The 131,518-nt window shown below is 44.8% G+C and overlaps 1 protein-coding gene across 1 annotated transcript; it reads left to right on the forward strand.

Moving 5' to 3' along the window:
• Window positions 1-8,753: 8,753 nt before the first annotated feature.
• On the forward strand, window positions 8,754-75,290 carry LOC137522503 (uncharacterized). The gene is made up of 15 exons (XM_068242575.1): window positions 8,754-8,834; window positions 13,085-13,140; window positions 16,331-16,393; window positions 24,249-24,305; window positions 27,362-27,406; window positions 30,618-30,683; window positions 34,605-34,652; window positions 35,723-35,767; window positions 38,516-38,566; window positions 39,673-39,717; window positions 43,912-43,950; window positions 46,556-46,618; window positions 68,469-68,510; window positions 74,686-74,860; window positions 75,090-75,290. The coding sequence occupies exons 1-14, from the start codon at window positions 8,786-8,788 to the stop codon at window positions 74,833-74,835; spliced, it is 819 nt and encodes a 272-aa protein (XP_068098676.1). The 5' UTR covers window positions 8,754-8,785; the 3' UTR covers window positions 74,836-74,860; window positions 75,090-75,290.
• Window positions 75,291-131,518: the final 56,228 nt, after the last annotated feature.

Genomic DNA, 131,518 nt, shown 5'->3' on the forward strand with positions numbered 1-131,518 from the left:
GAGAGGCATGGAGATGGGATAAATGGATTGAGTTTAAGGGCTCAGCGGAATATCAGGATCTTAAAATAAGAAAAATGGAGGAGATTTATAGCCTCCTGGGCCTGGACGGGGAATAGGACTCTTGGATAAATGGGACTTATGGCGGACGGTGGCATCCGACTACAAGGATTTAGGCAGAGGGGCGGGAATAAATTTTTTTCTTTTCTCTGTCGCTGGGGGACGTGCTTCTTCTCACATTTCGGACTCTTATCTTTTTTTTTTTTTTCTTTTATTTCTTCTTTCTCTTGCCAGAAGCCTTGGGTGGGCTCTGCCCCCCCCCCCCACCTCCCCCCATCATTACAGAGAGTGGTCGGTTACGTCTTGGAGTGGGGCCCCGGGTACAGGGGAGAGGGGCCAAGCGTGTGGTGGTTGCGTGGGGGGGAGGGATTTGGAGCCCGTGAGCTCACCTTAGTTTTTGAGATATAGGTAATGTAAGGGAAAAGGAAAAAAGAAGAGAAAAAAAAAAAAAAAGATATCAGTACTCATTACAGCCGCTGCAGCCCCCGCTTGGATCACCACTCTTCTGCCCCACAGCCGCTAGTACAGAGGGTTTGATGACAGCCACTTCAGCCACATGAATTGCCGCTTTTCTGCCCCACCACTGCCAGTACAGGGGGAATTGATGACAGCCGCTGCAGCCACGTGGATTGCTGCTCTTCTGCCACTCCAACGCCAGTACAGGGAGTTCAGAGGACAGCCGCCGGTATGCTGAGATGCCTGGATCATGCTGCTGTTGCCCTGGCGCGGAGTGGTCTGCACTAAGGAGCCCTAAGGAGGGCATGGATAGGTAATTGCTTCCGCTGCGCTTTTTGCATCTGCCATTAGGGGACACATTTGGACTATAAGACGCAGGGATTTTTTTGCCCCACTTTTGAGGGAGAAAAAGTGCGCCTTATTGTCCAAAAAATACGGAATATTTAGGGCGCCTCCAACAGTGAACCCCTTGAGGTTCAATATTGCAAACCTTGTGCTTCCAATTACCCAAGGAGTGCGACTGACCAGTACCTGCACAGCAGACCAGGGATACCAAGCGGGAATGGTCACTTTACTGCGGTGTCTGACGATGGTTGCAAATGTTGCAAATGGTTGCAAATGTTGCAACCCACCCTTGTGAGTATAATACATCATCCACTAATATACTCTTTATACAAACTATATTGCACTAATGGGTTCCTGGTCGCTCTCATCTTTAGAATCTTGGAGGTAATATCCAAACTACCAGGAATCACACCAGAGTTTCTAAGATTAGGGTTTACCGTGAGAGACTGAACAAGTGGAAGACCTTTGGAGAAAATGGTCCTTATTGATCAACGATTCAATCATAGATCCCAGTTGTTCTAACAACTCAAAATCCAAGATAGGATAACTGCTACTAAAGAGCCCACAAACAAGGAAGAAAAACAAAAACAGGCGATCCACAATCTTTGACCCACTTTTCACGAACATGAAGGCTTACTAAAAAATGAGTTTTTCTATTGAGATGTAGGGGGTATACATAGATGAGGGTTTAATGGACTTAAAGTAATGAGTGTCATACGTATATGTTCACCGCCGGTGAGCTAGGCGCAGTTTGGCACCTAAAGTAATTAGCAAAACTAAATCCCCCCATCTCAATAATGTATCCAATAGAAACTATACCAAAACAAATAATATACACACTAAACAAATCACAGATTTTTATCCAAAAACAAGACTAACATCAAACACTGAAGTTGATCCAAACGTGGAGATCTTTTTTAGACCTGCCCACAAGTGTGGAAACAGCACCATATCTTATGCCACCACAGAAAACCAGATATCATTACAAACATTGCCAATCCACACAAAAATACGGAGCAAAACAAGCCCCGAAAAAGAGGTGGTGGGAAAAAAATGCAACACAAAATGAGAACTGGAGAGATAAATAAAACACTTGAAAAAGAAGAAAATCCAAAACGTATCTTTTAGACCATATACTGTATTGTCAATAGAAGGAACAATCAATCCTACAGCGTGGCCTATCTTTGTGCCACAATGAGGGCTCATTCTTTTTGTTGATCTTAATCCATGTATAATGAAATTGACCCTGAAAAGGCATTACACCATCAAGGAACTAAACAACAAGAAGGACCTAGACAATTACCAATTTTTACAGAAGAAGAAGAATTCCCATCCTATTAATTAAATCAGAAAAATACATACATACACAGCTTAAAGTGGATCCGAGATAAACTTTTACTCATTGCATAATTGTGTTGCTTTCATATAGTTTACAGGGCATTCCTCAAGCCAAATACTTTTTTTGTTTCGTTTTAATACTCTTATTCCCTATAAACTAAACAAGCATCGCCCACAGCTCCTTTTGTGCCTTGGCACTGTAGCAAAGGCTTATGGGAGCTCAGTCTGGGCAGGCGGAGGAGGAGGTTACTAGCCATTGATTTCAGAGGCAGAAGGGAGGAGGGAGGAGGAGAGGGGACTGAATTTACACCTTAGCCTGTGACAATGTGACAAACAGAACATGGCTGCCCTCATTGTATCACAGGAATAAATAATCATAAACTTTTGAAGCTGTTTGCATCTAGATATGCTGTGTAAACTATCTAAAACTTAGATAAAATATATAGACAAGTTACTTGTTATAGTTAGTTTTTCATCTCGGAACCGCTTTATGAATAAACCAAAATTGTATCCATTATCCCATAGAGCAGTGATTCCCAACTGGCAGCACCGGCTATGTGTCGCTGCTCACCGCATTCCCCCACTCTATCCTCTCCTCGCTTCTGAGATCTGCTTTGTGGATTTAGAGCAGGGCTACAAGACAATGGCTGCCGATGTCCACAAATGCAGACAACGGTGGTCATTTTCTTGTAGCCAGGCTCTAACTATACACAGAGCGGAGGCAAAGAAGCTGGGAGGAAGACAGTGCTGGAATGCATAGAGCTGGTGAGTGACCCACCGCCACCACATGCTACTGGGGCTCCTAATCCTAGCCATTTATCCTGAGAGCACATACACCTCTCTACCTATCCTGAAAGCATCTACTCCTGGCTAACTATCCTAAATGCACCTACACCTCGCTACCTATCCTGAGGGCACCTACACCTCACTACCTATCCTGTGGGCACCTACACCTTGCTACCTATCCTGAAAGCACCTACTCCTGGCTATATACCTCGAGTGCACCTACACCTTGCTACCTATCCTGAGGGCACTTACTTCTTGCTACCCATCCTGAAAGCACCTACTTCTGGCTATCTATCCTGAGTGCACCTACACCTCGCTACCTGTCCTGAAGGTACCTACACCTCGCTACCTATCCTGAAGGCACCTACAACTCACTACCTATCACCTACACCTTGCTACCTATCCTGAGGGCTCCTACTCCTAGCTATCTATCTTGAGTGCACCTACACCTCGCTACTGATATATCCTGAAGGCACTTACACTTCGCTACCTATCTTGAGGGTGCCTACATCTTGCTACCTATCCTGAAAGCACCTACTCCTGACTCTCTATTCTCAGTGCACCTACACCTCATTACCTATCCTGAGGGCACCTACACCAGAAGCAGGACATTTGGGCACATGAGGCAAGTGGACAAAAAGGGTTGACTCTCATGTTAAATATCGTTTGATGTAGCACTTTTTATTACAGGCAGAGAAAAGGATGAGAAATGCCGGCACTGCTGTAAACTGCTTGTTTATTCATAACACATGGTGCAACATCGTGGATTCAATTGTATGCATATTGAGACGTAACATACCGGTTTGCTGGTAAAGCTGTGCGGTGGGTGCTGGGGGATGAGAGCCTTACAGCCGTTTCTCGCGAATGCACTTCTACGGAGGCTGCGGAGGGTGGCTGTTTGCTGTCAGTTTAAATCCTAAACAGATCAGCATGCAACCAATTGCTGCTAAAGGCACCGCCTCCTCTCCACCAAGGGCGGCCAATGACATGCTGGGTTACAGGTCAATCCAGCATGGGACGCATGGGGAGTAGCACTTCCTGGATACGGTGGCCTAAATAGGACAAACTTATTAGAAGTCCTTTGCAAGTCTGCATAAGGCTGTCGTATCATAGATGGAGCTCAAGGCTTCCATCTAGTGACAGGAAAAATGTATAGCGGCCTGGACATTTTACAAAGGGGAATTAAAGTGACAGTGCACTAATATATGTAGGATTGCCAAATAGAAATACAGACTGGCAAATATAATTTACAATATGATATAATAATTTCAAAACCCATAAAAAGTGTTAAGAAGGGACCCGAGGGTCTGTGCTACAAAAAATAGTGGAAGAGGTATAAAACTAAAAATGCGCTGTAATATGCGCATAATCCTGGGTAACTCAGTTTGTGGTAAGGAGGTCAGTAATATAGCTGTTAAGACTTATTCAACAACACAAATATAAACAAAACATTGTAGAACAGTGCAGGGGGGAGGGGCGGGTTATTTACTGGGGTTAGGAGGGAAAAGTGGGAGGAAAGGTATGGGATCAGGGAGGGATGAGGGGAAAATAGGGGAGGGGAAAAGGGGAGGAAAAGAAGGGTAGGGATATCCCCAGCATAGGAGCCAGTATTGTAAGTTGGATGTTCCTAAAGAAAACACGTAAGTGCAGGATACTAAGTATCCAGAGCAGCAACATTTTAAATGCAAGGGTCCAGGGAACGTGCAAAATGTGCACTCTTTTACGGTGTCCTGAGTGCCAGTTAGGCTTGTGATCCATTTTTCTCAGGGTCTTCAAGTAATGCTCTCGATCCACTAGGTCCTGATAATGCATTTTAATTGTTTCAATCTCATGCAAAGTTTTCGCGTGCTCCTGTTTGGTTCTTTCTAAAACTATATTCTGTAGTCCTGTGGCATGCTCAATATAGGCTTCTTTCCAAATCTGCAAAATCATCATCATCACAGTACTCTGAAGGCTCCACATACCGCCTAAAATCGCTTGCTGCAATTTTGTCGTCCTCCTGGTGTTGTTGCAAAGTGGTTTAGTCCAAAAAAAACAGACCTCCTTTTCACTCAACCTTCCCAGGTTAATTTCAACAACCCCAGCACCCACCGTCTTATTGCATGATGCAAATACGGACGGATTTTTGAAGAATGTCTTCACATCACTTTTGCCATTTTCTACTGCACCCCCTTCTTACTACTACTTCAAACAAGTTGATGCCAACTCCTATATACACTTTGAAAGCTGTCACCACTAACCATGACGCGCTAACATTCCTTTTGGCCAATTTCACAGAATGCAAAGGAATTATACAGTTGTAATGAATTAAGATATCCAAGCTAAGATACTTCAAAACAAATTCAAATAAAGGAAGTTTCCTACAAAACTCATAAGTGAGGCAAAGGAAATAGATAGAATTCACACACAAAAGGGACCTCATCATCCAAAAGCAGGAAGAACAGCAAAACTTATAAAGTGCTACACCACATTTCATTACAAAATTTTCCAATAACCATAACGCCATCAAGAATGTTTTTATCAAACATTGGCATCTACTTTAAGCAGATCCTTTTTAAAAATCAACTATTGAGAAGAAACCGCGGTGTCTTTTCAAGAGGGTCAGAACCATCAAGTATATGATCACACAGAGTAAACCCAGAGCACTTTAGAGAAAAATAGAAACCAATACAGAAGCCCTACCGAAAGGATTTTATGCATGTAAACAAAACAGATGTTTATGTTGCCAATCGATAGAACAACAGGCTATTGGATTGAAAACCTTGATCATACAAGAAACCGACAGAATTGAACAAATAATTAAATGTGAGACCAATTATGTTGTGTTGCTCTTGACCTGCCCATGTGGATTGCAATATGTGGGAAGAACGACACAACAATTATGAGCCAGAATTGGACAACAAAGGAGAAACATTGAACAAAGGATTCAACCCACTAGCGTATCATGGCACTTTGAAGACTTTCATAATAAGGATGCCAGAACCATGAAAATCACAGCAATTGAACATATCCTGGTGGAAGATAGTGGGAATCGTTTTGGGAAACAACAATTCCAGGATATGTATTAGATCTTTATTTTAAGAACTCTTCTTCCAAATGTATCCTTAGTACCTCCAATTCAATATTAATGCCTCTCCCTTCAATTATAGCTTCCCATATGATATTAACAAATTATTCATTGTTATTATTAACAGCTTTTCATAATATTATTTTACTGATTTTGTATCATTTTTGGGGGGGTTTCTTTTATCATACCGTTATACAAACCAATATTGATCTGTAGAGTTAATAAGACATTATAGCAAAAGGTTATACAATATAAGGTTCTGAAACCACTCTCCACATAAACTGTATAATAATGAACTTTCTCTGTAAGAGCAAACATTGATTATATGTACTTGTCTGCATCCTATTATGTGTAATGTATGTGCATATACACTAAAATTTCCAGCATTGGAAATAATGTAAATTATGTGCACATCGTGCAGGCAAAAGCAGAAAGCTGTGCATTTTTAAAACATGAGAAAAAGTTGTCTGGGAAAAACATTTGGATACATCTTCTTTTGAGAGCCCCTGCCTAAGTTAGGGTGCAGTCACACATACAAATCATTCAAATCATTACTTTCTAAAATCTAGAAAGTTTTAACTATCCATCATCATAATTTTAATGTCAATGGGGATGATGCATTAGGCTTTGGCACTATAAATATGTGCAGATAGCACATGGCAATATTATAACTACTACCAGTGGTGGTGTACTGTGAGTTACGCTATTAGTGCAACCCGCGATACTCAAGTAATGTGAGTGTTCTCTCTTTCCTCCCCCTCCCTCTCCACCTTTCCCTACTCCTGTCTCTTGGTTCCATTGTACTCCTTTACCCAGGGAAGCCCAGAGGACTAGGTCCAAGATATCGCGATACTCGAGTAATGCGAGTGTTCTCTCTTTCCTCCCTCTCCACCTTTCCCTACTCCTGTCTCTTGGTTCCATTGTACTCCGTTACCCAGGGAAGCCCAGAGGACTAGGTCCTAGATATGTGTTTCTTAGGCATACATTTGTCATGAAGTAAGCACAAAATTATGCAAGATTTGGATCCCTTTTGCGTTTTGATACATTTTTGTTTTTCTTTTGATAATCGAGATAGATGGTTTTCCTGCTGCATCGCACTTTAGAAGATAGGTGGTTTAACAATTGACACTGTCTATCTTCCTTTAAAGAAAACCTGTAATGAGAAAAACCTCCCCTGTGGGGTACTAACATGGGGTGGGGGAAGCCTCCGGATCCTATTGAGGCTTCCCCCTGTCCTCCTTGGTCCCACGGCGGTGGCGGAATCCTCCCGGAACAGCGGGGGATGTAAATATTTGGCTCCTGGGCTCCAGCGCAGGCGCAGTATCGGCTCTCCACCTCGTAGATAGGCGGAAATAGCTATCGCTGTCGGGCCGCTCTACTGCGCAGGTGCAAGTCTCCTGCGCCTGCACAGTAGAGCGGACCCGATGGAGATCGGCTATTTTCGCCTATCTCCATGCGGAGAGCCGCAACAGCATCCCTGCTGGAATCAGGCAAGGTAAATAAATCAGCTCTTATCAGCGCTTGTCAAGGGAGGATTCTGGAAGACTTCGGGGGAGCCAGCGCTGGACTGCCTGCAACTACAGGAGAGTGGGACACCTCATTGGGACCCTGAGGCTTTCCCCTCCCGAGGTGAGTACCCCCCAGGGGAACTTTTTTGTTACGGAGTCTCTTTAATGTGGTTTACTCTTGTGCTCTTACTATTAAATCGATGCTGTTACTGTGGCTAGCAGTCCCTCCTCTTCCATAGAGAGTTTCCTGGTTTCTTAGTATTTGCACTTCCTTCCTGCATCCCCTAATTGCAGAAGAGGCAATGGAGGAACAATTTCACCTTATTTGGGACTGAAATTCACTGCAGCGAGACTCTCCATGCTTTCAGGGGATGACGAGAGGGAGGGCAGTCACTAAACCACCAAGGAACACTCTATGGGAGAGGGAGAGGGACACTAGACACCAGGTAATGTGTGCCTCGAGTATGCCCCAAGTATAGAAAGAGATTTTGCTTTGGGGGTATTTTAGGAGTAAAAAAGTCTTGGTTTATATTCATGTACTGTATAAACGGTATACAATTTTGAAGTGGTTGCACATGTACAGTATATGCTTGTGCATAAATAACATTGTTCAAATCTGGAAATAATAAAAAAAAAACGTTTTAAAAAGTACATTTAGCATTAAACATAATATGTGATTTAAAAGGTCAAAAAAGTACATTCAGTTCAATAGCCTGGTGGGTGTTAAAGCTGCATATGGTGGTTTTATGTAACTTTAGGTTTATGTAACAGCACCACAGAATATTTTAGCACTTTACAAAGCAATGTTAATAATAGTAATAATAATAATAAGGGTTTTTCCTTTTTCTACACTATATTGGTTGGAGAGTTTGGTTGGTTTGGCCAAGGCTATGTGGGTCATTTGTGGCTGCTGTACAAGAGCAGGAGCTGATTCCAGCATTCTGAGCCAACATGTTGGCTGGCATTTCATCTGTGTACAGAAATACAAGGTGGATTAGGGCACATTTAGGCTTGGTTTGTGAACATGAACAAAGTAGCATGTGAGCACTGTTTCCTGAACTACTTCCAATATTTATCTTAAATTTTAATGTATAATCATCACTGTCAAGAGAAGACCTTTTAAGTCCTTGTCTTTGTGCCAAATGCTTATGACGTAGACATCTTTAAAGGTATAAAAAGCAAACCTGCTTGTCATCAGTACCTTCAACTGGACCAAATAACCTGCACAATGAAGTTCTTCATTTTGTTTGTGCTGGTCAGCCTTGGCCATTGTGATGGTAAGCAATTTCCTTCTATTGAATGCTTAAGTAAAATATGCACTGGAAATGATTTCTTGATGCTAAGCTAGCGAGTCATAGTGTGAGTAGAGCTTCAGTTAGTTTAAGATACTTGTACGTCTATGCTTAGGACATCAGGGGAAGAGGAAGCGGCGCTAAGCACACCATTATCATTATTTCTTTAATGCAAACCTGAACCGACTTTCTTCCACTTGATCTTATCTTTGTCATGTTTTAATCTACCTAAAGAACAGTGCTTTATCAGTGCATAGTCTCTGTTTCATGGGGGCTTCCATCTTGCTAGTTACAAATTCTAAAAATAACATTACCTGCAGAGCTCCTGTTTCTAACTGATATCTGACACTTCAAACACATAGGGGCTATTCCTGTCCCATGATCCACTCAGAGAGAATTTATATTGTGCTAGAGGGGCACAGCAAAGTCAAGCAGTCAGTCAGCACTGTCCACATTTACAATTATTCACTACAGAGTTCAACAGTGAGGGCTGTTCCACACCAGAGCGGTTCTGGATCGTTTTTAAAAACGATTGCGGATAGACAAACGCTTGGCTAATGTATTTCAATGGGATGGTGCACACCAGAGCAGGTTGTTTTTTCCACAAACGCAAACTCGGGGGCTGCAGCATTTTTTAGATTTCGGAGGCGTTTCTGCCTCAATGTTAAAGTATAGGAAAGTGGAAAACTGAAAAACGCTAGTTCAGAGCAGTTTTCCAGGTGTTTTTGTTACAGTAGCTGTTCAGTAATAGCTTTACTTTAACAATATATGACATCTGCTACACACACTCCAAAAAATGCTAGGCATGTTTAGAAAACATCTCTAAACATGCCTAGAGTCGCTCTGAAATCTGCTTCAAAAACCTCTAGCGTTTTGGAGATCTGCTAGAGGTTTTTGGTGTGCACTGGGCCTGAAAGTTATCAGAAAAAAAAAAGCTTTAATTGTATGAATTAAAGATACATGTAAAATTGTCTGTATGACAAAAACTCATCCATAGCTTTTGTTTGTAAAAGTAAATTAATTTTATTACAGCTAAAAATATTTTTTGCCTTTAAGTCATGAGAATAAGGGTAATACTGTCTGGCTAATTGTTTCTGCTGTCTTTGTACACTTTGGGGAGATTTTCTTTTATTTCCTGTTGCTGGGACCTCCATTACTTTGATGTGAATCTTCCAAAATGTTTTACGCTTTAGGCCTCGTTTACATCATTCAGCGCAGATGGCTGTGCGATTGGAACGCAGCGCGTACAATCGCACGCCATCTGTGCTACTATGCGCTGCGCATCCCATTCACCACAGTGAATGGGATCTGCTCTGCGATTCTTGAAAATGCATGCAGCAGTACGATAGCGCATCGCACTGCTGCGCAGCACATATGATGGGAACGGTAGAAAGGCTGTCTATGCTCTTCTACTACTCTTGCGTGTCAAACACTATGTGCGCTGCCAAAATGCGCACGGCAGCGCTCGTAGTCTGAACGAGCCCTAGCTCATTGATTTTAATTGTACCATTAAAAAGATTTACTCTCTAAGTGTTAAAACAAAATATGAAGGCATTCTAATCCTTGTCTACATTATCTAAAACTGGAGTTGGGCCTTCATTGTTTTAATTATTATATTTTCTGCCTCTTATTACCTGTAGAGAAAGAGCACAACCGTAGAGAGTGATAGGACTGCCGCCCTTTCCCTCCATCCTGGGTCCCATAGCAGCCCCTATAGTTGATTTGGCAATTGTAGCTTCTTTAAACACATAGATCAATTCATGATTTCCCTTGTCTTTAATATATATATATGTATGTATATATATATATATATATATATATATATATATATATATATATATATATATATATAACCATTAATTGCCTAATGCAGTAACTTGACAATGCTTACTGTTGAGCTTTAATTCCTTTTTTTTAATAGTGATATTTAGATGAGGCATTATTTATGCGAAATTAAGTGGCCCATGGAGCCTTCCATTTTCTCTTCATAACTAATTAATTAGTTCATTCATATGATGTAGAAGAGATTTTTAGTAGTTTATTCCTAGTAACATATTAGTAATGGAATGGAATTGTCCCATAGCCAGATCATCTGGAAAGAAAACTAGGCAAGTGTATGTGACCTGGCAGACATCAGGTGCCCAGCTTCCCCCTTTCTGAGCCACCACCTTAGCTTACAAAAAGAGGAGATGTAGACAATGGGAAACCAATGCTGCTGCCTTGCCTAGGCCCCATTTTCCTTATAGGTCTGTAAATGTCCCCTGCCCAATCTGCTGAGGCACCCTGGGGTAGATTTATAAATACACATACACAGGGAATAGGAACAAAAGCTAAGCAGCCCCTTCCCATTTATTTTAATTGGATAAATCTGGTTGGTTGCTCACAGCAACTGTACTTTTACTCTGGTTTTTAATGAGTTTGATGAGTTTGTCAATGAAAAGCTGTCCCACTGTAGTGATGATGGTATTCAGCTAATTACGATTACGCAAAATTTTGCATACATTTTTGCAATTACACCTATGTGTGTAACGATTGCGGAATTATTTCCATGGTCAGCGCACAAGATGCGTGCTGACACTGCGGAAATCCTCCACAAGTGTGTAATTTAACAGAACCCAGCTATGGTGCTATGCACCTGTAGAGGGAAATTCCCACCGACAGATGGAGCTGTGGAGTGCAGAGGAACACAGCCTCTACACTGCCACAGATGCCAGATGGGAATTGTACGAGTTGAAGTAATGTAGGGCAAGATAGCCCTTAAAGAGAGATAGCACAGAGACAGAATGTATGTGTGTCCACCAATCCAGTCGCCACCCAACGACGGTGAACACACAACAGCGGAAACAAAGTGGGAACGCAATCGCAAGAGTGGCGATTGCCAATAGTGACACAAGATCGAATTAGACAGAGCACAAGTGTAGCAAGAAAGACACAGCAAATAACAAGATCAGAACGTCAAGGAAAATAACAAATGCTAGCTAAACGCGAACTCCGCACTCATTCGCAACAGCGAACGAGTTAATGACAAGATCACCGCGCGTTAGGCGCCCAGTGATAAGTGTGCCACCCTAACTAACCAAAGCAACACAAACACGAAATAGAGAACGCGAACGCTTGCTAAACGGTTACCTCACCGAGCCTACAGAAAGCGTTCGTACCAGACAAGACAGAGAGAAAGAGTAGCCAGTAGCAACCACTGCTCTGGCTTGCACCCCTAAGACGGAGTACAGACAGAACGATTTTCTGTCGACCGTCGCTGGCGACAAGACAATCGCAACAGAAAGACAGTACAAGGCAAAACAGATAATACAACCTGACTACGCTAGAAGGGATGCCTAGTGCAGTCCCAAGGAATTACTCTAAGATAATCTTAGCAAACAATAGCAAAGGCCTATACTCCAGGTGAGTTAGCAGGAACAAACCATCATGACCAGCAAGGGATTCTGGGAGAAAATGGTATTTATACTGCAAGCCATCAAAGGAAGCAGCTAAGCAATTTGCATGCCAAGTGGATGCAAATTTCTCACCAGAACAGCAGCTCAGCAAGTTGCAGAGTGAAGACAGGTCTCCTTTCCAGAGACCTGCAACGCTCAGAGCTACAAAATGGTCAAAAAGCTGTCTGCCTGTGCAGACAGCAGAGCAGATCATTACAATGTGTAACTATAATTTGTAAATGTAATTGATTTCGAATAATCGTTCGTAATGATTGCCAACTTTGGTGGTGAATAGCAATTCTGGTGGCAATAGCATGTATGGGGGCTTTGCTATTAACCACTAAATTTGGCACAACATTACGCGAGAATTACATGGAAATTTACTCAAAATCGTACATGATTACAATTGCACACAAAATTCATTACGATTTTTTTCTGAAATTTCACATTACAATTTTGCATTCTAATTGCAAATTTCGATGCAAAATTACTTCTATGTGAAATGTGTGCTCATCATCACTACCCCACTGTACTTTTAGTTTATGTTTCCGCATTTATCCTAGCTGCCAGTTTAATATTTGACTCAATTTTCAAAATTATTTTAAAAGAGAAACTACCTTTGTTTATGTGGATGTGTTTGTCCCTATATATCCTCCAGGAGTTTGTTCTGAGGCTGGACTATCATTTTTAATGTGAAAACCAGCTCAGTGTGACAAGCAGGTTATCAGTGGTTTACGTAATGACAGTCATGATCTTTACTAAATACTCTCTAATATATTATATAATACATTCTTTTCATAGATCTGCCAGTGCCAGTGCCACTGCCAGCTGCGGATTGTACTACAGGGACTCTTAAGGTAAGAATATCTGCTTTTATATACAAAGTATCATTTTAGAGGCACATTTCAAAAATGCATAGATCGATAGATCATTGATAAAATGGCATAGGTTAAAAGACCACTATCGCGAAAAATTGTAAAATTTAAAATACATATAAAACATATATAAGATGTATGTTTCTTCTGGAGTAAAATGAGCTATACATTACTTTTCTCCTTTGTTGCTGTAACTTAAAGTATTTGGTAGAATTCTGACAGAACTGACAGTTTTTCGACTGGTCCATCTCTTCATGGGGAATTACCAGTATTTCTTTTATTCTTTACAAATAAATACAGAAGACTCTGAGAACCCTCCCATGAGGAGATGGATTAGTCCAAAACTGTCAGTTTTGTCAGATTTCTACTAACTACTGTAAGTGACAGCAATATTAGAGAAAAGTAATTTATAGCTCATTTTACTCCTCTGGGGAAAATGTACTTTGTATTTATGTGTTTTCATGTACTTTAAATTTATTTCTTTTGTGATAGTGGTCCTTTAATTAACAATCTGTTGTTAACCAAAGAGGCAGAACACTCATAAGGAACTAAACTCAGATTTATAAAACAATAGAATTTATTTAGCTTTGTTGATATTCTCATGTTTTTGTTTAGTTACAGTAACTTGTTCTTAGGCAAGAAAGAAGTTAGACAAAAGTCTTCAGAGCTTTCTATCTTTTTCTTATTTTAAATGAAACCTGAATTGAACATCATCTCAGGTTTTATACTTACCTGGGGCTTCCTCCAGCCCTATGGGGTCCACATGGTCCCTAGGATTCCATCCAGTCCCCTCCCTCCATCCCCATGGGGTCCATCTGGTCCCATTCGGATATCAATCTATCTAGTTTCGTTGCGGGCCACTGGGTGTGCGCGTCCCAGCTGTGCTTGTGTGCTGATCATGCTCCCATGGCTAGAAGCATTCTGCACATGGGCAGTTACAGTCTATGTGAACTGTGGATGCGCAGAATGCTCCTGGCCATGGGAGTACGATCAGGGCGTGCATGCGCAGTGGAGCGCAACTGGGCTCAATTGGCAAATGTATTGGTCTAGCCTGTGGAGGAACAGAGGGAACTGGGCCAAATCTCATGGACTAGTCAGACCTCATGGGGCTGGAGTAAGCCCCAGGTAAGTGTAAACCTGAGATGATAGCACTTACATCAAATCTTTTGTGTCCACCAAGTTCTTTCAGGGTTTTAACTATATTGTTCATTCATTTTCACATACAGTGGGGTGCGAAAGTTTGGGCAACCTTGTTAATCATCATGATTTTCATGTATAAATCATTGGTTGTTACAGTAAAAAATGTCAGTTAAATATATCATATAGGAGACAAACACAGTGCTAGTTAAGAAGTAAAATTAAGTGTATTGGATTTCCAGAAAGTGTGCAATAATTGTTTAAATACAATTAGGCAGGTGCATACATTTGAGCACTGTTGTCATTTTATTGATTCCAAAACCTTTAGAACTGACCTACATACACATGTGAATCTAATTATGAGAAAGAGTATTTAAGGAGGTCAATTGTAAGTTTCCCTCCTCTTTTAAATTTCTCTGAGGAGTAGCAACATGGGGGTCTCAAAACAACTCTCAAATGACTTGATGACAAAGATTGTTCACCACCCTGGATTAGGGGAAGGATACAGAAAGCTGTCTCAGAGATGTCAGCTGTCTGTTTCCACAGTTAGCAACATATTGAGGAAATGGAAGACCACAGGCTCAGTTCAAGTAAAGGCTTGAAGTGGCAGACCAAGAAAAATCTCGGATAGACAGAAGAGATGAATGGTGAGAACAGTCAGAGTCAACCCACAGACCAGCACCAAAGACCTACAACATCATCTGGCTGCAGATGGAGTCACTGTGCATCGATCAATCATTCAGCACACTTTACACAAGGAGATGCTGTAGGCAAGAGTGATGCAGAGGAAGCCTTTTCTCCGCCCACAGCACAAACAGAGCTGCTTGAGCTATGCTAAAGCACATTTGAACAAGCCAGCTTCATTTTGGAATAAGGTGCTGTGGACTGATGAAACTAAAATTGAGTTATTTGGGCATAACAAGGGGCATTATGCATGGAGGAAAAAGAACACAGTATTCCAAAAAAACACCTGCTCCCTACACTAAAATATGGTGGTGATTCCATCATGCTGTGGGGCTGTGTGGCCAGTGCAGGGTCTGGGAATCTTGTCAAAGTTGAGGGACACATGGATTCCACTCAGTATCAGCAGATTTTGGAGACCAATGTCCAGGAATCAGTGACAAAGCTGAAGCGGCCCCACGGCTGGATCTTTCAACAAGATAAAGACCCTAAACACTGCTCAAAATCCACTAAGGCATTCATGCAGAGGAACAAAAACAATGTTTTAGAATGGCTATCTCAGTCCCCAGACCTGAGTATAATTTAAAATCTGTGGCGTGAGTTAAAGAGAACTGTCCATGCTCGGAAGCCATCAAACCTGAATGAATTAGAGATGTTTTGTAAAGAGGAATGGTCCAAAATACCTTCAAGCAGAATCCAGGCTCTCATTGGAACCTACAGGAAGCGTTTAGAGGCTGTAATTTCTGCAAAAGGAGGATCTACTAAATATTGATTTCATTTCTTTTTTGTGCTGCCCAAATTTATGCATCTGCCTAATTTAGTTTAAACAATTCTTGCACACTTTCTGTAAGTCTAATAAACTTCATTTTACTTCTCAAATATCACTGTGTGTGTCTCCTGTATGATATATTTAACTGACATTTTTAATCATAAGAACCAACGATTTATACAGGAAAATCATGACGATTAACAAGGTTGCCCAAACTTTAGAGCCCCACTGTATATGGTATGTTCAGGATCAACTGAGAATTACTGTATTTACTAAGAAACCAGCAGTCAGTTCTCAGTTATTTCCAAATGTATGGTAGAAGAATTCAGTTCCATTCAGTGGTGGATCTGATCATATTGTTCATTAATTGGTGGTAAATATTGCCTTGTGTGTACTGACAGAGAACCACTGTTTTTTCATCTGCCTTGTCAAATCCACTGATTGAAGTGTTTGATGATAATAATAAAAGAATATATTTTAGCATACTTTGACAATGATTATGTGAACACTTCTGCCTTTGCTTAAAATGAGGAAATGGTATATACTGAAAAACAATGATTCAATCAATTTCCTCTGTTTGTTTAGGATGTCGTTGGATTGCCTAAAGTCGTTTTGAGTCTAACATGCGCACTTACTGGACCTGCCTCGGTAAATATACAGAAAATTCTATATTGCTGGTATAGTGAGCTTTTACTCAAAGTATGCTGTACAGAAATCAGTGACATAAAGTCAGCACTGAGAGAGGTTATGTTTTCTGACTGTAAAGAAGAATCTTCAATACAGCTATACTTTTGTAGTTACCTTAGCTTGCATAACGATTCTTTAATATCATTCAGACAGACTTTATTGAATTCCAAGAGAAAGTAAGAGAAGTACATTAATTTTTAAAATGGGCTTGTCAGCCATAACATCAAATTCCATTGACCCACTGCTCTGTGTCTATTATGTAGCCTTCAACCTGACCATGCATTGCAAGCATTCCAATCTAATCAGAAATGTTTCTGCTATAATAAATCTCAGTCACCCTTGCTTTATTGCTGAAGAGAAGGAAGCTTGTCCTCTCCCCTCCCACTTTCCTGCTTCTCACGGATTGGCTGAGGGCAATTTAGTGAGCTGCTGAAATATGATCTATGCTGTGCTCGCATGTGTTTACAAAGCAAGCCAGAGATGACAGTGCAATTTCTAGGATAAAAAAGGTAAGGGTGTAAATTAGATCAGAATTGGCTATAGTCAGAAGAAATAAAAATGGAAAATGCCTACGAAAGAATTCTCTTTATTTACTATATAAAATTCACTGAAATGAAAACATGGACAGTACAATACAAATGTTAAGTGTGTAGAATAAATATTTATCAGAATCAGAATCATTTATAGTGTAAGTACAAAAGAGGGGGTTGTACCTGGAATTGGTTTCAGCTCATACAGATTCTGAAAGGGGGGTGGGGAGTAATGTCCAAAAGCCAAGAGTCGAGGCTACCATGCTACGGCGCAAACACTCTCACTTGGCAAGCATCTGCTTTCCCTAAGGAGAAATGGGGGGGGGGGGGGGCAGTGGGAGGTGAAGGTTCAGCAGTGATGGCCCAGCTCTACTATTATTTACTTATATATGTGTTTCTTTTACTGGGAAAATATGACCATCCCTGGTACTTTAAAGAGAATCTGTACTCTAACATTTTTACAGGAAAAAGCATACCATTCTATTCCTTATGTTCTCCTGGGCCCCTCTGTGCTGTTTCTGTCACTCCCTGCTGCAAACCTGGCTTGTAATTAACAGTTTTAGGCAGTGTTTACAAACAAACTAACCAGCTTGTGATAGGCTCACATAAGCAGAGTGTGTGAGTCATACAGAGCCTGCAGGGGGCCTGGAGGGTGTGTGCATAGCTTCTACCAATCACAAGCAGCCCTGCACATTCCACACATTCCAGCTTTAGCCCGACTGTGCCGACAGAAGAAAACAGATTAGATCATATAACAGAGATAACACAGCCATTGTGCAATTAGGAAAAGCTGCTGTAAGCCAGAGCACATTAGAACAGGCAAAGGAACTTATAGGATAGAAGAACTAAGGCTGAAAAGTTTGTTACAGAGTCTCTTTAATGCCTTGTACACACCATGCAATTCTCCAGCAGATTGACAGGTTAAGTATTTTCCAACATGTCCGATCTGATTTTTGATCATTTTTCTGATCAATTTTCCAATCACTTCTGTACAAAATCAATCAGAAAAACAATTGTAAATCAGATCGGAACTGTCGCAAATTATCGATTTGACCTGTCGATCTGCGTGGTGTGTACCAGTCATAAAATCGGTGACCTCCCTTTCAGTGATTGGCCAAGCTGGAAGATCCTCAGGTAATCAATATTGTTGTCTCTATAGTGAGATGTCTTCTGATAGATTATTCCATTTTTATCCCCATCAAGGGCCCTAATTCATTTCAGATTTTCTCCAAAGTTTTCTCATAGGTGATATTTTCAAATCTTATAAATTAAATGTCTTTTAAGCTACCAGTGACCAATACAGTACTCAGAATTATTTTGACAGTACTTTTTCTCCTGCTTTTTGGTTCATTTGCAATTTTAGAGTGCTGAAAAGTTATTTTAAACAGAAGATAAAATATTACCTTTTAGGAGAAAACTTTGGAGAAAAAATGAACAATTAACTTTTGCATATGCAATTAACTTTTTCTCCGGAGTTTTCTCCTAGGTGATATTTTTAAACTTAATAAAATGCCTTTTAAGCCACCAGAAAGCAAGAACATACTCAAAATAATTTTGATAGCAAGTTTTCACCTACTCTTCAGTACATTTTCAGTTGAAATGTGCTGGAAAGTTATTTTAAATCAAAGATGAAAATTGATCTCCTAGGAGAAATCTCAGGAGAGGAGGGGAATTGCATATGGGCCATATGCAATTAACCTTTTCTCCTGAGTTTTCTCCTATGTGATATTTTTAAACTTGTCAGTAAAATGCCTTTTAAGCCACCAGAAAGCATAAAAATACTCAAGCATTTTGATATTACTCTTTCACCTAGTTCTTAGTACTTTTTCAGTTAAAAAGTGCTTGGAAGTTATATTAAATAGAAGAAGAAAAATTATCTCCTAGGAGAAAACTCAGGTCAATTGCATATGGACCCTGGAGTTTTATTGGTCTGACAGATGTGTATAGAAATATATTTATTTATTTATTTAAAGTGAGGTGAAAATAAACTGATAAAATAAACAATTGGCATTTTATCCTCCTACTCCTAAAATTACTTTTTTTTAGATATCTATATTTAGATATAAAATAGTTTTATTTTATTTAAAAAAAAAAAAGATGTAATGCTCTATTGTTTTTGCTCAATGGCATAGACTTGCGGTGTCCCAGGGCTAAAATATTTTATTGACCGTCTTAAACTCACTCAAAAGCTGTTTTCTGCCAGACAAGTGTTTTATGGCTGTAATTCCACATCCTTGAGGATCATCGTATATTCTCGACTATAAGCCGAGTTTTTGAGGTAAAAAAAGTGGCCCAAAAGTGGGGGTCTAAGCTTATACTCAAGTCACAAGTGCTCCCCCAATGCAATATGAACAAAAAAGCAGCACGCTGATGGCCCCCGCCATTTACATAGTGCTGCAGGCACATTTGGCAGCCAAGTTACACTCCTCCTCCTGACTCTGCCAGAGCGAAATGTGTGACAGCTTTTGTGCTGTTCTCTGCCTCACACAAGTGTCCGATAAGCATAGCCATGTGGGCCTCCTAGTGTCAGCGCCATGGGAGCCTCCTTAATTTACTGGTCTCCCGCCGGGACTCCTTCATAGCTGAAGCTAGGAGGAGTCCCAGTGGAAGCTATGGAGATTTCCCGGTGGCAGCTATGAGGAGTCCCAGTAAATAAATAAATAAAGGAAGTCTGTGCAGCTTTGTTTATCAGGACAGGGAGACTTGGGTGAGACAGTGGACACAGAAAAAGCTGCTACATATTTCACTCTGGTGGAACGCGAGGAGGGGGGAAGGAGGGTAACTCGACCGCCAAATGTGCCTGCGGCACTATTTACATGGAAGATGGTGGGATGAATGGATAGCAATACAGTGAGGTGAATAGCTCACTTCAGTGGTAGGGCTAGCACAGTGATTAAATGGCTAGCACTCTCACCTTGCAGAGCTACACTCACATCCTGAAGTCCAGGGTAGCCAGAATCACCATCTGATTGAGAATTTGGAATTTTAACACAGAGAAATTCCACCTGCACCACTCCTGCATTTCCTACCATCGCCTTATATTAGAGTCAATAATGTTTTCCAATATTTTTAAAGAGACACTGTAACATCAAAAAGTCCCCCTGGGGGTACTCACCTCGGGAGGGGGAAGCCTCAGGGTCCCAATGAGGGTTCCCACGCCATCCTCTGTCCCACGAAGCAGCCCTCCGAACAGCGGCCCGTCAGACCCGACAGCCTGTTCAATATTTACCTTTCCAGGCTCCAGCGGGGGCGCGGTTGCGGCTTTCGGCTCCGAAGTAGACAGAAATACCCAATCTCAGTCGGGTCCGCTCTACTGCGCAGGCGCCGGAGACTTGCGCTTGCGCAGAAGAGCAGATCTGATGGCAATCGGATATTTCCGCTTATTTCGGAGCCGAGAGCCGCCACAGCGCCTGCACAGGAGTCGGGAAGGTAAATATTTACATTGCCGCTGTTCGGAGGGCTGCAGCGAGACCCCCGAGGGACAGAGGACGGCGTGGGAAGCCTCTTTGGTACCCTGAGGCTTCCCCTCCCGAGGTGAGTACCCCCAGGGGACTTTTTGATGTTACAGGTTTTCTTTAAATAAAAGTTGAGTGGTCAGCCTATGCTCAGGTCGGCTTATACTCGAGTATATACAGTACACTATTGCCCTACTAGGTTCCGACTGGATAGAAACTGTCACTTGCATACCTGAATGTTAAATACAGCCTAGTTATTTGTATGCTTGGCACTGTACATACCCATGTTTATTTCATCATGTAACCTCAAGTACAATGTGAGGATTATAAAACAGACATTACAAACAGCAACTATAGAGTCCTAGGAGCCTCTTTAAGTCATCAATAGGACTCAAATTTATAGTAGACAAAATGTAATGAACTCAGTTTATAGTGGATCTTTTGTCAATTTAAATTTCAAAGGCGAAAACAGAGTATACTCACCTCCTCTCAGGCAGTTTTTAAGAAGGCAAGTGTCCACCCTATGCAGAGATCACTGGCACCTCACTTGTTTTTGGACACCATTCTACTCACAGCAATGCAGAGTAGGTTGTTTGCCGTAAACTTAAACATTACTTTGATTCCAGACCTGAAGACTATATTTTACTAAGGTTTGAAAGGCACCACTGTACTTCACAGAAGGTCTAACACAGGAAATTTTAGCTCCATTAGACCCTCTTCTCAAATACTTGGTGGTTCTCTATGAGCTGCCTGGTGGTTCTAGTGTAAGCAGTGTAAGTGGTAGTGTAAGAAGACTACTACTTCATTAACTACTTTAGCACCACGCTAATTAAAATCTACGCCCTGTTTTGGTGGGCTCCTGGCTGGCTGGGCGTAGATTTCAATTAGCTGCCGATGCACGCATCCGGTGTTTCCGTCGCTCCCCGCCGACCGTGCCGCTCAAACCCGACATGTCTCGCCGCATCTCACAGGCTCTGCCTGTCTCTATGACGGCAGAGCCATATGATCGGTCAGAAGCCGATTCATTGGCTCCTGGCTGTGTCTATCAATGTAAGCTGCTCCCATTGGCTTACATTAAAAAACATGGTCATGAGCCAATGAAAGCGGCTCCTGACCGGCTCACATGACTCTGCAGTTATAGATATGGCAGAGTCTATGTCCTGGGGGTCCCGGGGTGCAGTGATGATGGCAGTTGCGGCAGGTATGCGCGTTGATTCGTTGCGATTCCGTCGTTCTTGTACCAGCGGTCTCTGGTCCTTAAGGGGGCAGAGACCGCTGGAACTTAAGTGGTTAAAGAGTCACAAAGACCAAAAATGACGTCTGTTTGTTTCTTTTAAATGGTCTGAAGGCTGAAGCTGGCAGTTTTCAGGTCTGAAGTGAAGGGATCATTTGTGAAGTGCCAAAGTACTTATTGTGCTAAAGTGTTTTTTTTGTTTTTCATAAGCATCACTTTTCCCACAAATTGTCAGTTTTGTAAAAAACTATTCCAAAGCAGAAACTCGCAATTCTCTTCGGTATCTGAGAGTCATCCTTAGAAAAAGTAAATAAACGTATAGCTCTATCATGGGTGAGATCATCAGTGCTGTAATAATAATTTAACAAAGTATGATCAGTCTAGTATAAGTCCACTTATGACTGGTTTTCAACAGGAACAGGACTTATGCATTTTACATACTATGCCAGTATTGACAGTGAGGTTATTTTTGTCTAATCTACAAAATAAAGAAAAAACAATTTTACCAAGATAAATAAAAAACATTTACAGTAGAGCCAACATATACAGTAGGAACTCAACTAACCAGCGGTCTCAACCAACCAGCGCAATTAAATGGCAGCACTCAAAGTGGTGAAGCAAACTAAAAGCGGAGATTACATTAATTATAAATTCTTATTTAGCACTATTTTTTGTTGTTGTTGAAAGCCCAAGTGTCACATGACTAGCAAGATTACAGTGTTGTAGACTGTAGCACTGTTAAATGAATCTGGTTTATCCAAAACCAAAAGTTACGATTATAATAAAACTCTCAAAGCTGCCTAATACTCACTTAGACAAACATTATTATGAAAAACTATCAAATGTAAAATGCATAAATTAAAAATGTACCGTCCATTTCTTCCACGGTAAACTATAAATTGCCTTCTTCCTAAGTTGTTCTCACACACAGTAGGTAATAAAAAGCTGAAAGATCTGACAGGTTTTGGACTAGTCCACCTCCTGGGAGGGATTTTCAGTACTCCCTTTATTTTTTACAAAAGCGCTCTATGCAAAGGATCTATACAATGTTGTTGGCCACCCTCCCAACTCATTTGCCCACTATTGTGGAAGCTGGACTGAGCAACTGAGTAATTCTAGTGTGGAAATCCCCAGTGCTGGAGCCACACAAATCTTTTATCTGTTGTGTAATCTAATGGTCAGATTCCTTTCAGCATAAATATATTTTCCTTGGCATTATAAATAACAATGCATGCAAAAAAATGAAGCATATCAATTAATTTGTAAACTACAGTTTACTGTTCTGCTAAATATATCCATGGAGACGGGCGCAATGACAGGTTAGCAGCCCCTGAAACCGCAGGGGGACCAGAGCTGTGAGGGGACCCCAATTACTAATCTTCCCTTCCTCCTATAAAGGGATCCTTCCTCAGATCAGGTGTTTTTGTGACTACACTTCCTACGCTCCTTACGAGATGGACTCCCAGCAGGCCGAGAGTTACCTAACAGGAGCCTATAGGCACAGATGTTCTGGCACCCTAGACTTTGCCCTCCACAAACCTACAAATCAAACCCCCACCAAACTGCACTGCAAGTGTGCTGGCTGTGTCAGCTGTCACTTCTCACTTACTTCCCTTGCCCGTCATAGCTGCAGGTGTCCCTCAGCATTAGGTAGCCAGAGGTACCCTCAGTATGAAATATATAGTGGTGCCCCGACTGAAGGAAGACCTCGACAATGAAATGCAGAGAGCTGGATGAGTAATCTCTCATGTATGCTCTGCTCAGGGCTCTGCATAGGGAAGGAGGGAGGCACTAGGGGAGGGGAATGAGCCACCTTTCCATCATCAGGCGCCTGCAGGCATGCGCCTACAGTGCCTTATGGTAAAACCAGCACTGGTTCCATGGCTTTAAAGAGAACCTGAACTGAAAATAAAAAGCCAAAATAACCATACACAGCTCATACTTACCTCCTGTGTAGTCTACTCATCAATCTCTTTCTCCTCTCCTGCGTCCTATTTGTCCACTGTGATCAATGGAATTCTCCATCCTCCATTTTAAAAATGGCCATTATCCCCCAACAGCTTCCTGGTCAGCTCACTGTTAAACTGTAATATCCCCACCTGAGCCATAGGGAAACATGGACATTACCTTGCTCATTCAGTTGTAACTGACAGCGGTGCTAATACTGTATATAACTGATAGCAACTGAAAGGGATCACTGTAAGAAGAATATTGTGAGCTTCTGAGAGGAACTGATGGTGAGGTAAGTATGTAATATTCATTTGCAGCTATGTCATGTGGTTATTTTAAATAATTTTACTCGCTTCAGGTTCCATTTAAGGCTTACCAAGGGGAAGCAAGGAACTGGGTGTGGGGGGCCCATCAAAGTTTTGCTGGGGGTTTCATGATTTGTAGTTACACCACTGCATGAAGATGTAAGAAATCTGCAGAACGCCACCTGATTGATGAAGCATGACTGGCTGCAGTCCTGCTCTACATGCTCGGCTCTCTGCAGACCAGCCTGACCACATGCAAGTCTCTGAATACGTCAGATGTAAACCTGTAAAAATCCATCATGGTGTTCATTTTTTAATGGGATTTACATATCAATTCCACAGGTTGACGAGCAGAATGCAGCTATTAATGCATACAACACACAACTTGGCTCATTGTCGGTAAGTCATGGACGTATTTTATTTCAATCAGATGCAACAAATGCATGAGTTGTGATAGCTGGTTTTACAGAGGCGTTTGTCTTGGACCCAGACTTGTACAAGTTTTTACTCCTTTGATTGCCTAGTGAAGGTCGATATAGCCTGTGAAATGCGTTGCATTGTGGAGTACTTAAAGCGGAATATAACCCAGAATTTCTTCTTTGCTCTAATAGAGTATTCACAGCATATTATATACAACCAGCTTTTTTTTTTACTAGAACATCATTCAAAGGGTTTACACAGGCTTTAGAAGCTTTAATGCCTTCAGAGCTGTCCGCTTCCGAAAGTTCAACAATGTAATCTTGTGTTTACTTAAATGTATCAAGTGTGGAATGTGACACATTCTCTGACTGTGCAGGAGCTCCCGGACACAGAGAGAGAGAGTCAAACCATGTCTGCCTGAATGAATGAATGAATGAATAAAAGCAGTTATTAATAAAATGCATAAAGCAAAAAACGGTACTTTTGGGAAGCTATAACTTATAAATGAATAATAATACTTATGCAAAAATGCAAATATGATAACCGTATGGCATATAAAATGTAGGAAAACATGTTTTTATTGAATATTATGTCCGGGTTTTAAACCTCTTCAAATAAACGGTATCTTTGTTGAAACTTTTAATCAACACTGTCTGTGTTTTACTTGTGGAGGAGGTAAGCCAACCACGGCCGCGCTTTTTAAATGGTTTTTAAACATTTTTACTCTATTCTGGCACCTCCGTTCAAGCCTCTCTTCATACTGGTTTAGTTTGTTTACCTTTAGGCCACGTTCACATTACAAACGCGGACGGGCACACACGCGGAACGCAACGCGTACGAACGCACGCCATCCGCGTTTGTATGCGTTGCGTGGCTGATCCCATCACTGAAAAGTGAATGGGACAGCCACGCATTTTTGCGGAACATGCTACACGTGGCCAGTCCTGACGGGTCTGTCGGCAAAAATGAAACTAGCTGGCAGCGGGGGACCAGAGGATTAGTGAGTGGCTGCGAGGGCACAAGACTGCTGCAGGGGGCTGGTAGAAGCCCCAGGTGAGTAAAACAATTTTTTTTTTTCTGACTTAAGGTTCACTTTAAGGGGTGAATTTATAAGGCAGAATTCACAAAGAAGTTTTATAGGCAATATACAGATAATAACTAATAGTACTAGGGATGAGCAAGAATGCTATGGAAGATATTGACGCTATATAAATGAAAAATAATAATAATAACACCTCTGGCAGTCTCACAATAATTTTCTCGAACTTACGATCATTGTCTGTAACAGTTTTGAAAATGATATTGAAGTCAATCGTGCCGAATTAAGCAGTGAAAGGAGTGGTTGCTATGTAAGTTCATGTCACGGCCTTGTCAGATATCAGATGTTTTTAGACTATTTAAGTTCCTGGCGCCAGGACATAAAATGGTTAACAGAACACAGACAGACACAGAATGTGAGCACACAATATGCTAGTTCTTTACTTCAATTGCTTTCCTTATATCTTACTCAATACAGAATTTGCTCATGCGCAGTATATCATCATATGTCACCATAATTACAGAAAGTCATGTGATTTACGAGAAATAGCACAGTTCAATGATCACGGGGAAATATGTTATTTAGGAACATACAGTTGCTTGAGGGACGCTCAGGGGATTTGCCCAGAGAGAATTTGCCTATTCTGAGTTTCATACAGCCAGTGTTTTCCTGCACAGATGTGAGGCTGGTTCTTCTTCTTAATAGCAAAGCTCCCATACATGGTAAAATGACCATAATTGTTAGGTATGTGAAAAATAATCTGTAAGAAAATAATGTGCCCCTATGGGGTACTTTCCTCAGGAGGGGGAAGCCTATGGATCCTAATGAGGCATTTCCATCCTCCTTCATCCCTCCATTTCAGCTAAGTCAGCTGGCAAAGATCCGCCAGGGCTTCAGGATCATAACAATCCTGTGTGAGCCTCCTGAAGACGCAGTCGTGGCTTTCCTTCCAGCTCAGGCAGAAAATGCCGCGCATGATTGGATCCGCACAGATGCAGACACCGCGCACGGGTCAGATTGGGCTTGGCTATTTCTGCCTGAGCCTGAAGGAAAGCCACGACTGCGTCTTCAGGAGGCTCACACAGGATGTTTATGAAGCTGGAGCCCTGGATTTTCAGTGGCTGACAGCGCTGGAATGGAGGGACGGAGGTGGACAGGAAAAGCTTGATTAGGATCCAGAGGCTTCCTCCTCCTGAAGTACACATAGGACATTTATTTTTTCCTACAGAGAGAGAAGTGTTGTTCTCTCTCTGTAAGGCCGCTATGGAAGCTTCCTGGGCCTCCATAACACCTGAGCAGTGCCACAGGCTGATTGCCTCCATGCCACGCCGCATTGAAGCAGTCATTTCTGCAAAAGGATTCCCGACCAAGTATTGAGTGCATAACTGAACATCATTATTTGAAGGTTGACTTTTTTTGTTTTAAAAACACTTTTCTTTTATTGGTCGGATGAAATATGCTAATTTTTTGAGATAGGAATTTTCAGTTTTCATGAGCTGTATGCCAAAATCATCAATATTAAAACAATAAAGGGCTTGAACTACTTCAGTTGCGTGTAATGAATCTAAAATATATGAAAGTCTAATGTTTATCAGTACATTACAGAAAATAATGAACTTTATCACAATATGCTAATTTTTTGAGAAGATCCTGTATAGGGTAATGTAGCCCCAGCCTTCCAGTGATGCTTAGCTTAGGCTGTTTAACTATGTGGAATTCTCCACCAAGAGCATTCTGGAAGACCATGCATTATTTTCACTGGCTTCAAAATACTCAGAAGCAGGGGTGTGTGCAATTGGGGCGGAGCTACCTCCCACCCCGCTGCAGCACAACCGCGATCACCCACATCCTCCTGCCACACAGCAGAAAACAGCAGGTGCTGGGGGGATGTGAGTGATTGCGAAAATGGATTGGAAAGGATTAAAATAGAGTACATTTTAGTGAACTTTAATAAACTAATGACTGTATTAATATAATATTTTTCATTAATTTACAGACTAAAACTGAGTGCATTACTCAGAAGCTCGCTGGTCTAACAGTAGTAAGTTTGCTGATACATAATACAGATATATTCATATGTATATATATATATTTAAAATGTACCATAAATGCCTGTAGGTTGTTGTATAGACAAGAGACAGCATGAACAATAATGTCAGTCACCTCTTTCTATAGAGAAATGTAAATATGGTTACATCAGATTTTGATCCTGGAAATACTTTTTGTGGTTGTAAGACCTTCAGGCAAAACTCACTATGATGACCTAAATACCTGAAAACCATGCATAGCATTTTGCTCATCGTTCAAGTGCTTTGCAAGCATTTTAAGAAATTGTTTCTGTGGTTTTAAGCATCAAACATCTAAAGCAAGCTTGTGCCCACGCTGTCTGCAGTGCATTCTGGTTGAATGGGAATTTGTGCCTTGCTTTGTAAAATGCTGAAATAATTGTAACAATGACTAGAAACCACTTCCATTATTTTCTGTGAGAGTGTAACTGCCAGGCCACATACATGTGAACCTATACACTTTCCTAATGCAGCATTTTGTATTTTATCTGAGCTGTGCTGCTCCAAATCTACCTATGTATGTACATCCTATTTTATTAATTATTCCCACCATGCATGTTGGAAGGTGGCATCACTGTGGGGTAATGCCACCTGAAACTTGTCAGTGTGACCAGACACAATCGTCAGACATGTCAGACAAGAACCTCCCTAGGGAAACTGGTTCTCTTTAAAGCCAAAAAGTTGGTCACACCACTTATGCATCACATTCATCTTTTTTCTTTCTTTTTTTGTGGTAATGCACTTTTTAGGGTTTTTTTTATTGATAAAGAAAAACTATTCATCATATAGCCATCCTTGCTTTAAAGCACACCCAAGGCTGTAATTACTAGGTCATTCCCAGCGGTGTTGATCCAGGAATCTTTTCTGATTGCCATATGGAGTCAGGTCTGAATTTTTTTTCCCTATTAGGGCTAATTGGTGCAAGCCTTGAAAGGGTTTTTACATATATAAAGGCAGATGGATATTTATACAAGGGATATGGTGTAACTGACCAAAAATGATAATATATTAAATTCCAAAACTCAGAATCCCTTAATTGCAATTTATATTCTAGTACATACAAAACAAAAATAATTCATGGGTAGTTGTCATGACAACGGTTGGGGTGGAATGAGGTATATACAGAAATTTCGTCTCTGGACAGGAGATCCTGTGTATAAAGTCCCAGAACAGAAAAAGGAATGTTGAGCTACAAACTTTCATCCAGATAATATAAAACATAAAACAGTTCCTCAATTATGCTAAGTAGAAGCAGTAGAGTGTTGTACCGTGTTAGCCATCAGTAAAAGCAAGGAGTTTTGAATCAGGATGATACCATTTATTGGCTAACTTAGAGAAGCGTAAACAGTGAGCTTTCGGCTTATAAAAAGCCTTCGTCGGACTGGTTCCTGACCAAAACTGAAAAACACAGCCGAAAGCTCACTGTTTACTCATCTCTAAGTTAGCCAATAAATGGTATGATCCTGATTCAAAACTCCTTTCAATTATGCAAGATATCCTCATCTCAGAGCATTTTTCACAAGTCTCTAAAATGTTTTCACAGCACTTGCTGATCATGCTGTTAACTGTGTTTCATTTACATGCAAATGGGGTCAGTAGCAGAATCACTTTCAGGGGAGGTCTGGGACCATTTGGCCTGGGGGGAAAACACAACCTAGAGGACGGTTATCATGGCAGCCCAGCCCAAATGGCTTCATACATGCGCCCTACTTGCTATATGCCGGTAGTCATTTAGGACGCCAATGCGGAAATATAGCAAGGAAACTTGCAAGACCGCGTGACAGGTAAAGTATAAATGCACAGGCATCGGGGGTCACATAATACATTTGGAGGGAAGATATCCAGGGTTTTCCGCCATGTCTGTCATTGGTGATTATCACACGCCATTACAGCTGTGTACCCGGTCAGCCACTTCAGCCTGAGATTTCCCATCATATCAAATTCGACCAATTTCTGCCTGAAATCTGTCAAATCATCAATTGGGATTCGATAGTAATTATCAAAACAGTTGGCTGATCGCCAAGTCTACAGATGTATGGCCACACACACTTGTGTCCAAAGAGGAACTGTCCCTTCAAAAGCGGGACAGTTGGGAGCTTTGATGGTAAGAGAGCACACAGTAATTTGTTTTCTACGGACACTCCAGGCAAGTCTCTGCTCTGCATCTTGCTGTGTACACTTACCAGCGTACCCCTCCTCTAATTGCTCTGTAAGGGCTGGTGCACACCAGAGCAGTTCTGAAGTGTTTTTTAAAACACTTGCAGGGGAAAACCGCTTGGCTAATGAAAGTGAATGGGATGGTGCACACCAGAGCGGGTCGTTTTTTCCACAAACGCAAACTTGGGGGCTGCAGCATTTTTTAGATTTCTGAGGCGTTTCTGCCTCAATGTTAAAGTATAGGAAACAGCTCTGAAAAACGCTACATCAGAGCAGTTTTCCAGGCATTTTTGTTACAGAAGCTGTTTAGTAACAGCTTTTACTGTAACAATATTTGTAATCTGCTACATAAAAACGCTCCAAAAAACGCTAGGCATGTTTAGAAAACGTCTCTAAACATGCCTAGAATTGCTCTGAAATCTGTTTCAAAAACCTCTAGCGTTTGGCAGATCTGCTAGAGGTTTTTAGTGTGCACTGGGCCTAATTGCACTTTTATTTCCCTCAGTTAGCCTAGTGTTTCACATTGCCTTCAAAAAACTGAAATGCAGCAGGCCCTGCACCAGCCCTAAATCGTTAAGAGAGGTAGCCTGGGGGGAAATGTCCCCCCTTCCCCCCAGCCAGTCCTCCCCTGATCACTTTCATTATTGTATTGCAGTTTGTGGTCCCCCTCACTTGCTGTAATGCCACAGGACTGAAAGTACAGGAGAAGCTCTCCAATGACTAAATAGACAGCAGAGAAAACCTTTTGTTGTAAGGATTTCTTATATAAGACCTGATAGAAATAAACAACAGCTTAAAGCTTTCACATCTTTCTTTCTATATACCAAAAGTTTTAGGCGGGATTCTACTTTAACCTCATTCCTGAGCAATCTAGAGATCAGGAATATTTTGTCACAATTGGGACAAGTGGAAGGCATGACGTCATAATGACGGCAGTGGGGAATTTAGGTCTTCAAAGTTTTTCAGCACATTTAGATAATGGTCAATATGATGGTTTGATCATAATGTGTATACTTTTTTTTATTCTAGAAACCACTAGTAGACAAGAGTGGAGAAGGTGCACAAAAAATTATTGAAGGACTTGGAAGAACTACTGTAAGTTGAAAGTTTTTGTACAGCTGTTGCCCTAGGATAAATGGACTGTAATTCCCCTACATAACCTTATTAGTCTATTATTATTCGCCTATTTTATTTATAAAGTGCCAACATACTATGCAGTGCCAGAGAATAAATAGGGAACATCAGCTGACTGTAGTTTCCTTATATAACATTGTTAATCATTAGCGTAGCACTGTGATTGATATTGCTAAAATAGGCACAAGGAAATACCAATAGTAGAATCATTTTACCTACTGTATATTCTACTACACCTATAGTAGAATACCGGTAATAAGACAGATATTCTACTATTTTCCACTGTAACCTAATTTTCACACTAAGCCCCCCCCCCCCCCCCCCCCCATCTACTGTATGCATAACACTAACCTGCCCTCATCTCCTCCCAACACTAAGCTTCTCCCTATATAAGTATTATTTTATTATTGTTTACTGTAGTATTTATGTAGTAGAGACATCTTATTCAGTGCTGTCCAGGGTATATAGTCTTGTCACTTAAAGGATACCTGAGGTGACATGTGACATGATAAGCTAAACATGTGTATGTACAGTGCCTAGCACACAAATAGCACACAAATAACTATGCTGTGTTCCTTTTTTCTTTCTCTCCCTGAAAGAGTTAAGCATCAGGTATGTAAGTGAGTCAGGACTGGGTCAGACTACAGTGTGACCTTCACTGATAAGATCTTACAACTATAAAACACTTTCCTAGCAGAAAATGGCTTCTGAGAGCAGGAATGAGATAAAAAGGATCAATAGTTTGTCAATTTTGGCTCTGGCATACTTTAATGAATGTGTCATTAAGCAAATACAATAAAACAGTAAATACTTAAAAAGTAAATTTAAATTATAAATAAAATGTGGAATATCTTAAAAAGTCATTTTTAGGAGGAGGAGGATGATAGAAACAATTGTTTATTTCATAGGTTTATTTTCACCTCAGGTGTCCTTTAACTGTCTGTCATAGTGTAGGCTAGCGCCATTTTTAGTGGGAAGCCAATTAACTCATCTGTATGTGTTTTGGATGTGGGAAGAAACCAGAGTACCCAGAGGAAACCCACGCAAACATGAGGAGAACATACAAATTCTGTGCAGAGAGTGCCCTGGTCAGATTCCAACCAGGGATCAAGCGCTGCAAGACAAAGGTGTTATGCGCTATACCTAACACTAACCCCCCCTTCCCTACCTGAGTGAATGTAAAGCCACTAATTACAGCAGCTGCAAAGCTGCTAATTAGTGTGGCTGTAGAGCCACAATGTACCTATCAATCCATATTATACAGTTAGTGCCATTCAAAAGATATTTGTATTGCCACAAATGGGTCACCCAAATTAAGGCCCGGTTCACATGAAGCGTCATGTTGTCACATGACGCGGAAGAAGACGGAAGCCTCTACAGCCGGCTACTACTGAAAATTAGGTATGTATAAACCCTCCCCCACCCACCCGCCCAGCTGCTGCGCCCTCCCCTCACCCTCCCGTCCTTAGATTTGCGTCGGCATATGCCCCCATCCCCCGTGGAACGGTTCGTTTCTTCACTAGTGTTAACAAACGTTCCGTTTCCCATTGCCCCAATGCTGCAGTATTTTTTGTCCTGATCCGTTCCGCTAGGCAGAACGGTCCGGAAAATTAGGGTCTTCAGCATTGTTTCGATTCATGGACTGAAACGTACGGAACGTATCCGTACCAACGGACGCATGTGAATGGATCCATAGGTTAACATTGGATCCATTCACATCCGTTCTGTTTGTACAGTATACGTTTCGGTTCCAATCCGCAAAAAAACGCTAATGTGAACCGCGCCTAACAGGTGCTATTCTTCAATGCCTTTTAGTATAGCTCCTTATAAAAACTTATTGAACATTATGCCCTCCTCAGCTGCCTGGGATAATATGTGCTTTATGCTAAGCTGGTAGAGGGTGGTCAGCACACCCACACAGGAAGCTTCTGCATCTCACACTGCCGATTATGGGGTCAATTCATAAAGCATTACCGCATTTGGCAATACAGAAATCAGATGACTTTACCAAGCAGTTAGGGAAATGTCAATTCATAAAGCCTGTTACCGCAGGAAAAGCTAAAATTACCGAGCAGTGAGGTAAATCACCAACTTGTGCGGTAATTACCTCAACACATGTTAGTAAATGTCAGTTCATAAAGCAGACAAGGGGCTTGATTTACTAAACTGTTATAACTCATATCATGGCCGTTTTCACACGCATTTGCGCGCAATTGTGAATTATCGCGTGCAATTGAGAATTTTCGCACGAAAACGTGAACATTTTCAAGCGAAAATGCATGATTGTGCGTGAACATTTGCGATTGCGCGCAATAATTCGCGATCGCGCGCAAACGTACAAATGCACGCTAAAACGGCCGTGATATGAGTTACCACGGTTTAGTGAATCAAGCCCAAGGAGCGATAAAGCCACAAAGCAATACCAGCTGCTTTGAAGTGGTGAAAAGAATGTGGAGAGTAGACTGTGGGAGCGTGACTCACTAGCAGAAGCAGGTGCAGCTGTGATTGACAGACGCAGGGAGCTAATAGAATCAGCCCATTCTCCTGCAAGTCTGACTGATCAAATCTGATAGGACCCGCAGCCTTCACTGGTGGGACAAGCTTTTAAACCCCTTAGGCAGCAGCACAGCAGCAGAGTGACAACGGAACAAAACAGGCATCCCCTGAGTACCTTAGGCCGTGTGTGTTTAACCTCTTGGGTACCTGTTAGGAGCTAGTGGGGAAAATCATCCAGGCATGGCATGTGTAAAGTTTCTTGGAAGTTAATCTAAACTGTGGCAATTAAATGGATTTTCATGAAAGACTATTACAGATAGACTGTAATTACAGCATCGGGACTTGCAGCGAGAGGCAGAGGGTGTTTAGTGGTGGTAGGTAAAGTGGTAATGGGTGACGACGCAGCTGTGGGGGGCTTCGCCAATATGCGGCAGCCCAACTGAATGCTCTGGGGGTCTCCTTATTAATGGAGACCCCAGATGCAGTGGTGGAAGATGGTGGCGGATGTTCGGAGGGTTTGCGCACATCTCTGGGGAGCGAGGCCGTGGTGCTGAAGGACAGCGCCACAACATAAAACTTCACTCCCCTTCGTCTAGGAAAAGGGAGCATTGCTCAGGCTTTTGCTGAGTAATGCTCTCTAGTAATCAGCCATCGCACTAAGGAAAGCGGCAATAGGATTAGCCAGTAATCCTCACGTGATGGCAAGGTGATAATTAGCTCGCATCTCCAAGCTACTTATCACCTTTAATAGGATATGGCCCAGAGTGTCAAATAGAAGAGAGCTAACATAGAGTAAAAGATTAGGCTTAAAAAGCAACCTGAAACGAGAAGTATATGGAGACTGCCATAGTTATTTCCTTTAAACAATACCAGTTGCCTGGCAGCCCTGCTGATCTATTTGGCTGCAGTAGTGTCTGAATCACACCAGAAACAAGCATCCAGCTAATCTTGTCAGATCTGACAATAATGTCAGAAACACCTGATCTGCTGCATGCTTGTTCATGATATATAGAAAACTATTTTAGAGTCAGAGGATCAGCAAGATAGCTAGGCAACTGGTAATGCTTAAAAGGAAATCAATATGGCAGCCTCCATATACCCTCACTTCCACTGTACTTCATAGCTTTTAATAATGCAAATATACTTTTTTTATATATATATTTCTGTAGCTATGAAATTGTAATAAGAACCATTGAAAAGTTTAAAATATCCTTTGCTCTGTCCAAAATAAAAACATAACATTGCCTGATTTGCCAGTAGAGCTGTTTAGCACAGAACTCCCATGTGTGTTTGTGTCAGGCTAATAGGAATTGACAGTACTCAAAAAGTCTGTTATAAGAAAAAATAAAAAATAAAGAAACATAACAAATTTTTCTTATATTCTAGAAGCAACTTGGGATTGCAGATAATATAGTGACCGATGCATGTAATTTGGTAAGAAAATACTTCTCTGAATAAATCACGCTTTCTTCTTACATAAATGACTGACTTTGACTCTTAGGACTTGTTCACACTACAAGAGCTGTTTAAGCGCTAGTGATTTTGAAAAACTCTTGGTAATGCAATGCTATGGGGGATTTTTACAAAATCACATCACTCCAGTGTGAACACAGCTTTTAAAATCACAAAGGGCTTAGAAAATCTCTTGTAGTATAAACAAGGCCTCACATATTGAAAAAAAATGTTCTGTGATTTTAAATATAAAATATTGTCTGTCTCACACTCACGGAAATAACTTTCATAAAACAGAGAGTGAAGGCAGTGAAGAGCTAGTTTTTGCTAATACCTCCTGTACCCAGAGAAAGCAATACATAAATAAATACATAAATACAAATCTGTAAAGAGGAGAAGAGTTAAAATCCACCATCTAGTTATTGTAGTGTACTCCCATTTCCTGTTCCCAGGAATACCAGTTTTCATTCTAATGTCACAAATTCCCATAGTGGTCCCAAAGACAGGAAGTGAAAGGAGATTCTCCAGTGGCGAAAGAAAAAGCAGCGAAAATCCCCATAAGTTTCTAACCGCTTTTTACACTATTTAAAAATAATATAAAAATATAAAAGAGCAGTAAGGAAGCCTGAGATATAGGAAAGGTGGAACCAAGCTCCTTATCCATGAAAAGTCAACATTTCAGCGCATAGATCCCTGAAGTTGCTGTTTATAGTTGACACACAGATCTCACTAAAAGTGACACGTGGGTTACGTTTTCATCACTTTTCTTCTCAGATTTGTAACAGGTATGGTTTAAATGGAGACATATGATTTGGTGGAGGAACTAGATGGTAACAGTGAGCTATTGTTATCACAATAATTCATTTTGAAATTCAATTAAAATCTTTCTCATTTTACTTTATAGACTTTTATTTTTAGTACAATGTACTTTAATTTCCTTGATTGTTTTCAGGCAATGTTGTGCAGAATCATACTTGCATTGCAGTAATATTTTATGTATCCTGAACTGTACACATTACAATACTACTTAGTAACTTCACAATATCTTACAGATCAATTCCCTGCTGAATCCAGCATGCTTGAGCAAAATAACAAACGTATGTACTAGATTTTAATATAACACTGTTCCTAATACTGCCCTATGTAGACAAAATTACTGTGTTCTTCTTCTTTTCTGTGGTAAACTGATAATTAAGCGTACATCAAATAAGGGCTCCTTGAAAAAGGGCGTGTGTTATAGCCAAAATGTTATAATATTGTATATTACAATATTTGTATCTTTTGTTCATGTAATAAAATCTGAAAATATCATCTATAACAATGAAAACTAAAAATATATGTACAGTTGTAATAACTATAGTAAAACATTGGTAAATATTACCAATATTTGACTACAACTAAACCACCTCACCCTACTCTCACACAGAACCCTCCCTCTACCTATCCCTAACCCTTAGAACCCCCTGGTGGTGCCTAATCCTAAGACTCCCCTAGCTGGTGCCTAACCCTAAGACTCCCCTGGTGGTGCCTAACCCTAAGACTCCCCTAGCTGGTGCCTAACCCTAAGACTCCCCTGGTGGTGCCTAACCCTAAGACTCCCCTGGTGGTGCCTAACCTTAAGACTCCCCCTCCCCCCTAGCTGGTGCCTAACCCTAAAATCCTCTTCCTGATGCCTAAACCTAAAAACCCCCTTTCTCAGCTTAAAATAAGGTTAATACAAAAAAAACGATAATTAACAAAATTATAACTCTCAAAACAAATGTAAAAATGCTATAAGAAATTAAAATGATAATTTACAAGTTATTAAAATGGAAAAGAAAAAAACGTATAAAAAGTTAAAACAATATTTTGCAAACTATCAAAACGAAAATATGATATAAAAAGTTAAACTGATAATTTACATTAATTCAATTCTGTTTGTTAAAAGCATAAATAGAGAACTGTTTCAAGTAAACCTCCAAGCACATTATTTTACCTTTCAATTACAAGATTTTCTCTGCATGCTTTCAGAACCTTAAAGAGAACCCGAGGTGGCATTGCATTACGTTAGTGGGGCACAGAGGCTGGTTGGGCACACTAACACCAGCCTCTGTTGCCCCATCGTGTGCCTCAAAGACCCCCCTGCTCGCCGCTATACCCCCGCAGTGCTGGCGACACGCAGCGTGTCGCCAGCACAATGTTTACCTAAGCGCTGTCTGTCAGCGCCGCTCCCCCGCCTCCTCCGCATCGCCGCTACCCGCCCGTGTCCCTTCCCTCCCGCTGATTGGAGGGAAGGGACGAGGGCGGGTAACGGCGATTCGGAGGAGGCGGGGGAGCAGCGCTGACAGACAGCGCTAGGGTAAACATTGTGCTGGCGATGCGCTGAGTGTCGCCGGCACTGCGGGGAGTATAGCAGCGAGCAGGGGGTTCTTTGAGGCACACGATGGGGCAACAGAGGCTGGTGTTAGTGTGCACAACCAGCCTCTATGCCCCACTAACGTAATGCAATGCCACCTCGGGTTCTCTTTAAGTTTCTTCTTCAGGCTGAAACATGCCTGAAAAATAAACTTTAAAGTCTAGAAAGCTTGCAGAAAAATCTTGTACAGTTAGTCATTATGTATCACCTGAACAACTTTTGTTGTATGTCTTTGGATGCTTTCTGTAACAATGATAAACTTGCCATGTGCAGGCAGCGGAAGGCAACTTATCCACCAGGTGGATAACAATAATTGCAATGGAAGCAGAGGCGCCAGCAGAGTAAAAACTGAACATAAGTAAAAACAGATAAAAGTTGGGGGTCTTACCTCCCCAAAACCAAACACAACCACTATGTATGGTTTAAACAAGATTTAATTCGTACTACAGAACAAATGCAACACATTTTGCAGGTCTCTAGCCTGCAAATAATACAGATAGGAGTAACCCAGCAGTAGTGTAGCCAAGTACAGCGCCTCTGTCTGCATGTGTATGTACAGTGGCAAGCATACAGACACTTCTGCTGTGCTCCTTTCCTTTTTTCCCTGCGTAAAGATTTAATATTCAGCTATGGAACTGATAGTTTTTCTCCCGTTGGGACTCAATCGGCTCACTGATAACAAATCACAGCTATAAAACACTTTCCTACGCAGATAACTAAGCTTCTGATTACAGGATGCAAGATAAAAAGGTCAATAGTTCATGTATTTTTGCTCTGGGACTCTTGAGACACTGTAATTGAGCAGAAATGGTAAAACATTAAATCTGCTTTGTAAATGTTTTTACATAAAATAAACCCTTGAGCTATCTAAAAAAAAGTCATTTTAGGAGGACAGACCTAGTTGTTTATCTCAATAGTTTGTTTTCTGTTCGGGTTCACTTTAAAGTGGACCCGAGCTCTTGCAAAGAACAAACTGAAAACTGTTCATTCCACAAAGAAATACTGCAGAAATCAGCTGCACTGAACTGTGTTTGTTTATTTAGATGCAGTTGAGTGTAACATGTGTAATCAGTAGGCATGACTCTCAGTGGCAACACATGGGGAGGAGCAATTTTTGTTGGTCTCAGCATGATGTATTATACATACAGTAGATCAGTATTAGTAGGTAACATGATCAGTATTTTTAGTTTTGGATATGCAGTTACCACCACTGTAGTAGCCCATGGGGCTTAGAAGACAGTAGTAAAGTTCTAAAACAGATTTCCCACACTATCCAAAACTTAAATAGTATTGCCTGAAACTGTGGAGTTGGGTTTAACCATTTAGCAAAATCAGAATAATTGTGACATTATACAACCCGGAGTCATTTTTACAGCAGATGCCACCATTGATGATTAAATATGTATTTCCTATGAATTTTTCTGAATTTAATCTTTGTTTTATCTTACAGACAGTATCTGATAAGGCAGTACAAACGGCCCTGAAACTTGACTTATGTCAGGTATGAATTATGTGCTGTGACATTACTCCCAAAATTCTTTTTAAACCTTTCACATCACAAATGAGACTATAATAATACTTCAGCCAGCAGGTGAGTAGCTGCAGGTATCCCTAATACATTCCTGTGCAGCTGGGAAGCCCCTGGATATCTTGGGATATCTTTACAAGGAGGGGTTTAGCATTGTCCAGACCTCAGCTATTTGTCACCTGAAATGATCTTCCAACAACACTCTGGATAGCAGTATGCTGGGGAGATGTTAGCGGGTTGCTGTAAGATTCAAGAAGAATTTCACAAAGTGATAAATAATTAGTACCTCTGTGCCAAATAATGAGGCAAGGTAACATAAAAAAGATGTTTATGTCCTTAGTAATATGCCCTTAAACTATACCCAAGGCTATCCTCGGTTCAAAAAACACATACTTACCTAAGAATAGGAAGGCCTCTGGATCCCATAGAGGCTTCCCATGTCATTCTCTGGACCTCCATTGCTGCTTACAGACCCCAAAGAGAAATCTGACTAGAACTTGTTGGATTGAAGATCTGGGCCACGGTCCTCTTCGTGCACGAGCGCAGCTGTACTGGGCTTATGTGAGTACTGCCGCGCCTGTGTAGTAAGCCAGATCTGCTCATGCACAAGTGGCTCTGTGCTACTATGTAGGTGTGGCTATGATTGCTTATTGGCCGCACGGCTTAGTGCATGCATGAAGAGTAGAGCGGCCTGGATATTTCAGACAGTAATTGTAAGTAGAGATATTACGCTGGGCTCCGAGGAGTTGCTGCTTGCATATTTTATTTCAGTTGGTACATCAAAAACAAAGTGTGTGAGGGGTGAGGTCAACTCCCAAGTGCTCAGCGTGATTTCTCTACTTACAATTATACAACTTGTTACTTGTTGTGAGCACGTGGAGGCTACGTTATTCTACTGTACTTTGCCACATTGAGTGCCACTGCCAGCCCTTCTGTCCTCCTTTTCTGCATCTTTCCGAGGGTGCCGGCAAGTGGCAGCAGCAGCAGCGAGAAGGATATATGTTAAATGAAAGGGCAGTGAATTGTTATTATCCGTGAACACTGTGATCCTTATTGCAATGTTTTTGCTTCTTTCACAGCTTAAAAAGGACAACTTGGACTTAAACGCATTAACCAGTGTTTTGGTAAGCGTGACATCATAACGTAGTTTACGACACGTTTTACTTCAGTTCTGCATTACTATCCAAAGACTAAAAAGCACTCAAAGGGGCAGCACGGTGGCGTAGTGGTTAGCGCTCTTGCCTTGCAGCGCTGGGTCCCAGGTTTGAATCCCAGCCAGGGTACTATCTGCAAAGAGTTTGTATGTTCTCCCCGTGTCTGCGTGGGTTTTCTCCAGCCACTCCGGTTTCCTCCCACATACCAAAAACATACAGATAAGTTAATTGGCTTCCCCCTAAATTAGCCTTAGACTACAATACATACACGACATGATGCATACATACACATATGACTATAGTAGGGATTAGATTGTGAGCTCCTTTGAGGGACAGTTAGTGACCAGACTATATACTCTGTACAGAGCTGCGAAAGATGTCGGCGCTATATAAATACTAAATAATAATAATAATAAACTATTATAAAAGTCCGGTATTTAATCATTCTGAAATATTAGTTAATCCATTAATATTCTGGAAAATAAATTAAATACAGTAAAATCTTGGATTGAGAGTAACTTGGTTTAAGAACGCTTTGCTAACATTTTTGTGAAATTTTGACTTGATATACAAGCAAAAAAGTGTACACGCGTCACGTCATCACATCTGAGCCAATAGTTCTTTTCCCTTTGGGGCTGCAGGATTGTACTTAATTGTGTAGAGTGTAGAGACTGTGCAAAGTCACATTTCTACAAAATCCTCAATAGTAACTGTCATTGGGTAAGTCCCTTATTAAAGCTACACAAAAAAAAGTTTGGGGAAGCCAACAGATAGCAATGATTATGTTAGTTATAGTGAAAGTCTTGTTTATATTTTTATTTTATACTGTTTTACTATAACTGTTTTTGGGTTGTGGAACTAACCATTGGGTTTCCATAAATTCTTATGGGGAAATTTGTTTTTAAATAAGAGTGCTTTGGATTACAAGCTCCAGAACAAATTATGCTCACAAATCAAGGTTCCACAGTATATTCTATAACTTTCTTACTTTTCTTACCTTGCACCAAAACCCAAAATGTCAGTAGACCTTAACAGTACTTTTATACAAAGTGTTGCAGATGCAGCATAAAATGTTGGCTCATTCCTCGTTGCCTACATCCACCCTACCCACATTTGCTCTTGGACTGTGAAGAGAGAGGAAAAGCTAAGTCCTTTGGCTATAAACCCCTAATGCCTTAACTACCAACATGCGTGGCAGCCCCAGGCAGCCCCAGGACCGCCTAACGCCACTTGGCGTCAAGTCCTGGGGCTGCAGTTTGCAGAAGATTGTGTGCATCTCCTGCTCTGGAGGTGGAGCTCCACCCCTCCTTCAGTCTCCGAGCCGCTCGGGAGACTGTTAGTCGGCGTAACCGCCGTATATTTACATGTACAGCGCTGCGATCTGTGTCACACGGCTGTCCCCCTGGGGCACTTGAGAGCGAACGGCTCTCATAGGCAGAAGCTTATGACAGCCGATCGCAAGGATTGGCCGGCTGGGGGGAGGGAGGGGTTTGAAAAAAAATAAAAAATTTTTTTGAACAATGTTAAAAAAACAAACAAATAAATATTTATAAAAAAAAACCCACACATTTGGGGGGCAATCAGACCCCACCAACAGAGAGCTCTGTTGGTGGGGGGAAAAGGGGGGGGGGGGGGGTCGCTAGTGTGCTGTGTTGTGCGGCCCTGCAGCTTGGCCTTAAAGCTGCAGTGGCATATTATGAAAAAATAGCCTAGTTTTAGGGGGGTTTACGACTGTGGTCTTCAAGTGGTTAAATGCTAACAAAATAATTTAACCAGTATACCTAGTATATCTACACTCCGAGGGAAGAGACTGCTCCTGTCTCAGAGGCATAGATACTCGTCTTCTGCAGCAAACGGGTGGTGTGCATGCAATGTTAATTCAATGAATGTCTAAAAAATTCCCACTAACTTCTGGTTTTATTTTAGCTTAGGAAGCTGTGATTCAGCTTCCTAAGCAGTAAGGTACCATCAAGTGGTAAAAATTACTTTTATTATATGTATTTTTATTTAAAAAAAAATCATACTCCTAGCGCATTAACTTATTCATAGTTGCCCCCCCTCCTCCCCCCCCCCCCCCTGAAAAAAAAATAAACCTGGAAAAAAACAACAACTATACGTTAGGTTAGGAACTTAGCTTTTTATATATGTATGCTATACGGATATATTATTGTTATTTTTATAAATCAGGGCTTTTAATTATCTGTAGAGTACAATGAGAAAACCAAAACCAAATAAAATACTGTTGTCATACATTGTACAAGGGACATCATTTAAATATTGTAATAACTAGGAAAAATGGGTAAATAAAATTTGTGGATTTTAATTACAGTAACATATTATTTTAAAAATAGAATATTTAAATACTGATTTTTTTTGTTTTCCTAATATTCCCTTTAAAATGTATACACAATAAAACTGATTCTTAGCAAAATGTACTGCCTAAAGAATGCCTAATTGGTGGCAAACAAAATAAGGTATAGATCATTTTAGTGTGATAAATAGTGATAAAGTTATTGGCAAATAAAAGGGAGCGGTGCTGAAAGGTAAAAAATTATCTGGTCCATAAGGGGAAAACCCCCTTAGTGGTGAAGTAGTTCACTTGGTAAAGGGGTTAAAATTATCATTTAAAATCAATGTTTATTTATTTACAATTAACCAAATATACAAGTGGTCAGACACACTATTAAAGGATACTTGAGAAGGATATGGAGGCTGCCATATTTATTTCTTATAAAACAATGCCAGTTGCCTGGTAGTCCTGCTGATTTTTCATGCATCAGTAGTGTCTAAATCACACACCTGAAACAAGCATGCAGCTATTTCAGCCAGACTTCAGTCATACTTTAGTCAGAAACATCTGACTGTTTAGTCAGAAACATCTGCTTGTTCAGGGTCTATGTCTAAATGCATTAGAGGCAGAGGATCAGCAGGACAGCCAGGCAATGTGTATGGTTGTAAAGGAAATAAATATGGCAGCCTCCATACCATTCTCTCTTCAGGTCTCCCTTAAGACATCTCATATTCTGTATTTTTCAGACCATAAGACGCCCCAGACCATAAGGCGCATCCAAATTTATAGGGCAAAAACCAGGGGAAAAATGTATACTAAACCTGGTGTGTCCATGGTGCAGGGCAGTCTTTTGGAGCTTTCCCCCCAAGTTATTATGGTCACTGTTGTGAGGCAGGACAGCAGTTCTCACAGGCAATATATAGTGGGATGCAAAAGTTTGGGCAACCTTGTTAATTGTCATGATTTTCCTGTATAAATCGTTGGTTGTTATGATAAAAAATGTCAGTTAAATATATCATATAGGATATATATATATATATATATATATATATATATATATATATATATATATATATATATATATATATATAGTGATATTTGAGAAGTGAAATGACGTTTATTGGATTTACAGTAAGTGCGCAATATTTGTTTAACTAAAATTAGGCAGGTGCATAAAGTTGGGCAATTTTATTGATTCTAAAACCTTTAGAACAAATTATTGGAACTCAAATTGGCTTGGTAAGCTCAGTGACCCCTGACCTACATACACAGGTGAATCCAATTATAAGAAAGAGTATTTAAGGGGGTCAGTTGTGCTGCAGTTGTCTGCGCCCGTCGGACCTGCTCTCATATCGGCTTTTCTCCTTCTGCACAACATGCTTACAGGGATGTTTTGTCAGGATCTGCGGCCTTGCTACTGCTTAGGAAAAGCGCCCGCTGTGATACAATTGAGAAAAGCACCCACAGTACTAGCAAAGCCACAGATCATGACAAACATCCCTGCAAGCATGCTGTGCATAAGGAGAAGGGCTGCTATAAGAGCAGGTCCGACGGGTACAAACATTCAGGAGGGAAAAAAGCCACATTGGGACCATAAGAGGAAACCAACATTTTCTCCCTCTTTTGTGGGCAGAAAAAGTGCGTCTTATGGTCCGAGAAAATACGGTAAGTCATTAGGAATTACAAGATAGTAATATAGAAATAGTAAGATGTGTGGCTGCATATTAGACTTTGATTCATCAAATGCACCGGAAGAGGATTCATATTACATAGAGGTTCCATTAGCCGGGATTAATTTATTTTTTATGAGGCAACTAAAAAAGTGTTTGAAAATTGAGTTCTAGTAATTCAAAAATGTTCTTCTTTTGTTTTAGGATAAATCAGGCTGCCTGGATGTACTACCTAAGAATCTGGTAATATATGTTAACTACTAAACAAGTGTTTAAAGTGGAATTTAACTGAAATAAAATAAATAAAAAAAAACCTGTGTGCTGGAAGAATTTCACTTTCCAGTACAATTTGAGTGGATTGTGCTTTAAGTGCACCATAAAGCGTATTTGCAATGTCAAAATAAAGACCCATCTGTACTTAAAAATTGGGATGGTAAATATGATACAAATAATTATTAGTTGATTAAAAGTTTCTGTTAATTTTAGGCAATATTTGGAGCTTGAAAATGGACTCCTCAAATACTGCAGCTGTTGCTATTGGCAAGTACATTTTCAAGCTGCACAAATGTGTATATTACCTTAAAGAGAACCCGAGGTGGGTTTTAAGAAGACACGACAGAGGAAAGGAGATAAGATTTATTACAGAGACAGTGCAATTAGGAAAGGCTGCAGTAAGCCAGAGCACATTAGAACAGGCATAGGAACTTATAGGATAGAAGAACTAAGGCTGAAAAATGTGTTACAGAGTCTCTTTAAGGCATGTACTACGCTAGATTATACTCAGGCAAGGAGGCCATTCAGTTCCATCCCAGCCGAGATCCTAGCATTACTACACCTCTATCTGGTATATTTCTGGTGATTTGTCACAGTTTGTAATCCTGTCCCCAGTCTTGCTTTGAGTTTGGCTGTTTAGTGTTCATCCACTCCGATCGTGTCCTGGAGTTCTTTGATTAGTCCCAGCCTTGCATTTCCTGTCTCATCCTGTCTCCTCATTGTTCTTGCATTTGATATTTATTTTTTTGGCCTTCTTTCCTGTTGCATTGCCTTTTGGTTGTTCTAAGTATCCCTGCTTCTTACATCTCTGTCCTGTCTCATGTTCTTAGTCTTGTCTCTTATTGACTACACAAAATATTGCATCTGAAGAAGGTCTTATCTCTTATGAACAAAAGATCTGTGCACATGGGCTTATATGCAATTAACGTTTTCCCCTAGGAGATCATTTTTCATCTTCTATTTAAAGGGAAGATCCGCGCTGCCCAAAAAAACCAAACTGCACTTACCTGGGGTTTCTTCCAGCTCCTGGCAGTCGATCGGTGCCCTCGCCGCAGCTCTTCTCACTCCCGGTGTCCAGCGGTGAAGAAGCCGACCTCGCCATGTCGGCTTCCAGGTCGGCTTCTGAGCGCTCCACGGCGGGGGGTCACGTGGTTTAGGGACGTCATCAGGTCTCTACTGTGCAGGCGCAGAACTAGTAGAGACCCGATGACGTCACGTACCCCACGTGACCCGCGCCGTGCAGCACACAGGAAGCCAACCCGGAAGCCGACCTGGCGAGGCGGCTTCTTCACCGCTGGACACCGGGAGTGAGAAGAGCTGCGGCGAGGGCACCGATCGACTGCCAGGAGCTGGAAGAAGCCCCAGGTAAGTGTAGTTTGGTTTTTTTGGGCAGCGCGGATCTTCCCTTTAAATAGAAGGTGAAAAATTATCTCCTAGGAGAAAACGTAGGAGAAAAATTGAATTGAATAGGGGCCAATGTTTACAGTCAGTTGACAGAGATGGGAGGAGGGATGACAGCGCAGTGTACAATGGAGCTTCTGGCAGCTGAGGTGAGGAGAGGAACAATGCTCTTAACGGTCGCTGTCCTGTAAAGATACTAGCTCTTATTCAATTAACTTTTCTCCTGAGTTTCAACACTAAGCAATTCAAAAAGTACTAAAAAGTAGGTAAAAAGTAAAGTAATGTCAAACTTATTTTAAATCATTTCTTGCATGGTGGGGAATTTAAAGGTATTTTATTGATTTAAAAATAACTCATCATACCATTATGCCATAGCTTCAAATGACTACAGGGACACTTGTAGACATACTAGCTTCATGGCTGAGACATCCCTAAATAGTCACTTATGTATGTTGTCATGTTACTGTGTATACGAGGCTTAGCTCCTAGACACTGCACTTACCAGGCTGCCAGGTAATATATTTAGATATTTAGAACTGTGCCTTAAAGGGAACCTAAACTAGGAGGGATACGGATGTTTCCTTTTAAACAATACCAGTTGCCTGACTCTTCTGCTGATGTCTTTAGTTGCAGTAGTGGCTGAATCACACACCTGAAACAAGCATGCAACTAATCCGGTCTGATTTCAGTCAGAGCACCTGATCTGCATGCTTGTTCAGGGGCTGTGGCTGAAAGCATTAAAGACACAAGATCAGCAGGAGAGTCAGGCAACTGGTATTATTTTGAAAGGACAAATCCATATCCTTCTCAGTTTAGGTTCCCTTTAAGGAGTGGATACAGTTACAATTAGTGGGACCTACAAGTGATAAGGACTCAGTCAGTCAGGCAACATTTTGGGGCTGAGTTCTGTACAGGCACATCGCTAGCCTCCAGGCTAGTGATGTGCTCTGTTGCTATGAAGAGAGATAAAGTGGCTCAGAGCTGGTGGGGTGAGCTAAAGAAGAATAAGGTTGGCTAGTCTGGATGATCTTTCACTGACACTTTGGGGAGAATCAAGGACCCTTATACACATTATATTGTGGTCAGATGTGGCCTATTCCGTGATATGTAATGTAAATGTATGGCTATCTGTCCTGTCCTGGAAGTAACCAGTAATGTTGTGTCTCTTTTTCAGAAAGCCCTTGAAACTGTACAACCTGTCATCAGTTTGGTTCAACCACTTGCATCAAATCTTGCGGTAAATTCTTACTGCTGTTATTATTACTGCTTGTATATTCTCTTAGCCTTTCCTCTTTATGTTGTCTGCTGAGATTGTAGGTTTCCTAACCGTGTAAAGACTAGTGATAACAGTTGTAGTCATGAAGGAAGGAGGAGGAATGATCGGCACTGCAAAGTACATTTATTCTTCAAAAACTGAGGCACAGTCCAAATGGGCAAATACAAAACAGTAGTGCAGCATGCATGGACATACCGGTGCTCAGAGGTGTGGTGGTAGCAGTGGGTGCTGGGCACTGCTCGCCTGATGGCCGTTTCGTGCTATATCTCGATTCTACTGAGGCTGGAGAGCAAGCTCCCAATAATCCAGGTTTAAATAAGCTCTAGGGACGGTATTCGGCGCATCCACGCCGTAAAAATCTGCCCATTTCCTTTAAGAGCAGTAAATAGCACAGTGGAACACATATGTGTTCCACCAAACTTCCTGGTTGTTGCCTCACCTCCCACTTATGGCATCCTTTGCAGACCAAACTTATTAGATGGCTGCAAATGCTATTGCATGTATTGGATGACAGTGGGGGATAGGTGCCATCTAGTGGCTGAATAAAATATCACTGGTGAGCGAAATATATATATATATATATATATATATATATATATATATATATATATATATATATATATATATATATATATATATATACAGTACATATATATACAGTACATATATATACAGTACATATATATATATATATATATATATATATATATACATGTATATATATATATATATTATATATATATATATATATATATATATATATATATATTTATAGTGTACATTTATATTAAGGCAGGGACTGGAACAGTAAACACCACAGTAAGTGGCTACAGTAATTGCACAATTATGCATGGTGCACATAGAAAAGTGCAAATTGTGCATATATAAATAAAAAAAATCGATAAAAGTATATAAATGCAAAATTGTGAGGAAAAGTGATACCATATACGATGCACCATGTTAGTCAAAAGTGGCAGAGGTGGGGACTAGGTGGGAATGGACTCATTTAAAAAGATGCATTGGCATCATGTACATCTGGAGGGGCTGAGGGGGGGGCAAATGACCTGGATTAGTGTAACCCCATTGCTTATACAATCAAATTACTATATTAGCAAGAGTATAGAAGGGGAAGAACGCTGCAGTGCCAGCTGCTTTTCTACCTGCTCCAGTTCTAGTCATGCAGGGCCTGGTCTCAGACATGTTGCTGCACATGTTGTCATGCCTGGCCAGCAGGTGGTTAGGTGATCTGCTCCACATTCCTGCTGATCCTGCTCCTACAGGGACTGCTGAAAACAGTCACTCCTGCACTTATGTTGCTCCTCCTCTTCTCACACCAGATAGTAAACAGTGTATCCACCACTACTACTTATTGGTAAAGAGTGAACAAGCAGGCACTCTGACAGGATTGGGGTGCTAAAGGTGAAGAATAGTAGCATTACATGTGGATAGGGGGTAAAGTGTAGCTAGTAGACAGAATTTATTGTTGAAGATACAGCAGCTACCATGTCCGGGTGCAGTGCTTATAAACAAATCAGTCAGGAAAACATCACTCAAATGCTATGAAAGTTTGTGGATGACCAACAGCGCACACTCCTACTGTGAAGTGAAAAGTGAACCTCCAGACTAAAAAGCATGATGGGATTTCTGATGTTGTTGTTCTCGTTCTGCTGTTTTTGCGCAAATTAGTTTTTTACATTTTGAATTTGAGATTTGAAGCCTAGCGCGCGCAGGTGGGAGGGGTGATCAGGACACAGGACAGTTGAAACTGTGTCTCATGCTCCCTGTCACCTACTTTCAACCAAAAAGATGGCTACCCCCATGAAATCACAAACATTTGCCTGTTATTTTAAAACAGGGTGGGTAAGAGATTATATTACCCACCATATATACTCGAATACAAGTCGACCTCATGTATAAGTCGACCCCAATATTTGACCCTCTTAAGCTGGCATTTTTTAATCGCATTTTTTTAATGGCATTTAGTTTCGAATATAAGTCTATCCAGCAAAGTTGTAGTCAAGTCCAAACCTTCTGTCTTTGGAAGAAATCATAAACAAGGTTAAAGGAATACTATCGATACAAAAGTGTTCTAAAATGACAGTGTGCAAATAATGTCTAAGTAGCTGTGTAAACATTTTCCTACTTTTCATGTTAAATATCAGAGGCAAAAGCTGGAATTTATTGAGGGTAGGATTTAGCTACATTGGGACAAATCAATTGCAGAAGGGGTGTCTGCTTCAATGCACAGCCAGAGTTGCATATCAGACTACAGAAAGCAAATATTAAACATATCAAACTCTGAAAGCAAAAGCCGTATGAAAAGCTGTGACAATTAGTTACATTTCCTCTGCTCTCTTCAGACACGTCAGTCAGAAACACAGGACACAGGAGCTGCAGCTGTTGGGAGCTCTCTTCTCTGTCACATGCAGAGTTACACATAGAGTTCACTGATCAAGTGTGAGGGGAATTTCCCCTCTCCTCATGGCTCAGTCAGCCGTCAGTTTTGGCGTCAGTAAAGTTTGAATTTATTTTGATAACAGTAAACAAAGAAGTTGCTACTAAAATGTATACACCAGTACTTAGCAGCACTTCCTAAACAATTCCTGTGTCAATTGAAAAAAATATGTGGATCGATAGTATTCCTTTAAGGGCAGCATGCTGGCAAGGTAGTTCGCACTCTCGCCTTGCAGTGCTGGGTTCCCGGTTCGAATCCCAGCCAGGTCAACATCTGTATGCAACGTAACAATGTATGCTCTGCCAGTGTCTGTGTGGGCTTCGTCCGGGCACTATGGTTTCCTCTCACATCCCAAAACATACAGATAAGTTAACTGGCTTCCCCCTAACTTGGCCCAAAACTTTGATACATACACTACATGATACATAGACATATGGCTAAGGTAGGGATTAGATTGTGAGCCCCTCTGAGGGACAGTTAGTGACAAGACAATATACTCTGTTCAGCAATGCAGAAGATGTCACTGCTATATAAATACTAAATAATAATAACAGTGGGCATGTATGATACTGATACCAGGAGCAACCATGCATGATCTCCATGCATCTTCCTCACACTGCGCTGCTGATATGTTAATACAGAACATTAAAAGCAGCACAGTGTTGGAAACATGCTTGCAGATCACAAGGGGTTAATCACTTCAAGTATCTTGCCTCAGTTATAAAAACAATGATAAGCAACAATGCACACAGGAGCTGAGTGCTGACAGGGAAGATGAGCCCAATCCTATGACTCAAATAAACATGTTAGAGAATTACCCAGTCTGGATGCATCTAAACTTCCTCTCAATGCTGATATCCTCCACAAATCACTGAAACACGCTGGCTTCAGCTCCCATCCAGCATGTCTTGCTACTCTGATCCCCTCCCCCACTTCCTCATGTCACTAGGAAGCAGGACCGGGAGACCTAAGGGCTGGTTCAGACGGACACTTGCGGTGCGTTTACCGCAAGCCTTTGGAACGTTGCGCTAAACACTTCCATTCAGGTGAATGGAAGCGTTTACACCGAGCTTTTGCGTGCTTTTACACGAACGCGGCGTTCGGGTCCCGATTTTCGGTAGCGTTCGTGCTGCCCCTGGAAGCTACATGTAGCTTCCAGGGGGCGGCCAACCGCGACGGCTAATGTCCCCCTAGGGGGATTAAAAACGCGACCGCGACGCGAAGGTTACTGAAAACCTGACCGTGCAGCTGCCGCAACGCCCCGAACGTAACACCGCCGAAACGTCCGTCTGAACCAGCCCTAATGCAAACTGCTTCAATGCTGATAGATAATGCTGCTCTCCCCAGCACTGCACAATAAAGGTGTCACTGTTATCAGCAGTGCTGACACTTCAGTGATTAAAGCAGTAAAAAGATTAAATGGAGCTCCAGATTCAACTGAGGATTTTAGCTGCTCCTGCTCCGCTGGCTGTATGAGATCATGTGTTATCAGAGCGGAGGTTAATCCATTATGCAGCTTGCAGGGGGAGGCGGATTATGGCGACCAGGCATCTTAACTGAAGCAGGGGGACACAATCTGGCTGGCTAGCAGCACAAGGGGGGCAGAATGCAGCAAATGTAGAGCAGAGGAGATGCTTTATACTCTGCTTCAAGTCAGAAATGTAGGTCTGTTGCGAGTATAAGTCGACCCCCCTACTTTACAAAAGTAGATCAGACCTAAATTTCTCGACTTATAGTCGAGTATATACAGTACCTATTTTTATTAACATAACTAATGTAACTTAATGACAGAATGTTTGTTTACGCTGAAGTTCCACTTTAAGGGGTTAAGGTTTGGCAGCAGGGGTATAGTCACCAGGTGGGGTCTTAGGGTTAGGCATAGGTGAAGAGGGGGTTCAGTGTGAGAGTGGGCAGGGGCTTTATTATAGATTACCTGCTCCTGACAATAACATCTCCACTTCCTGGTTAGTTTGAAGGTTTCTTGCAGCTAGCCAATCACCATGCGGCTTCAGTTCCTGCACTGGAATTTGCTGGCTGCAGGACACTTGGAAACTAACCAGGAAGTGGAGGAGATGTGATTGCTGGGAGCTTGTAATGAATAATAATACTAGATGCCAGTAATGACATTTTGTTACTATCGTTATTTAACATTTTAGAAATGTCCTAAAACATTAAAGAAGCACCATAGTTCTGAAGTGCTATTCTTAAATGTATGGCCGCTATGATTTCTGAACCACAGAACCCCCACCAGTTCAGAGCTTGCATTGCAGCAAGCTGCTATCCACTGCTCTGCAGATTGTGCATTGGAGCTTATCACAAGATATTTAGCGCTGATAACTTTATTGCAGCTGTTTCTCATAGGATTTCTGAGATCACACAATAAATCGCCAGCCGCAAGGAAATCATCCAAGCAGATAACTGTGCTTTACTGGCATAGCCAAGCATTGCACAATCTGGGAGTGGGAGGCAGGGCATATGCCAGTACAAGCTATGCCTAAGGGGTACGAGGAGAACTAGACATATACTTGGCACAATACAAGGAGTATTACAAAGGGACAATATACTAAGGGCACTATACAATAGGCACCACTCAGGGGACAATATAGAAACAATACATGAGACACTACAAAGTGAATACGATACAGGAGGCTATAGTATACATGGTGCTGACCAAAGTCCTAATTTTTATAATTAGATTATTATCAATATATTATGTTTATTTGTTTATTGGTTGTTTGTATTTAGTCTGAGATTCTAATTCTGCAAACCTACCATTATTTTAAAGGCTTTGTTTCACTTGCACATGTTCTAATCTGCTTTACAACTCACATGCAATTAGTGTTGGGCGAACATCTAGATGTTCGGGTTCGGGCCGAACAGGCCGAACATGGCCGCGATGTTCGGGTGTTCGACCCGAACTCCGAACATAATGGAAGTCAATGGGGACCCGAACTTTTGTGCTTTGTAAAGCCTCCTTACATGCTACATACCCCAAATTTACAGGGTATGTGCACCTTGGGATTGGGTACAAGAGGAAAATTTTTTTTAGCAAAAAGAGGTTATAGTTTTTGAGAAAATCGATTTTAAAGTTTCAAAGGGAAAACTGTCTTTTAAATGCGGGAAATGTCTGTTTTCTTTGCACAGGTAACATGCTTTTTGTCGGCATGCAGTCATAAATGTAATACATATAAGAGGTTCCAGGAAAAAGGACCGGTAACGCTAACCCAGCAGCAGCACACGTGATGGAACAGGAGGAGGGTGGCGCAGGAGGAGAAGGCCACGCTTTGTGAGACACAACAACCCAGGCCTTGCATGAGGACAAGAAGCGTGCGGATAGCATGCTTTGTACCGCCATGCAGTCATAAATTTAATAAAGATAAGTGGTTCAATAAACAGGGACCACGCGGCAACGCTAACCCAGCAGCAGCAGACGTGATGGAACAGGAGGAGGCGCAGGAGGAGAAGGCCACGCTTTGTGAGACACAACAACCCAGGCCTTGCATGAGGTACCGCCATGCAGTCATAAATGTAATAAAGATAAGTGGTTCAATAAACAGGGACCACGCGGCAACGCTAACCCAGCAGCAGCAGCAGACGTGATGGAACAGGAGGAGGCGCAGGAGGAGAAGACCACGCTTTGTGAGACACAACAACCCAGGCCTTGCATGAGGACAAGAAGCGTGCGGATAGCATGCTTTGTACCGCCATGCAGTCATAAATTTAATAAAGATAAGAGGTTCCATAAACAGGGACCGGCAACGCTAACCCAGCAGCAGCAGCAGCACACGTGATGGAACAGGAGCAGGCGCAGGAGGAGAAGGCCACGCTTTGTGAGACACAACAACCCAGGCCTTGCATGAGGTACCGCCATGCAGTCATAAATGTAATAAAGATAAGTGGTTCAATAAACAGGGACCACGCGGCAACGCTAACCCAGCAGCAGCAGCAGACGTGATGGAACAGGAGGAGGCGCAGGAGGAGAAGACCACGCTTTGTGAGACACAACAACCCAGGCCTTGCATGAGGACAAGAAGCGTGCGGATAGCATGCTTTGTACCGCCATGCAGTCATAAATTTAATAAAGATAAGTGGTTCAATAAACAGGGACCACGCGGCAACGCTAACCCAGCAGCAGCAGACGTGATGGAACAGGAGGAGGCGCAGGAGGAGAAGACCACGCTTTGTGAGACACAACAACCCAGGCCTTGCATGAGGACAAGAAGCGTGCGGATAGCATGCTTTGTACCGCCATGCAGTCATAAATGTAATAAAGATAAGTGGTTCAATAAACAGGGACCACGCGGCAACGCTAACCCAGCAGCAGCAGACGTGATGGAACAGGAGGAGGCGCAGGAGGAGAAGGCCACGCTTTGTGAGACACAACAACCCAGGCCTTGCATGAGGACAAGAAGCGTGCGGATAGCATGCTTTGTACCGCCATGCAGTCATAAATTTAATAAAGATAAGAGGTTCCATAAACAGGGACCGGCAACGCTAACCCAGCAGCAGCAGCAGCACACGTGATGGAACAGGAGCAGGCGCAGGAGGAGAAGGCCACGCTTTGTGAGACACAACAACCCAGGCCTTGCATGAGGACAAAAAGCGTGCGGATATAGCAGCAATGCTTTTTGCCGCCATGCAGTCATAAATGTAATACAGATGAGAGGTTCAATAAACAGGGACCGGTAACGCTACACCATCCCAGATGTTCATTGGTCATGTTACTTGGTTGGGGTCCTGGAGTGTTGCGTAGTCGTTTCCAATCCAGGATTGATTCATTTTAATTTGAGTCAGACGGTCTGCATTTTCTGTGGAGAGGCGGATACGCCGATCTGTGACGATGCCTCCGGCAGCACTGAAACAGCGTTCCGACATAACGCTGGCTGCCGGGCAAGCCAGCACCTCTATTGCGTACATTGCCAGTTCGTGCCAGGTGTCTAGCTTCGATACCCAATAGTTGAAGGGTGCAGATGGATTGTTCGACACAGCTACGTCATCTGACATGTAGTCCTTGACCATCTTCTCCAGGCGATCGGTGTTGGAGGTGGATCTGCACGCTTGCTGTTCAGTGGGCTGCTGCTGCATGGGTGTCAGAAAATTTTCCCACTCCAAGGACACTGCCGATACCGTTCCCTTTTGGGCACTAGCTGCGGCTTGCGTTGTTTGCTGCCCTCCTGGTCGTCCTGGGTTTGCGGAAGTCAGTCTGTCGGCGTACAACTGGCTAGAGGAGGGGGAGGATGTCAATCTCCTCTCTAAAGTCTCCACAAGGGCCTGCTGGTATTCTTCCATTTTGACCTGTCTGACTCTTTCTTCAAGCAGTTTTGGAACATTGTGTTTGTACCGTGGATCCAGAAGGGTATAAACCCAGTAATTGGTGTTGTCCAGAATGCGCACAATGCGTGGGTCGCGTTCAATGCAGTCTAGCATGAATTGAGCCATGTGTGCAAGAGTCCTACCAGAATCCTCATCATCCTCTTGTGAGCGTTGTGATAGTTGTTGTGATGCATCATAGTCGTCACCTTCCTCCTGGTCTGCTTCTGCTGACCATTCGCGCTGAATTGTGGAAGTCCAACGTGCACCGCTCTGGCCCTCGTCAGTGGTGGCATGAAATTCCTGCTCCAACTCCAGCTGTTCCTCCTCCTCTTCTTCGTCATAGCTGCTGGGGCCAGCGTTCCCTGAGGCGGATGGCCTGATGTTGGTACCATCACGCTGATCGTTTTCTCCTTCAGATTCCCCCAGTTGCATCATGACAGCTGTTTCCTTGATTTTCAACATTGACCTCTTCAGTAAACACAGCAGTGGTATGGTAATGCTGACTGAAGAGTTGTCACTGCTCACAAGCAACGTGGATTGCTCAAAATTTTGGAGGACTTGGCAGAGGTCCAACATGTTGGCCCAATCGGATCCACAGAAGCTTGGCAGCTGGCCGGATGCGCCTCGGTACTGCGCCGTCATGTACTGGACCACTGCACTCTTCTGCTCACAAAAGCGTGCTAGCATGTGCAGCGTAGAATTCCAGCGCGTAGGGACATCACACAGCAAGCGATGGTGGGGGAGATTGAAGCGCTCCTGCATCTTGGCGAGTGCCCCCGAAGCAGTACTGGATTTTCTACAATGTTTGGCCACTCGACGCACCTTCAACAGAAGATCGGCCACGCCTGGGTATGTCCTCAGGAACCGCTGAACTACTAGGTTCATCACGTGCGCCAGGCAAGGGATGTGTGTCAGCTTAGCCAACCTTAAAGCGCGAATGAGATTACTCCCATTATCACACACAACCATGCCCGGTTTCAAGTCCAGCGGTGCCAGCCACAAATCCGTCTGTTCCTTTATTCCCTTCCAAATTTCCTCCCCTGTGTGCTGCTTATCCCCAAGGCAGATCAGCTTCAGCAACGCTTGCTGACGCATGCCAACAGCTGTGCTGCACTGCTTCCACGATCCTACTGCTGCTGGGTTAGCGTTTCCGGATGAGGTACAGCTTTGAGATGCGTTGGAGGAGAAGGAGTCAGAGAGGTAGGTGCTGCTGTTGTTATCCAGTGGGAGGGACGGCGGTGCAGCTGTTTGCGGCGTGGGCAACACCCGCGCCGTAGCAGGTGAGGAATCGCTGCCAGGCTCCACAAGGTTCACCCAGTGCGCGGTAAGGGAGATGTATCGACCCTGGCCGAACGCACTCGTCCAAGTGTCAGTGGTGAGGTGAACCTTGCAGGCAACGGCATTCTTCAAGCTTCGGGTTATTTGGCTGACCACGTGCTCATGCAACTCAGGCACTGCAGAGCGCGCAAAGTGGTAGCGGCTGGGAACCACGTAACGTGGGATGGCCACTGACATCATGCCCTTGAAGCTGTTTGTCTCCACCACTCGATATGGCAGCATTTCGCAGGCCAGAAGCTTGGCTATGCTGGCTGTTACTGCCACGGCCCGGGGGTCATTTGCTGGCAATTTCCTCTTGCGCTCAAACATCTCCGACACAGACAACTGAACCGTAGCGCTGCACACGGAAGGGCTGTTGGTTGTTGTGTTTGATGAACACTGGGAGACCTCAAGAGCACTACTCCGGAAAGTGACAGTGTCAGCGTCGTCTGATGTTTGTGAATGTTGTGAACCACGCAATGGCTGGGCTACTGCTGCTGCTGAGGCGGGTCTGGTGGTGAGTCTGGTGAACCCAAGGGAGGCAGTGTTGCTGGTACCCTGTCCTGCCGCGTTTGCCCACAGAGTGGGATGTTTGGATAGCATGTGGCGGCTCATGCTGGTGGTGGAGAGGTTGTTAATACTTTTCCCCCTGCTCAGGCGAGTCTTGCACACCTTGCAAATCGCCATGGTAACATCCTCAGTGCAGTCTTCAAAGAAAGCCCAGACTTTGGAGCACCTGCCTCCTTGCTGGCGATTTCTGTTTCCTCCTCTTTTGCCTCTCACTCTAACTTCCACGCTTGTGGTGCCTGAAATTGCGCGCCGCCTACCTTGTGGCACAAGGCGAACTCGTGCAGCAGTGGGTTCTTCAACAGACTCATCTGTGCTGCTGCTACGACGGCGATGTTCTCGTTCACAAATAAAATCTGGGTCTCTGTCCACATTGTCCATACCCTCCTCTTCCATCTCCTCAAACTCGTCATATGTCATTGTGGGGGGCCGCCGCCGTGGAGTAGAGCTCCCCAGAACAACCTCTGCGCAGCTCACTCCAACGTCGTCTTCCAGATCTTGTCGGCCGACCTCCTGCAATTGCAACCCCTCCTGCTCAACTTGCTCTGGGATTTGGGTTTCCGAGTCCTCCTCGGACTCGCCTTGTATTTCAGTGCGCGGTGCATTTCCCACAGTTAATGGTTGTGAATCCGGGCACAACATTTCTGGCTGTTCCTCCATTGACCTTTCATAGGTGGAAGTTTGTTGGGCTGGGAATAGCTCCTGTGAATACCCCATTGTGTCCTGAGGTAATTCATAGGACTGGTTATCTGGCAGTTGTGTGCGTGGTGTCGCTGCCGGTTGTGTCAGCTTTGTGCCCACTGGCTCCTTGTAACTGGCTGAGGACTCGGACCTCGTGCGTGATGTGCTGGTGCTGCTTAACCCACTGCTGGACGCTTGAGAGGTCATCCAAGTAATTATCTGGTCCTGTTCTTTTGGATTTGTGAGGGTTGTTGTCCTGGACAACATGGGCGGTATTGAGTGGGTTTTCTTGGGTGCTCCCCTGTGGCCTGTACGTGAACCGTCAGGGGAAACACCTCTTCCCTTGCCCCTTCCTCTTTCACCGGATTTCTTCCTCATTTCACTTATCCTTACAGTACACGCTGACTGGCAGCAGTACAGTGGCAGTACAGAAATGCTATACAGTACCACTATTCCCAGCAGCGACACAGAGCACAATGCTATACAGTGGCGGGTGAGCGGTGTACTACTGTTCCCAGGCCCAGCAGACACAGAGTGGAAGTAAACACAATGCTATATAGTCTGGCTGAGCGGTGTACACAGAGTGGCAGTACACACAATGCTATATAGTCTGGCTAAGCCGTGTACACAGAGTGTCATTAAACACAATGCTATATATAGCGTGGCTGAGCGAGGTGCACAGTGGCAGTACACACAATGCTTTATAGTCAGGCTGAGCCGTGTACACAGAGTGTCAGTAAACAATGGTATATAGTCTGGCTGAGCGGTGTACACAGAGTGGCAGTAAACACAATGCTATATATAGCGTGGCTGAGCGAGGTGCACAGTGGCAGTACACACAATGCTATAGAGCCAGGCTAAGCCGTGTACACAGAGTGTCAGAAAACACAATGCTATATATAGCGTGGCTGAGCGAGGTGCACAGTGGCAGTACACACAATGCTATATTAGTCAGGCTAAGCCGTGTACACAGAGTGTCAGAAAACACAATGCTATATATAGCGTGGCTGAGCGAGGTGCACAGTGGCAGTACACACAATGCTATATTAGTCAGGCTAAGCCGTGTACACAGAGTGTCAGAAAACACAATGCTATATATATAGCGTGGCTGAGCGAGGTGCACAGTGGCAGTACACACAATGCTATATATAGCGTGGCTGAGCGAGGTGCACAGTGGCAGTGCACACAATGCTATATATAGCGTGGCTGAGCGAGGTGCACAGTGGCAGTACACACAATGCTATATTAGTCAGGCTAAGCCGTGTACACAGAGTGTCAGAAAACACAATGCTATATATATAGAGTGGCTGAGCGAGGTGCACAGTGGCAGTACACACAATGCTATATATAGCGTGGCTGAGCGAGGTGCACAGTGGCAGTACACACAATGCTATATATAGCGTGGCTGAGCGAGGTGCACAGTGGCAGTACACACAATGCTATATATAGCGTGGCTGAGCGAGGTGCACAGTGGCAGTACACACAATGCTATATTAGTCAGGCTAGCCTAAGCCGTGTACACAGAGTGTCAGAAAACACAATGCTATATATATATAGCGTGGCTGAGCGAGGTGCACAGTGGCAGTACACACAATGCTATATATAGCGTGGCTGAGCGAGGTGCACAGTGGCAGTACACACAATGCTATATATAGCGTGGCTGAGCGAGGTGCACAGTGGCAGTACACACAATGCTATATTAGTCAGGCTAGCCTAAGCCGTGTACACAGAGTGTCAGAAAACACAATGCTATATATATAGCGTGGCTGAGCGAGGTGCACAGTGGCAGTAGTGTTGGGCGAACATCTAGATGTTCGGGTTCGGGCCGAACAGGCCGAACATGGCCGCGATGTTCGGGTGTTCGACCCGAACTCCGAACATAATGGAAGTCAATGGGGACCCGAACTTTTGTGCTTTGTAAAGCCTCCTTATATGCTACATACCCCAAATTTACAGGGTATGTGCACCTTGGGAGTGGGTACAAGAGGAAAAAAAAATTTAGCAAAAAGAGGTTATAGTTTTTGAGAAAATCGATTTTAAAGTTTCAAAGGGAAAACTGTCTTTTAAATGCGGGAAATGTCTGTTTTCTTTGCACAGGTAACATGCTTTTTGTCGGCATGCAGTCATAAATGTAATACATATAAGAGGTTCCAGGAAAAGGGACCGGTAATGCTAACCCAGCAGCAGCACACGTGATGGAACAGGAGGAGGGTGGCGCAGGAGGAGAAGGCCACGCTTTGAGACACAACAACCCAGGCCTTGCATGAGGACAAGAAGCGTGCGGATAGCATGCTTTGTACCACCATGCAGTCATAAATGTAATAAAGATAAGTGGTTCAATAAACAGTGACCACGCGGCAACGGTAACCCAGCAGCAGCAGCAGCACACGTGATGGAACAGGAGGAGGCGCAGGAGGAGAAGGCCACGCTTTGTGAGACACAACAACCCAGGCCTTGCATGAGGACAAAAAGCGTGCGGATAGCATGCTTTGTACCGCCATGTAGTCATAAATGTAATAAAGATAAGAGGTTCAATAAACAGGGACCACGCGGCAACGGTAACCCAGCAGCAGCAGCAGCAGCAGCAGCACACGTGATGGAACAGGAGGAGGCGCAGGAGGAGAAGGCCACGCTTTGTGAGACACAACAACCCAGGCCTTGCATGAGGACAAAAAGCGTGCGGATAGCATGCTTTGTACCGCCATGTAGTCATAAATGTAATAAAGATAAGAGGTTCAATAAACAGGGACCACGCGGCAACGCTAACCCAGCAGCAGCAGCAGCAGCAGCACACGTGATGGAACAGGAGGAGGCGCAGGAGGAGAAGGCCACGCTTTGTGAGACACAACAACCCAGGCCTTGCATGAGGACAAAAAGCGTGCGGATAGCATGCTTTGTACCGCCATGTAGTCATAAATGTAATAAAGATAAGAGGTTCAATAAACAGGGACCACGCGGCAACGGTAACCCAGCAGCAGCAGCAGCACACGTGATGGAACAGGAGGAGGCGCAGGAGGAGAAGGCCACGCTTTGTGAGACACAACAACCCAGGCCTTGCATGAGGACAAAAAGCGTGCGGATATAGCAGCAATGCTTTTTGCCGCCATGCAGTCATAAATGTAATACAGATGAGAGGTTCAATAAACAGGGACCGGAAACGCTAAACCATCCCAGATGTTCATCGGTCATGTTACTTGGTTGGGGTCCAGGAGTGTTGCGTAGTCGTTTCCAATCCAGGATTGATTCATTTTAATTTGAGTCAGACGGTCTGCATTTTCTGTGGAGAGGCGGATACGCCGATCTGTGATGATGCCTCCGGCAGCACTGAAACAGCGTTCCGACATAACGCTGGCTGCCGGGCAAGCCAGCACCTCTATTGCGTACATTGCCAGTTCGTGCCAGGTGTCTAGCTTCATGCCCGGTTTCAGGTCCAGCGGTGCCAGCCACAAATCCGTCTGTTCCTTTATTCCCCTCCAAATTTCCTCCCCTGTGTGCTGCTTATCCCCAAGGCAGATCAGCTTCAGCAACGCTTGCTGACGCATGCCAACAGCTGTGCTGCACTGCTTCCACGATCCTACTGCTGCTGGTGCTGGGTTAGCATTTCCGGATGAGGTACAGCTTTGAGATGCGTTGGAGGAGAAGGAGTCAGAGAGGTAGGTGCTGCTGTTGTTATCCAGCTGTTTGCGGCGTGGGCAACACCCGCGCCGTAGCAGGTGAGGAATCGCTGCCAGGCTCCACAAGGTTCACCCAGTGCGCGGTAAGGGAGATGTATCGACCCTGGCCGAACGCACTCGTCCAGGTGTCAGTGGTGAGGTGAACCTTGCAGGCAACGGCATTCTTCAAGCTTCGGGTTATTTAGCTGACCACGTGCTCATGCAACTCAGGCACTGCAGAGCGCGCAAAGTGGTAGCGGCTGGGAACCACGTAACGTGGGATGGCCACTGACATCATGCCCTTGAAGCTGTTTGTCTCCACCACTCGATATGGCAGCATTTCGCAGGCCAGAAGCTTGGCTATGCTGGCTGGCTGTTACTGCCACGGCCCGGGGGTCATTTGCTGGCAATTTCCTCTTGTGCTCAAACATCTCAGAAACAGACAACTCAACCGTAGCGCTGCACACCGAAGGGCTGTTGGTTGTTGTGTTTGATGAACACTGGGAGACCTCAAGAGCACTAGTCCGGAAAGTGACAGTGTCAGCATCGTCTGATGTTTGTGAATGTTGTGAACCACGCAATGGCTGGGCTACTGCTGCTGCTGAGGCGGGTCTGGTGGTGAGTCTGGTGAACCCAAGGGAGGCAGTGTTGCTGGTGGTACCCTGTCCTGCCGCGTTTGCCCACAGAGTGGGATGTTTGGATAGAATGTGGCGGCTCATGCTGGTGGTGGAGAGGTTGTTAATACTTTTCCCCCTGCTCAGGCGGGTCTTGCACACCTTGCAAATCGCCATGGTAACATCCTCAGTGCAGTCTTCAAAGAAAGCCCAGACTTTAACTGGCTGAGGACTCGGACCTCGTGCGTGATGTGCTGGTGCTGCTTAACCCACTGCTGGACGCTTGAGAGGTCATCCAAGTAATTATCTGGTCCTGTTCTTTTGGATCTGTGAGGGTTGTTGTCCTGGACAACATGGGCAGTATTGAGTGGGTTTTCTTGGGTGCTCCCCTGTGGCCTGTACGTGAACCGTCAGGGGAAACACCTCTTCCCTTGCCCCTCCCTCTTTCACCGGATTTCTTCCTCATTTCACTTATCCTTAAAGTACACGCTGACTGGCAGCAGTACAGTGGCAGTACAGAAATGCTATACAGTGGTGGGTGAGCGGTGTACCACTATTGTCAGCAGTGACACAGAGCACAATGCTATACAGTGGCGGGTGAGCGGTGTACTACTGTTCCCAGCAGACACAGAGTGGAAGTAAACACAATGCTATATAGTGTGGCTGAGCCGTGTACACAGAGTGGCATTAAACACAATGCTATATAGTCTGCTATATAGTCACCCCGAACAGGGTGATGTTCTGCAGAACCCGAACAGTGGCAAACACTGTTCGCCCAACACTACTGGGAGGGAACGCAGATTTTAGTACCTAAACACACGATACAACATGTTTTCCGGGGTCGGACTCTGAGGCACATACAGATGGTCCCGATCATCATCCTCATCATACAACTCTTCTCCTGAGTCTGACCCACCCACCACCTCTGCCACCCCAACATCCCCAGACACAGACCCCTCATCGTCCTCAACATTAACTTGGGATGCTGGCCTGAGCCAGACCTCCTCCTCCACATCAGGCCCCATCATCTCCTCAATGGCAGCCCTCATTAATCGCTCTGGCGACGGACTGATGGACACAACGTTCTCCTCCGGGGAGGGCTGCTGCTGACCACTGGCTGCTGGGGTGGATGTTATAGCTTGCGTGGGGCGTTGGCTGTTGCTGTTGTTGGGAGTGCTGCTCACAGCGGAGGTCTCTGGGGAACTCATGTTGAGCTCATATAGTGGTTGACGGTGAGTGGAGTATTACTGATCCCAGCAATATACACACTGACTGGCAGAGTACGCAATGCTATATAGTGTGGCTGAGCGGTGTACACAGAGTGGCAGTAAACACAATGCTATATAGTCTGGCTGAGCGAGCGGTGTACTACTGTTCCCAGCAGAATCAGAGTGGCAGTAAACAATGGTATATAGTCTGGCTGAGCGGTGTACATAGAGTGTCAGTAAACAATGGTATATAGTCTGGCTGAGCGAGCGGTGTACTACTGTTCCCAGCAGAATCAGAGTGGCAGTAAACAATGGTATATAGTCTGGCTGAGCGGTGTACATAGAGTGTCAGTAAACAATGGTATATAGTCTGGCTGAGCGAGCGGTGTACTACTGTTCCCAGCAGAATCAGAGTGGCAGTAAACAATGGTATATAGTCTGGCTGAGCGGTGTACACAGAGTGTCAGTAAACAATGGTATATAGTCTGGCTGAGCGGTGTACACACAATGCTATATAGTCTGCTATATAGTGTCAGTAAACAATGGTATATAGTCTGGCTGAGCGGTGTACACAGAGTGTCAGTAAACAATGGTATATAGTCTGGCTGAGCGAGCGGTGTACTACTGTTCCCAGCAGAATCAGAGTGGCAGTAAACAATGGTATATAGTCTGGCTGAGCGGTGTACACAGAGTGTCAGTAAACAATGGTATATAGTCTGGCTGAGCGGTGTACACACAATGCTATATAGTCTGCTATATAGTGTCAGTAAACAATGGTATATAGTCTGGCTGAGCGAGCGGTGTACTACTGTTCCCAGCAGAATCAGAGTGGCAGTAAACAATGGTATATAGTCTGGCTGAGCGGTGTACACAGAGTGTCAGTAAACAATGGTATATAGTGTGGCTGAGTGGTGTACACAGAGTGTCAGTAAACAATGGTATATAGTCTGGCTGAGCGGTGTACACAGAGTGTCAGTAAACAATGGTATATAGTCTGGCTGAGCGAGCGGTGTACTACTGTTCCCAGCAGAATCAGAGTGGCAGTAAACAATGGTATATAGTCTGGCTGAGCGGTGTACACAGAGTGTCAGTAAACAATGGTATATAGTGTGGCTGAGTGGTGTACACAGAGTGTCAGTAAACAATGGTATATAGTCTGGCTGAGCGGTGTACACAGAGTGGCAGTAAACACAATGCTATATACTCTGGCTGAGCGAGCGGTGTACTACTGTTCCCAGCAGACACAGAACAGTAAACAGAATGCTATATAGTGTGGCTGAGCGAGCGGTGTACCACTATTCCCAGCAGACACAGAACAGTGAACAGAATGCTATATAGTGTGGCTGAGCGAGCGGTGTACCACTATTCCCAGCAGACACAGAACAGTAAACAGAATGCTATATAGTGTGGCTGAGCGAGCGGTGTACCACTATTCCAAGCAGACACAGAACAGTGAACAGAATGCTATATAGTGTGGCTGAGCGAGCGGTGTACCACTATTCCCAGCAGACACAGAGTGGCAGTAAACAGAATGCTATATAGTGTGGCTGAGCGAGGTACACAGAGTGGCAGTAAACAGAATGCTATATAGTGTGGCTGAGCGAGCGGTGTACCACTATTCCCAGCAGACACAGAACAGTGAACAGAATGCTATATAGTGTGGCTGAGCGAGCGGTGTACCACTATTCCCAGCAGACACAGAACAGTGAACAGAATGCTATATAGTGTGGATGAGCGAGCGGTGTACCACTATTCCCAGCAGACACAGAACAGTAAACAGAATGCTATATAGTGTGGCTGAGCGAGCGGTGTACCACTATTCCCAGCAGACACAGAACAGTGAACAGAATGCTATATAGTGTGGCTGAGCGAGCGGTGTACCACTATTCCCAGCAGACACAGAACAGTGAACAGAATGCTATATAGTGTGGCTGAGCGAGCGGTGTACTACTGTTCCCAGCAGACACAGAACAGTACACAGAATGCTATATAGTGTGGCTGAACGAGCGGTGTACTACTGTTCCCAGCAGACACAGAACAGTACACAGAATGCTATATAGTGTGGCTGAACGAGCGGTGTACCACTATTCCAAGCAGACACAGAACAGTGAACAGAATGCTATATAGTGTGGCTGAGCGAGCGGTGTACCACTATTCCCAGCAGACACAGAGTGGCAGTAAACAGAATGCTATATAGTGTGGCTGAGCGAGGTACACAGAGTGGCAGTAAACAGAATGCTATATAGTGTGGCTGTGCAAGCGGTGTACTACTATTCCCAGCAGACACAGAGTGGCAGTAAACAGAATGCTATATAGTGTGGCTGAGCGAGGTACACAGAGTGGCAGTAAACAGAATGCTGAGCGAGCGGTGTACTACTATTCCCAGCAGCGACACACAATGACTGGGGGGGACCCTGGCTAGCGTGGCTGGAGCGCGAACTACCCTGCCTGCCTACCCAAAGCTAAACCCACAGACAAATGGCGGAGATATGACGTGGTTCGGGTATTTATTTACCCGAACCACGTGACAGTTCGGCCAATCAGAGCGCGTTCGGGTCCGAACCACGTGACCCGTTCGGCCAATCACAGCGCTAGCCGAACGTTCGGGGAACGTTCGGCCATGCGCTCTTAGTTCGGCCATATGGCCGAACGGTTTGGCCGAGCACCGTCAGGTGTTCGGCCGAACTCGAACATCACCCGAACAGGGTGATGTTCTGCAGAACCCGAACAGTGGCGAACACTGTTCGCCCAACACTAAGTGGCAGTACACACAATGCTATATATAGCGTGGCTGAACGAGGTGCACAGTGGCAGTACACACAATGCTATATATAGCGTGGCTGAGCGAGGTGCACAGTGGCAGTACACACAATGCTATATATAGCGTGGCTGAGCGAGGTGCACAGTGGCAGTACACACAATGCTATATATAGCGTGGCTGAGCGAGGTGCACAGTGGCAGTACACACAATGCTATATATAGCGTGGCTGAGCGAGGTGCACAGTGGCAGTACACACAATGCTATATTAGTCAGGCTAGCCTAAGCCGTGTACACAGAGTGTCAGAAAACACAATGCTATATATATAGCGTGGCTGAGCGAGGTGCACAGTGGCAGTACACACAATGCTATATATAGCGTGGCTGAGCGAGGTGCACAGTGGCAGTACACACAATGCTATATATAGCGTGGCTGAGCGAGGTGCACAGTGGCAGTACACACAATGCTATATTAGTCAGGCTAGCCTAAGCCGTGTACACAGAGTGTCAGAAAACACAATGCTATATATATAGCGTGGCTGAGCGAGGTGCACAGTGGCAGTACACACAATGCTATATATAGCGTGGCTGAACGAGGTGCACAGTGGCAGTACACACAATGCTATATATAGCGTGGCTGAGCGAGGTGCACAGTGGCAGTACACACAATGCTATATATAGCGTGGCTGAGCGAGGTGCACAGTGGCAGTACACACAATGCTATATATAGCGTGGCTGAGCGAGGTGCACAGTGGCAGTACACACAATGCTATATATAGCGTGGCTGAGCGAGGTGCACAGTGGCAGTACACACAATGCTATATTAGTCAGACTAGCCTAAGCCGTGTACACAGAGTGTCAGAAAACACAATGCTATATATATAGCGTGGCTGAGCGAGGTACACAGTGGCAGTAAACAATGCTATATATAGTGTGGCTGAGCGAGCGGTGTACTACTGTTCCCAGCAGCGACACACAATGACTGGGGGGGACCCTGGCTAGCGTGGCTGGAGAGCGAACTACCCTGCCTGCCTACCCAAAGCTAAACCCACAGACAAATGGCGGAGATATGACGTGGTTCGGGTATTTATTTACCCGAACCACGTGACCGTTCGGCCAATCAGAGCGCGTTCGGGCCCGAACCACGTGACCCGTTCGGCCAATCACAGCGCTTGCCGAACGTTCGGGGAACGTTCGGCCATGCGCTCTTAGTTCGGCCATGTGGCCGAACGGTTTGGCCGAACACCGTCAGGTGTTCGGCCGAACTCGAACATCACCCGAACAGGGTGATGTTCTGCAGAACTCGAACAGTGGTGAACACTGTTCGCCCAACACTACATGCAATCAGGAAATTGCTATGATGTGCAGTTTCCCAGAAAGCCCTCAATTTTGTGCCATTTAGTACAATTGCATTGAACTTTAAAAATCCATCAAAAATTGTACAGGAAAAAAGGTTTGCAATTTGCAGTGCTCTCAAGTCATCTCTCTGGGGGCCATATGCAATTCTCTTTTTCACCTGAGTTTTATCCTAGGAGATAATTTTTCATCATTGATTTTAAATAACTTTCCAACACTTTTCAACTAAAAAAGTACCGAAAAGTAGGTGAAATAGTACTATCAAACTTATTTTGAGCATTTTCTTGCTTTCTGGTGGCTTAAAAGGCATTTTATTGACAAGTTTAAAAATATCACCTAGGAGAAAACTCAGGTGAAAAAGTGAATTGCATATGGCCCTGGACCTCTGTGGTTTACATTTTGCAATCTGCTGCCCCTCCCCAAATCTCTCCCATTGCAGATAAATTACAGCTACTCAAGGAGCCCGGTTCATTTTTTAGATACATTTGTGGGGAAAAATTGGTAATTTGATCAGCCCAAGTAGTCCTGCTCTGGGAACCACAGGCTTGTGGTGGTCTGAAAGAAAATGTATCTGAATCTTGTGCTGGTGTTTATTTCTGTTCTGCATTGTAACAAACATTAGGTTTGCACCCAGGTCAGGGGATTCTCAGCTTTAGGTTCTAGTAAGTCACTCATCAGGTGGCAAGGATTTTGTTCAAGTTTTGTTCTTTTTTTATGTATATAGTGTGTACAGCACTATTACAGTTTTGATGTTTAGTGAAGTTTACAGACTGTCTCCTGACTTGCTTTGCACTGTAGCTGACGGCAAAAGTAATTACTACCAAGACAGTATATATTACACATGTTATAGCCATATAACAGAGAACAGACTGTCTAAGTAGGGATGCTCATTCGGATTCTGCGGAAATGCAATTTCCGTATTTCCGATCGGAAATTGCATTTCCGCATCGGAATGCAGAAATCGGAAATGGGGCTTTGCTATTAACCGCTAAAGTTGGCGGCTTTTGACTGTAATTTAAAATGCAGAAAATCCGCATTATCCGATATGCGGTAATTTTAAGCCAATCAGAAGACTCGGAATGAATAAACCAATCAAAGAATTGGGATTTAGGCGGAAATGTCCACATTCTCTGATTGTCTTATTCATTCTGAGTTGTCTGGCTTACAATTACCGCATGACGGATAATGCGGATTTTCTGCATTTTATATTACAGTCAAAAGCCGCCAACTTTAGCGGTTAATAGCAAATCCCCCATAGGTCCTAGACACACCACATTTTCAGGGTTTATTAAACAGGACACTGTGAACAAGATGAAGAAAAAGTTTTCAAAAAGACCTTATAGTTTTTGAGAAAATCAATGTTAAAATCCGCAGGAATTTCTGCGATTTCCGGCGGAAATCCGCATCGGAATGCGGAAATCTGTAGCGGAAAGTGGAATCGTTAGCGGTATCAGTGATTGGCAATGGCAGAATGCGGATTTTCCACGGAATCGGAAATTGGCATTTCCGAACACCCCTATGTCTAAGAAACTATTTTGGAGACGTAGTTCTTCTTTAAAGAAATCTATTATTACTAAGGCCTATACGACTGTTGTCATTACTTTCTGAACTATTGGCCCAGACTCGATATGCAGATGAGGTGTTCTGATTCTGATTCTATTGGCTGATAATATGTCTCCAGTTATCTTTCTGACTACTTCCAGAATTGTGCCAGAATGTTGCTGGCCACACACAGATTGGAGAATACCCCAAAGTTTGCAGCTGGTAATTTTTGAAAGACCAAAAAGAAAGTGTAAATGTCAGTTCTTATTCCAGTTTCACAACCAACCTAAGGAAACCTCATCAACTTATTACTTTGACATAATTTGTTTCTAAATCTTCTTTTACAGGCAACGGTTGATGGCATTCTTAACCCACTTTTTTGCGCTGTGGTAAGATATCAGTTACTTCTTTATTTCTTCATCTTCCCAGGTGTAATACTGCTGGCACACACAGGCTTCTGATATCACTTTGATTTCAGTTTACATTGAGATTACCATACGTTCATATCCTGGCTATACATGTAAATGGTAAATAGGGGACTAACTAAGGTCAAACTAAACACAACTGACCTTGAATGTAAAGTCGGTGCACATTTTAAGTTATTTTAACTTCAAACAGTTGTTAGAGTGTATTTGGGTGACAGTTTTAGGAAGGAGGACTGTATAGACACACTGCCCAGCTGCCAGCTGAGAAGCCAGTTCTATTCTATGTAGAGGGGGGGGGGGGGACAAATAAGCTGGATCCTGTTGCAGGAACTTTGGCAGAAGCTCCCAAAATAACAATAGCTATTGGTCAATGATAATGTAGCTAAGTCGAATACTTGTCAGCAAAGTCAAAGGACAGCTTTCCCCAGCATGAGTATGAAGGATCATCTCAGGGGAGGAAAATCTCTGTGTACATAGCTAAGTAATGACAAACTAATTAACATAGACTCATGTTCAACTCATGTGACGAAACAGGAATCTGACTCTTGCCAATAGAGAATTTCAGAAGACTATCCATACAGTATTAATATTCAAGTGAAACTCATAAAATTAGAATAGCATTCAAAAGTCCATTTATTACTGTGAAAAGGTGAAAGTAATATATGAAATAGGACCTATTTGCAGGTGATTTGGATCAATTGGCTGGTTAGAGTCGTAGTAGAAGATTAGTCTGACACTTTGAGCCTAGAATATTGAACATTTTCACAATATTCGAATGGTCTGAGATTTTGATTTTGGGGCTCTCATAAGCTGTAAGCTATAATCATCATCATAACAAATAAAGGTTGAAATATCTTGCTTTGCATGTATTGAGCCTATTTTATATATTAGTTTTACCTTTTAAGTTAAATTACTGAAATAAATGAACTTTTGCACGATATTCTAATTTTTCAAGTTTCACTTGTATGTAATAACTTGGCTGAAAAAGGAAAAGGCAAACAGTTATAATAATCCCAAGTATCGGGCACTTTTTGAATATGAGGTGACTGAAAGGTGGAAGGTGCAATCTTTATCCTATACAATAAAACCTAACTGTCCCTGCGTCATCCACTTTCCCTGTCTGTCTGTCCGAAGCTTTTTTGTACTGCGCATGTGCGCAGTACAGAAAGCCGTTGGGACGGGAGGTGAGGCCAGGGAGCAGGGCGGCCATGTGCATGCGGCGGGCAGGCAAGTGCGCATGGCACGCACGATGCGTGAGCGCGGCGCAGGCGCACGCTGCGGGCATGCGCGGTTAAATCACTACCTAGAGCCTGTTTTTAAACGGGCTTAGGTAGACTAGTTTCCCTATAAAATGCTGGTTGCTGTAATGTAGACCGCTTGGCTTCAAGGGGGCCTGAGATACAATAGCCAGGCAAGGCTGACACCAGTAAAGACAAAGTAGTCAGAGCAGCTGATCTGCTTGCTTTTCCTTAGCTCAGTGATTTAGCAGGTATTACAAAATGTGGATCAGAGCAGCAATCGAGCAAGTAGCATTTCAACAGGTAATCGGCAATTGCACCTTTAACTATATTAGAAACCAGAAAAGGAAAGAAATCCTGCACAAAAACGCTGCACCACCAATTACAAATATAACAACGCTTTATTGGACATTCTGTCTAAGAACATCTAAGAACATTTAAAACAAGTGCTGACATCAGCAACTGACCACAATACAATATTATGTGGAACCAACCAACAATGCCTCACCTCCTATGGTCAAGATCAACCCTGCAGGCTGCAAACAATTACCCAACATGGGTTCAAAAGTTGAACCCAATGTTAAGCAGTACTGGACCCGGGTCTGAACAATTGCAAATCACCTGAAAAACCTCCTATAAATAACCAAGGTGCAAAAAGAATAAGAGTGCTAGTGTGTAGATATAATGCTGATGGAACATGAGTAATAATTAATATAATCATGTGTGGACAGTGCATATCAGGATCAACAATGTCAGTGAATCAGGGGGTATACATACGTAGCCTAGGATTAAATGTGCAGGCAGCCATGGAGTAAGGGTGGAGGGAGGCACATTCACCTTTAACTATATTCCTCCCACTTCAGATTTACTTGCTTATTGGATAGAGGGCCTAGCTGTCACATGTAGTAAGAATGGTATTGAATGAAATAGAAGTGTGCATTCATTTAGGCAACCACTGATATTTATAGGTAGTGATGAGAGTTAGTGGCCATTTTCGTTTTGCTATCATTGTTACATTGTAGCACAGATGAAAGATAGCATGAGAAAGAACATTATTTGCATGTAATTTATCAGTGACTAACAACTACAGAAAAATAGTGGCAGTGGATTTCAACCTGTCATTCCACAAACTACTGGGGGTGCTAATTTGCATGATGTAAGGACAGGTCGACATCCACCTCCACTATGTTAGTGTAGTTGTTGGTCTCTGGTCAGTTACATCCAAATTGTCTTTTCTTTTTACTTATTAATTGCCCATAAAGGTTAAGTTTTAATTTTCTCCAGTACAAGATTAATTGTGAGCTAACTGAGCAGGAGATACGACATTGATGCATAGATGGCTGTATACATGAAAATGTATGGTTTGCATATGAAAACACATTTTTTCCAAATGCATTGAAGTCAATGGGCATCAGAAAACACATTTTCAGAATAGTTCTCATTTTTGCAAAAATGTGGAAAATCTGTTGTTTTTTTGACCAAAAATTGAGTCAATCAAATTCAAAATTACTTCAAAGGAGATTTTAACTTGTCCCTACTGATAGGTAAAATAGTGTTCTACTATTGGCTTTGCAACGGTAGTTTCATCTGTTTTATTTTTTTGTACCAGTTTCTGGTTGATCCCCTATCTCTACTACTTATTGCTTAACCCAAACCTGCCCTACCACTTTGTAACCTCCTACACCCCAGTGAATTTCTTTCTCCTGCCTAACCCTAACCCTCCTCATTGCAATCCCCTTCCTATACACCTAACCCTCCTCATTGCAATCCCCTTCCTATACATCTAACCCTATCCCCCCTCTCATTGCAATCCCCTTCCTATACACCTAAGTCTAACCTAAACATAGTTACATAGCTATTTGGGTTGAAAAAAACATACCTCTATTGAGTTCTAATTGAGTTCCAATTAGCCCCAAAACAGAAAAAAAATCCCTGGATAGACACTGCCAGCAATTACCTAGTAATTATAGCCATGCATGTTATGAATGCAAGGAAAGTATCTAAGGCCCCCTTAAAGGAATACTTAAGTCAAAATAAAAAAATGATTTTTACTCACCTGGCGCATCCCTCAGCCCCCTGAAGCTGTATGGTGCCCTCGCAGCCTGGTTCCGATCCTCCTGTCCCCGCCGGCGGCTACTTCCGGGTTCGGCGACAGCCGCCGACAGGCTGGGAACGCGAGTGATTCTCCGCGTTCCCAGCCGCTATATCACCCTCTATGCTGCTATAGTGTGTATGTTATACGCTATAGCAGCATAAAGGGTGATATAGCGGCTGGGAACGCGGAGAATCACTCGCATTCCCAGCCTGTCGGCGGCCGTCGCCGAACCTGGAAGTAGCCGCCGACGGGGACAGGAGGATCGGAACCAGGCTGCGAGGGCACCATACAGCTTCAGGGGGCTGAGGGATGCCCCAGGTGAGTAAAAATATTTTTTTTATTTTGACTTAAGTATTCCTTTAAACACAGATATAGAATTTGAAATAACTACTTCCTGTGCAGGGTTGAACCTAACATGAAGCCACCTAAATCACATGATTCAGGTGCAAAATCTAGAAGGCAGTATTTACACAGTTTGGGCCACCAGGTGTCTGCCTCCTCTCCGCTCTCTCACCCGCTTTCCTGGCGCACACACTACCCTCCTCATCCCCACCCTCATTCAACTGGTGGCACCTGCTGGACTAATCAGGGGGGGGTGCTACTGGCCAATCACAGATACCTGCTGCTCCTTTTGCTAACTGGTGGCGATGGTCCTCTGGGCGAGACCACAGCCCCGTCATAGGGTGCTCGGTCAGTAGCAGTGACCAATCAGATGTGATTTGCCCAATGACGGTTCCGTGGTCATGGCCGCTAGACCATAGGCACAAGTTAACAAGAAAAACAACAGCTGGCCGGTGATTGGCCAGTCTGGTGCCAGCCCCCCCTGATTGGTCACGTGCCAAAGCTTCCCCTCTGACTGGCCATGGTGATCTCTCACCGATAATGGGGTTTATATAGGGGGTATATATGATAAGAGGTATATATGATGGAGGTATAAACTGTATGCATTTATGGAGCGGGGGGCAGCCCTCCGTGCACAGATCATATACCCTAGTCCTTTAGTTCTCTGTGCAAGCCTAAATAAAGCCCTTCTACTGCCTATTGCTTAATTCCAACCCTTCCTTCATTCTGTAACTCCTTATTCTAATCTTTCTTTCTTTTTGAAACCTAACCTTAGCACCCTTCTCATCCTGCTAACTCCAACTTTCCATGCCATATACCTAACACTATCCCAGGTTTATATGATATCTCCACAGGTGAATCTTGGCACAAGATATTACAGAAAGTTAACATGCCTAATGCTAGCCGGCCTTCCTGCATTCTTATTGCCTAAAACTAACCCCTCCACCGTGTCCACGCCAAACACTAACCTCCCTCCTTTCCACGCCTTACACTAATCCCCTCCCTACTAACTTGTCTCTAAAAACTATCCCTCAGGGACTGTAGAGGGCTCTCCAGAGGTAGCATAAATTAGAGTAAACCTGCAACTTTCTTTAAAATAAAAATCAGATACTTACCTCAGGAGCTGGAAGCCTCTGGGCCCTATTGAGGCTTCCTCCGTCCTCCTCAGCAGCCCCAATCCAGTGCTGCAACCCTCAAAGAAAAATAAACAATAATAAAACCATTAAACCATATTTCATGATGGATGCCACCCGCGGTGATTGTTCGTTTTTGAATGACCACAATGCCGGATTGTCCCGATCCTCATTGACTTTCGCTGGTTTTGCCGGGATCATGTAAAAGATTGGTCATTTATGACGGCGCGCACAATGCTTGCGGATACGGCCAGATGGATCAGGGACTGATCATTTGTTGGCGGAGATCCCCGATCCATCTGCCCATGATCTGTCTGCAGGTATTTATCTTAAAAAAGCTTTGCGGTGAAATAGCAGGATCTGGTTGACTGTGTTACATGAAGGGCCTTATCACTTTGAGAGAACAAGGGAAGGCCAAGTCCAAAAGGAAGCCCAGGTGTATGGTATGGGGTGCAAAGAAAACAATCCTGGGGACTTCGGGACCGTGAAGGTTGCTGGAGAGAAGTTTATGTGTGAAGGTGTGGCCTGTCATAGTCTGCTGAACTAGTGCTGGTGCTGACAAATAACTCTTTTCTAGCAATATTTGACTGTAGTTTTCAGCAACAATGTTGCCTGGTGAAATTCCACTATGAGTAATGTTAGGAAGCCCTGGACATGCATACTGTACTCATTCTCTGGCCGTAGTCTCAGGGGTGTACCTAGAAATCCCTGGGCCCCCCTGCAAAAAAAATCCAGGCCCGCTCAGGGACTTTTGTAGGGCAGGAGGGGTCGCAGCATAAGAGGAGAGCATGGCCGCAGATCGGTGGGGAGGGGGGACATTCCCCCCCTCCCTCACCTCGGGCTCTCCTCTCAGCGCTCCCCTCCTGCAATCATTAGTGGCAGCGGCGGCAGGCTGAGCACATACCTCCTTCTTGCCGGAGGTCTTCCGATCACTATGTGCTTCATGTAACTTCCTGTGTAAACAGGAAGCAGCATGAAGCTCTTAGCGATCAGAAGACCTCCGGCGAGAAGGAGGTATGTGCTCAGCCTGCCGCCGCCGCCCGCTGCCACCAATGATGGCAGGAGGGGAGCACTGAGCGGAGAGCCCGAGGTGAGGGGGGAATGTCCCCCCTCCCAAACCGATCTGCGGCCACGCTCTCCTCTTATGCTGCGACCCCTCCTGCCCTACAAAAGTCCCTGAGCGGGCCCTAGGGGGGCCCCGGGCCCCCCGCGGCGGCAGGGGTTGCATCCTCTATTGTTACGCCAGTGCTTAGTCTCTATTTATACTAAAACATTTTCTCAGCTTCTTTGTAATGCAAACATTTCATAGATGTTTTCTTTTACTCTACAAGGATGCAGCACTTAATGGTGCGAAAGGACTTCTTGCAAATCTCCCTGCTGTTGGTAAAGGTGCCACTGATGGTAATAAAGGAGGTGTAAGTGCTTCTGGTAGCGCTCAAGTGCCTGCCCTTGGAGGTGGTGCTTTCAACCTTCTTGTTTAACCCTGTGAGGAAAAAGTATGCAGAGGTAATCAACATCTTTCTAAATAAAATACACACTGTAGAGTATAGATTTAAAATCTGAGTCATGTTTTTCATTATTTTAAAACCCACTAAAAAGATTGTTCCAGAGTCTTGTACTTGTTATTTGTGTGTCTCTCTGCACCGTAACATCTCTACTCTGGAGATCCCAGTCTAGAGCTACTCAGAAATTTCTATTGGTTTGACATATTAAATGTGCCTCTTCTTTCTTCCAGGAACCGGACTGATCCCGCTAATCCTGAGTGTAACTGCATACCAATAATCCAAGAAAATCCAATCATTTGTCTCTTTTTTTTTCCCTTTAATCAACATTCTTTAATCAATACTCTTTACAACAAATAATTAATGACTGACTTATATCAACATATGATTTCATTTCTTTTCTGGCTGATTTATCAATAAATTAATTGCATCAAGCTGTGTGTTAATATGTTATTTTAATGTTTTGATATTGAATCTATTTGGTAACCTGAAGGATGTAAACAGCACAGTACACATATTACACATATATGAAAGGAAAGCTGAAGTGAGGGCATGTGGTAGAAGTATTTGTACTGCTCCTTTTAGAGGAAACTGCACATTGCTTAGGTTGATTTCACACTATGCACTTTGCATCACAATCACAACACAATGATGCTGAAAAGTTGCATTGTACATTAGACATGTGATGCAATGTGCTGTGAAGCATACTGGATCATTGAAAGTATGCTTCACTGCCACTGTAAATACACACGTTACCCTGTAAATGCATTGCACGCAGCATGTTATCCTGATGGAACCCGCTGCAATGCACCACACTGCAATCAGTTTGCTATCCCCATAGTAATATTATTGCATTGCATTGTGATGCAATGATATTGTCTCTTGCATCCCTTCAGTTTCACTCAGATGTTCAAATTGCCAGGAATACTGCCATGTGTTTTTTTCCCACAATGCATAACTTGATTCTTAGCACAGATTCACCCAGCCTCTCCACTGTGATCCAGCTTTTTTCAATTTTGAGCACAATTTGTTTTAGCGCCTCCCGGCACTTACCTTTTTTTTTGTAAAGAGCTTTTCTAAGCGCTTTTGCAGAGCGATTCATTTTTTCACTTCCTGACGTCAGTCAGAAAAGTGAAATCTTTCACCCGAAAATGAATGTACAATAAATGTACAATGAAAATAAATACAATGTATTTATTTATAAAAGCGGTTGGGAAATCGCTATACAAAGCGTTTTTTCCAGCACTTTGTGATTTCTCTATACCTTCCATTGATTCAAAACGCTCAGAAAATGGTACAGGCAGCGCTTTGGTGAGCAGATCGGAATCGCACCGCTCAGATGTGAGCACTACCATAGGGAATGATTGCACCAGCGCTTCTAGGGTGATTTTGAAAATCACCAGCGCTTAAAAAAACCCCAAAAGCGCCTTTAGTGTGAACAAGCCCTAAGATCAGGTGTGAAAAATAACTACCAAGAGCTCTTGCTCTAGGGGTCAAATTACTCATGCAGGACAGGAGACATCTGGGCTGCTCTTAATGCTTAAAGGACCATTGCCACGAAACACTACGTTTTGAAACACCCCCACAGTAGCTATATCAATCATACAGAATATTCACAGTCTCATTTATTTCAATTTCTAGCATGGCCCTTTAAATATCCATAAGACAATGTATATTGTATATGTCAGTCCCTGCATCCACACTGATGGACTTCTGTAACTATAAACCCATCATAGGGGAAGCATTGTCAGTCCTAGTAAATAAACTAAATAACTGATGGTATAATCGTTCTTCCCTCAGCCCCAGTCTTCCCAACTGCCATAAATCCTCATGCAAACTCCCGCACTGACAAGGTCCTCACAGCCCACACTCGCTGCCTTGCAGGCATTTAGTGAGACAGCCTTCAGCACAGTGCGGACATGGCTACGCAATAAGATGCTTGAGCTGCTCTCCTTTGTTCAGTCCATTCAAACACTGCTGCTCTGCCTGCTTGTAATGACGCTCAGGCACAGAACTGCTTTAGACATTTAGGAGCTCTGCACCTGCGCGTGGATCATGGATGCTGGTTTCGAATGCACCGACTCATGATCACGAGTTACAGCGTCGAACAAGGGAGTTGCAGGAGGCCCTTGCTTGGAAACTGGAGGAAGCCTTCCCTCAGCCTTCCACCCCTCTGTCCCTATCCAGTCATCCCAACAGCAGGTGCCTGTGGCCAGCAGCAGCAGGCGCCCACGAGATCTGCTTAGTCTTACAAGGCAACTCTACACAGTAGAGCTTTCCCGAGAGGAGGTGCCAGCAGCACCATCCTCCACTAGTCAGCACCAGTGGCTGACCCGCATGGTGGCAGACTACATGGGGTCCTTCTGCAGGCTAGACATCAAGGGCCCTGCGGACCCCATGGAGTCTTTCTCCCTCCCTCACAGCCTTGGCAGGGTCACAGGTCTCAGGCAGGGATCCAAAGAGATACTCCAGCAACTGGAACGGCTGGAGCTCAGCAGAAGAGGTCCTCTCTCCATCTCAGCCACACACAAACTGAACTCTAATGGGAAGATCATTTCAGATAATGAAACTACATAATATACATTCTTGAATCCGAGGGTCAATATCAGACTTTATTATATCAAAAATTGCAAAAAATGGTAAAAACTTTTTGTCAACAAAGACTCTTCAGAGCATAAATACAGGAGATCACTCTGTTTTGACAGACAATTATAGTAAACACAGTGTGCTTTGATAGACGAAAAAATATATTTCAGGCAATGACACTAGTCCATTTTGGGTTGATAACGCTTCATCAGGCCTTTACAAAGCTTGAATATATCTAAGAATAAAACATAGACAAATTTAAAATTAACAAATTTTACAAAAGCAGAATTAAGTGAAAAAGAGGAGCGAATGCAAGAATACTGCATAAGTCATAGAACAGCTGTCAACCATGATTGGAGTAAAAGAATTCAAAGAGAAATATGAGAACCAGAGAAAAGGTAAGAACCGTGCATAGAGTATATCCCATCACCAAATGGAGATCTAGGATCAAGAGCTGAAAAGAAGAACTGTAGGAAGGTCAGGTAAATACACTGCAGAGTGCAAAGATGAATCGGGTCATGTAGAGGCATTCAACATTCAAACAGTAGAATAGTAGAGCACTAACCTCCACTGTAAAGACTACATAATAGAGGAGAAAAAGTGTATAGGGGCAGTAAGTGGGAGTGAGTGAGTGAGTGAGTGAGTGTATTTACCTGATCTTCCTACAGTTCTTCTTTTCAGCTCTTGATCCTAGATCTCCATTTGGTGATGGGATATACTCTATGCACGGTTCTTACCTTTTCTCTGGTTCTCATATTTCTCTTTGAATTCTTTTACTCCAATCATGGTTGAAAGTGACTAAGTAAGAGAGAGTGAATAAGTGTGAGTGAGTGAGTGAGTGAGTAACAGTGTAAGTGAGAGAGAGTGAGTAAGTGAGAGAGAGTGTGAGTAAGTGAGAGAGAGTGGGTGTAAGTGAGAGAGAGTGGGTGAGTGAGTCAGTGGCTGGAAGTGTACTGGTTAAGGGCTCTGCCTCTGACATGGGAGACCAGGGTTTGAATCTCGGCTCTGCCTGTTCAGTAAGCCAGCACCTATTCAGCAGGAGACCATAGGCAAGTCTCCCTAACACTGCCTATAGAGCGCGTCCTAGTGGCTGCAGCTCTGGTGCTTTGAGTCCGCCAGGAGAAAAGCGCAATATAAGTGTTTGTCTGTCTGTCTGTCTGTCTGAGTGAGTGAGTGAAAGTGAGAATGAGTGAGTGAGTGAGTGAGTGAGTGAGTGAAAGTGAGAGTGAGTGAGTAAGTGAGAAAGTGAGTGAGTGAAAGAGAGAGTGAGTAATTGAGAGTGAGTGAAAATGAGTAAGAGAGAGAGTGTGAGTGAGTAAGTGAGTGAGTGAGAGTGTGAGTAAGTGAGAGTTTAGTGGGAGAGAGTATTAGTGAGTGTGAGAGAGTATGAGTGAGTGAGAGTGAGAGTGTAAGAGAGTGTAAGAAATGCAGGGCACACCAGGGATGAAGCATACCTTTGCACATGGAGATGGAGATGGCTCATGCAGAGTAAGCAGCACTGAAGATGAGCTCCTGATTCTATACAACTTATACCTTGTAATGAGCAAATTGAAGGACATCACAAAAGCAAGGAACAGACATACAGACAGAATAAAAAACTAAAGACATGGACTAAACAATTTTAAACAAGGACATCCAGACAAAATAAAAGAAACAAGCTTATGGAGTAACAACAAGCAGACTGCTGAAGAGACCCCTGCCCTGCCCTCAGAGAGATAACAGAAATCCAGAGGAACAGAACACAAGCCCTCTCCAAGGTAAGGGCTTTCTGCCATACAGCTGCATAAACTGCATAAACTTGCCAATACATTATAATAGAAAGACAAAGATATAAAATAAGAAAAGTACTGTGATAATGGAAAGGCAAAGGCAAAGCAGCATAGACAAGACTAAAGCCTCAGAGACAGAAGGCAGAGCCAGCAGGAGGTCAGGAATCCTAAAGATAACATATCCACAAGGAACAAACAAAGATCAAAGGAAGGCAATTAAGAGGTCGATACTGAAAGACAATACAGAAACTCTATGTGCAGATTATAACAACCTAGGGAGCGTAACTAATTTAATATTATATACAGAACATATCTTCGCATGGCACAAGGCAATATGTGAACACTACAAAGATATTACAATTGTGGACATCAACCAGGATGGGGACACAGGCAGGTAAATCAGAACTCAGGATGAGGACTCCCCCCAGCAGACAGCATTAACCATCAGTGTTTATAACAGTGGAACCATCTTGATCCAAGGTGCTAAATGCAGACTGGAGGAATTTGAGAAGCTATTTCCCCATATCAGAGAGAACGCAGAAAACTATAAAACCATAAATAACCCTGCTACACAAAAATGTGAGGATCAAACTACAAAACAGGGAGAAAAACTGCCCCCCAGAGACTCTCAATCACACCCCTCCCTGGAGACCCTCAGAGATTGTTTGTCTAATCTAGAGATAGACTTCACCCTCTTCAGAGAACAATATCAAAGAAGCCAAGGTGTGAAAAATACGGGAGGGGAGGAGGCGCCCCTAGAGGTACTATTGATCCGGCTTTGATTGGAATTTACCAATAGTTATACAAATTGTTGTGTGTAACAAAACACACCAATTTTTCGAAAGAAATCTATGTATAGTTCCTGGTGATATACGTATTAGTATCAAACAATTGTTGGTACAAGAAATTGGAATGATCCTACCTTAATAAGTAGTCAAATCCATTAGTGTAAAATTTAGAATTTATTGTAGCAGTTTAAAATGACAACGTGTTTCGCGGTTGAAACCGCTTCATCAGGTCGTGTGTTGTGCCTTGGAAAAAAGAAGAGGAAACAGGGCACTGAGACAAAGGAACATCACATGATAAGCTATTTACACCAAAAGGTTTACGGAGTTTGCAACCAGTAAAAATAATTTTAAAATTAATACATTGCAGTGAGACTTCGGAATAATGCATCAGTATAACTCAATCAGAGTATAGGCATCAGTATTTTACATTTTCCACATTGCAATGTGAGATTAATATAATGCAACAGGCATCAACCAGAGTATAGGCACCAGTGTTTTCCATATTGTGGAGAACACCAAAAATCTCATATTTGGGGAGAAAGAGAGGGGGGGGGGATGGGAGAGAGAGGAGAGGAATTAAATACATACATATGCCCAAATGTAGGTATGTTAAAAGAAGTATGCTGTATTACATATACACAAATCCTAGTCCTATGGTGGAGAAGTACTCAGAATAAGGGGTGGTGTTAGTACACTTAGTTATGATTTACAGACCCCGCCAGGAGATAGTGACCTGTATAATACAAATCCCTGTGGGTCTAGGTTGTGGTATGAGAACGTACATATGAAGCTCACCTTTAAATAACAGTCCTCTGAGCTCAGGCGCCTTTGTGCGCCGCTGTAGCCGCTCGTGGTTTAAATAAAAAAGTATTTCCGCATTCATGGACGGGCAGGGGAGGCGTGGTGAGCAACGTCATCGCGCCTCTTGCGTAGTAGAGGGGCGTGACTCCATGTGTAACCTTACTTCACACACGGAGGAGAGGGGGCGTGGCCGATGATGTTCTCTCGCTCCCGGCGAGAGTACGCTATGCGTAGTGTTTTGTTATCATTGTGTCTCCTAGGAGACGAGGAAGGCGGCTCTCTCCCGGGGCTGCGTCGGCCATATTTCCGAAGCCTGTCAGCTCCGCGGCAGTGTTTACCTAAGAGGAATATTGATTATATTCATATGCATACACGTTTTTTTATACATAACCTTAGATTTGGTGCTTCAGACAAGGAAGGAGTAGCCCATATATGGGGAGACATAGACAAAATAAATACATACACAAAATAAGTACATGATGAATACATTACCACAGTAGACTCATTAGATCACCAGTTTTATAAACATATTTACATACCCTATACATATCTGGAGATATAGGGGGTACAGATGCGAACTGTTATACTAGAAAAATTGGGATACCTATACACCCATAGGAATGAATTGTCTGACGTTTTTAAAAGACACAATCAAATATACTGTTAATATATACCAGGTGCCCCGACCATGGGTAGGAACATGGGATGTTTATACATGTGCACACCTCTATGTATAGGGCAGCCCCGGGAGAGAGCCGCCTCCCTCGTCTCCTAGGAGACACAATGATAACAAAACACTACGCATAGCGTACTCTCGCCGGGAGCGAGAGAACATCATCGGCCACGCCCCCTCTCCTCCGTGTGTGAAGTAAGGTTACACATGGAGTCACGCCCCTCTACTACGCAAGAGGCGCGGTGACGTTGCTCACCACGCCTCCCCTGCCCGTCCATGAATGCGGAAATACTTTTTTATTTAAACCACGAGCGGCTACAGCGGCGCACAAAGGCGCCTGAGCTCAGAGGACTGTTATTTAAAGGTGAGCTTCATATGTACGTTCTCATACCACAACCTAGACCCACAGGGATTTGTATTATACAGGTCACTATCTCCTAGCGGGGTCTGTAAATCATAACTAAGTGTACTAACACCACCCCTTATTCTGAGCACTTCTCCACCATAGGACTAGGATTTGTGTATATGTAATACAGCATACTTCTTTTAACATACCTACATTTGGGCATATGTATGTATTTAATTCCTCTCCTCTCTCTCCCATCCCCCCCCCCCCTCTCTTTCTCCCCAAATATGAGATTTTTGGTGTTCTCCACAATATGGAAAACACTGGTGCCTATACTCTGGTTGATGCCTGTTGCATTATATTAATCTCACATTGCAATGTGGAAAATGTAAAATACTGATGCCTATACTCTGATTGAGTTATACTGATGCATTATTCCAATGTCTCACTGCAATGTATTAATTTTAAAATTATTTTTACTAGTTGCAAACTCCGTAAACCTTTTGGTGTAAATAGCTTATCATGTGATGTTCCTTTGTCTCAGTGCCCTGTTTCCTCTTCTTTTTTCCAAGGCACAACACACGACCTGATGAAGCGGTTTCAACCGCGAAACGCGTTGTCATTTTAAAGTGCTACAATAAATTCTAAATTTTACACTAATGGATTTGACTACTTATTAAGGTAGGATCATTCCAATTTCTTGTACCAACAATTGTTTGATACCAATACGTATATCACCAGGAACTATACATAGATTTCTTTCGAAAAATTGGTGTGTTTTGTTACACACAACAATTTGTATAACTATTGGTAAATTCCAATCAAAGCCGGATCAATAGTACCTCTAGGGGCGCCTCCTACCCTCCCGTACTACAATTCCCCCTGGGATCAGGGGTCACTACCTTGGCAGGTAGTATCTTCTTGAAGGAGTTGCGACCATCGACCCTATCTCACAAGGCCGAGTGGGGACGGTACTTCCCCACATGCGATACAGATTGGTTGCCTTGTGTGCAACCTAGCTTTGTGAGTATATATAATCTTTTCATAATAATTACGGTATCCCTCCGTGAGATACTACACCAGATTGGGCTCCCGGTGTCTTCCCGTCCTTTTCTCTATCCTTTTAGTACACAAGGTGTGAAAAATGCAAATGACCAACTGAGAGAAGAACTAGCCAGGCTGAAATCTTAGCACACTGAAACTTTGTGTGATATCAAAGCATCTCTTCAACAACTGCAGGAGGAGAACTCACAGCTTAAGAAGGAGATCCGGAAAATACAGATATTAAATCAGCCAAAAGAAGAGGTGACAACAAAATGTACAAAGGTTCCCACAAGTCCTGCACTGATTGAGGACTGCACTGTACACCACACACAAGATACAGTAAACACCAAAGACCACCACAGCCAGCTGGACCCCTCCCCAAATGCTACCAACACATGCCCACCCAACACCCCAGAGCCCAGCCACTGCCAGCCAGACCCCTCCCCAAATGCTGCCAAGACTGCCCCACCCAACACTCCAGAGCTTAAGCCTAAACACCAAGCAAATGGCTCCTATAGACCTCGCAGTCCTGACATTGTGCTGATTATAGACTCTAATGGGACATACCTGGATATAAAGAGACTCTTTCCAGGGAAGAATGTCATTAAAATCACCTGCTCAACTATTGAACAAGTAGCAGGGGTCATTAATGAGCCTCATTTCACTGACCCAAAACATCTCATCCTGCACACCGGGACCAATGACATTAAACAAAACACCATAGACCAAGAAACCATCACAGACAAACTGTCACAAATTGCAAAAAGGGCACAGCTGAAATTCCCCAATACAAAGATTATCCTCTCTTCCCTGCTCCCAAGAAAAGATATCTCTCACCAGACAATCCAACAAATCAATGCAAAGCTGACCTCCAATCTCAGATCCTCACCAGGCATACAACTGGCACAGCACCCTACAATCTCAGCTCACCGACATCTGTACAACAACAAGCACCTTAGCAAACAAGGAGTCAGCCTCCTTGCAATGGAGTTTAAGGACATGGTACTTAATAGACCTCGGACACCCCAAGAAAGACCTAATCCAACACACAGATGGCAAACTCCAATAAAGCGTTACCAAAGAGAGCCCCCACAAACACAACAAATGCGGAGGAAACCGCCTGACCCACAATGGCAACACGGAACAAGGGAGGACAGAAACACGGCGGAAATCAGGACTTTGTGTAGCACTTTATATAGTATACTGATGCGACACCCCAAAAATATTGAGTCCTATGACAATCCCTGCTCATTACAAGGTATACAGACCCAAAATGACATCACTCATTATCAGTAGCTGGAACATTCAAGGGCTGAATGCCTCAGCTTTTGGATGCAAAACAAATGATCCAGACTTTAAAAAGAGACTTGAAAACATTGATATTCAAATCCTCCTGGAGACATGGAGACCCGGGCAGAGGATGAATCTCTTGCACCCATGGGATACAGGGAATTCTCTGTATCTTCACAGAAAAACAAGAACGTTTAACAGGGTCGTCGTTCAGGAGGCATACTAATCTGGTACAAGGAGGAGCTTACAGAGCACATTAAAGCTATCAAACGAGGAGACAGCCACATCTGGATCAAAATAAACAGCTCCATCCTCACCTCTCAGTCTGACATGTACCTGTGTGCAGCATATATCCCCCAAACAGAGTCCCCTTACTACAAACCTGATATTTATGAGGTCCTACAAAGAGAAGCCAGCCACTTCCAGTCTCAGGGCAGAGTACTCATCTATGGAGACCTTAATGCGAGAACAGGCACAGAGAAGGACTATCTGACCTCTGAGGGAAACACATACATACTTGGAGGAGAGAGCTACTACCAGTAACCAATGCAGACAGCAAGAAACAGCTATGACAAGACAGTAAACAAAAGCGGGAAAGCCCTGTTGAACCTGTGTCGGAGCCTCGGCCTATACATAATGAATGGGTGAACCAGGGGTGACTCTCTTGGGAGATTCACTATGAACTCACACGTAGGCAGCAGTGTGGTAGATTATGCTGTCACAGACACAGATCCCATAAACATCAATGCCCTCATAGTCACCCCTGAAACACACCTGTCAGACCACAGCCAAATCCTGCTGTACCTAAAATCCACCGACAAACCAACCACACAGCAGCCTCATCAGACCGGTCTCTACAAGCTGCCACCACCCCTCAAATGGCCCAAACAGTCTGCCACCGAATACACCAACATGACCAAAACTGCCAAATTCCAAGAACTGCTGACAAACTTTTATAACAACCCATATGAACCAAACCAACAAGGTGTCAGCCATGCAGTGAAGGACTTCAGTAACATCCTACATACCATGGCAGTACAAGCAGGCCTCAAGCAGACCAACTTCAAGAGATCCACAAATAAACAGTCCCAAAAATGGTTTGACAGTGAATTCAAGGCTCTACGTAATTCGCTAAGGGCAGCCTCTAACCAAAAACACAGAGACCCCAACAACCGAGACCTAAGGGAAACCCATGACCACCTACAGAGACAATACAAAGACACCCTCAGGCAGAAAAAACAGAGCCACATCTCCCACAAACTCCAACAGCTGGAGGACTCCCTCCAAGACAACTCATTCTGGGAGACCTGGAACCATATCGGTGCAAAGCCTAAAAAAAGCCCTCTTCATATCCAAAATGGCCACATCTGGCTCCACTACTTCAGGAACCTCTACAAAGACATCCCAGAAAATGCCCAAACCCTGGAGCAGAAACAAATAGCCGCAAAACTGAAGGACATGGAGGAGACAATCAAGGACTTTCAAAACCCTCTGGATACACCAATCACGGTGCAGGAAATAAGAGAAAGAACAAAGCTGATAAAATGTAAGAAGGCTAGCGGTACCGATGGCATCCTGCCAGAGATGATCAAATACAGCCCCCAGGAAATACATGAGGCACTCGCAAGACTATTCAACCTTATCCTGAGTGCGGGCTCCTTTCCTCAGGCCTGGAGTGAAGGCTTTAAAAACACCCATCTACAAGAATGGAGACAGATATGATCCAGCAAACTACAGAGGAATCTGTGTCAGCAGCACACTGGGGAAACTGTTTAACAGCATCATCAATAAGAGGATCCTCTCCTTCCTCACACAGCAGGACGTACTCAGCAAAAGCCAAGCAGGGTTCATGCCAAACCACCGCACAACCGACCACATCTACACACTGCACAGCCTCATCACGACCCATGTCCACAGCTCACGTGGCAAAATACACGCTTGCTTCGTTGATTTTAAGAAGGCGTTTGCCTCAGTGTGGCACCCAGGCCTTTTCCTAAAACTCCTAGAGAGTGGAATAGGAGGAAAAACCTATGATGTCATCAAGAGTTCATATACTGGGAACCAATGCAGTGTGAAAGTAGATGGGAAGAGAAGTGCGTTCTTCAAGCAGGGTCGAGGAGTCAGGCAGGGCTGCAGTCTGAGCCCAACACTCTTTAACATATACATTAACCAACTGGCTGTAGCCCTGGAATCCTCCCCAGCTCCAGGCCTCCTCCTGCATGACCGTGAGGTGAAGTTCCTGCTGTATGCAGATGACCTTGTGCTGCTCTCCCCAACAGAGAAAGGACTACAGGACAGCCTGTCAGTATTGGAGACTTTCTGTACCACATGGGCACTGCCCATCAACCCAAAGAAGACAAAAGTGATGGTGTTCCAGAGGAAGGATGGAAATAAAACCCCCACCTCCTCATTTATATTAAATGGCTCCCCACTGGTGTCCACTAACAGCTACACCTACCTGGGGCTGGAGATCAACCAATCAGGAAGCTTTAAACCAGCAGTACAGGCCCTGAAAGACAAAGCCTGCAGAACATTTTATGCCATCAGAAGACAGCTTTACCACCTAAAACGCCAGTGAGAGTGTGGGCAAAGATATTCGACAGCATCATCACCCCAATCCTGCTCTATAGCGGTGAGGTATGGGGCCCGGTCACCTACCCTGACCAATCAAAATGGGACTCCAGTCCAACAGAAATCTTCCATCTAGAGTTCTGCAAGTATCTCCTCCAAGTCCATCGAAGCACTTCAAACTCAGCTTGCCGGGCAGAGCTAGGCAGGTTCCCACTATGGCTTACTATCCAGCAGAGGGCACTCTCATACTGGGAGCATATACAGAGCAGCAACCCCAGCACTTACCACCATAAAGCCTCACTGAGCCAGGGGGGCGAGGCCATACCACGCGCTCTCAAGCAAAGCATCAGCAGCCAGCCCAGCCAAGGCCACCAACACAGGCTGACAAAAGCCCAAATAAAACAGACTATAGAAAGCTGCAAGGAACGATACATAGAGGAATGGAGAAGTGACATAAAGAATTCCAAGAAACTCGCTGTCTATCAATCACTACAGAGGGAGTACACAATGGCTCCATATCTGGGGAGGCTACATCACCACAAAGACAGACAGGTCTTGAGTTTGTACCGTCTGAGTGCCCACAGCCTGGAGATAGAGACAGGGTGGCACAGACAGACATGGAAGCCCCGGGAGGAGAGACTGTGCAGACAATGCGACCAGGAGGTCTTGGAGGATGAGGCCCACTTCCTGCTACACTGCAGCAAATATGCACCTGTGAGGACCGCCCACTTCCAGAGACTCTCCGCCCACATCCAGGATTTTACCTCCACAGATGAGGAGAGGAAACTCTACATCCTACTGGGGGAGGAGGAAACAACCGTGCAAATAGCTGCCCGATATGTCACAGCCTGCCACCAACTGAGAGGAACATGATACCACATGGACTGTATTCCCCCCAATACCCCCCTATGGACTGTATATCCCAGTCCCCCATGCTGTCCCTTACATCCTCCACACACCTATGGACTATATACCCCAACCCCCTTTATCCTTCCCTTATTCCCACAATCCCCCCCCCCCCCCCCATGTTAATGTTTTGTTTTGTTTTGCATTGGCAATGCTAAATGTATTTGGTCCTGCCAATAAAGCTTTTTTGGATTTGGATTTGGATCTCATCCCTCTGCTGAGCCTGCACAGACTGTGTTCTCCTTCCCTGTGTCACCCGACACCACAGTGCTGGAGAGATAGGCATCTTCCCAGCAGAAGTCCACTACATCTGTCACTGAATGCTGCTCTGATGAACTGGCCCAGCAAGCACACAGCCAGCATCAGATCAGAGGGTAGTGGTGCAGAAGTGACCAACTCCATCAGCAAGCTATTGGCAGGATGTAACATCCTGTGAGGGAAGGGAACTAGTGATTGGCTATCTGATGCTAAACAGTGACTGCTGGGATATGTGTCTCTGCCAGGGACAGTGAGTTTTCCATCTAAGTTGCAGGAGGTTACCTTTACTGCCCCTGTGTGCCACCTGCACTCTCTGTACGCTGCCTGCTCTCCTCAGTAAAGGAACACCTTATGCAGGCAGCCAGCATGGGTGGGCCCCTGTGAGTCTCAAGGCCCACCTGCAGTTCAGGAGCCTGCAGGGGCTATAGTAATGCCCCTCATGATCATGTGCAAAATGCAAAGTGCCACGTGCAAACATGTTCAAAGTGCAAAATGCCACGAGCAAACACGTGCATAGTGCCACGTGCAAAGTGCCAAGTGCCATGTGCAAACATGTGCAAAGTACCACGTGCAAACACATGCAAAGTGCCACGTGCAAAGTGCCACGTGCAAAGTGCCACGTGCAAAGTGCCATGTGCAAAGTGCCACGTGCAAAGTTCCATGTGCAAAGTGCCAAGTGCAAAGTGCCATGTGCAAACATGTGCAAAGTGCCACGTGCAAACACATGCAAAGTGCCACGTGCAAAGTGCCACATGCTAAGTGCCACGTGCAAAGTGCCATGTGCTAAGTGCCACGTGCAAAGTGCCATGTGCAAAGTGCCACGTGCAAAGTGCCAAGTGCAAAGTGCCATGTGCAAACACGTGCAAAGTGCCACATGCAAACACATGCAAAGTGCCACGTGCAAAGTGCCATGTGCAAAGTGCCATGTGCAAAGTGCCAAGTGCAAAGTGCCATGTGCAAACACATACAAAGTGCCACATGCAAACACATGCAAAGTGCCACGTGCAAAGTGCCACGTGCAAACACGTGCAAAGTGTCACACGCAAAGTGCCACGTGCAAAGTGCTACTTTGCACGTGTTTGCACGTGGCACTTTGCACATGGCACTTTGCACGTGCCAAGTGCCACATGCCACGTGCAAAGTGCCACGTGCAAAGTGCCACGTGCCAAGTGTCAAGGGCCACGTGCCACGTGCCGAGTGACAGTCAGACAGCAGAGGAGAGGACACTAACTGTCATACAGCAGTTCTGTAGTAAGCTAACACAGTAGTACTACTACTCTAACAACTACTGACTGCAGTACTACAGTACTAACTACACAATTACACAGTAATGCTATTCCCTAATCCCTAACCTAACCTATACTGTAGCTAGCTAAGGCTAATAGCTGGCCAGCAGGCAGCAGCTGGCCTGGTCTGTGCACAGCAAACACACAGACACATAGCAGCTGCAGCAGCACTGGAGCACACACTCTGACTGTCACAATGAAATCTGTTAGCTAACAATTAGATTAGCGCTCAACCAGCTATATGGGCAATCAAATTTACAATATGTGCACCAACAGTGAAATGTAGAGTGCTGCCCTGCTATGTGCAAGCCTTCATTAGTATATAAACAAATGGGTTAGAAGCGCTGCATACAAGAATTATTTATAACATAATAGTAGTTCATCAGAGTCCCATATCCATAAAAGTTCATCACGTATGCATACATCTGCCAATGATGGGACCACAGGGTTCAGTTCACAAAACTAGGACACTGACTGCTAGGGATTGCCCCCCTTCAGGTCCCCACTCACCGGATACAGCGCCGCAGGGACTTCGGAGGTCTTCGGGAGCACTCGGGCTTCCGAAGACGGGCCGCTCCATACTACGTACGCGCGAGTGCGTCATAGAGGGCGCTCGCGCATGCGTAGTATGGAGCGGCCGCGTCATCGGGAGCCGGAGTGCTCCCGAAGGCTTTCGAAAGCTCCCGAAGGCATGCGAAAGTGGCAGTATTTGACCGAACTGGTGGAATACTGCCACGGGGGATCCTGCGCGGGACCGGGCACCGGGAGAGGAGGGGGAAGGCTCATTAGGACCGAGCCTTCCCTCTCCTTAGGTGAGTATCTGACTTTTTCTTTTTTAATCTGGTAAACATTCACTTTAACATGCTTTCTGTATTTAAGCATGGAGATGTCATTTGCTCAGTGTCTGCTGTTGCGAATACCTCGTGTTAGCGCTCAGACCTTTGATAGCTATAATTATAACTCATTATTATTGTTGATTTATTGTGTACGACCCTCTGCTCGAATTTCTGACTCCGATTTCTGCCTCCTGATTCTGTACTTAGCTATCTGATCTGTTGCCGATTTTCTGCCTGTACTTTTGACTCTGATTTGTGCCTTCCGACTCTGTGCTCTGCCTATCTGCCCGACCCGTTGCCGACCTCAGCTTACCTTTGACTATGATTAGCCTGACGATTCTGTACTGCTGCCGAACCGATCCATTACCGACTTTGCCTGTACGACCACTCTGTTAGTGGTAGTCCCTACAGCCAGGGGGCTATCACATAGGAGTATTCCTGTATACTGTGCACTAAACACCTGTGATCACATTTCTTATTAAAGTACTGATTTTGTGCTAGTGAGCCTTCCGCTGATCTACTATCAGTAAGATGCTGATTACTTTGGTTCAGGGATATATCTGCATTGAGTGGTGATACTGCAGATCACCACATAATCAGATACTTGTGCTCTCGCTGACACATTGTTACAAAATCAAGCTAATTAAAAATACAACAATAGTGTAGTGATAGTGAAGGGGTTAATCACTGAACAGCTTTAGGTTTACACTGTATACAAACTTGCTAGGCCAGCAGCACTGGAGCACACACTCTGACTGTCTGTCACACAATGAAATCAAGCTAATTAACGATTTAACAAAAGTGTAGTGATAGTGAAGGGGTTAATCACTGAACATCTTTAGGTGGTTTATCACTGTATAAACACTTGCTAGGCCAGCAGCACTGGAGCATGTCTCTCAGTGAGCATTCACAAGCAAGGGATGATATGTCTCATCATGGCAGCCCTCATTATTATACAGGGGGCTGGCCAGTGTTCCTTTCCTTGGGTGCCAGGGTTTAGGCTGAGAGCCCTCTGATTGGCTCAATGAGGTCAGGTGGGGTGGGGCCAGGGTTCCCCTCTGTGATTGGTTGCTAGGGCTTCTGCTGGGAGCCCTCTGATTGGCTCCAGGATGTCCTTGACGTCATACAGTATCTCAATGGTCGGATATCTGCCGGATATCCGCGGTATCCGTGGATATCCGCATTGCCCAGCCAACTATCCGCAGATAGCTATCCGGATTTGGGCCCAGGTATCCGGAATCCGAATCCGGTCGGATAGCTGAAAAATGGTCGGATATTCGGGTTACCCGGATATCCGGAATCTAGATGAGCAGCACCGCTCATGTTTGTCACTTTGCCTCCCAGGAATTGGAAGCCAAAGGCATGTCTAATTCGAAGGTAGTGGAAAAACATACAACTATTTTCTAGTGAATAGACCTGTCTATGTTGATTAAGCGTAAGAAGCTTATCGTCTTCAACTATGTGATGCTGTGCTTTAATGCCATATTGCGACCATAGTAGAGGATCAGGAATTTCCATGAAATGAGGCAAATAAGGATTATCCCAAAGGGGAGATTACGGCGACAACAGATTGTTCCCACCTCTAAGTTTAATCATATCTTGCCAAATTTTCACGGTCGTGGCCATAGGTGTTGTGATTGTATCGTCGCTACCTGTGCCTCTAAATACTAAGAAAGTGAGTCTCTCGTATGATCCTAGATGAGCTGCCTCTACTGTGACTGATGTATTGTACGGTATGTGTCTTGGGAGAACCAACAGCGGACAGAAACCAATACCGCAGCACAGTAGTATAAATAAAGAATTCGAACGGCTAGTCCACTGTAGTCGCTAGGTAACTGAAGTGTAGTCAATGCTATCTTAGGAGGTTGGTCTTGCCATATGAAAGAAGTTACACATGAGGAAAGGGTGCAAAAAGGGGCGCCTCTAGCCTTTTTGTCACTCCAGGCAAGGAAACCTGTGGCGCCCCCCCCCCCCCCCCCCCAGCTGATTGGGGCTGCGCCCCTCTCTGCAGTTTGGTGGCCAGACTTAAGTAACCATAGTTGGTGCAAAACCTACTCCTAGCCCACTCCCAACACTACTTTTTGCAGCCAAACTACAACCCTCTTGAGAATAGGGCATTAGGGGGCACCAGGCAATCACCCGTGGTCAGTCAAGCCACATCTACACGATCCGATTCTTTGTGCGATTCGATTATGATTCTATTTACGATCCAATTAAATCCGACATGTCCAATCGGGATTCGATTCAATTCGATTTGCCATTGCAAAACAATGGCAAATTGAAATGAATCGAATCGAATCCTGATCGGACATGTCAGATTTAATCGGATCGTAAATAGAATCATAATCAAATTGCACAAAGAATCGTATTGTGTAGATGAGGCTTAACCTTAAAGGATATAAGAGCTGAAATTGCATCAATAAAAGGATCCTGTATCCACACCAGGATTGCTGCTTCCATTTTCCCCTGCCAGGCTTCGTTTCCCTGCAGTCATTCCCAGTCTAGACCCCAACTGGGGTTGAAGCAAATATTCTTCAACTACGCATGAATAGTTTATTCTTGGACACCACTTTGGCAGGGCTGCCACTGCCTTCATGATCTGGTTTAGAGGTCACCAACTACCGGTACTTGTGGACGGGGGCCTAGTCCAAGACTGATTGCATGTAAATGAAGCATGGCTGAGGCAATGAAGGCAGTGATCCTGGTGTGGATAACCCTAAAAATTAAGTATGTATAGACCCCTATTGCATATATATATTTTCAGCTTGGCTATCCTTTAAAAGACACTCAAAGCGAAAATAAACTAATGAAATATCTATCTTCCTTCTCCTAAAAATGACTTTTTAAAATATTCCACAGTTTTATTTCATGTTTAAATCTGCTTTTTTAAGTTTTAACTGTTGTTTTTGCTCAATGACACATTCTTTGAAGTATACCAGAGCTAACATTTATGAACTATTGACCCTTTTATCTCCTTCCTGCTCTCAGAAGCCATCCTCTGCTAGGAAAGTGTTTTATAGTTGGAATTTCTTATCAGTGAGGGTCACACTGTAGTCACTTCAGGACTGAGTCAGCCACTTACATACCTGATATTTAACTCTTTCAGGCAGAGAAAGAAGAAAAGGAACACAGCATAGTTATTTGTGCGCTAGGCACTGTACATACAAAGTAGACGGTGGGGAGAGGCACACCTTACCGTAGTGTGGGTGCATAACCATGGATGTCAGCAGCATCCAGAAAACAGTCCAAAGTAGTAAGAATTGGTTAGCACTCCAGCTTCTCAAGTGAGCAAGTATTTTATTCTTCAATCATGTGTCAACACTTAGGTTAACAATTGTTTCGGGGCCAGCAAGGGTCCCCTTCATCAGAACTGCACTGTTCTGATGAAGGGGACCCTTGCTGGCCCCAAAACAATTGTTAACCTAAGTGTTGACACATGATTGAAGAATAAAATACTTGCTCACTTGAGAAGCTGGAGTGCTAACCAATTCTTACTACTTAGGCACTGTACATACACATGTCTGTCTCCTCATGTCACATGTCACCTCGGGTATCCTTTAATCTCAAAAGCACAGAGTCGTCCAGAATGAAGTGTATTCTATTTAACAAACTAATTTTCCATACAATTATAATTAATTGCATTTATAAAGTGCCAACATATTACGCAGTGCTGGGCAATAAATACATACAATAATTCAAAAGGATAGCAGACATAACAAGGTTATACAACGTAGTAAAGGCTATACAAGGCAAACAGTGTAGACTAGAGAATACGTGATCATGCAATTTTGGGCTGGTTAGGTGGGCCCAGTAATAGCAGTCATAGAAAAGGAGCACATGATTATGTTGAATTACGACATAAGGAAGCACCCTGCCAAAGGCTTAGAATCTAAGCTACTTGGCTATAGACAGAAACAAAGCTAAACCTAATGATTTGCCTATACAACAGAACTGCTAGGGGTTTACAAACACTTTCAACTGGCCTCAGTTTGAGATGGTAGTAGCAGCAGCTGCAGCCAGAAGTAACCCCTCTACCATGGGAAAAACAAATGTAAAACTGTAATCCTCAGTGCTTGCTATCCTGTTGGTCAACTGCTTAAAGTGAACCTATCTCGTTCCAGTCCTCAACAATCCTCTGTTCTCCCACTGCGGCACAGTTTCGGTTTGTAGAGTCACTGTTCGCTGCTCCTGCCCTGGGTGCACAGGTCCTCGTTCACTCCTACAGCCAGAAGCATCCTGCACAGTAGTGATTTTCCCGTACTCTGTCCGCACAGAGGATGCTTCCAGTGACTGGAGCGAATGAGGACCTGTGCAGCCAGGGCCCCACAAGTGCAGTGGACGTCGACTTCTAAGTTGGCAAAACCAAAACTGCACCGCTAGGATCGTTGGGGACCTGCATGGCACAGGATGGCTGCAGGGAGCTGGTAGAAGCCCCAGATAAGTGAACCTTTTTTTTTTTTTACATTTTCAGGTCTGGTTTAAAGGGAACCAGAGACAATCTAAAGAAAATATTTTATACATACCTGGGGCTTCCTCCAGCCCCATACGCACAGATCGCTCCCATGCCGCCATCCTCCTCTGCCTGCAACTACGAGAACCGGCTCCCGTCACTAACATCATCGGAGCCAGGCTACGCAGGAGAAGTGTGCCCTCTACGTATCTCTCCAGCGGCTGCTGCAGAGATACGCAAACAGCGCACTTCCCTTACGCTCAGACTGGCTCCGACTGACGCCAGAGCGGGGAGCCAGTTCTCATAGCTGCGGGCAGCGGAGGACGGCGGTGTGGGATCGATCCGTGCGTATGGGGCTGGAGGAAGCCCCAGGTATGTATAAAATATTTTCTTTAGATTGTCTCTGGTTCTCTTTAAGCGTCCCCCCAGTGCTCAAGAATGTCATTGACCGGTGACCGTTACCATGACACCCAAACAAACAGCAGATCTGTATATGTGAAATAAGATGCTATACTTTACTAATATATTACAGGTTGCAAGAATGGATAAAATGCTCACATATTGGGCCCCTATAACAAGGACCCAGCATCTTTCAAATTGCATCAAGGCATAACACAACTGCAGCACACAGTATTATATACTGCTAAACAGATGACACTGATGCCCAGTCTCTCTTCCCCTACATATAATGCTCTATCAGATTATAGTGCAGACTGGAACAATCACTGAATAGCCAGTGATTAATGAGGAGTGCCTGGCCATCCCATACAGCAGACAGTTGTCAGCCTGCTTTTACTCACTGGTTAGAAAGATGTGATGTGTCCTGGGACTGGAGTTTCCTTTCTCCCTGGGTAGTGGGTACATCCTTCAGCTGCAGCCTCTCCCTTCTCTGCACAGAAGCTCTCCTTCCTGATCGTTCTCCTCCTCCCCCACAGCACATGCCATTACATGAAAGGGCTCAGACCTGCAGTCTGCACTCTGCAGACACAGACAGGGAAGCTGCTCACAGCAGGAACGGGGACTGTCACTGTCATCAGACATTTCAAATACAGCGCCAGAGTGCTTGAGTTGACTGGCGGGGGCGGAGTTAAAGGCGGGGTGTGGCCACATGAGGTAAACACTTTACCCGGTGGCTAATGGAGAAGCAGGGGCGCAGCTTGAGGAGTGGAGGAGAGAAGAGTCAGCGGTGACTCACTGCTCTATTGATCGGAGAGGCAGCGGAGGAGGAGGCGGGGACTACTTAATGGAGACACTATACAGAGGGAGGCACTAGTGAGCACGTGGGCAGCGTGCTAAAGGTAAATAAATGAAAAAAGTTAAAAACGCTCACAGTAGATGCGGCGGGCAGCTCCGCCTTTTGAATGCACAGCGCCCCAAGCGGCTGCCTCTAGTGACTGGTGGGAGAGGCACCCCTGGGTGCAAAAAAACTTTTTGGGAATTACTATAGGTGACTGGCAAAAAATATACAAGAACTTGGGGAGGAAGATCATTTTAAAAAGATTGATGCGGCCAATCAATGAGAGTGGGAGGTTCTTCCAGACTACAGCCTTCCATTTAAAGTTGTTCAGTATGGAAGTTACATTTAATGTAGAAAAATCAGTGACCTGCGCCGTAACATTTACACCGAGGTACTTAAATTCTTTAACCCATTTAAGGGGGTAAATGGATGTGCCTATAGGAAAGTCATCAATTTTCATTATTACTGACTTCCCATGATTAATCCTCAGACCTGAGAATATGCCAAATGTATGTATTAGGTCTAATGTAGAGATGGCTTGAACCTCCAATTTTAGGTTCGCGAACCTCGATCGCAAACTTCTGCAAAAGTTCGCATTTGAGCGAACCATGCAACCCGCAATAGACTTCAATGGGCAGGCGAAATTTCAAGACTAATGCACTAAGCAGCCATTGTGTTTTAATGTGACTTTTATTACTCAATTAATGTATTTTAATGCGACTGCCAGACTGACATAGATACGACCTTAGCTTTACTGACCATTCTCTAGTCCTTTGTACCGCAGCCATCTGATCGAATGTGTATGACCTTAGCCTGTTACCGACTCCGATTCCGCCTAGTCCATTGTACAGCAGCCATCTGATCTAACGTGTATGACCCTAGCCTGTTACCGACTACATCTGTTGTGTATTGTATCACATAGCATCTAGCGTGATAGGTGGTATTGGAAGCCCAGAGCTGCAGTTGCTCTGGGCAATCTTGCTCCCTTGTTCATTACTCTTGTGGCCACCTGAGTAGCCTCTTCCATTACTCAGCTACATAGTCTTGTTGCTTTTGGTGATAGGTCTGCTTTCTATGTCAGCTTGTATGCTTGCTCACCTAAGTTCTATTAGGGCCAGCTAGTGGTGTGCCAGGCAGGGACAGGTTGAGGGTCAGCTAGTGGCGTGCCAGGCAGGGTCAGCAGGTAAAGAGCGAGCCCTCCGGTCTCGAGCATGCACGCTGACTCAGAAAGTATACCCCCCAAGCATTACAGAAGGTATACATAATTAGACAAGTGGAACTTTAGTGAATTTTCCAGGTCGACTCTGCAAACTCGAGTCATTTTGCGAATTACTAAAACTGTCTTTATCCAATTTTTGAGCTCAGACGAAAAAATGTGCAGTTATAGAACCGGTTCATGTGTATATGTCACAATTTTTTGAGCAGCCCATTTGGGAGGTTTTTCGGGGGGATCAGGGGGAGCGGGTGGGTCCATGTGGATGGGGGCCAATTGGTGGGAGTTATTTCATGTTGTAAGTTTTAATATTTTTGATAAATAATTATTAAAGTTTTGTACTTTTTTGAAGTAGATTTGTTTATATTCAATCAGGTCACACCCCTCCTTTACCCTATCTCACAGTTTATTACATAATTAGACACATGGCACATCCCTATAGCTGTTAACCTTCTCTGTTATAATTTATAATCCCGTTATTATCCTTTCTTTCTTTCTTTCTTTCTTTCTTTCTTTCTTTCTTTCTTTCTTTCTTTCTTTCTTTCTTTCTTTCTTTCTTTCTTTCTTTCTTTCTTTCTTTCTTTCTTTCTTTCTTTACAGATACTTGCAGCAGAATGTGAGAAAACCGTGTTAGAGTCTCTTAAAATCTCAGCAGAAACTTTGTCTGGATCCCCCACTGCGATTCAGCTGCGGTACCTGCACACGCTGCAGTGTATGACTACTGAAAAACCTGCCACCTTTCTGGTACCTTTTCCATTTGACATTATGAACCTTGTTGATTCTTCCAAAGTTCAGTCCAGCAACAAGGACTCACCTAAGTTGGGCCCCCCCCCTGTGGCTATAGGAGCTGCTCCCCTGTAGTTAGGCACTGGCCAGTTTGTCCCTATGGAAGCCCGGTACTGGAATAGGTGAAGCAGAGCTCTGCTGCACTATTCTGCTGAACAGATAAAGTGGCATGGAGGGGATCATGGGAGCCATTGTAAAGGAAAAGGAGACAAAAAGAGCACCAGGAGCACCAATAAAGTAGTATTTCTGGGAAATGTAAAGAAATAACTACTCACAAACGTGGGTTGGTATAGGCAATAGAGGTGTAGCGAACGGTTCGCCGGCGAACGGTTCCAGGCGAACTTAGGGGGTTCGCGTTCGCCTGCACCAGGCGAACTTTTGCAGAAGTTCAATTCGCCCCATAATGCACTATGAGGGTCAACTTTGACCCTCTGCATCACAGTCAGCAGGCACATTGTAGCCATTCAGGCTACACTAAGCCCTGGAGCCCCACCCCCCTTATATAAGGCAGCCTCCGGCGGCCATTACACTCACTCGTGTGCCTGCTAGTGAGAGGAAAGGGACAGCTGCTGCAGACTTTTTCTCCTAGGGACAGAGTAGTTAAGTTCTAGGCTGCTTTGCTTGCTCCTGACTGATTATTATTGCTTTTAAAGCACCCAGCAACAGCTCTTTTCAGAGCTCAACCTGTACATTTTTTTTTTCTGTGTGTCAAACTGACACTTTTGTTGCATGCACAGCCTTGCTAATTGATAGTGTGTGTGCCACTGCCAGCAGCCCAGCACATTCAGTGACTGACTGCCTGTGTGTGTGACAGGGAGCTGCACATTGTACTACCCAGTACTGCATATACCCCAGTACCTGTTGTGTTTACTTAACCCACCTCATCACTGCATATACCTAGCTTTGTGTTGAGTGAACTCAGCTCACTGCATCTAACTACCCAGTACCTGTTGTGTTTACTTAACCCACCTCATCACTGCATATACCTAGCATTGTGTTGAGTGAACCCAGCTCACTGCATCTAACTACCTGTTGTGTTGAGTGAGAACCCACCTCACTGCATCTTAAGTACCTTTACTGTTGAGTGAACCCAGCTCACTGCATCTAACTACCCAGTACCTGTTGTGTTTACTTAACCCACCTCATCACTGCATATACCTAGCGTTGTGTTGAGTGAACCCAGCTCACTGCATCTAACTACCTGTTGTGTTGAGTGTGAACCCACCTGGCAACCTCGCTGCACCTAACTACCTGTTGTGTTGAGTGAGAACCCACCTCACTGCATCTTAAGTACCTTTACTGTTGAGTGAACCCAGCTCACTGCATCTAACTACCCAGTACCTGTTGCGTTTACTTAACCCACTTCATCACTGCATATACCTAGCATTGTGTTGAGTGAACCCAGCTCACTGCATCTAACTACCTGTTGTGTTGAGTGTGAACCCACCTGGCCACCTCGCTGCACCTAACTACCTGTTGTGTTGAGTGAGAACCCACCTCACTGCATCTTAAGTACCTTTACTGTTGAGTGAACCCAGCTCACTGCATCTAACTACCCAGTACCTGTTGCGCTTACTTAACCCACTTCATCACTGCATATACCTAGCATTGTGTTGAGTGAACCCAGCTCACTGCATCTAACTACCTGTTGTGTTGAGTGAGAACCCACCTCACTGCATCTTAAGTACCTTTACTGTTGAGTGAACCAAGCTCACTGCATCTAACTACCTGTTATGTTGAGTGAGAACCCACCTCACTGCATATAGCTAGCATACCCCCGAGATGGACAAAATGGACAAACCAGGTAGAGGAAGAGGTAGAGGCAGACCCAGAGGAAGGCCACAAGGCACCGGCAGGTCTGTGGCTGTGCGAGGTGGTGTTGCTGTGATTTCGTGCGGACCTGCCCCAAAATACAGTGCTCAGAAGAAGGCACGTGCCATCACTTCCCAAAATTGTGAGGAGGTGATTGAGTATTTAACACAGAACACCTCATCTCCCGCAGCCACCAGCGCTACAACAAGCACCACATCCGCTGCATTTGACACTTCGCAGGAGTTATTTGGTGGTGGTGGTGAAATCACTGATTCCCAGCCACTACTGCAACAACAACAAGATGGCGCAGGTACACCTCCTCCTACGTCTGAGTTAGGTGGCGATAGTATGGACGTAACATGTGTGGATGGGGATGATGGTGGACCACCTGAAGTTGGTGCACTTGAGGAGGTGCCTGAGGAAAGCGCAGTTGGCCAGGAGGATTATGATGATGATTATACGGATACCACATATGTTCCCGGTAGAGGAGATGACCAGGTGGACAGTTCAGAGGAGGAGTCAGAGAGGAGTAGGAGGAGACGACTCCATGATAGAAGCAGAGGGAGCTCGTCCTCAGAAACAGCTGGTGGCAGTGTCCGGCGCAATGTATCGCCAGCTATGGCCAGCCAGCACACATGCCCTTCAACGTCAGCTGCTGATGCCACCCTAGCGCCATCACCCCAGGGGGGTTCAGCGGTTTGGATATTTTTTAACGTGTGTGTCTCAGATCGGAGCAAAGCCATCTGTTGTCTCTGCCTGCAAAAATTGAGCCGTGGAAAGGCCAACTCTCACGTAGGGACAATTGCTTTACGAAGGCACCTGGAGAGAAGGCCCAAACAGCTATGATTGGCAAGAACACCTGAGGAAAAGCAGCACCCCTCAAAAGACAAGGCGCGGAGAACAACCGCGGCAGCCGTCACAGGGGGCTTCTGCTGCTCCACGTTCCCATGGTATTGTTCGTGGCTGGGGGAGGAAGAATGGATACACTTTTAAACAATTTAAAAATACAATTATCTAAACTTTCAAACAATTTAAAAATACAACCATGTAAACTTTCAAACAATTTAAAAATACAACCATCTATCATTTTCAAAAAATGTAAAAAAAGGGCAAAAAAACTTGCCTTCCGTAAAACATTCTTGGCAAATGCTTTCGACTTGGTTTGTCTTCCGCTGGCTCAAGGGTCCATCTGACCACAGATGCCTGGTCTGCAAAGCACGGTCAGGGCAGCTACAGCATGGGTCTCAGCAGGCTCCCACTTCGGGCCGGAATCCAACCTTCATTCCCCGCGGTGACAATGGCAGACTTGCCCTCCATAACGGATTCCCGTTAAAGGATTTAAAGTTAATTCATTTCAATTAGGGCCGCAAAAGGGCCTCCTGAGTCCTGTATTGTTATTTTTGGTCACTACCTCGGGGCGGGCGTGCATGCCTGCCTGCTGCCCTCCTTTGATGTGTAGTGGAAAGAGTTGATCAGGTTCCACACCGGATTCCATCCCTCATTCCCCGGCCATTACCCGGGGTCACAAATGGCAGACTTGCCCACCTCCATATGATTCTCGTGAAAGGAATGTGGTGTCATCTTTGCCTGCCATAACTGGTTCTCGTTAAAGGATTTGAAGTACATTCATTTCAAATACACAGCAGGGCCTCGAAAGTCCTCCTCCTGTATTGTTATTTTTGGTCACTACCTCGGGGCAGGCGGGCGTGCATGCCTGCCCACTGCCCTCCTTGGATGTGTAGTGGTAGCCGTTGCTCAACCTCCACACCGGATTCAAACCCCTCATTCCCCGGCCATTAGCCGGGGTCACAATGGCAGACTTACCCGCCTCCACAGGATTCTCGGTACTGAACAAGTACACAGCAAGTAGAAAATGTAATTTAAAAACAAAACGTAAGCTTTTTAACAATGCCATGGAAAGTTGAGAAGGAAGTCAAACATTACCTGACATCACTGAGTGAGGAAGAGCAATCTCACCATGTTGCGCAGTAGTCCAGCATGGCCGTCACTACACAAACAGCTGTTTGCGGTGCGTTACACAGTGAGTTTGGTGTGTCAGTGTGAAGCAGTACTCTAATTACACTCCCTGATTGATGTATACACATGCAAGATGTTTGAAAGCACGTTAGGCCTGCAATTTAGCATTCAATGTGATTTCTGCCCTTAAAACGCTGCTTTGCGTCACATCCAGATTTTTCCCCGGGACTTTTGGCATGTATCCCACTCCGCCATGCCCCCCTCCAGGTGTTAGACCCCTTGAAACATCTTTTCCATCACTTTTGTGGCCAGCATAATTTTTTCTATTTTTCAAAGTTCACCTCCCCATTGAAGTCTATTGTGGTTCGCGAACTTTTCCGCGAACCGAACCTTCCACGGAAGTTTGCGAACCCGGTTCGCGAACCGAAAATCGGAGGTTCGCGACATCTCTACTAGGCAACCACAATTTTGGGCATGTGGAGAAACCATCTCCCCTCGGTTATGTTGACTCAGTTGGATCAGCATGGATCCCGCTCCAGAAAAAACAAATGACCATTGGATGTAGTCGCAGAGGTATCCACTGAGGCAGAGGAGGAGACAATGCAAAAACCTTTCGGTGCTCTGAAATGGAAATACATAGCTTAGACACTGTCTCATACTGACCTGAGGAAGTGGGCAGCGCCCGTGAAATGCATTGTTTTTTATTGGTATCTAACAATGAAAATCTTAATGTATGTTATTCGCCTCCCATCCATGCCCGCAGTGTCTCTCCGACCTCCGGGTATCCGCAGAAGTCCTCTGTTGGTGACATGCTGACGTGCTTGCTGTTCCTCAGTGTGCACACAGCGGTGGCCAAAGGGGGCAGGCATGTCTCTCTTCCCACTCAGGATACCTGCTGACACATAGAAGGAGATAATGTCAGCTGACATACCTAGTCAACTGACACTCAGGCAGGTATGATGCTGCTGTGTGATTGGTGCAGAGAGTGTGTGGCTGGCCACTGATTGTGTGCATGCTGCATTTGAGCCTATCTTGCTCATTTTGTGATTGCCCATAAGAGCATTAGCAGTTGCTAGTTGCTGGGTGCTCACCTGTTCACTTTACTTATCTGTGGATTGATTTACCTGGATTACCCCTGTTTGCTGCCTGGATTAACCTTGCCTGTATCTTGACCTTCCCTGATTGCTGCCTGGACTGACCTATTGCCTGATACTGACCATCCGAGTTTGCTGCCTGGACCGACACCTGCCTGTTTTTGGATTGCCCTATTACGTATTCTGATCTTCTGTGTATGACCCCTGACTAGTCTTTGACTCTTTCATTGTATCTCATGGCTACTACTGATTTATTGCCTTCACTGCATCAGACTCTATACCTTGCACATTAAAGCCTGGGTGTAGCTGAAGTCAGGTAGATGCTACTCTGTCTTCTCTTTAACCCCCTCCTGACCACCTAACGCCGCTTGGTGGCGGGAGGGTAGCAACTACAGAACTGCTTAATGTGGTTTTGCGTCAAGTCCTGTAGCTGAAGATTAGCGGCGATTGTCTGCGCGCATCCCCACTTGAGCGATGGAGCTCCACTCTGTAAATGGCCTTCCAGCGGCAGTCGTTGTTGGCAGGTTATTAGGGAGGGAAGCAGCAGTTTATTTACTTTGTACAGTGGGGGTTTGGACGTGGAAGGGATTGATTTTGTTAATTTTTAATTATAAATGTATTTGTGGGTGTGCGTAGGTTTACTTTTTGGCCACTAGATGGCGCTGCAAACACTTTTCTATTTTACTGGAAGTGTTCACTTTTTTTTTTTTTTACATTTTACTGGCTTCTTACTGCTTCCTGTTTTAAGAATTGAACATGGCCCCTGATTGGGGTCATGTCCATTCATTCCAGGCATTGCAATTGGGTAGGGGAACGCTCGTTCCCCAATCACGGATCGCAGTTTCCCGATGGGTAACAGCGGTGGAGGGGCGCATGCACATCAGCAGTGGGAGCAAGAGACACATTAACACACCCTGGAGCAGTTAAGAGGCTCCAACAGGACATTTTAATGCGGCTTGTCCGCAAGTGGTTAATGTGTTCAAAATCTTTTTTTTTTATTAACTTGTCAGCAGTAAGGTGTGAAATGTAGTTCAGGCTCATTTTAGCAAGAAACTAAGTTTAACTTTTAATATATTTATGCAAGAATTTTACTTTTTGCATTTTATATGATTTGTTTGCACTTATTATATTGTGTTTTGCCATGGTTTTAATATAGAATTTACTTCTGCACGCATTTGAAGAATAGGACTTTTGGCAAGGCAATGAATGGTCATGCTGTCTAATCCATATTTTAGTTTCCTCTTTCTGTCATCATCACTTCTGTTTCAGTGACCATAATCTTGTCTTTCCCTATGTTTTGAATAAAGGTGGCATTGATGTTTTATCAGACTTGTTTAAAGGTCACATCTATGAAGTGAAGTATACACAGTCAAATAACACCTGTGCTGATGAGTGAAGCCGGTTTGCCAGAATACGTTTTGTTATTTGTTGTTTAAATTAGCACAATTTATACAACTGAATGTTTTAATGACCATAAGCCAGTGGTCCTCATCTCATCTAGGTGGTCCTCAATGTGATCTGTGAATGAAATCGCCCAGCTTTCTAACTGGACAAACATAGAAAAGTCTGGTGCTTTACAGAACATATAACTGAATTAGTTAATTTTAAATGTATTTTTATCGACAGTGATTTTCTTACAAAAAGAAGTTGTCTTTCACTTCTGTGATATGGCATGAAGTGATCTGAGAACCACTGCTTTAGGGCTGGTTCACACAGGCATCTGCCCTGCGTTTACCGCCGGTGTTCGGGATCAGGACTCGGTATTAAAAGCTCCATTCAAGTGAATGAGAGTGTTTCTACCGGGCTATTAGCGGTGTTTGCGCAAACGCTGCGTTCCAATCCCTGGCGTTTGAGGCGACCCTGGACGCTTCATGTAGTGTTCTGGGGCAGTTACCAAATGCAGCTAATGTCCCCCTATGGGGAAGAACAACGCCGACCACAACTAAAAGCCACGGAAAGCCACTGAAAGCCTGAACGCGACTTTACTGCAACCTCGCGCTGAACATAATGCCGCCGAAAGTCGGGCAGACGCCTCTGTGAACCAGCCCTTACTCTGCTTACAAACTTAAAATGTATTAGCAATTTCTATTTCCTGGCAGAATTCAAATTTATATTGTAGGTGACATTGCAGGACTCCAATTCTTTAAAGACAGCCGAGTGGCTCATTCTGTATTTATGGACAGGGAGGAGGGACAACAGCACTGGGATTAAAGGAGTAGCTTCTATGGACAGGATAAGGAGGTGAACAATGGACTTGGCCAGTTATTGTTGCTTAGGGATCTAAATTGCCCCTGTGGCCAAGAACAGTGTAGCAATAATACTGGCATTTAGGCTACCTTTAAAGAGACTCTGAGGTCTCCCATATGTTCTCTTTTTAATCCAGATTTCTCTTGAGCACTAATAGCAAATCGCTGCATCCCCGTGGCCAGGGGCGTAGGGCCTGTGGTCGCAACGGTCGCCACGGCGACCGGGCCCGGCTCCTGAAGAGGCGGGGGAGGGGCCCGGGGGGGCCCATGTCTTTTTGTAGTGCCCGTGCGCGATATTGGGAGGGGGAAGCCGCAGCCGCGGCGAGGGTAGCCCGACCTCTCCCTCCCTTCCTCTCCCCGGGCCCCCCCCCCCCTTCAAATGCAGAGTGCGCGGCGCACGGAAGCGCTGTAGCAGGCAGAACTCACCTCCGTCCCTGCGTTCCAAGCGCCGCTGATCTCCTCCCGCTCTGGCTGCATAGATGTTGTTACACACTGCTTCCGGCTAAACAGGAAGCAGTGTGTAACAACATCTATGCAGCCAGAGCGGGAGGAGATCAGCGGCGCTTGGAACGCAGGGACGGAGGTGAGTTCTGCCTGCTACAGCGCTTCCGTGCGCCGCGCACTCTGCATTTGAAGGGGGGGGTGCCCGGGGAGAGGAAGGGAGGGAGAGGTCGGGCTGCCCTCCCCGCAGCTGCGGCTCCCCCCTTCATTATGGGGGGGGGGCACCTACCTAATCCTGGGGGGGGGCAGCTACCTACCTAATCCTGGGGGGGCAGCTACCTATCTAATCCTGGGGGGGGGCAGCTACCTACCTAACCTATCCTGAGGGGGCAGCTACCTACCTAACCTATCCTGGGGGGGGCAGCTACCTACCTAACCTATCCTGGGGGGCAGCTACCTACCTAATCTATCCTGGGGGGGCAGCTACCTACCTAATCTATCCTGGGGGGCAGCTACCTACCTAACCTATCCTGGGGGGCAACTACCTACCTAACCTATCCTGGGGGGCAGCTACCTACCTAATCTATCCTGGGGGGGCAGCTACCTACCTAACCTATCCTGGGGGGCAGCTACCTACCTAATCTATCCTGGGGGGGCAGCTACCTACCTAACCTATTCTGGGGGGCAACTACCTACCTAACCTATCCTGGGGGGCAGCTACCCACCTAACCTATCCTGGGGGGCAGCTACCTACCTAATCTATCCTGGGGGGCAGCTACCTACTCTAATCTATCCTGGGGGGCAGCTACCTATTCTAATCTATCCCGGGGGGCAGCTACCTACTCTAACCTATTCTGGGGGGCAGCTACCTACTCTAACCTATCCTGGGGGGCAGCTACCTACTCTAACCTATCCCGGGGGGCAGCTACCTACTCTAACCTATCCCGGGGGCAGCTACCTACTCTAACCTATTCTGGGGGGCAGCTACCTATTCTAACCTATCCTGGGGGCAGCTACCTAATCTAACCTATCCTGGGGGAAAGCTACCTAATCTATCCTGGGGGGCAGCTACCTAACCTATACTGGGGGGCACCTACCTCATCTAACCTATACTGGGGGGCAGCTACCTAATCTAACCTATACTGGGGGGCACCTACCTATCTAACCTGGGGGCACTTACTTGTCTAACCTGTATTCGGGGCACCTAGCTAGCCTATACAGGTGGCAACTATACTGGCTACCTATATTGGAGGCACCTACCTAACTAACCTATACTGGGGGCACCTACCTATCTAACCTATGCTGGGGGCAACTATTCTGGCTACCTATATTAGAGGCACCCACCTAGCTAACCTGTACTGGGGGCACCTATCTATCTAACCTATACCGGCGGCGCCTGCCTATCTAACCTATACTGGGGGCAACTATACTGGCTACCTATGCTGGAGGCACCTACCTGGCTAACCTATACCGGGGGCAATTATACTGGCTTACCTATGCCTGGCTACCTATACTGGGGGGACCTATAGCTGGCTATAGGGATTTGGATATGTGTGTGCGTCGGGTGTTGCCAGGGGAGGGGAGCTGTTGTTGCCGTGGGGGGGGGGGGGGGGGGGGGCACATCCAGATTCCGCATCGGGGCCCAGAGGTTTGTAGCTACGCCACTGCCCGTGGCCGTAGGAGGTCTTTATCCCCCCAAACCCCAGGGCAAAAACCTACGATTTTCAAAGTCGCAGATTTTGCTGCACGGGGAGGCAAAGCTTTGGGCTGTAGCTCTGCCTCCAGTTCATTCAATCATCGCCTCTCCCCACCCTTCTCAGTCTTCTTTCAAAGAGAGGGGTGGGGAGAGGCGGCGATCTGCAGTGATTGAATGTACTGGAGGCAGAGCTACACTGAAAAGCTCTGCTCTCTCCAGGAAATACCAGAGGGATTTGTAATGCGGATCTTGGGGGCAGGGGGGATTACGGCCACGGGGATGCAGCGATTCAGCCTTACTGTTAGCAGGGCCGGTGCTACCATTAAGGCAAAGGAGGCAGCTGCCCCAGGGCCCCAGAGCTTGTAGGGGCCCCCAGTGGCTACAAGAGGAAAAAAATTTTTTCAAATCGGCCTTATAGTTTTTGAGAAAATCGATTTTAAAGTTTCAAAGGAAAAAAAACAAACAAACACATTTAAAAACCTGCCGATTTTAATGGTTAATAGCAAATCCACCTTAAATGCTAGAAACCCTAAATTTGCAGGATATGTTAAGGAGATCATTAGGAATAAGAGGAAAAAACTATTTTTTAAAAAGACCTTATAGTTCTTGAGAAAATCGATTTTAAAGTTTAGAAGGAAAAAAGTATAGTTTTAAATGCGGTAAATGTCACTTTTAGTAGCAAACCTAACGGTAGTGTAATTTTACATGCATCAAAAGAAAGAGCAATACATTTCCTGACGGAGTTTCCATGGGGTCTATACGTAGCCGCAGCGCTTTGGCCAGGGATCGCTATACAGCCGCAATATGGCTGTATGTATGAAGATCCCTGGCATTTTTTCCTATTTTCCCAATTTTTTTTTATGTTTAGAGTGTGGGAATTTTTTTTTTTTAAATTATGCGGGGTCCCCCCTCCTGAAAATTTTTAACCCCTTGTCCCCCATGCAGGCTGGCATAGCCAGAATGTGGAGCTCTGACCGATTAGGACTTCACACCCTGACTATACCAGCTGCAAAAAAGGTCCCCTAATGCCGATTTTTGTTCCGGGGTATATGTTGGGGGGGCCCCCCAGGTTTATTTTGCCCTGGGGCCCCATTGTTGCTTAAACCGGCCCTGACTGTTAGTGCTCAAGAGGAATCTGATATAAAAAGAGGTAAATTTGTGAGACTCCAGAGTCTCTTTAAGGCTCACACACACGTGCAACCTTTCTGCCCAGCTATCATCCAAATTTGGCCTTTTTGATGATAGTTGGGCATGTGAGCACATGACAAATGACTAGATGAGTAACCGATAATAGGCGGTTTGCCCGATCTAACTGGCCGATCAACTCACACGACTGTTGGGCTGATATCGTGCAGTTGGCCATGTGTGTACAAGTCTTTTGAATGACTTGTACTTGTTTTGAATGTGGCCATATTGTGCAGTCTGTCGTTCTGCTTGCATGCACAGTATGCAGATTACTTGGTCATTCAGTTGGTTTGGTACGTGGAAAATTCAAGCCATGCAATCGCTTGATCGTACGGTCAGTCGTGTCATTGGGTTGGTCATGCGGTTTTGTTGGATGTATGTATGAGCCTAAGGCACAATGGGGCAGATCCAATTGACTTTTTCTCCTATCTTTTCTTCTGGGTGATATTGTCACATCTTATCAATAAAATGCCTTTTAAAGTAAATCTCAGATGGGGTGAAATAAAAAATGTATACATATCTGGGGCTTCCTCCTGCCCCCTCCAATCTCGGATCGCTCCCTCGCCGCTGTCCTCCGCTGCCTGCAGTCTCTGCAAATTGAAAGTCCTCCAGTCCATACGTAGTACTGCACAGGTGCAGAATGTTCCCAGCTGCGGGAGAGTGAGGGGGGAACGTGCACAGCCGAACTGTGCCTGTGCCAACTGTTCCTGACTGGATGACTTACCAGGGCCAAATGCGGAGGCTGAAGGTAATGGTGAATGGAGGTGAGGAAGCAATCAGGCCAGAGGGAAGCCCCAGATATGTGTACATTTTTCATTTTGTCTCATCTCAGGTACATTTAAGCCACCAGCACCACTAGAAAATACTATGAATAAATTTTGACAGTACTTTTTCAACCTACTTTTTAAATTTTAGAGTGCTGAAAGTGTATTTTAAACAGAAGATGAAAAGTCCAACCCCGATTTTAATAAAGTACTCCACATCATGTGGCTGAAGCAAGCTGGCCCTGGCAGTGGTCAGACTCGGAGCATCAGAACCCCCTCTGCCACTCCTGCCAACACTGAGGCCTGTTCAGGCAGCCAGTCCTCAGTGGCCTCCTCTGCTCCCTCCATCGCTTCCCGTGCAAGGAAAAACCGCTGCCAGACCCTGTTGGGCAAGTCTTTCCATGTTGTTGGCAAGAGGTGGACATGAAGTGGCTGGGAATCACTATGCCTGCCTTACCATCCTTTACCACCACCACCACAACCTCCTGGCTCCTCCTGATTAACCATTACTAACAAAGCTGCCTGGTTCACAATTTTTTTACAGCCGTGGTACCACCAATGCCAAGTGCCACATGCCAAGTGCCACGTGCCACGTCCGGCATGCTCTTGGCACAAGTTACACCTGCTGCTGCTGCATTGCCCTGCTCCTGCTGCCTGTGCTGCTCCCACCACCAGAGTGCCACCGGCCACTGATACCACCTATATTTAACCCAAAACACAATTGCTGTGTAATTTTTTGGAGGTGTCCAGCCTGAAAACTGTCATGTCCCAGTTGTGCGGTTGGACTTTGGACACAACATGGGCTGAGCGACCGCTGTCTGGAACCTAGTCCTGATGTTAATTTACAGCCATTTTTTGTTGGGGGGGGGGTTTAAGTTCCCACATAATCAATTAGTGTTTCCCTTTAAAAAAAACATGATGCTACATGCCTCACTTACCCTAAAAAAAAGTTTTAGAAGCAATTTAAAGGAGTTATCAGGCAAAAAAAAAAAAAAAACAGTTTCACTTACCTGGGGCTTCTACCAGCCCCATGCAGCCATCCGGTGCCCTCGTAGTCACTCACTGCAGCTCTGGTCCCCCTCCGTCACCTCGTTTAGTTTTTGCCGACCTCGGGTCGGCGGGCCGCATTGCGTACATTTTTACGCATTTCCATATATTTCTACGCGTTAGTGGTTCAACGCGTTGAACCACTAGCGTGTAAAAATGTATGTGTTAATGTTCCTGCACCAGTGGAAATGTGTAAAAATGTTTGCAATGCGGCCCGCTGACCCCGAGGTCGGCAAAAACTAAACGAGCTGACAGAGGGGGACCAGAGCAGCAGTGAGTGACTATGAGGTCACAGGATGGTTGCATGGGGCTGGTAGAAGCCCTAGGTAAGTGAAACTCATTTTTTTTTTGCCTGATAACTCCTTTAAAGGCCACTTCCGGTTTTCTGTTCGGATATCTGCATTCGGATATCAAAAAGTTTGGATTCGGATATCCGATTCAGATCCGGATATCTGGGTATCCGGATCCGAATCAATTCGGATTTTGAAAAGGGGTATCCGAGCACCCCTGCATCTGATAGGGAGCCCAATGACCTCTCTGCTACAGCGGCTGCAAAATTAGTTTTTTTTTTTGGTCATATTACATTGGTATGTAAACCTGCATCATCATGTTAGGAGCAAAGTCACCGCATCTCTTGTCACTCAGTGTCACCATGGCTGTAACATTTTTTTTTTATTTTTTTTTTGCAAAAAAACTGTTTTATGTAAAATGTATATGCCATGACAACATTTTTCTGGCCTCTGCTACAATACAATTTTTTTGAAAATAAAAAAACCTTTTTGTATGTGTAAAACTGCACCATCATGTGCAGAGCCAAGTGACCGCATCTCTCATCAGTGTCACCAGTGTCAACAGTTTAAGAAAAAAATTGTATGCAAAATGTATATCCATGACATCCAGACCGATTACACTCAATCTCGATTGGATGGTCACGTAACTAGTTAGTATGTAGGAGTTCACAAATAAGCCAAAAAACAATAATAATAATTAGGTTGTACACTGATGCTGGTCTATTTGGTTCCACCATACAGTTCAACCAATAACTTCCTTTCCATTCCAAATTATGGCCTCTGCTACACGCCCACGCTGGTCCGTTCAGTTGAGCGCACATGCAGCACCAGACACCTAAGGTTCTTATAGATCTGTTAGCGCTCAATCTCGCGTGGCTGCATGATCACGTAACTACTTAGCATGGAGGCGTTCACAAATCATAAGTAGGTGAAAAAGTAAAAAATAAACTCGGGTGAAGACGGAGCCTGTCTGCTGCTTGGTGGCCTCTGCTACATGCCCACGCTGGTCTGTTCAGTTGAGCGCACATGCAGCGACACACACCTAAGAGCCTTATAGACCTGTTAGCACTTAATCTCCTGTGGCTGCATGGTCACATAATTAGTTAGCATGGAGGAGTTCCCAAATAAGCCAGCCCCAAAAAATAATACTGTAGTTAAGTTATACACTGACGCTAGTCTGTTTGGTTCCATGATACAATACTTTGTTCTTATACTAAAACATGCCACTGCTACACGCCCACACTGGTCCTTTGAGTTGAGAGCACATGCAGCACCACACACCTAAGGGTCTTACAGACCTGTTAGCGCTCAATTTCTGTAAACGCGGCGTTTGGTCTGTCAGTGTGAAGCGTGCATAGCTCTTACACTACCTGATCGATGTGTACACACTCCAGACATTTTAAAGCAGCACTTTATTCCATAAATGTAGGAATGTAATGTGATTTCTGCCCTTTAGAGATTGAAACCCGACTGTGCGTCAACTACGTCATTTTGGTGGGACTTTTACCATGGATCCCCCTCCGGCATGCCACGGCCCAGTTGTTAGGCCCCTTGAAACAACGTTTCCATCACTTTTGCAGCCAGAAACAGTCCCTGTAGGTATTTAAAATTTGCCTGCCCATTGAAGTCTATAGTGGTTCGCGGAAACTTTTTGATGTTCAGGCCATTTCTATTTATAGGTTAATACCTTAATACCTTTAATGACAAACTGTAAAATATTTCTTTGCAAGCTTTTGAAAGTTTAAGTTTCTTCTTCAGGCATGATTAAGAACTGGGTCAGAGCCCTACCATGTTTCTGATGCATGTAGAATATATACCTATATGTTTTTTGTTATAGGCACTTTGAATTGACCCAAGGAAGCAGGCCAGCACCCATGAAAAGCATTGTCTTATGTGCATGAATAAATATTAGACTTACCTTTTGTGGTTTGTCCTTGAAGAAAGTAAGATCCAATCACTCCTATTTCATATGTAATAGTTACTGTATTTTTCAAAGGCACCTAGGTTTAGAAGGAAAAAAAAACAGGAAAATATATATATACTGTACTAAACCTGGTGCAGGGGTGTCTTGTAGACTTTTTTCTTCCAAGCTGTCCCTGTCTAAGTTTCATTGCCCAGTTACATCAACCCCTGCAGTCCCCACCAGCTAGACTGATGCCCCACCAGTAACATTGCACTACACTACATTACACTACACTAACCCCTGGTGCTGTGCTACACTATACTACGCCTATTCCTGTTGCCCCCGCCAGTTACTACACTAACCGGGCCCTGCTGCCCCACCAATAACCTTGCGCTACACTACACTACATTAGTCCCTGATGCCACCTGCAGTTACTACACTACACTAACCCACCCCTGCTGCCCCACCAGTAACACTACCCTACATCAAGCTAACCCCTGCTGCCCCACCAGCTAGTGTTGGGCGAACAGTGTTCGCCACTGTTCGGGTTCTGTAGAACATCACCCTGTTCGGGTGATGTTCGAGTTCGGCCGAACACCTGATGGTGTTCGGCCAAACTGTTCGGCCATATGGCCGAACTAAGAGCGCATGGCCGAACGTTCCCCGAACGTTCGGCTAGCAATGTGATTGGCCGAACGTGTCACGTGGTTCGGACCCGAACGTGCTCTGATTGGCCGAACGGGTCACGTGGTTCGGGTAAATAAATACCCGATCCACGTCATTTCTCCGCCATTTGTCTGTGGGTTCGTTTAGCTTTGGGTAGGCAGGCAGGGTAGTTCTCTCTCCAGCCAGGCTAGCCAGGGTCCCCCGGTCATTGTGTCGCTGCTGGGAATAGTAGTACACCGCTCACCCACACTATATAGCATTGTGTTTACTGCCACTCTGTGTCTCTCTGCTGGGAACAGTAGTACACCGCTCACCCTGTATAGCATTGTGCTCTGTGTCGCTGCTGGGAATAGTAGTACACCGCTCACCCACACTATATAGCATTGTGTTTACTGACACTCTGTGTGTCTGCTGGGAATAGTAGTACACCGCTCAGCCACACTATATAGCATTGTGTTTACTGCCACTCTGTGTGTCTGCTGGGAACAGTAGTACACCGCTCACCCTGTATAGCATTGTGCTCTGTGTCGCTGCTGGGAATAGTAGTACACCGCTCACCCACACTATATAGCATTGTGTTTACTGCCACTCTGTGTGTCTGCTGGGAATAGTAGTACACCGCTCAGCCACACTATATAGCATTGTGTTTACTGCCACTCTGTATGTCTGCTGGGAACAGTAGTACACCGCTCACCCTGTATAGCATTGTGCTCTGTGTCGCTGCTGGGAATAGTAGTACACCGCTCACCCACACTATATAGCATTGTGTTTACTGCCACTCTGTGTGTCTGCTGGGAATAGTAGTACACCGCTCAGCCACACTATATAGCAGCATTGTGTTTACTGCCACTCTGTGTGTCTGCTGGGAACAGTAGTACACCGCTCACCCTGTATAGCATTGTGCTCTGTGTCGCTGCTGGGAATAGTAGTACACCGCTCACCCACACTATATAGCATTGAGTTTACTGCCACTCTGTGTGTCTGCTGGGAACAGTAGTACACCGCTCAGCCACACTATATAGCATTGTGTTTACTGCCACTCTGTGTGTCTGCTGGGAACAGTAGTACACCGCTCACCCTGTATAGCATTGTGCTCTGTGTCGCTGCTGGGAATAGTAGTACACCGCTCACCCACACTATATAGCATTGAGTTTACTGCCACTCTGTGTGTCTGCTGGGAACAGTAGTACACCGCTCAGCCACACTATATAGCATTGTGTTTACTGCCACTCTGTGTGTCTGCTGGGAACAGTAGTACACCGCTCACCCTGTATAGCATTGTGCTCTGTGTCGCTGCTGGGAATAGTAGTACACCGCTCAGCCACACTGTATAGCATTGTGTTTACTGCCACTCTGTGTGTCTGCTGGGAACAGTAGTACACCGCTCACCCTGTATAGCATTGTGCTCTGTGTCGCTGCTGGGAATAGTAGTACACCGCTCACCCACACTATATAGCATTGTGTTTACTGCCACTCTGTGTGTCTACTGGGAATAGTAGTACACCGCTCAGCCACACTATATAGCATTGTGTTTACTGCCACTCTGTGTGTCTGCTGGGAATAGTAGTACACCGCTCACCCTATATAGCATTGTGCTCTGTGTCGCTGCTGGGAATAGTAGTACACCGCTCACCCGCCACTGTATAGCATTTCTGTACTGCCATTGTACTGCTGCCAGTCAGCGTGTACTTTTACGGATAAGTGAAATGAAGAAGAAATCCTGTGAAAGAGGGAGGGGCAAGGGAAGAGGTGTTCCCCCTGACGGTTCACGTACAGGCCACAGTGGAGCACAGAAGAAAACCCACTTAATACCGCCCATGTTGTCCGGGAAATCAATCCTTACAAATCCAAAAAAACAGGACCAGATAATTAATTGGATGACCTCTCAAGCGTCCAGCAGTGGGTTAGGCAGCACCAGCACATCACGCACGAGGTCCGAGTCCTCAGCCAGTTACAAGGAGCCAGTGGGCACAAAGCAGACACAACCGGCAGCGACACCACGCACACAACTGCCAAATAACCAGTCCGAAGAATTTCCTCAGGACACAATGGGGTATTCGCAGGAGCTATTCCCAGCCCATCAAACTTCCACCTTTCAAAGGTCAATGGAACTGCCAGAAATTTTGTGCCCGGATTCACAACCATTGACTGTGGGAAATGCACCGCGCACTGAAATGCAAGGCGAGTCCGAGGAGGACTCGGAAACCCAAATCCCTGAGCAAGTTGGGCAGGAGGGGTTTCAATTGCAGGAGGTCGGCCGAGAAGATCTTGAAGACGACGTTGGAGTGTGCTGCGCAGAGGTTGTTGTGGGGAGCTCTACTCCCCGGCGGCGGCCCACAGTCACATATGACGAGTTTGAGGAGATGGAAGAGGAGGAGGAGGGTATGGACAATTAATTTCAAAGCTGCTGCGCTGCCTAGTACTGATCAGTTCCCTGAAAGTGCAAAACCAAATCACTCAAATTTGATATAAATATCACCATAAATGTCACACAAAGTCCACTGAGTGCGCTGTGGTTCCTCCTGTAAACAGTCAAAATCCTTCTGGTGCTATGCACTCCACTGCGCGCTCCTCCAGAGACCTAAAAATAACATCTCCACATAGTGTGATACTGTATAGTCATTCAATGGTCATCAATACTCCACGGTGCGGGTGCGGGTGAAAAAACCGTGTTCACACGTGATCCCCACTGCCCTAGAGATCAAAAAGGCTCACCAGATGTAAACCACCGTGATTCAGGTGGCAATCTCGCATTCAATAATATGTATCACTCAGAACATCAGTGATCACATCCAGTTCCAATGTAAAAAACTCCTTTAATAAAAGCATAAAACAGATTCATCGCGCAGCATGTCAATCCAAACTGAATACACACTGCGCTTCTCGCGCACTTGGGTAACTTACAGACTGCTTTTAGGGATAGGGTAGCGAATCATAGCGGCAAGTCTCTCCAGCCTCAGATACGTCTCCAATGGCCTCCCTGCGGCGTCCCGCTGTTCAGGCTCCCAAGACTCCAGACTTCCGCACTGCAACCCACGTGACCTACGTCAGGCGTACTGGCTCCGCTCTGGAGGAGCGCGCAGTGGAGTGCATAGCACCAGAAGGGTATGGACAATGTTGACAGAGACCCAGATTTTATATGTGAAGGAGAACATCGCCGTCGTAGCAGCAGCACAGATGGGTCTGTTGAAGAACCCACTGCTGCACGAGTTCGACTTGTGCCACAAGGTAGGCGGCGCGAAATTTCAGGCACCACAAGCGTGGAAGTTCAAGTGAGACAAAAAAGAGGCGCAAACAGAAATCGCCAGCAAGGCAGGTGCTCTAAAGTCTGGCCTTTCTTTGAAGACTGCAGTGAGGATGGTACCATGGTGATTTGCAAGGTGTGCAAGACCCGCCTGAGCAGGGGGAAACATATTAACAACCTCTCCACCACCAGCATGACCCGCCACATGGTATCCAAACATCCCACTCTGTGGCTGCCAGGACAGGGTACCAGCAGCAACACTGCCTCCCTTGGGGTCACCAGACTCACCACCAGACCCTCCTCAGCAGCAGCAGTAGCCCAGCCATTGCGTGGTTCACAACAACATTCACAAACATCAGACGACGCTGACACTGTCACTTTCCGGAATAGTGCTCTTGAGGTCTCCCAGTCATCAAACACAACAACCAACAGCCGTTCAGTGTGCAGCCCTACGGTTCAGTTGTCTGTCTCGGAGATGCTTGAGCGCAAGAGGAAATTGCCAGCAAATGACCCCCGGGCCGTGTGGCACTAACAGCCAGCATAGCCAAGCTTCTGGCCTGCGAAATGCTGCCATTTTGAGTGGTGGAGACAAACAGCTTCAAGGGCATGATGTCAGTGGCCATCCCACGTTACGTGGTTTCCAGCCGCTACCACTTTGCGCGCTCTGCAGTGCCTGAGTTGCATGAGCACGTGGTCAGCAAAATAACCCGAAGCTTGAAGAATGCCGTTGCCTGCAAGGTTCACCTCACCACTGACACCTGGACGAGTGCGTTCGGCCAGGGTCGATACATCTCCCTTACCGCGCACTGGGTGAACCTTGTGGAGCCTGGCAGCGATTCCTCACCTGCTACGGCGCGGGTGTTGCCCACGCCGCAAACAGCTGCACCGCCGTCCCTCCCACTGGATAACAACAGCAGCACCTACCTCTCTGACTCCTTCTCCTCCAACGCATCTCAAAGCTGTACCTCATCCAGAAACGCTAACCCAGCAGCAGTAGGATTGTGAAAGCAGTGCAGCACAGCTGTTGGCATGCGTCAGCAAGCGTTGCTGAAGCTGATTTGCCTTGGGGATAAGCAGCACACAGGGGAGGAAATTTGGAGGGGAATAAAGGAACAGACGGATTTGTGGCTGGCACCGCTGGACCTGAAACCGGGCATGGTTGTGTGTGATAATGGGAGTAATCTCATTCGCGCTTTAAGGTTGGCTAAGCTGACACACATCCCTTGCCTGGCGCACATGATGAACCTAGTTGTTCAGCGGTTCCTGAGGACATACCCAGGCGTGGCCGATCTTCTGTTGAAGGTGCGATGAGTGGCCAAACATTGCAGAAATTCCAGTACTGCTTCGGGGGCACTCGCCAAGATGCAGGAGCGCTTCAATCTCCCCCACCATCGCTTGCTGTGTGATGTCCCTACGCGCTGGAATTCTACGCTGCACATGCTAGCCCGCTTTTGCGAGCAGAAGAGTGCAGTGGTCCAGTACATGACGGCGCAGTACCGAGGCGCATCCGGACAGCTGCCAAGCTTCTGTGGATCCGATTGGGCCAACATGTTGGACCTCTGCCAAGTCCTCCAAAATTTTGAGCAATCCACGTTGCTTGTGAGCAGTGACAACTCTTCAGTCAGCATTACCATACCACTGCTGTGTTTACTGAAGAAGTCAATGTTGAAAATCAAGGAAACAGCTGTCATGATGCAACTGGGGGAATCTGAAGGAGAAAACGATCAGCGTGATGGTACCAACATCAGGCCATCCGCCTCAGGAAACGCTGGCCCCAGCAGCTATGACGAAGAAGAGGAGGAGGAACAGCTGGAGTTGGAGCAGGAATTTCATGCCACCACTGACGAGGGCCAGAGCGGTGCACATTGGACTTCCACAATTCAGCGCGAATGGTCAGCAGAAGCAGACCAGGAAGAAGGTGACGACTATGATGCATCACAACAACTATCACAACGCTCACAAGAGGATGATGAGGATTCTGGCAGGACTCTGGCACACATGGCTCAATTCATGCTAGACTGCATTGAATGCGACCCACGCATTGTGCGCATTCTGGACAACACCAATTACTGGGTTTATACCCTTCTGGATCCACGGTACAAACACAATGTTCCAAAACTGCTTGAAGAAAGAGTCAGATAGGTCAAAATGGAAGAATACCAGCAGGCGCGGAGCTAGGGGGGGTCGGGGTAGGACAAGTGCCCCGGGGCGCCTGGTCCCCGAGGGCGCCCTCAGCCTGGCTGAGCTGCGGGGTTGTTTTTTTTTTGCGGCGGAGGGGAGGGGAGCAGCGCAGAGAAGAGGGAGAGCTGTGCGGACGGTGGGGAAGGGGGGCCATATCCCCCCTCCTTCCCTCACCTTAGGTGCTCTCTCTCTCCCTCGCTGTCCCCTCCAATGTCCGGGTGGCTGGCCTGGCAGCGGCGGGCGGAACTCACCTCCGTCTCGCTCCAGCGCCGGGCGGAAGTTCGAGTGCGCAGCCGCTGCTCTGGTCTGGACCAGACCAGAGTAGTGGCAGATCCATCCGGCGCTGCGACGAGACGGAGGTAAGTTCCGCCCGCCGCTGCCAGCCTGAGCCACCCGGACATTGGAGGGGACAGCGAGGAAGGGAGAGCAGCTCTTCTCTGCGCTGCTCCCCTCCTGCTGGGGGGGGGGGACACCTGACCTGGCTACCTACTCTGGGCACATATACCCCTGGCTACATATACTGGACATATATCCCTGGCTACCTACTCTGGGCACATATACCCCTGGCTACCTACTCTGGGCACATATACCCCTGCCTACATATACTGGGCATATACCCCTGGCTACCTACTCTGGGCACATATACCCCTGGCTACCTACTCTGGGCACATATACCCCTGGCTACCTACTCTGGGCACATATACCCCTGGCTACCTACTCTGGGCATATATACCCCTGCCTACATATACTGGGCATATACCCCTGGCTACCTACTCTGGGCACATATACCCCTGGCTACCTACTCTGGGCACATATACCCCTGGCTACCTACTCTGGGCACATATACCCCTGGCTACCTACTCTTGGCACATATACCCCTGCCTACATATACTGGGCATATACCCCTGGCTACCTACTCTGGGCACATATACCCCTGGCTACCTACTCTGGGCACATATACCCCTGGCTACCTACTCTGGGCACATATACCCCTGGCTACCTACTCTGGGCACATATACCCCTGCCTACATATACTGGGCATATACCCCTGGCTACCTACTCTGGGCACATATACCCCTGGCTACCTACTCTGGGCACATATACCCCTGACTACCTACTCTGGGCACATATACCCCTGCCTACATATACTGGGCACATATACCCCTAACTACATATACTGGGTACATATACCCCTGGCTACATATACTGGGCATTTATACCCCTGGCTACATATACTGGGCACATATACCTCTGGCTACATATACTGGGGACACATACCCCTGCCTACATATACTGGGCACATATACCCCTGGCTACCTGTTCTGTGGACATCTCTACCCCTGGCTACCTGTTCTGGGGACATCTATACTGCTGGCCACCTATTCTGGGGACACCTATAGACCTGGGGCTACCTATTTTTGGGCAAGCATTGCTGTCAGATTGAGTGTATTTTGGGGAACTGCTGCCAGGTGAGAGGTGTCTACCATATTAAGGGGACATTCTGCCTATTTATGTGAAATGCTGTCTATTTATGTGCCTCATGACTGCTGAATTTGTCTTGTTGGGGGCCTCATGGTTACTGAATTTGTCTTGTTGGGGGCCTCATGATTTGTTGGGGGCCTCAAGATCGCTGAATTTGTGTTGTTAGGGGCCTCATGATTGCTGAATTTGTCTTGTTAGGGGCCTCATGATTGCTGAATTTGTCTTGTTGGGGGCCTCAGGATTGCTAAATTTGTCTTGTTGGGGGCCTCATGTTTGCTCATGATTGCGGAATTTGTCTTGATGGGGGTGGGGGGCTCATGATTGCTGAATTTGTCTTGGAACATGCTGGAAGGTACATACTGAGGGAGGGTGGGTGAGAGCGTGAGCCTGCTAACCTCCATGTACATTTGAAGGGGCGTGACCAAATGTGGAGTACCCATAACCACGCCCACATTTGGTCACGACCCTTCACCTTAGGGGGCGCATTAATAGTCTTTGTCCCCGGGCGCTGAAAACCCTAGCTACACCTCTGAATACCAGCAGGCCCTTGTGGAGACTTTAGAGAGGAGATTGACATCCTCCCCCTCCTCTAGCCAGTTGTACGCCGACAGACTGACTTCCGCAAACACAGGACGACCAGGAGGGCAGCAAACAACACAAGCCGCACCTAGTGCCCAAAAGGGAATGGTATCGGCAGTGTGCTTGGAGTGGGAACATTTTCTGACCCCCATGCAGCAGCCCACAGAACAGCAAGCGTGCAGATCCACCTCCAACACCGATCGCCTGGAGAAGATGGTCAAGGACTACATGTCAGATGGTGTAGCTGTGTTGAACAATCCATCTGCACCCTTCAACTATTGGGTATCGAAGCTAGACACCTGGCACGAACTGGCAATGTACGCAATAGAGGTGCTGGCTTGCCCGGCAGCCAGCGTTATGTCGGAACGCTGTTTCAGTGCTGCCGGAGGCATCGTCACAGATCGGCGTATCCGCCTCTCCACAGAAAATGCAGACCGTCTGACTCAAATTAAAATGAATCAATCCTGGATTGGAAACGACTATGCAACACTCCTGGACCCCAGCCAAGTAACATGAACAATGACCATCTGTGATGGGTTAGCGTTTCCGGTCCCTGTTTATTGAACCTCTTATCTTTATTACATTTATGACTGCATAGCGGCAAAAAGCATGCTATCCGCACGCTTCTTGTCCTCATGCAAGGCATGGGTTGTTGTGTCTGAAAGCGTGGCCTTCTCCTCCTGCGCCTCCTCCTGTTCCATCACGTGTGCTGCTGCTGGGTTAGCGTTGCCGGTCCCTGTTTATGGAACCTCTTATCTTTATTACATTTATGACTGCATGGCGGCAAAATGCATGCTATCCGCACGCTTCTTGTCCGCATGCAAGGCCTGGGTTGTTGTGTCTCAAAGCGTGGCCTTCTCCTCCTGCGCCTCCTCCTGTTCCATCACGTGTGCTGCTGCTGGGTTAGCGTTGCCGGTCCCTGTTTATGGAACCTCTTATCTTTATTACATTTATGACTGCATGGCGGCAAAAAGCATGCTATCCGCACGCTTCTTGTCCTCATGCAAGGCCTGGGTTGTTGTGTCTGAAAGCGTGGCCTTCTCCTCCTGCGCCTCCTCCTGTTCCATCACGTGTGCTGCTGCTGGGTTAGCGTTGCCGGTCCCTGTTTATGGAACCTCTTATCTTTATTACATTTATGACTGCATGGCGGCAAAAAGCATGCTATCCGCACGCTTCTTGTCCTCATGCAAGGCCTGGGTTGTTGTGTCTGAAAGCGTGGCCTTCTCCTCCTGCGCCTCCTCCTGTTCCATCACGTGTGCTGCTGCTGGGTTAGCGTTGCCAGTCCCTGTTTATGGAACCTCTTATCTTTATTACATTTATGACTGCATGGCGGCAAAAAGCATGCTATCTGCACGCTTCTTGTCCTCATGCAAGGCCTGGGTTGTTGTGTCTGAAAGCGTGGCCTTCTCCTCCTGTGCCTCCTCCTGTTCCATCACGTGTGCTGCTGCTGGGTTAGCGTTGCCGGTCCCTGTTTATGGAACCTCTTATCTTTATTACATTTATGACTGCATGGCGGCAAAATGCATGCTATCTGCATGCTTCTTGTCCGCATGCAAGGCCTGGGTTGTTGTGTCTCAAAGCGTGGCCTTCTCCTCCTGTGCCTCCTCCTGTTCCATCACGTGTGCTGCTGCTGGGTTAGCGTTGCCGGTCCCTGTTTATGGAACCTCTTATCTTTATTACATTTATGACTGCATGGCGGCAAAATGCATGCTATCCGCACGCTTCTTGTCCTCATGCAAGGCCTGGGTTGTTGTGTCTCAAAGCGTGGCCTTCTCCTCCTGTGCCTCCTCCTGTTCCATCACGTGTGCTGCTGCTGGGTTATCGTTGCCGGTCCCTGTTTATGGAACCTCTTATCTTTATTACATTTATGACTGCATGGCGGCAAAAAGCATGCTATCAGCACGCTTCTTCTTGTCCTCATGCAAGGCCTGGGTTGTTGTGTCTCAAAGCGTGGCCTTCTCCTCCTGCGCCTCCTCCTGTTCCATCACGTGTGCTGCTGCTGGTGTAGCGTTGCCGGTCCCTGTTTATGGAACCTCTTATCTTTATTACATTTATGACTGCATGGCGGCAAAATGCATGCTACCTGTGCAAAGAAAACAGACATTTCCCGCATTTAAAAGACAGTTTTCCCTTTGAAACTTTAAAATCGATTTTCTCAAAAACTATAAGCTCTTTTTGCTAATTTTTTTTCCTCTTGTACCCACTCCCAAGGTGCACATACCCTGTAAATTTGGGGTATGTAGCATGTAAGGAGGCTTTACAAAGCACGAAAGTTCGGGCCCCCATTGACTTCCATTATGTTCGGAGTTCGGCGTGAACACCCGAACATCGCGGCCATGTTCGGCGAACGTTCGCGAACCCGAACATCCAGGTGTTCGCCCAACACTACCACCAGCTACACTAACTAAACATTACAGCTGCAAAGTGGATGATTCCACCTATCCAGATGTTCATCCATATGCTCTCTGTCCTTCTCCAGCAGCACAATCCAGGCATCTCACCATACCGGTGTCTGTCCTCCGAACTCCATCTACGGGAGGCGGTGGGGCAGAAGAGCAAAAATCCAAGTTGTGGCTGTCATTCAATCCACCTGTACTGGCGGTGGTAGGGCAGAAGAGGCAAACCACAAGTGGCTGTCATAAATTCTCCTGTACTGGTGGCGGTGGGGCAGGAGAGCAGCAATCCACGTGGCTACAGCGGCTTTCATCATTCCTCCAGTACTGGTGTCAGTGGGAGAGAAGAGCGGCGATCTATGTGGCTGCAGCAGCTGTCATCAATCCCCCTGTACTGGCAGCGGTGGGGCAGAAGAGCAACGATCCACGTGGCTGCAGTGGCTGTAACGAGTACTGATGCCTTTGTACTTCCTTGTTTACCGACGCCCCCTCATGACATGTGATGCACACGCGGCTTGGTCATAAGGGGGCACCAGTAAACAAAGAAGTATAGAGATATCAGTACTCATTACAGCCGCTGCAGCCCCCGCTTGGATCACCAGATGTACAGGGATAGATGGGAGCAAGATTTAGGTAAAACATTATCGGCAGCCCATTGGAATAGGATAATTAAAATGTCATGTGGGGCCTCTACGTCAACTAGAATACAAGAATCAGGGTATAAGATTATGACACGTTGGTACTACACTCCAGCGAAACTTGGTAAGATATGTGGTGCTGATCCCCTCTGTTGGAGATGTGGGGTGGAAGAGGGAGATCTGTTCCATTTATTATGGAGTTGTAGAAAACTCCACCCCTTCTGGAGAGTAGTTAAACATCTAATCTGGAAGGTAGCTGAGATCCCTGTCTCGGAGGAAGCCGGGGTATATCTCCTCCATCTCAACGACATAGACCTAAAACAATATAGGGGCTCTTTGGGTATGCATATGATAAACGCGGCAAGGATTGTAATCTTTCGGAATTGGAAAGCATGGAAGCGCCCTGCAATTCGGGAGTGGTTGAGTGAGATAGACTACACACAGAAAATGGAGGAACTCTCCTGTATAATATATGGGAGAGAGGCATGGAGATGGGATAAATGGATTGAGTTTAAGGGCTCAGCGGAATATCAGGATCTTAAAATAAGAGAAATGGAGGAGATTTATAGCCTCCTGGGCCTGGACGGGGAATAGGACTCTTGGATAAATGGGACTTATGGCGGACGGTGGCATCCGACTACAAGGATTTAGGCAGAGGGGCGGGAAAATTTTTTTTCTTTTCTCTGTCGCTGGGGGACGTGCTTCTTCTCACATTTCGGACTCTTATCTTTTTTTTTTTTTTTTTTTTCTTTTTCCTTTTATTTCTTCTTTCTCTTGCCAGAAGCCTTGGGTGGGCTCTGGCCCCCCCACCTCCCCCCATCATTACAGAGAGTGGTCGGTTACGTCTTGGAGTGGGGCCCCGGGTACAGGGGAGAGGGGCCAAGCGTGTGATGGTTGGGTGGGGGGGGAGGGATTTGGAGCCCGTGAGCTCACCTTAGTTTTTGAGATATAGGTAATGTAAGGGAAAAGGAAAAAAGAAGAGAAAAAAAAAAAAAGATATCAGTACTCATTACAGCCGCTGCAGCCCCCGCTTGGATCACCACTCTTCTGCCCCACAGCCGCTAGTACAGAGGGTTTGATGACAGCCACTACAGCCACATGAATTGCCGCTTTTCTGCCCCACCACTGCCAGTACAGGGGGAATTGATGACAGCCGCTGAAGCCACGTGGATTGCTGCTCATCTGCCACTCCAACGCCAGTACAGGGAGTTCAGAGGACAGCCGCCGGTATGCTGAGATGCCTGGATCATGCTGCTGTTGCCCTGGCGCGGAGTGGTCTGCACTAAGGAGCCCTAAGGAGGGCATGGATAGGTAATTGCTTCCGCTGCGCTTTTTGCATCTGCCATTAGGGGACACATTTGGACTATAAGACGCAGGGATTTTTTTGCCCCACTTTTGAGGGAGAAAAAGTGCGCCTTATTGTCCAAAAAATATGGAATATTTAGGGCGCCTCCAACAGTAAACCCCTTGAGGTTCAATATTGCAAACCTTGTGCTTCCAATTACCCAAGGAGTGCGACTGACCAGTACCTGCACAGCAGACCAGGGATACCAAGCGGGAATGGTCACTTTACTGCGGTGTCTGACGATGGTTGCAAATGTTGCAAATGGTTGCAAATGTTGCAACCCACCCTTGTGAGTATAAAACATCATCCACTAATATACTCTTTATACAAACTATATTGCACTAATGGGTTCCTGGTCGCTCTCATCTTTAGAATCTTGGAGGTAATATCCAAACTACCAGGAATCACATTAGAGTTTCTAAGATTAGGGTTTACCGTGAGAGACTGAACAAGTGGAAGACCTTTGGAGAAAATGGTCCTTATTGATCAACGATTCAATCATAGATCCCAGTTGTTCTAACAACTCAAAATCCAAGATAGGATAACTGCTACTAAAGAGCCCACAAACAAGGAAGAAAAACAAAAACAGGCGATCCACAATCTTTGACCCACTTTTCACGAACATGAAGGCTTACTAAAAAATGAGTTTTTCTATTGAGATGTAGGGGGTATACATAGATGAGGGTTTAATGGACTTAAAGTAATGAGTGTCATACGTATATGTTCACCGCCGGTGAGCTAGGCGCAGTTTGGCACCTAAAGTAATTAGCAAAACTAAATCCCCCCATCTCAATAATGTATCCAATAGAAACTATACCAAAACAAATAATATACACACTAAACAAATCACAGATTTTTATCCAAAAACAAGACTAACATCAAACACTGAAGTTGATCCAAACGTGGAGATCTTTTTTAGACCTGCCCACAAGTGTGGAAACAGCACCATATCTTATGCCACCACAGAAAACCAGATATCATTACAAACATTGCCAATCCACACAAAAATACGGAGCAAAACAAGCCCCGAAAAAGAGGTGGTGGGAAAAAAATGCAACACAAAATGAGAACTGGAGAGATAAATAAAACACTTGAAAAAGAAGAAAATCCAAAATGTATCTTTTAGACCATATACTGTATTGTCAATAGAAGGAACAATCAATCCTACAGCGTGGCCTATCTTTGTGCCACAATGAGGGCTCATTCTTTTTGTTGATCTTAATCCATGTATAATGAAATTGACCCTGAAAAGGCATTACACCATCAAGGAACTAAACAACAAGAAGGACCTAGACAATTACCAATTTTTACCGAAGAAGAAGAATTCCCATCCTATTAATTAAATCAGAAAAATACATACATACACAGCTTAAAGTGGATCCGAGATAAACTTTTACTCATTGCATAATTGTGTTCCTTTCATATAGTTTACAGGGCATTCCTCAAGCCAAATACTTTTTTTGTTTCGTTTTAATACTCTTATTCCCTATAAACTAAACAAGCATCGCCCACAGCTCCTTTTGTGCCTTGGCACTGTAGCAAAGGCTTATGGGAGCTCAGTCTGGGCAGGCGGAGGAGGAGGTTACTAGCCATTGATTTCAGAGGCAGAAGGGAGGAGGGAGGAGGAGAGGGGACAGAATTTACACCTTAGCCTGTGACAATGTGACAAACAGAACATGGCTGCCCTCATTGTATCACAGGAATAAATAATCATAAACTTTTGAAGCTGTTTGCATCTAGATATGCTGTGTAAACTATCTAAAACTTAGATAAAATATATAGACAAGTTACTTGTTATAGTTAGTTTTTCATCTCGGATCCGCTTTAAGAATAAACCAAAATTGTATCCGTTATCCCGTAGAGCAGTGATTCCCAACTGGCAGCACCGGCTATGTGTCGCTGCTCGCCGCATTCCCCCACTCTATCCTCTCCTCGCTTCCTAGATCTGCTTTGTGGATTTAGAGCAGGGCTACAAGAAAATGGCTGCCGATGTCCACAAATGCAGACAACGGTGGTCATTTTCTTGTAGCCCGGCTCTAATTATACACAGAGTTGAGGCAAAGAAGCTGGGAGGAAGACAGCGCTGGAACGCATAGAACTGGTGAGTGACCCACCACCACCACATGCTACTGGGGCTCCTAATCCTAGCCATCTATCCTGAGAGCACCTACACCTCTCTACCTATCCTGAAAGCATCTACTCCTGGATAACTATCCTAAATGCACCTACACCTCGCTACCTATCCTGAGGGCACCTACACCTCGCTACCTATCCTAAAAGCACCTACTCCTGGCTATCTATCCTGAGTGCACCTACACCTCGCTACCTATCCTGAGGGCACCTACACCTCGCTACCTATCCTGAGGGCACCTACTCCTGGCTATCTATCCTGAGTGCACCTACACCTCGCTACCTATCCTGAGGGCACTTACTTCTTGCTACCCATCCTGAAAGCACCTACTATCTATCCTGAGTGCACCTACACCTCGCTAGCTATTCTGAGGGCACCTACACCTTGCTACCTATCCTGAAAGCACCTACTCCTGACTATCTATCCTGAGTGCACCTACACCTCGCTACCTGTCCTGAAGGTACCTACAACTCACTACCTATCACCTACACCTTGCTACCTATCCTGAGGGCTCCTACTCCTAGCTATCTATCCTGAGTGCACCTACACCTCGCTACTGATATATCCTGAGTGCACTTACACTTTACTACCTATCTTGAGGGTGCCTACATCTTGCTACCTATCCTGAAAGCACCTACTCCTGACTGTCTATTCTGAGTGCACCTACACCTCATTACCTATCCTGAGGGCTCCTACACCAGAAGCAGGACATTTGGGCACATGAGGCAAGTGGACAAAGAGGGTGTCGTCATTGATTCTTATGTTAAATATCGTTTGATGTAGCACTTTTTATTATCAGACCAATTTTTACCCATAAAAAAGAAGTATTTTATATTGGACTCTATTAAATTCATTTTAGATCATAACATTTTTACTTTTTGGGATAGAATTTTTAAACAAACAGTGTGAACTGCTATGGGCTCTAGCGTCGCACCCTGCTATGCTAATGGGATACCTGCAAGAATTGATGTGCAATAAAAAAACACTCTTTTTACTAATATTATATTTTATTGTAGATTTGTCAATTACTTAATTTTTATATGGAAAGATGATGAGAGGTCAGTGGATAATTTTAGTAGATAGCTTAATGACGATCCACTGGGCCTAACTTTCTCTTATATCCAAAATTCTTACCAAATAGAATGTGTCATTATAGCATTTGAATTCCAAAATCAAGACTAAAAACTACTTCAAACAAGTTGATGCCAACTCCTATATACACTTTGAAAGCTGTCACCACAAACCATGATGCACTAACATTCCTTTTGGCCAATTTCACAGAATGAGAAAGAATTATACAGTTGTAATGAATTAAGATATCCAAGCTAAGATACTTCAAAACAAATTCAAATAAAGGAAGTTTCCTACAAAACTCATAAGTGAGGCAAAGGAAAGAGATAGAATAGAGGGACCTCATCATCCAAAAGCCGGAGGAACAGCAAAACTTATACAGTGCTACACCACATTTCATTACAAGATTTTCCAATAACCATAACGCTATCAAGGATATTTTATCTAAAAATTGGCATCTACTTTAAAGAGAATCTCTACTCTAAAATTTTTAGAGCAAAAAGCATACCATTCTATTCATTATGTTCTCCTGGGCCCCTCTGTGCTGTTTCTGCCACTCTCTGCTGCAAACCTGGCTTGTAATTGCCAGTTTTAGGCAGTGTTTACAAACAAACTAACCAGCTTGTGATAGGCTCACATAAGCAGAGTGTGTGAGTAATACAGAGCCTGCAGGGGGCCTGGAGGGGGTGTGTATAGCTTCTGCCAATGACAAGCAGTGCAGCACATTCCACACATTCCAGCCTCTGCCGACAGAGCCGACAGAAGAGAGAAGATTAAATCATATAACAGAGATAACACAGCTATTGTGCAATAAGGAAAGACTGCAGTAAGCCAGAGCACATTAGAACAGGCAAAGGAACTTATAGGATAGAAGAACTAAGGCTGAACATTTTGTTACAGAGTCTCTTTAAGCAGATCCTTTTTTAAAACCAACTATCCAGAAGAAACCGTGGTGTCCTTTCAGGAGGGTCAGAACCATCAAGTATATGATCACACCGAGTAAACCCAGAGCACTTCAGAGAAAAATAGAAACCAATACAGAAGCACCACCGAAAGGATTTTATGCATGTAAACAAAACAGATGTTTATGTTGCCAATCGATAGAACAACAGGCTATTGGATTCAAAACCTTGATCATACAAGAAACCTACAGAATTGAACAAATAATTAAATGTGAGACCAATTATGTTGTGTTCCTCTTGACCTGCCCATGTGGATTGCAATATGTGGGAAGAATGACACAACAATTATGAGCCAGAATTGGACAACAAAGGAGAAACATTGAAGAAAGGATTCAACCCACTAGCGTATCATGACACTTTGAAGACTTTCATAATAAGGATGCCAGAACCATGAAAATCTCAGCAATTGAACATATCCTGGTGGAAGATAGTGGGAATAGTTCTGAGAAACTACAATTCCAGGATATGTATTAGATATTTATTTTAAGAACTCTTCTTCCGAATTTTTCCTTCGTACCTCCAATTCAATGTTAATGCCTCTCCCTTCAATTATAGCTTCCCATATGATATTATCAAATTATTGATTGTTATTATTAACAACTTTTCATAATATTATTTTACAGATTGGTAATATTATAATTACTACCAGTGGTGGCCTACTGTGAGTTACGCTATTAGTGCAACCCGCGATACTCGAGTAATGCGAGTGTTCTCTCTTTCCTCCCCCTCCCTCTCCACCTTTCCCTACTCCTGTCTTTTGGTTCCATTGTACTCCTTTACCCAGGGAAGCCCAGAGGACTAGGTCCTAGATATGTCTATAGCAGAGAAAAACTAATGCACAGGACTGCAGCTAGTACTGCCAGAGTGCAACTTCCCAGGTAAACTCACTGTGCATTGTTAGAAGAAAAAAAGGTCCACGCTGCATAGGCGCGAAACGGCTGTTGACCTTCTCTCTGCCTGTACCTCTCTCCATGTTTGTATTGCCTGGAAAAAGCTTTTAAGAAGTTTGGAATAAATGCGAAGTTTTAGCTGGATGTGCACTACCGCTTTTTTTCTTCTAACAATGCACAGGTCCTAGATATGTGTTTCTTAGGCATACATTTGTCATGAAGTAAGCACAAAATTATGCAAGATGTGGATCTTTTTTGATAATTTTTTGTTTTTCTTTTGATAATCAAGATAGATGCCTTTCCTGCTGCATCTCACTTTAGAAGATAGGTGGCTTAACAATCGACACTGTCTGTCTTCCTTTAAAGAAAGCCTGTAATGAGAAAAACCTCCCCTGGGGGGTTCTAACATGGGGTGGGGGAAGCCTCCGGATCTTATTGAGACTCCCCCGTCCTCCTCGGTCCCACGGCGGCGGCGAAAATCCTCCTGGAACAGCGGGGATGTAAATATTTACCTCCCGGGCTCCAGCGCAGGCACAGTATCGGCTCTCTGCCTCGGAGATAGGCAGAAATAGCCGATCGCTGTCGGGCCGCTCTACTGCGCAGGCGCAAGTCTCCAGCGCTTGCGCAGTAGAGTGGACCCGACGGAGATCGGCTATTTTCGCCTATCTCCGTGCGAGGAGCCGCAACAGCGCCCCCGCTGGAGTCAAGCAAGGTAAATAAATCATCTCTTATCAGCGCTTGTCAAGATTGTCGAGGGAGGATTCCGGAACACTTCGGGGGAGCCAGCCCTGGACTGCCTGCAGCTAAATGGGAGTGGGAAGCCTCATTGGGACCCTGAGGCTTTTCCCTCCCGAAGTGAGCACCCCCCAGGGGAACTTTTTTGTTACGGAGTCTCTTTAATGTGGTTTACTCTTGTGCTCTTACTATTATATAGATGCTGTTTACTGTTGCTTGTTTAGTTTCATGTTTTCTCATTTACCTACATATATGCTTCAATGTAAGTATAAAGCAAGGTCCTTATTTTTCTTTGAGTAACCAGAAAAATTGTTTGACTCAAGTATTAACCTAGGGTAGAAACCCAGGCTTCTACTTTTAACATCCCTATCCCCATATAGCTTTTCAGATGGTCCCCCATATAGCATTTGCTCAAGTCTAGTGCCCCCCCCCCCTCCATTGCCCAACAGCCACCATGTGGCTAGCAGTCCCTCCTCTTCCATAGAGAGTTTCCTGGTTGCTTAGTAGTTGCACTTCCTCTCTGCATCCCCTAATTTCAGAAGAGGCAATGGAGGCACCGAGATTCTCCATGCTTTCAGGGGATGCAGAAAGGGAGGGCAGTCACTAAACCACCAAGGAACACTCTATGGGAGAGGGAGGGGGACACTAGACACCAGGTAATGTGTGTCTCAAGTATGCCGCAGGAGCAAAAATGTCTTGGTTTATATTCATGTATTGTATATACGGTATACAATTTTGAAGTGGTTGCACATGTACAGTATATGCTTGTGCATAAATAACATTGTTCAAATCTGGAAATAATAAAAAAAAGTTTTAAAAAGTATATTTAGCATTAAACATAGTATGTGATTTAAAAGGTCAAAAAAAGTACATTCAGTTCAATAGCCTGGTGGGTGTTAAAGCTGCATATGGTGATTTTATGTAACTTTAGGTCTATGTTACAACACCACAGAATATTTTAGCACTTTATAAAGCAATGTTAATAATTATAATAGTATTAATATTAATAAGGATTTTTCCTTTTTTTTCACTATATTGGTTGAAGAGTTG

Source organism: Hyperolius riggenbachi, chromosome 6 (assembly GCF_040937935.1).
Source record: "Hyperolius riggenbachi isolate aHypRig1 chromosome 6, aHypRig1.pri, whole genome shotgun sequence".
NCBI classification, from domain to species: Eukaryota; Metazoa; Chordata; class Amphibia; order Anura; family Hyperoliidae; genus Hyperolius; species Hyperolius riggenbachi.

Coding starts and splice junctions, on each gene's coding strand:
- LOC137522503 (XM_068242575.1), top strand. CDS start 8,786: ATGAAGTTCTTCATTTTGTTTGTGCTGGTCAGCCTTGGCCATTGTGAT. Junction 24,306..27,361: donor CACAACTTGGCTCATTGTCG/GTAAGTCATGGA, acceptor ATTAATTTACAG/ACTAAAACTGAGTGCATTAC. Junction 34,653..35,722: donor TGACCGATGCATGTAATTTG/GTAAGAAAATAC, acceptor AATATCTTACAG/ATCAATTCCCTGCTGAATCC.